General features: G+C 54.1%; 3 protein-coding genes across 3 annotated transcripts; 1 reads left to right on the plus strand and 2 right to left on the minus strand.

Annotated features, from left to right (window-relative positions):
- Positions 1–2,246: 2,246 nt before the first annotated feature.
- Camk2a (calcium/calmodulin dependent protein kinase II alpha) lies at positions 2,247–62,867 on the plus strand. Its single transcript, XM_027949274.2, has 19 exons — positions 2,247–2,308; positions 17,726–17,820; positions 24,749–24,808; positions 31,429–31,483; positions 32,379–32,444; positions 32,526–32,598; positions 35,209–35,311; positions 36,248–36,331; positions 36,467–36,561; positions 37,477–37,599; positions 37,959–38,042; positions 39,210–39,252; positions 42,040–42,080; positions 47,056–47,088; positions 48,064–48,112; positions 54,515–54,590; positions 57,120–57,214; positions 60,844–61,072; positions 61,301–62,867. Exons 1-19 carry the CDS (start codon positions 2,247–2,249, stop codon positions 61,302–61,304), a joined length of 1,470 nt encoding a protein of 489 aa, XP_027805075.1. The 3' UTR covers positions 61,305–62,867.
- Positions 62,868–73,013: 10,146 nt separating this feature from the next.
- Positions 73,014–90,995, minus strand: Slc6a7 (solute carrier family 6 member 7). The gene is made up of 14 exons (XM_071612238.1): positions 90,963–90,995; positions 86,022–86,205; positions 83,937–84,068; positions 83,512–83,746; positions 81,810–81,948; positions 80,331–80,465; positions 79,360–79,463; positions 79,108–79,232; positions 78,322–78,434; positions 78,108–78,239; positions 77,571–77,670; positions 77,275–77,375; positions 76,538–76,705; positions 73,014–73,350 (listed from the first exon to the last, which is right to left on the minus strand). The coding sequence occupies exons 1-14, from the start codon at positions 90,993–90,995 to the stop codon at positions 73,141–73,143; spliced, it is 1,911 nt and encodes a 636-aa protein (XP_071468339.1). The 3' UTR covers positions 73,014–73,140.
- Positions 90,996–97,316: 6,321 nt separating this feature from the next.
- Positions 97,317–113,081, minus strand: Cdx1 (caudal type homeobox 1). Its single transcript, XM_027949380.3, has 3 exons — positions 112,637–113,081; positions 98,105–98,250; positions 97,317–97,662 (listed from the first exon to the last, which is right to left on the minus strand). Exons 1-3 carry the CDS (start codon positions 113,079–113,081, stop codon positions 97,432–97,434), a joined length of 822 nt encoding a protein of 273 aa, XP_027805181.2. The 3' UTR covers positions 97,317–97,431.
- Between the last annotated feature and the right edge of the window lie 9,232 nt (positions 113,082–122,313).

Consider the following 122,313-nt stretch of genomic DNA (forward strand, 5'->3'; position numbering starts at 1 on the left):
AGCCTCAGTGCTCCTGGGTGTGAAGGCATTCCACAGGCCTGGCGGAGGATGGGGGGGGGGGCGGTCAGGAGGGTGGCAGCGCAGCCCTTCCCCTGCCTCCCCATACACGTGCCTCTAGCTTGGCCGTGGTGTTCTGTGCCCTGCCCGCTGCCCACCTCTGTGTGGTCCCCAGCGCAGGCCTCTCCTCTTTGCCTCTGAATTGCAACGTTGGCGGCAGAAGCGGGAAGCATATTGTGTGCAGAAACAAAACCGAGTGGTTTTTCCTTTTTCTGAAGGTGGTAATGGTGCAATTAGTGGCTAAGCCATTACCCCCCCCCCCCTCGCTCCCCTCCTTCTCCTCTGCCTCCCTCCCTTTCTCTCCTGGGAAAGTGGCTGAATTAGAGAGCTCCCCTCCTCCTCCCTCACTCCTGACTCCTAGGAGGAAGGGCACAATGGGGGAGGGTACCTGATGTTGCCAGGGTCCTCTGGACTTAGGCTTGCTGGTCAGGGACTGTCGGGATTGGAGAATACCAAAAAGCAGACCATATATCTAGCATTCGAGGCAACCAGCAAGGCAATTTGGTTATTCAGAGGGGTGAGCTAGAACCCAGAGTGTCCGGATCCCTGGATCCTTCTGTCTGCCCCATGCTCGCTGGGGAGCAAATGCTGTCACAGGGGCTCAACCTGGGAACTGTGACATGAGCTAAGGGATACTTTTTTTCCACCCTGAGTGGAGGAGGTAAGTATGTAGAGTCAGAGGTTCCAAATACAAGCCAGAGTGATGGGATAATACTTTAATACTTCCCTTTTCTTTTTCTAGAAACTGAAAAAAGACCTTATGTTTACATACTTCCCAAAGGCCTTCATGACCCTTAAGCCACGGGAACTTCACAGCCTTTCTCTGCAAGGGCAGTTTTGTTCCCCTATTTTATAGAAAAGGAGTTGGAGGCTCAGAGAGGGTCAGTGACTTGCCCAGGGTTACAGAGTTTATAAATGCCAGAGCTGGAACTTGAACTCAGATCCTTACTCTTAAACTCTAGTTCCTTTTCTTCTTAAAACCCTGGGTTGTAGGTATTGCTGATGCTCCGAAGAACTGCAGTTGGTAGGGAAGTTGCCCACGGAATTTGGAAATGAAGCTTTCAGAGCAGGACAGGGCAGGTCCATGGCCTCTGGCCAGCCCCTGGTAAGCCAGGCCATGCTAACCTCACCAAAGCTGCCTCTTGCCTTTTTTACCTTGACTTGAAGCACAAACAGAAACTGGGACATGAGCCCCAGGAGACCAGATCTCCACTGTCCCTCTGGGCATGTAGGTTGGGGGAGAGGCTGCAGAAGAGGCCTCAGGAGGGACCCACTGTCACAGTAGTGAGAGGTCAGGGTGAGCAGGTGGCCAGAGTTATACCATCCACAATCCTGGGGTCTCCTCTGCACTTCTTCCCCAAGCTAGAGAAACAGGGTGATGGACAGAGTGGCAGAAGAGCAGAGAGGAAGAGCAAAATAAGAAGGACAGAGGCAGAGGTAAAACCCAACCAAACCACAGAGGGGAACACAGAGACAGTTATAGACACTGAGATCCACAGAGAGAGACATCCCAATGAATTAGCCATCATTTCCCTGTAAACCTTAGAACCCAGCTGTTGCCAGGGCAACGGGGCAATACCTGTCTCTCCAGAGAAGACGAAGTTGCCACGGTAACTACATCCTGTCTTTCCCAAGGACCATCCTGGAATGTGGCACCCACTGGCCGTTACCATGGCAACTGCCTCTTTGCCCCACTTAATCCCATCCCGTCTGCTATAAGGGACTCATAGTTGGAGGTGGGGGAGGTGGGAAGGAGAACATGACTTGTGGACTAAGTTTGTTCTCTTCCCCCTTCTCCATGCCCCTCAGTGCCTCACCCTAGGGGTGCCGAGTCCACCCTCCCTTGGCCCTGCACAGGCTTGTGGTATTGTGTGCGGTAGGGCCAGGGCGTCCGGGAGCAGGTTTTGCAGTAGAAGGCAGGCAGGTGTTGGGGAGGCAGTTACCGGGGCAACGGGAACAGGGCGTTTCGGAGGTGGTTGCCATGGGGACCTGGATGCTGACGAAGGCTCGCGAGGCTGTGAGCAGCCACAGTGCCCTGCTCAGAAGCCCCAGGCTCGTCAGTCAAGCCGGTTCTCCGTTTGCACTCAGCAACACGGGCAGGCGAGTGGCCCCTAGTTCTGGAAGCAGAGCAGCAGCGCCCCAGTCCTGGTGCCCCAGCCCCGAGCCTTGCCTGCCTGTCCAGTGCCAGGATGGCCACCATCACCTGCACCCGCTTCACAGAAGAGTATCAGCTCTTCGAGGAACTGGGAAAGTGAGTTGCACCTCAGGGAGTCCTGGAGGGTGCAGGGGGTCAGCCTCTCGGGCTGGGGGGCGTGTGCCTACATTGCTTGGGCTCTCTTGTGCACACAGAGGAAGGCAGGCTGCATGCTTTTGGGGCACTCGCATGTGCACAAGGTGCCCAGAGTCAGGCATAGGCATGTTTGTGGGTGCAGATGTGCCAAGCCAGCCAGGTGTGTGTGTGTAAGGGTGATAGGTTGGTGGTCTATGCCAGTGTGTGTGCATGTGTGGGGACACATGCACAAGTAGACACAACCTGGGTGCTCACAGATTCTTAGAAACTTAGGGTTAAAAGGGATTTTCCTACTCAGCTGGAATCCCTTCTATAGTTTCTCTTGGATATCTGTGGTGACGGAGAGTTCACCACCTCCCAGGTAGCCCTTCCTGACTTTAGACACCTATAGCCCTTGTTCAGAGTGGCCAACTTCCTGTATGCATATCCTCTCCCCACTGTCCCCTTTCCAGCTCCTACCAGAAGTGAGGGCATAGGTATAGGAGGGGTTAATATGCGAAGGACTGGTGTTGGGTGGAGGGGAGGTGCAATCAGCAAGCTGGGGGGACACCACTGCTGCAGGGCTGATAATATGAAGGGTGAAGAGCTGGGATCCTTTGGCAAGGTTGCCCAGCCCCAGAGCCCATTTTATGCCTCTGATGACGGATGCGAGAAGGGTGGGAGGGTGAGGAGCCAGGGGAGCGTCTTGAGGGAGCCCAGTAGACTGCAGAAGGGGAAGGTCCCTGGATGCCCCCAGCTAGGCTTGTGGAGGACCTGGGATGATCAAGGGTTGGGGTGCTGTTTGGAGGTGGAGGGTGCCCTCTGGGCAAAGGAGCGCCAGTGCCCTGGTTAGTTATTACTGCCATGGCAGCTGGAGCACGGAGGAGAGGGCCTTTGGAAGCAGGTGTGTGTCAGTCGGAGGTCTAGACATGTGAGGCCAGGGTGCATTTTGAGGCGGAGGTTGATGCGTGCTGTTGTATAAGGACTTTCGAGGAGAGTTGGTCAGGTTGTATAAGTACTGACTCTGGGGTACACTTGTGTGCACCAAAAGGTTGTGCAAACATTCATGTTTGCTTGTGCACCAGAAAGAGGTGCTTATGTGTGTGATTGGTGTGTACAGCTTGAAAATGCAAGTGTGCCCTGCAAAGGTGCACATGTGTGAGAATGTGGAGTGCTGTTGGCTGGGTTGCACGGGAGTGAAGGTGTCACTGTGTGTCACTGTGTGAGTCCGTGTATGGCAGGTCAGAACTGGGTGCACATCAGTAAGCTATGAGTGTGGGGCCTAGGCATGTGTGAAGACCCACACGGAGGCATGGACTCAGCAGTATTCCCATGGGGTCTACATGTGCACATCTGTGAGATGCCTACAGGAAGGTGTGTGTGCATGTGTGTGTGTGCGTGTGTGAGGCCTGGGCTCACAGGCTCGTGTGGGTGTTGTAGGCGTGTGTGAGCTCATGCTGGTGTCTGCATATGTGTGGGAGGTGGGCCTATGGCTGTGTATAAGCAGAATGCCTGCACACGCACGCGCACGTACACGCATACACACGCTCAGCCTATCCTAACACCTAGAGACACAGGCCAGCTTCCTTATGCAGACACACACTCTTGTGCAAATGTGTTCACTCTTGCCTGCAGACTTCCTGCCTTTCTGAGTGTGTCTTTGTGCTGAAAGTGGGGGAACGAATACAATGTTTAGAGCTGCTCTAGAGGACTGGGCTGTCCCCCAAATTCAAGCTGGGACCTCTCTTCATCTGGTCTCCAATGCCCACTTGGAACCTAGGAACTGTCTGGTTAGCCAGGAGCTGCCTTTAAGATTGCCACCAAGGCTGGCTTGTGGCAGGACTGCGTCACCGAGCATAGTGTGATGGTTGGAATGTGACTAAAGTGCTCAAAGTGACATCAAAAGTGCTGCTTTGCCCCTAGAGGAGAGGCTGTCAAGATGGGGCTTAGATTGGGTGACTTGCACAGAGACCCTCTGTGAGCCTTGTCACCCTCTGCCTGCCTGGGCTCTTGGAAGGACCAGGGCAGGAACAGGATTTCAGGGGAGAGGGAGCCCTGGCAGGAAAACTGAGGGTGACAGTCACGGCCGGGCCTTGTCTAATCAATGTCAGACCTCTTCCTTCCAGAACCCTCAGTGCTCTTAACCTTTTCTAGGTCACATATTCCTCCAGGAATCTGATGAAAGTCTAAATTGACATTCCCCAGAAAAATGCACAAACCTACAAAATGTTGCGGACACTGTCAGGAGCTTGCAGGGCCTCGGAGGACTGTGCCTGGGCCTGAGTTGGAAGATGCCTGGATTGGAGAGAAGGGGCTGAGGGGCCCGGCCCCACGTCTTCTAATGTCTGTGTTACGAAGTCCAGGGCACACCATGGAGGAGGCAGGCAGCTCGGGCTCTGTCTATCGGCTTCGGTCTGAGCGTCCAGTGGGGCAGGGTGGGCTGGCGGCACTCAGCTCTTAGCTCTGTGACACTGGGCACTCTGTGACACTTCTTCCCTCATCTACACCCTGGAGATTAAAAAGAGGAGTGAGGATTAAGTGGGATGGTGGGTGGAGCTGCAGCCTTGAGCCGGGGCACACAGGGACTCCAGCAGGACATCACTGCTGGGTTGGCTGTTGGGCTCTGGGGTTGGGCAGGGCTGGGGAAGGGAGCAAAGCCTTCTATTTCCCTTTTCTCTGGAGTCTGTGCAGTGTGGGGGAGGGTTGACCAAGGCTCTCCTGGGCTGGCAGAGAGGCTTTGGCTCCCCTTCTATCAGGGGGGCAGTGAAGATGCGTGCAAGGCCTACTCTTCAATTGGTGACTCCTGCCCCTTCCAGCCAGGAGAGTGTGGTCAAAACCCAGAAGCCAAGTCCCCTTCCAGAGCCCACTTCACGGCACTAGCAGGAGGACTGGCAGAGGAGGCTAAGTTGACTCTAAAAGGGGACATTGGGGCTTTGGGGCCTCCTTCAGCTGGGCCCTGTGCTGCTGAGCTGGAGAGGAGGGCAAGGACCCTCCAGGCTTCCTGTCCTGCCCAGTGAGGCCTGGCTTGTCACTGCAGGCCTTCCAGGACCCCAGGAAAGGGCAGGCTCCTGGCGGAAGGGGAGCTGCTCTTCCCCCCTAATGGGCAGCCAGCTGGGGGCTGTGGCTGGAGGCAGGGCCCTGAGCAGGGGTTTCTGGAGCTTCCAGATGCTACCAGACTGAAGGCCCCACCGGCCCAGAAGAGGCCAGAACTGAGTTCCAGGTCTCCTAGAGGGCTGGCATGAGGCTGTCTTGCGGGTCCCAGAGATGAGCTGACTTCCCTGTCCCCTGACCCTGACCCTCATCCCTTCCCAGGATGAGAGACATGGACGGCTGGAAGAGGAGCACTGAGTCTGGGGGGCAGGCAGGGACAGGGTGCTGGGTCACAGCTCCCACATACTCGGCCTTCTCCGAAGCCCAGGATCTCTTCGAAGGCAGGAGTGCTGCGGGTGGGGGCCAGAGAGACGCACAGAGAAAGGGGTCAGGGCCAAAGCAGCGGAGGAGGAAGGAGGAAGCCTCCTCCAGTCTTTTCCATACAGGGCTTCAGATCCCACCCCTGCCACAGAGGTTAGAGAGACAGAGAATCACCCTGCAGCCTGTGTGATCACTGGGCTGTACAGGAAAAGCCTCCAAAGGAGATTTTACTTGAGAGAGGAGGGAGGGAAGGAGGGAGGGAGTTCAACCCACTCGTTTCTCTCTAGAAACAAGGATCTGAAATTGACTCAGGCAGTGCTGGGTAGGGGGAGGGTTGCGGGGGTGTGGGTGGCCAGCAAGGTTGACGGAGGGAGGAGAGGCTGGCCCCTGAGTCCGAGCCCTTCTTATTCCATGGATTTGCACTGTGCACCAGGCTGGGTCGGGCTGACTCATGGGTGGCAGGCAGCGTGGCCCAGAGGCAGCCCCCCACACTGGGGGCCAGGGTCCCGGCTGCTAAGGTTCAATCTTGGACCCAGACTCTGATGCCTGTTGAATGTTCTTAGCAACCCCACCCTTCTCTGACAGAGCCATTAGGAGGATGGACGATGTCATAGTGGAGAGAGAGGCCACCTAGACATCAGTGCCCCACCCAAAGATGGGAGTGTGCCGTTATTCGGCTTCTAATAACCTCTCATACCCAGAACACTCTGGGGCTCACCAGGAGCACCTCCATCCATTAGCTCTTCTCTGGGGGGGCAGGCAGGGCTTATTTATCCATCTCACAGATGAGCAGACTGGGGCGAGGAGGTGGGGGCCTAGGGGATGGCACCCAGGTCTCCAGCACCCATGCATGCTCTGAAGGTTGCTGAGAGGGGCTCTCTAGATGCTGTAACCAGGGAGCATCTCCTCTCTTGAGCACAAACAAGGGAAAAGGGGCAGTAGCCTCGAGGCGGAAGGGACTCTGAGCTGTTCCTTAATTTTCAGCCATGATTCTGTCTTGAATTTGCTGGGCCACCCTGGATGAATCACTTATCCTTTGTGTACCACAACTTTACCATCTGTAAAATGGGGATCAAATCTCTATAGATGCCTGAAATGCTCCATTAGGGTGCTACCCCTTGCAGCCTCCCTTTGTGCAGGATTAATGAGAAGTTGCAGACCCTAGAGCATTGGAATTGGGAGGACCATAGAAAATGCCCATCCATTGCACAGACAAGAGACAACAACCAAAGGGAAGAAAAGTGATTTGTCCAAGGCCACAGTGAGAGGCAGTGGCAAAAGTCAGGAATGAGAGACAGTGATTTGCAGGGATCAGAAACCAAAGGATGGGAAATTGGGAGATAGGACCTCAAGAGGGGTGTAAAGGATGTCAGGCACTGTGGCACCTGCCTGTAATCCCAGCATCTTGGGAGGCTGAGACAGGAGGATTGCAAATTCAAGGCTAGCCTCAGCAACTTAGCAAGACCTTGTCTCAAAATTAAAATAATTAATAAATTAAATTTAAAAAGAGGGGGTGTGAGGACAGGGGAGGGGATAGCCTTTCCTCATGTTCTCCCTCCAAGCCACCCAAGCAGTAGGCAGGCACATGTTCTGGTGCATGCGGCAGCCCTCCACCCCCACACTGCCGCCCCCACACGGGCTGAGACACACTGACACTCTGCGGAGCCTCCCTCCCTTCCTGCTACCTCCCTCCACAAGCACACACTGACACTGCTGCCAGTACCCCCTGCAGGCTGGGCCCAGGCCTTCTACGCAGGGTGAGGACCTCCCTCGGGGTCGCACGCCTGCATCCCTAGGCTAGTGCGCACACACGTGCACCTTCACATAAGCTCACAGGAACACACGGGTGCACACACACACACACACACACGCTGGCTGCAGGACACAGCTCAAGTTCACCTCCTAGTGCAGGGACAGCAAGATGATGCTGGCTGGGTTCTGGGTTCTCTCTTCTTCTCTGTCTCTCTCCATCTCTCTGGTCTTTCTCTCTCTCTCCGTCCCTTTCTTCTCTTTAGGCAGGCCCCTCTCTAACATAGCCCACCAGTCCTGTGTGCCCACTCGTGGCCTGTCAATTCTGAACTACTCCATGCACCGTAGGAAGCCTCCGGTCCAGGTGAGCCTTGTGCAGCCCGACTGCTGAGACCCACCTCGAGGGCACTGCTGTCTGCCACGTGTCAGGTAGCTCTATAAGGCCAGGAAGACTTACTGTGCTGGAGAAGGTTAGGGTCTTGGTATCTTGTGGTCACATAAAAGACAAGACTCATCTGTGATCCTTGAAGCCATTCAAGTCTTTTCTGAGCAGATCCTTTGTTCCTAGCCCTGGGCTGAGCTCAGCATGTACCACCTGCAATCTCTGCCCTCAGGGGGCTTGCGATCTGCTATGAAGCCAACATTAATTAAATCACTTTAGAAACTATTATTTAAATGCATCTGGATAAGGGCTATGAACAGAGCTGTGAGCTTCAAAGAGACCTCAACTAGTTGGAATGAGGGAGGTCTCAGGGAAGAGTCCCCTGATCAGGTGACATGGGGAGCTGGGGGCAACTAAGAAATAACCAAGTTGGGCGCAGTGGTGCACACCTGTCATCCCAACTACTCTGGAGGCTGAGGCAGGAGGATCACAGGTTCAAGGCCAGCCTAGGTAACTTAGCAAGACCCTGTCTCAAAAAAAAAAAAAGTTAACCAGCAGAAGGGGAGGAAGAGTGTTCCTGAGAGCGAGGAGAACAGCACAGGCAAGGGCTCTGAGGTGTGCCCTTCAGTGAAGCCCGTCAGCCCCCCCCGAGGGACCTGGGGTCTCACTCTTCTCTGGCCTGTGCAGCCTGCCTGCAGCTTCCAGATGCTAGGTCCTAGTGGAATATTAAAAGGCTGCTATGGTCTAGAAGACGGAACACAGGCAGGGCGGGAATGGTCTGGAAGCCAAATCAGGAGAGAGAGAGCACCGAGGAGCAGGGGGCCTGTAGCAGGGAGAAGAGCCCTGTAGGGGCTGCGTCCTCCCAACCCATGTCTACAAGGGTGTCCTCAGGGGCAGAACAGCAGAGTAATACAGTAAGGGAGGCAGATTTCATCTCAACACCAGGAGGAACTTTCTCACGTCCACAACTGCTCCTCTGCCCCAAGATGGTGCGGCCTCAGGAGTCAGCGCTGAGGAAGCTGCCGTATGCAAATCCACACCTTAGGCCTCCCTGGTATCCCTCCACCCCAACATCCCTGCCCTCACCTAGTGAGGTGATTGCTCCAAGATGAAGAGGGAGACAGTGCAGGGCCAGGACAGCCTCAGTTCCATCCAGAATATCTGAATAAGAGCAGGGGTGCAGGGGTGCATACCTGTCTTCCCCGTGACTCAGGAGGCTGAGGCCGGAGGATCACACATTGAAGCCCAACCTGAGTAACTTAGCAAGAACCTGTCTCAAAATAAAAAATAAAAAGGGCTGGGGATGTAGCTCAGTGGTAGAGCACCCCACTGTTTCACAGGTGGGGAATTAAAGCCCAGAGAGGGCAAGAGCCCTGCCTGCCCATGGTCACACACCTGCCCATGGTCACACAGTAGAACTAGAGTTTCAGACTCTTTCCATTTCAGCATAGGGCTCTTACCCCTCGGAACCACTCTGTCTGACACTGGCACCTCTAAAAGCCTCTGGGCCAGGCCCCATGGTGAGGGCAGGCTAGGCAGCCGTCAGAGGCCAGGGTGAAAGCGGCTCCTCGGCATCTGCCCTGCTTTGCTGCTCTCTAGCCCTCCCTCTGAGCACTATGGAGAGTTTTCTGTTTTTCCTTTTTTCTTTTTGTAACCCATTCAAGAAAACCCATGTACAGCCAAAACAAGGAATATGCTGGAACTTCTGTTGGTTCAATGTTCCCTGCAGCAAACAGAATCTTCTGGTTCCCAGGCCTTCTGTGTCCCCCACGAGGCTTCTGCTGGGTTGGCGTTGGGGCCCCCGGGGGGTGGGGGTGGGACAGCTCGTCCCTGCAGCATCTTCTGGAGTCTGGGAGTGGGTGGTGCAGCCACAGTGGCGGGCAGCAGGGGAGAGGAGCCGTCTCAGTTACGGGTCCCGGATCATCGGTCTGTCTGGGTAATGCTGTGGCTGCAGAGTTCTGCTCACAGAGCTGCTGAGACAAGCTGAGGAAGGGAGGGGGCAGGCAGGAGGAGGGCATCCCAAGCCCAGCCCATCTTCTCTGATCTAGTTGCCATTTGGGGGAACCAGCATAGCTATGTTTTGCTTGTTTATTTTTAAGAAAGTATGCTATCACTGAAAAAGGAAATAAAGAAAAAGAAAGAGAAGGCTCCAATATTATACCAACAGTCGATCACACAGATAGGAGAGCTGAGGCCCCCAAAGAGACAGGATTTGATTAAGGTACACAGAGCTTCTGGGTACAGGGTGCACACCTGTCTTCCCCGTGACTCAGGAGGCTGAGGCTGGAGGATCACACATTCAAGCACAACTTGAGGAACTTAGCGAGACCCTGTCTCAAAATAAAAAATAAAAAGGATGTAGCTCAGTGGTAGAGCACCCCTGGGTCCAATCTCCAGTACTGGGTGGGGGAAACCCCACCTTGTCCAGGATTTTCCTTTGTTTCTGAGCAAACCTGGGCCTGACTTTTCAACCATTTGGGGTTGAGGAGCCCTCGGCGGTTCTCATGTAAGTGACCCTCTCCCAGTCATGCCCACTTGCTCCTGCATGCGCAAGGCTGCATATCTCCTGCTGATCTGCCTAAGTTACAGCCCACTGGGCTCCAAATAGGGTCCCTCTGATCCCAGAGTATGGGGTATTGGAAGAGCAATGGACCCTGAGTTCAAGGTCTTGGCCTCAGTTTATTCATCTATGGAATAAGAGTTGGCTTGCATGGTAAGGTTCGACTGGGAATGCCCGTCTCTGATGTGGTGTGGCCCCCACTCTGGTCCAACATGATGCTACTCTGGTGGCCAGCCCCAGCTCTTGCTTTCCCCCAGGCGCTCTAACCCTATCTGTTCTGGGCAATCAGTTCAGTCGGCCTGGGTCACCACCAAGAGGTTTGGATGCTAATCCTTTCACAGGCCACTAGTCTGTCTGCATCTGACCAGGAACCTTCTGAAATCACCCCAGCTCATCTCAGAAAGCCAGATGCTTATGTATCTTAACAGAGAGGGGAGATTTGGGGGAAGAGACTGGCTTGCCATTGAGCATCCAGGCAAGGAAACGAGTAGATCAAAGTGTGGAACCAGAATTCTGAAGGGGGGCGGGAGGTGTGTGGATGCAGATTTCAGTCCTGAGTGATGTCAGTGGCTTTAGCCATTTGGAGAGTCATGGGCTGCTTTGTGAAGCGGAAGAATATGCGTCCTTTGCCCAGAACAATGCACAGACACAGCATCATTTTAATACAATTTTAAGTGGATTCATGAATGCCCAGAGCCTCCCCAGAGATCCCAGCTAATGGCCCCTGGTACAGGGGATGGAGGAGGAAGTTGTCAGAGGTTGGGTGGAGAGGGAACAAGGAGTTTTAATGTGGCTGGGGGACTTTGGGACAGCAAGGCACTGTGGGTGAAGGGGGATGCCAGGGACAGCAAAGTGACCTAGAAAAAAAAAGGGGGGATAAGCCTTGAAGAGTGTGGTCACTGGGCCCAGCGCTACCTGGTATAGGACAGCGAGGCGGACCAGGGCCAAAGGGGGGCTGCCAGGGGCAGTGGGGAGGGGAGGCTTTGGGTGGGTGAGCCTGGCACGAGCATTGCTTCCATGGAGCCCTGGGGGTGGCAACCAGATTGCAGTGGGTTCATGGAGTGTGGGAGGTGGGAAGAGGAGGCGGCGGATGTCGGACATTTGTTCTGGAAGTTTGGCAGCAAAAAGAACGGGAGGGAGGAAGCAGCTCGGGCTGCTGGGTTGAGAGAAAAGTTCTCGTTGTTTCATTTTATTGGGGGGAATATCTGAAGAGGCAGCCAATGAAGGGAAGATTGGAGACTGTAAAGAGCCCAAACAATCAGACCCAGATGAGGCCAGAGTGCAGGGAGAGTTCACGAGTGTGCAGTCTCCGGAGGCCTAGGGGATAAGAGACCCCCTGGAGGAGCTCTGAGTGGCTTCCAGTGAAGGCGAAGAGGTTTCCCTTAGAGGCAGTTGGCAGCGACTTCTCTGCCTGCAGGGACACTCACAATGACTTCTATCCCCTTTTTTCAAATGGGGAAACTGAGACCCAACAGGATAAGCAAGCTGGTAGTTGAACTGGGTAGGGATGAGGGTCTTCTGTCCCCCACCCCCAGTGCCCTTGCTGCTGCACCTGGCAGTCATGTTCACATTTCAGGGTACTCCAGGCTGGAGCAGGTGGCAGACCCCCGTGGCTGGCAGCCCACAACGCCCAGGACACGGCGCCTGCCAGGCAGCCAGAAAGCAATTTCCCAGTGTGAATCCTCTCTTCACAGCCCATTAGCACGGTCCCACATTCTCTACGGCTCTGCCCTCTCTGCAATCTGCTGGGTGCCGGGTGGGGCCTCCCTGCCAGCTCACACTCGTGCCTGCACACACCAGGGCAGCTGCTCAGCCTGGGGAGCAGCCTTGCCCCCACCCCCCACCATGGCCTCTACACAGCTCTTCCCTGCTTGCTTCATCCGGAGCTTGGCCAGCAAGGTCCACTTTGTTACCGATGATGCTAACTGTTCTCACCCCTTGCATATCACGGCCCCTGTACAGGGCATTGTTTCTTGAGCATTTATTATGCTCCAGGGATTCTGCTAACTCCAGCCTACTGATTATCTCACTGAGTCCTGGAAGCCACTGCACAGGGTGGGTACTCTTATTGTTCATATTTTACAAGGGAGCAAACAGGCAGACCACAGGGAAGCAACCTGCTCATAAGTGGCTGAACAGCAATTTGAACTCTGGTTGGGCAGGTCCAGAAATGCCTACTCTTACTCATTGAGAATTGCATTCTCCGACATGGTAGGCATTAGCCACATAGAACAACTTCAAGGAAATCCAATTAAAATTCCATTCTGTGGTCCCACTGGCCACAGGTCCAATGCACTACAGCCATATGGCCTGGTGGCTGCCCCACTGAGCAATTCAGAGTATTTCCACCATCACAAGAAGGGCTGTTGCACAGACCTGGGGTATGACACTGAAGCTGGAAAGGCCTCCACACTATTGCGCCTCATTCCCATCCCAGCCTCCACATTGCCAATGAAGAAACTGGGGCTCACATCAGGACCCAGCCCTGCCCAAGTCCTCCCAAATTCTACCCTTCAGTGTCTAACTTGGGGTGCTTTACCACTGAGCTACACCCCCAGCCCTTTTAATTTTTTAATTTATTTTCTCTTTTGAGATGGAGTCTCACTAGATTACTCAGTCTGATCTTAAATTTGTGATCCTCCTGCCTCAGCCTCCCAAACAGCTGGGATTACAGGTGTGCACTCCCCTTTCTGGTTTTTAGTGTCAATTGTGTGCGATGACTCTCATCGGCCCTTGTCTTCCCGATCCCTGCCTCTGTGGCAGGCAGAGGGGCCTTCCCTCCTACAGACGGAGACTGAGGCTGCATGGGTAGCAAGAGGTCTCCCTGGCCCAGGCCCTTTCTTCACCTCCTTGGGCCCCTCTCCTCCCTGCTCTGTCTTGTTCTGCTCCGCTTGCTTGGCCCTGAGCTGGAGCTTTGTCTCATCTCCCTAGCACCTCAGGAGCTGGTGTTCTGCTCCGAGCCATGAAGTGCAAGTTCCAGCCACGCAGTCTGCTAGGGGTGGGCCGGGATCGGACCACAGGTCTTTGTGACCACAGAGTCCTGTCTTGAGGCTATGATCTCTCCTGCCTTTGGTGGAGTTAGGAGAAAAAGTCCACGTGATCTGAATTCTCTTCACAGGGTCACTGGGAATATGCCTGCTCACTCGAGGCCTCAGTTTCCCAGTCTGTTAAAAGGGTTCTGACTTCACAGAGCTGCTGTGCAGGTCAAGAAGGAGCTTGTTGCTTGTGCACTCGGGGTGAAGAAGCCCTCTGGGTCAGTAGTTCTGAGCTGGTTTTGAGAAATGCCTCCCTCAAAGCACCAGAGGAGAGCCATGTGCCCCTGCCCGGGACAAACGCACACACCTAACCTCATGCATATATGATATTCTTGTTCTTCGGGGGTTCAGAATCCCTGCAGCCTCCCTGCCCAAGGCCTGAGCCTCTGATCAGGAATCTCTGATTCTCGTGAGAACTTGGCCCTGTCCTGAGCAGCAAGTTTCGTGAGTAAGACTTCTTTTGCTTCATAGATAGGGCTCTTAGGCCCCTGGCTCCTTAGGGCAGAGCCCAGGCTCATAGGTCCCATCAAGCTCCCAGTACAGAGCCCAAGTGACGTCCCTACTGGTACCGATTCCAGGAGAGATAGGATATGTAACAGGACTTCCCCAGAAGGTAGTCAGGGCAGGGCCAGGGTTAGAAAAAAATCACCCATTCCCAGGGTCCACACACAGGGGTTCTGATTTAGTAGGAATCTATATTTTTTAAAAATCCCCAGGAGATTCTGTAGCTGCCAATTTGATGACCACTAACCTAAAATCTTTACCTGGAATCGAGTTTTATTTTTCTAATGGAGAAACTACACATTTATCCCTCTATCCCTCCATCCACTGGACATATATTAATTGAACTCTAGCCCTGGACTGAGCACGGGCTAGATGCTGGTGCAGCCCTGCCCTCAGCAGCTGGCCGCCTTCCTCTGTCCCTGCCCGCCTCTCTGTGGAGGGTCAGAACCCTTCCCAGAAGTGGCCACTTCAACTGTTTTCTCCCCAGGGCTCTTGAGAATCTAGGTTCCCAGCTGGCAGGAACCTGAAGTTCTTTGGGTCCATCCCCCTGTCTGGATTTGAGAGATCAGTAGTCCTCTGCTATCCTCAGATGCACGTTCCTGTCCCTCTAAAAATCCTGCCTAAAAATTCTCTTTTGTCATATTTCCGTTTCTCTGGCTCTTGCTTATATCAACCTCCTGCTCCTACACGGAACACTTACAGAGGCCCTTTTGGTACCAGACAGACACTGGGTCCCTGTGCTGGGACCTAGAGAGGGAGGTGAAAGTTCTGGCCTCTAGGAACTCACCCAGCTGGGAGAGACAGGAGGTGGACGAGCTGCCACCATCCTGGACCCGATGGGGAATATGGGACTGTGGTCTTGTGATATAAGACAAATATATAGTTGGTCTTGTGCCTGGTGGATAGCAGAGCTCCTAAGACTCTACTAGTTTCCTAAGGGATAGGGCTGTCCAGAGCATCTCGAGTTCTAATATTTGGTCTTTGATCCCAGTTCCTGACATATTAATCCCTCGGAATTTCTCAGGGGCTAGGGGCATCTTTTGTTCTGATGAGGTGACTCTTGGTGGTCTTCTGAATGGGGCTAGTCACCAGAAAGACCAAGGCATGATTTGCTTGAAGCCTTCAGCCCCACCCCCACCTTCTGGGAAGGTGAGAGGACTGGGGACTGAGTTAATATTCCTTCTTACCCATGTGATGGAGCCTTCATAAAGGTGCTGAGGGGTGGGGTGCAGAGACCTTCTGGATGGTAAACAGCCATGTGGCAGGAGGTTGGCACACCCCAGATCCACAAGGACAGAACCCCTGTGCTCAGGATGCTTCCCAGCCTTGCCTACCTTGTCACTGGCTGTCCATCTGTGTCCTTTATCATATCTTTTGTTCTATAATAAGTAAATGTGTTTTTCTGAGCTCTGTGAATCATCATAGAAAATTCTCTAGCCTGAGGAGAGGGTTGTGGGAACTTGCAGTTGCTAGCCAAGTTGGACAGAAGGTAACTTGGGGACCCACTGCTAGGGACGGGCATCTGAGATGAGGGGGCTGTCCTGTGCATGGAACCCTTAACCTGTGGGGTCTGCACTAACTCTAGAAAGCATCGTAATAGAATTGTGGGACACAACTGGTGTCCACAGAGTAGAATGGGTTGGTTTGAAAGAAGCTTTTTCTCTATTTGGTGACCAGAAGCACAGTAGGAGTGAGTCAGGGAAAGGAAGTTTTCCTATACAAGGGGGCTCCAGGGATCAGAGGAGGGGCCTCACAGCAGGAGCAGAGTCTTGTGGGGGCCACAGGGCCTACTGCTTTCTTTCTGGTGAAGAACAGGCAGGGCTGCACACCTCAGGGCGGACCTACCATTCTGCATGGATTCTGGCCTTTAGCTTTCCTATGAGGTCGTATTTCCGGGTCCCTTGTGTTCATCCTGCCTCTGTCTCCCTCTTCCTTCTCTAGAGATTCCTGACTGCTCACTTCCTGCTGCCCAGGTGTGGATTCAGAGAGAGTGGACCCAGGCTATGAGCAGGGCAGACCTCCTGTCAGAGGCCTCCTCTGCTCCTGTTGGTCTCATCTGAGTGACTTGGCTTGCCTGTTTTCTTGGGTGGGGAGATTGAAACTTGGAGGCTGTGTTGGGGAACCTGGGCAGGAACCCGAGTGGGCTCACTTGGTGTGGAAGTCAAACACCCGGAAGTGCTGATCTCAGAGATGTGGCCCTGCCTGTAACTTGAGCCATCTACACGGAGCTCCACTAGACCTCAGAGTCCTGAGCCTCCACTCTGGTCACAAGGAGTCAGAATGGCCATTTTAGCAAGATGGCTGGATGACCTGTAGGAACACCTGTGTTTGGGAAGTCTGCCCAGGAGCTCCTCTTCTTGCCATGAGTATGTGTTTAGGGCAGTGATGGTTGTGGCCAAGGTCACTGTCAGGCCCCTTGGAAGCCTCCTTGGTGTGAGTTGTGGGGCCAGATTGCCTCTGTGGGACAGAGCAGAGTGTAGCGCTTGGTGGCTCCTCAGCTCCAGATCCAGCCCTTAGGCTGGTCCTGCCCTCAAATCCTTTTGGGATAAGACTCCAATTGGGAAATTATCTAGACTTCTAGGTTTTCTTAAAAAACTAAATGATGTGGGGTGATGAGCTCCATTGCATGGGACAATAATCCATTTCCCCATGAGCTCTGAAACCCATAGTCCTTCCCCCAAGTTCTCTTCTGGTCATGGATACTTTGAGGATAAAATCCCAGGAGCCTCTTAAAACACAGGAAAGGATGCTCAGCCTCACTCTTAATATGATAATTAAAAACTAAATCAATATCCATTGTCATTTTCCATCTCTCTTACCAGCAAATATAAAAAAAGGTTGATAACACACTGTGTGGACAGTGGCAGAGGGAATCGGTCCCCTCACATATTAGTGGGAAAGTAAGCTTGTGCAATCACTAAATAAGATGCACAGTCTCACTCTCTATCAAAATTGCGAAACAATGTCTACCTCTTGACCAAAAAACACCCATTCTAGGAATTCATGCCACAGATGTGTGCTCACATGGGAAATGTAATCCTAATACCCAGTACAAGGTTAGTCAGTAAGTATAGTACCCTTACAATAACTAAAGATTGAAACTAACCCACTTGCCCTTCACTAGGGGACTGGCTGGTAAAATACAGGACAGTCATACAATTACATATGATATAATGAGGAGCTCTTTATGTTTTGATATGAAGAATGATCTCCAAAATACATTAGTAACAGAGAAAAGAGAAAAGGAGGGTACAGAACAGCTTTGTGAGGGGGTAGGTATCTGCATAAAGAGGCATAAGAGCCAGTAGCAGTGGCTACCTCCAGAGAGGGGACTTCAGAGGTTGGGGTACAGGGTTGGGGGGAGTCTTTTCACTGTCTGTACTTTTTAAAAAAAAACCTTTTGAACTTTGAGTCATGTCCATGTGTTACCTACTCAAAGAATAAAAGAAGCTAAAGATTTATTTAAGAGACCTGGATTCTGTGGTTCCACCACTACAGGATTCCAAAGCTTTGCAACTTGGTGAGCCAAAGTCTTGGTGACCCCAGGAGGCTGATCTTGAGTGTGACCAAGCTTCTGGGTCCCTCTCTGGCTCTCTCCAGCCATGCTGTTCTGAGCTGGGCCACAGCAGTCCCTGTGCCCCTGAGCAGCTCCAATAGAGGCTTCCCTCCCAGCACCGAGCAGCTGTGGTGTGAACTGCAGTGTCTCCAAGGACACAGCCCCGGGCCTCTTACCTTCTCTGCCTTCTCTATCCTCCCAGGGGAGCCTTCTCTGTCGTGCGCAGGTGTGTGAAGGTGCTGGCTGGCCAGGAGTATGCTGCTAAGATCATCAACACCAAGAAGCTCTCAGCCAGAGGTAGGTCCCTGACCCAGGCCTGCCCACCTCCAGGCTCCCCTTCCCTGCCGCCCTCCTCCACCCCTGGGCTTAGAACCAAGACCCAAGTCCGTCCCCCTGGATGTTGGCATGGGAGTGCTCCTGCCATCCCCTCTGCCTGATACCCTAACCTGGCTGCTTACATGGCTGGCCCTGTCTCAACCTTCAGGTCTCAGCTCTGTTACATCCTTGGAAGAGCTCCCCTGGCCACCCAGTCTGAGGGAGTCTCCCCCTCTTCTGTTTCATACTGTTTATTTCCGTCACGGCTTTCCCCTGACCTAGCCTCATCCTATTTGCTGGTCTGTCTCCTTGTTTAACATCTTTTTCTCTGGACTGTAAGCTCCAAGAGGGTGGGCGGGTCTCATTCTGAGCTCTCTGCTCAGCACCTGGGACAGCACCCACACTAGCTACTCCAAGAGCCCAGTGAACTGCAGGTGAGCTCTGGTTCAACCACACCAGCCCACTCTCTGGTCCCAAAACAAGTGGTCTCGGAGGTGACCTAGGTTTGCGGAAAGATAGCCAGCTAATTCTAACTTGCAGAAAGGTTTGGGAACCTCAGGCCTAGGACCTTACCAGTGGTCCTGGAACATCAGCGTCAATGTGCCTGTGAGACTGTGAGAAATTCAAAGCACTGGGCCCCACTCCAAACCTAAAAAACCCCAATCTGCATTTTAACAAGATGCCTGGGCGAGTCCCATGGACATGCAATTTTGAGAAGGCTGCCCAGAAAACTGCTCCTCATTGGCCTGTGTTGAGGGGCAGTAACGGCGGGGACCACGGTCGGTGTGTTGGAGAAGATACTGTCTTCACAGATGCCAATCTCCATCCCAAATGAAGCAATGTGGGAGTGGCCTCTGGGCCCATCTGCTGAGGGTGGTTCTGAGGGATGGTGTGGGTGAGGTGGTGAGCTATGCAGAGGAAGGGAGCCATCTCGTGAGGGCAGGCTTTGTGTCCAGGTGTTTGAGAGGCGCAGCTGGCAGGCCTAGGCTTCCTGGAGGTCCCGCTGTACGGGGTGCTCCCGCTGCTCCCTGCAGGCCTCCCGGCAGGCTCCGTGTTGCACTCTGTGTTGCTGCCCTTCATCTCTCCAGTTCAGTGCTGTTGGACCAGCGCTTTCTCCTAGTCACTGACCTCCCCTGGTGTCCTGCCGGGACAAGAGGCTCGGCAGAGGCGGGGCCTCTGAAGGCCCAGGGCTCACCCATGGCATGGCAGGGTGAAAAGGCCAGACTAGTGGAAGTTCTGGAGCCAGGGGCAAGGAGCAGGGTGGGCAGGAAAGCTGGCAGGAGTCAGAAGGCTGGCTCTCATGTCCAGAGGCCTGGATTGGCTTTACCGTGGCTGTGTGACTAGTGGCAGTCTTGTGGCTTTTCTGTGCCTTGTGTCTCTGGGGATCAAGGGAGATGTCCCAATCTCTGAGATAGAGGGAGGATGTGCTTAGAGTTATAACTTGGTGGTGACAGGATGAGGTTGTCCAGAGGGGTGTTAGGAATAGTGATCTCCCTGGATGCTGGGGGACTGGAGGGCCTTGCCGCCATCTCAGGGGCACACACACACACACACACACACACACGCGCGCGCGCGCACACACACATACATACACACATACAGAGGCTGAGAGACATAGGTGCATAGGAGAGTGGAAAGGCCACCTCTCTGTTTGGGAGGTGACTAAGCGTTCCTGGGACAGTGTGTGCTCTGGCTATAGCGGCGGTCACCTCCAAGACCCTCCCTCTGGCTATTGGTTGAGCTTTGGCCCCGTGGCCCAGGCCTAGGTGAGTTTGTGAAGAGTGGGGGCAGGGAAGTTATGGGGAACATTCTGGAAGAAGTCTGCCAACTGCCAGGCTCTGCGCCCAGCGGGAGAGGAGCAGCGCCTCTTTGTTTGTCACTCACGGTGCCTCCAGGGGGGTCTAGAGCTGAGCTTTTGGCAACACACTCTGAACTCCTCCTGCTGGCACTCCTGGGGGACTTCTGGCAGCTCCCGCAGGGGCTGTGCCCATGGGGGCCGGAGGGGCTGGGGGCATCTGTTCTACCCTCCCAGGGAGCTGCAGCTTCCCTGTCCCCACCCTGCCTGGCCTCTCCTAGCAAGTGATCCTAGCAAGTGATTCCCAAACCCAGAAGCCATTTCTATATGTATCTTAAAATTAGTCTTAAAAAATGCTTATAGTATAATTCAAAAAACTATAAAGAAATTAAGTGAAAAGTAAAATTTTGCCTGTCCCAATCCTTGCCAAATGTCCCTGGGAGTCTTCTTAAAAATGCAGCTGCTGGAGCTCTGCGGGTGAGGGGTGGAGTCAGCGGGTGAGGGGTGGGGTCAGCGGGTGAGGGGTGGAGTCAGCGGGTGAGGGGTGGGGTCAGCGGGTGAGGGGTGGGGTCAGCGGGCGAGGGGTGGAGTCAGCGGGTGCGGGGTGGAGTCAGTCGATGTGGACCGAGCTCCTGCATGGCAGAATCTGGTTGCTGCAGCTGGCTGGCAGAGGCTCAGAGAGGCTCCCCGTGCCCCTCCTTGTTAGGGCTCTGGACATGTGGGTGTGTCCAGTGCAGCCAGAGGAACTAGCTTGGGGACTGTGAGCTCCTGACTCCATGCCCCACCCCCAGCCCAGCTGGGTCACTAGTGGGGCTCCCAGGGGCTGAGTCTCAGGACTGGGTGGGAAGCAGAGTGGGACCTCATTGGGCTGCACCTGAGTTCATCGCAGTCCTTCGAAGGAGCCCCAAGGAGGCAGTAAGGCACCTGTCTCCTTTCTTCCCCAGTCTCCTCCCCACCTTGCCTGGACCTTGGAATTACTTCTCCAGCCTCCCAGCATTGGTAGCCCTGTTGATGCCCTATGCAGCCAGGGGGCATTTCCCGTTCCCAGACTCGAGGCCTCTTTCCTCCCTGGCTCGTGTGCCCCCTGTCTGCTGGAGCCCAGTCCCTCTGGACACAAAACCGCACCAGATGTGTGACTGTACTTCCTCACAGGCCTGGGCTGTCCTGCCCTGCCCTGCCCTGCCCTGCTGGGACTGTCTGGCCCCCAGGGACCTCATCCAGTGTCCACCAACTTAACCTCAATACCCTGTCGGTGAGCTACCCACCCAGGGAGGGAAGAGTGCTCCCAAGATGTCACGGCGGGCATTAGAGATGATGCTCCCAGGTACCAGGCAGGAAGCTGGAGACTCTTGGCTTCCGGAGACTTCTTACCAGTGAGGGACTCTTCTGAGCTGGATGGACTGTAGAGAATTAATGAATTATCAGAAAGGGAGGCAACACAGGATGGTCATTATGGGTGCGTATTGAAATCCAGCTCAGCCGTTTGTCTGCACTGCTACCCTGGAAAGCTGCCTGGGAGCTTTATCTTAGGCCCTGGGAAGTCGGCAGGGACGCACAGAAGAGGTCCGCCCTCTGTGTGCCGGTTTTCTAGGGAATGAAGCTGAAAAGAATATTAAACACATAAATCAGCTGGGTAGTCTCGGGAAGAGGTGAGTGATGTCAAGAAAGGCAGGATAATGGGGAAGCAGTGGGACAGGAGGGAGGCTCTGCAGGAGGTGACATTGTCCTGGGACCTTCCTATGAGGAAAAGGCAGCTGTCCCTGGGAAAGAGCGTTCCAGGCAGAGGGAACCGCATGTGTAAAGGGCCTGTGGTGCAAAGGGGCTTGGTGTGCCTGAGGCCAGAAAGGTGATTCTGTGGCTGTAGTTTCCTGCCCACATGAGGCCGTACCCAGCCTGCTACTGCTGGCTGGGGTGGAGTCTGGATCATATCATAGGTACATGGGGAAGCTGTTGGAGTTTGACACCAAGGAGTGACAGGATCTTACTTAGAGTTTTAAAGAGCTACTTGCTGGGTGCTGTGGTGCATGCTTGTAATCCAGTGACTGAGGCGGGGTGGAGGGGAGGGCTCAGGCAGGAGGATCACAAGTTCAAAGTCGGCCTCAGTAACTTAGTGAAATCCTGTCTCAAAATAAAATATGAAAAGGATTGGGAATGTTACTCAGTGGAAAAGTGTCCCTGGGTTCCGTACCCAGTACTGCAAACAAATAAATAAACAAATAATAAAAGCTCTTCACCTGCCATGAATGATTGTGTGGGGCAGACAGTGAGGTCCTCAGAGGTCTGAGTTCTAAAAGGGCCACCGGACAAGTGATTTTGATAAGGGGGTCAACATTTTTTTTTTGGTCATCGGGCCTCCATCTCCCCATCTACACATCAGAATGAGAAGTCAGAGGTCAAGAGAAACATGGTCCCTGTCTTGAGGTTCTCCATACATTAGAAAATGACAATGTTGCAAAGACGGTTACAAATGTATATATTTGCATCCAATAAATACTGCTTTTAATGGTGAAAGGTACCATGCAGGGCAATTGTGATATGCCTAAAATGATAATCCCAGTGGCTCAGGAGGCTGAGACAGGAGGATCGCAAGTTCAAAGCCAGCCTCAGCAAAAGTGAGGCACTAAGCAACTCAGTGAGACCCTGTCTCTAAGTAAGATACAAAATAGGGCTGGAGATGTGGCTCAGTGGTCGAGTACCCCTGAGTTCAGTCCCTGGTACCCCCATACCCACCAAAAAAGATAAAAACGATAGCTCCTGGCATTCCAGTAGGGAGGTCTGGTAACCTGACACAAGTTGAACGTTGTGTGACCAGCGTGCCACCAGTGGAACTGTGCTCCTGGCTGACCTCACGTGGAGAAAACACCAACATTCCAGATTTGGGCTCTGCATGTGTCACCTGGGCCAGAAGATTCCCTGTCCCCTCGGATAGGCCTGGCCTTGACCTGCCTGACTTCTGGTTCTGTGGAGCTGGGGTGGGGGCAACTGTACGAAGCAGGGAGAGGGTCCAGCTCCCTCTGAGTGCTCCCAGTCAGTCCTTGATGGGAGGCCCCTCATTTGCCCAGGAACCGACATCCTCTGCCCTGGAGGAAACAGGAGACTGGGGGCGGGGGGAGCTGGATGCCTCCCCAACCCCCTCCTCTTCCCTGGCCTGCAGCAGGTCTTTCCCCGGGGGGGGGGGGGGGGGGGGGGGGGGGGGGGCTGAGCCTATGGAAACAGAATTGGACTTAATTGCTTTGCTGATGGCAGCGTAGCCTGGAGGGCAGCCAGGGAATGCTCTAGTGGAGGAGGAGGGGGAGGGGGAGCTGGGTGCCCAGGGACAAGAGCTGGGACTTTCTCCATCTCTGTCACCTTCCTGGGTACCTCCTCTGCAGGGGCCATTCAGTGGCCTAGGTTTTGGTTCTGGCTTAGCCTCTGAGCATCTTTGTGAGTTCCCTTCTGCAGGCTCCACTTTTCCCACCAGCAGATGGGGGCGGGTGGAGGCGGTGGCTCTGAGTTGGAGCAAGGAGAACAGCTCAGCAGAGTTTAAAGCCCAACTCGGAGCCCGCCTCAGCAACAGTGAAGCCTAAGCGCTCAGTGACACCCCATCTCTAAATAAAATATAAAATAGGGCTGGGGACGGGGCTCAGGGACCAGTGCCCCTGAGTTCAATCCCTGATACCCACTGCCCTCCCCCCAAAAAATCCCAACTCTGGAGCCTGACTGCCTGGGTAAGAAGCATGGCTCCCTCACTCCCCGTGGGGGAGATGGGGGACAAGTACTTACTCTATGAACCTCTGTTTCTTCCTCTATAAAGCCAGAAAAAACGATAGTACCTCTCTCAAAGGTTGTCGTGAGGGCTTTAATGGCACATAAAGCACTCTACACAGGGCCTGGCACATGGTAGATACAGGTTGAGCATCTCTGAGCAAAACACTCTCAGTCCAAAATGCTGCAAAATCCACGACTTTATGAGAGTTGACATGCAGCCACAAGTGGGAAATTCCACTCCATGAAACTTCATTTCATGCACAAAGCTATTAAAAATATTATACCTTCAGTCTGGGCATAAAATGTAAATGAAACCAAAAAAATTTGTGGCCCGCTTGAGTCCCATGCCCAAGGTATCTCATTATGTATATGCAAATATTCCAAAATCTGAAAAATTTTTTTTGAACTCTGAACAATTCTGGTCCCCAGTGTTTCAGATAAAGAACTCTCAGCCGGTATTCTTCATTTACTAGTAGCTTCTCTTTAACCATTTTGTTTTAAAAAGTAGACATTAGCTGTGGAACTGTGAGAAAAGCACCACAAAGGGAATTGGAAAAACGGCTGATCCTGAACAAGACCTCTCTCCCCGTGGGTGGGGAGACCCAGGGGCCTTGGGCAGGGGTCATGGAAGGCAGGGTGAGAATGGGGGGCCAGGCTGAGGCTGTCACTTATCCTGCAGGTCCCTGGTCCCAGAGTCCTCAGAAAGGAAATTGGCAATAGCTCTTCTGGAGAGAATAGCCACTCCTTTAGGAAGATTCATTCATCGAACATTTGTTCTTTCATTCAGCTATTCTTGAGCACCTACTGTGTGCCAGGCATTTAGGCAGATGCTGGGGTACAACACAGCACCTGCTCTTAAGGATGCAGATGTCCATCGGGGTCCTGAGAGTGCAGAGGAAGGCCCTGCACTCAGGATAGGTGGCCAGGAGCTGGTGACATCAATGAACGGACGGGTGGGAGTGAGTGATGGCCGGTGAATGGCAGCTGGGAGGCTGGGAGATGTTCCATGTTGGAGAGTTGCTTGTTCCCAGAAGGAGGTGGCCAAGTGTAGAGGTGGAGGTGTGGCGCTCAGCAGGGACATCTGGGCGAGGGGCAGGAGTTGGCATCCTGGGCTGCTTGGCCCAGGAAGAGTCTAGAAGAAGGCCCCACCTTTGAGAGCCCTGGAAACGGAGGCCCACAGAGGAGGAGGCCTCACCTGGCCTCCCTGCCTCCCACTCGCCCCACTGCCTTCCTGGAGCTTCCCAAGGCCCAAAGGCCAGCTCCTCCAGCCCGAGCTGCCCTGGCAGGGGCTGCAGAAAGAGGTCCTGGGGAGAGCAGGAGCTGGAGGCCGCTCCCTCCCCTGTGACTCACCTGGCGTTTGTGTTTCAGACCATCAGAAGCTGGAGCGTGAAGCCCGCATCTGCCGCCTGCTGAAGCACCCCAATATCGGTAAGCCTGGAGGCCTGGGGTGCCCACGTGGCGGCCCCTGCCTTGCCCATCCTGGGGTTAATGCTCCTGGCCTCGTGGAGGGCAGCTGCTCTCTCTGTGGTGGAGGCAGCGGAGGTGGGAAGGGGGTGTCTTTGATGGCTTCCACCTGCCGCCAAGATCAGCGTGTTCCCGGGGAAGGTGAAGAAAGTCCCTTCCTCCTGCCCCACACTGCGGCAGCCTCCCTCGGAAAAGCTGTTTCAGGAAAGCTCCCGAGGCCCAGACGGAGATGAAAATAGGTCAGGGGTGCACTGGGCCCTGACCTGCGCCCACTCCCCAGATTGGTCCCCTGCTAAGTCCTGGGAGACCTGCTACCACCTGCCTCTGAGAGACTGTGCCCAGGGGGGCCAGGACAGAGCCAGGGCAGCAGCACTGAGTCCCCTTACTGTGCACCTGAGGGTTGACCCCTGCCAGTCAAGGCTAGGGTTAGGAGGGGAAGAGCTCAGCTGTCCATCTGTCTAGTTCTGTCCGAGATTGGCTGTGTGACCTTGGGCAGGAGCGCTACCCTTTCTGAGCCACTTTCCCTATCTTCGTGAGGAGGGGGCTGTGTGGATGAGGGCTTGACCTTCTCTAATCACCTGGGCACTTTGTGAAAAGTGCTTCTGACTCACCGTCTGGGGTGGGGCCTCAGGCTTTGCAGTCCCCACAGTCGAGAGGAGATGCCAGGCTGCTGAAAGAGAGCACGCCTTGCCAGTGAAGGCCTCCCGCTCCTAGGGCTGGCTCCACCCTGACAGTGCCACATGCATCGCATCAGGAGGGGAGCCTCTCTCTGTGTCCGGGGCCCCAGGGGTTAACGCTCCTGCCAGGAGAGGCCCCAGGCTATTGATGTCCAGGAGGCCCCTTCCCTACTACACAGCAGCAGCCAGGGGCCAGGACCAGCGGCAGAGAGGGGGCAGCCAGGTGCTGGCCTCAGCAAGGAACCTGCTTGGACCCTGTCCCCATCTGCTAACTTCCCATTGGGTGGCCCTGGGCAGTGCCCACCATTCAGGGCCTTCCACCCGCCACTGTGATGGAGCGGGTTTGAACTATCTCCATCGCTGGTGTCTCCATCTCTGGTGATAAACCTTGTGGTTCTTACAGAGGCTGTGGGCTTGGGAGAAGTGGGGGGGGGGCTGCTGTATAACTGCAGCTGTCTCAGGTCAATGTTGCCTGCTGTGCGCACCCCTCCGATTCCCAACCAAAAAGCGGGGGCAATGAATTGTGGGCTCTGGCGTAGACCGACTGAAACTCAAATCCGGGGTTTGCTGTGTTACTCTGGACATATTGCTTAGCCACTCTGAAGCTCAGTTTTATCCAGAGGATGGAAATGATACCTGCCTCATAGATGTGATAATTAGATAGAGCATAATGCAATGACAGACCCCAGGCAAGTGCTTTGTGATTGCTAAGCTGCCCTTCCCAGTCCTCACTTTCTCAAAGAAGGATCTTATCAGAAGACACCCTCTGGGGGGCGGGGCTGGGATTGGCTCAGCCGTAGAGCACTTGCCTAGCACGTGAGAGGCCCTGGGTTCGATCCTCAGCACCACATAAAAACAAATAAACAAAATAAAGGTATTATGTCCAACTACAACTAAGAAATAAATATTAAGAAAAAGAAGACACCCTCTTGCCTGAAACTCCATAAGCTTATCATTGCTCAGAGCCATTGAGATTGTAGGTCATCGACAGAGACACCATAAAACATGCTGATTAAGAGGTTCAGACACATCAGGTCTCAATCTCAGCTCTGCTGTTTACTAGGTGTTTGAGATTGGAGGGATGTGAACCTCTCAACCTCAGTATCCTCCTCTGTGAAGTTGAAATAATCATGGTACCCAGCTTCTAGAACTGTTGGGTGGGTTAAAGGAGATAATGCACTTGGCCCCAAGCTACACTCAGAAGTGACAGCTGTCATCTTCATGGCTGTCATCGTCACCGAGACATTTCTTCCTTCCTTCATACACCTGATGTCAAGGGCGCCTGAGGACATACCACAAGTCGGGGCCTCTACTAGGCCCTGAGGATGTGTGGGAGAAATGAGGACAGGGTGGGCATGGCTGGGCATGGCTGGTACCCAGGGCTCTGGAGGGCAGAGCTGAACGTCTAGCCAGGAAAATCGTGGAGGAGTCTTGAGCCATGGCCAGGGCTAGAAGGGCCTGGGAGGGGCCCAGATATCCTCCCAGCAGCTGCTTCCAATCTCCTTGCAATCTCCCCAAAGTGCAAGGAGACAGATGTGGCTGCAGAATCCAAGAGGGCAGCCCGTGCTCAGAGGAACTAGCCTGCATCTCACCCAGCCTGCGTGGCAAATTCAGACAAGGACACTGAGCACAGTCTACATGTGGCCACTGCCCAGCCCCAAGACGACCAGGTGAGGGAGGTGCCTGGCTCAGCACAGGTTGGTCCAGCTGGGGACAGCAGTACCCTGCTCTCTGCACCATCACCACCCATGCTGGGGAAGGCCCCAGAAGGCCACCCAGGGCTCAGGGATCGTGGCCTGTGCTAGGGACAGCCTGGGGGCTTGGTAGGTGATTTGGGCTGGGAACGGGAATTGTGATGGGCCAGATGTCTTCATTTATTGAGCTCTTCCTAGCACTGAGTACTACTGAGTACTCTACAAGACCCCTCACATTAGCACCCGGAGCAGGCCGACTTGATGACACTCATTAGGAATGCAGGCTCAGGAGGCTAAGTCATTTGCCCAAAGACATGGCTTGTAAGAGGTGGACCTATGAGGGGACTTAGTAGGCCTGACTGCGAGTCCACGTTCCTAGTCACTCCACTTAGCTTCCCAAGTGGGCATCTGGGTGTCGTGTCAGGGCACCCAGGGAAAAGAGCAAGTGCTGCCCTTCAACTTCAAGACAAAAATTGCATCCACTGGAACCATCACAGGAATGTCAGAATTTCATAACTCTGGCTGCATTACTGAAAACTAGGTTACAAATTTGTTCTGTGACAATATTTAAAAGTCAAATGACAGTATAACAATGGTCCAGTCACTCCACCAGGAGGCAGGGGTACTACTATAGCCTGCTGTTCTTGAATCCTTTCCTCTCCTTCCTCAGGGCAGCCTCCATGATAGGAGGGGAGGCTGTGTGTGAACACGACACTGAGAGAAGTCCTGTCCCCTGGGCTCTGAGGGGTGATTCTGCTCTCTCTTAGGGACTGAGGCAGACTCCAGTGCTGTTGTATAGGTGGTGCACTGCCCAAGTGGGGGCTGGTGTCCAGGCTCTGTGCCCCTGCCCGGCGACTCAGAGGGACAGCATTTTATAATAGCGCAAAGTCATCACAGAGCAGGAGTCTGCGCCACAGAAAATCCCTGCCACCTTCGGTCTGTTTTCCTGATCCTTGAGGGTGGGTCTGGGACACCTGTCTTTTGGGAGCTCCTTCCAAAGGTGTGGACCAGGTTCCGAAACCCCTTCCTGAGATGGTTCTGGTGGCAGCTTGGCTTCTCAGAGCTTCTCATACTCAGGAAAGGGACATTAAGACCACCTCCTTCTAGGGTCAAGAAGGGTGCACTCCCTGGGACCCATTGGAGGAAGATGGAAGAAGAAAAGGGTCTTTTACATAACGCCCCCCCCCCCCCCACACACACACTCAGAATCCACATTAGTTGCAGATAAACGGGACGGCAAATACTTTTTGAAGTCCTTCCACTAGCTGTCCACCTAGAGCTGAGATCGGATGCCATGTGGGTCTCCCCAGTCACACCTGGGCATGTCGTCTCAGGTCAGGTCTCCTAGAAGCAGGGCCTGAGACAGGGGTGGAGTCTCTGCAAGCAGCTGGTACTCCTTCGCAGTCGGGGCTCTGGAGGGGAGGTAGGATTGCTGGGTTCCATCAATCAAATGCACAGCTAAACACACACATGAATTGTAAAAGTTTAGCCTGCATTTACTTTTAAATGCACTAAAATTAAAACAGATTAATAGAGGAACAGTTAGAAGGGTAGTAAAATTAGTATAGGAAAACAGGAACCGGAGTGTGTATAGGGGTTTTCACATGACTGTATGTATGGATTTTTAAAATAATAAAATGTTGTAAATTAAAGCAGGATTATCCTGTGTACATCTTGAGATTATTATTTTTTGGTTTAAATATATTCAAAACATTTTGGTTCTTATGTATTAGTAGTTATCCTTATTTAAGAATGTCTTAAAATTTTAGCCTGGTGTGGTGGCTCATGCCTGTAATCCCAGTGACACGAGAGGCTGAGGCAGGAGGATTGCAAGTTCAAGGTCAATTTCAGCGATTTAGCAAGACTCAGTCTTAAAAAATAAAAAAAAGACTGGAGACATAACTCAGTGGTAGAGGGCCCTTGGGTTTTAGCCCCATTACTACAAAAAAAAAAAAGTATTGAATTTTAAAAAAGTATTTTAATTTTGTTATTTATTTTTATGTGGTGCTGAGGATCAAACCAGTGCCTCACATATGCAAGGCAAGCGCTCTGCCATTGAGCCACAACCCCAGCCCAAAGTCTTAAAATTTTAATTTGAATTGGTGTCCTGGTCGTTCTCCATCTCTGGTGCCCCGTTCCCATCCCCTGCAGACACCCACCTGGGACTCTATCCAGCCTGTCTCCTAGTTCACTTTCTAAACTTGATGTGCAAATATGAAAGCCACAGCAATTCAGGGGACTCAGTATTGAGTCAGAGATACAGGCACACTGCACAAATCAGTGGCACTAGGATTCACAGTGAAAAGCGAGTCTCCCCCATGATCTGCTCCCCAACTCCCTTCCCCAAAGGCAGCCCCACGCCCACTTCTCTGTATTCTTCCAGAGAAACTTATGTCGTATAGAAGCTTAAACACTTCCTTCAATTTGTTTATTTATTCTTTTTAGTTATACATGACAGTAGAATGTATTTTGACATATTATATACCTGGGTATAAATTCCCATTCTTGTGTACATGATGTGGAGTTACACTGGCTGTGCATTCATATATAAACATAGGAAAGTTCTGTCCTATTCATTCTACTGTCTTTCTCATTCCCATCCCCCCTCACTTCCAACTCATCTCCCCCTGTCCAATCTGGTGAGCCTCTCCCCAATAATGTGAGTCAGCATCTGCATATCAGAGAGAACAATTGGCCTTTGTTTTTTTGAGATTGGCTTATTTCACTTAACACCATACTCTCCAGTTTTATCCATTTACCGGCAAATGCCATGATATCATTTTTCTTTAAAGCTGAGTAATATTCCAGTAATATATCACATATTCTTTATCCATTCATCTGTTGAAGGGCATCTAGGTTGGTTCCATAGTTTGGCTATTGTGAATTGAGCTGCTATAAACATTGATATGGCCGTGTCACTGTAGTATGCTGATTTTAAGTTCTTTGGGTATAAACCCAGGAGTGGAATAACTGGGTCAAATGATGGTTCCATTCCAAGTTTTCTGATGAATCGCCATACTGCTTTCCATAGTGGTTGCACTAATTTGCAGGCCCACCAGCAATGTATGAGTGTGCCCTTTTCCCCACATCCCCACCAACATTTTTTTGTTACTGCCATTCTGACTGGAGTGAGGTGAAATCTCAGTCTAGTATTTAAAAAAACATTTTTAAATTTGTTCTAGTTAATTACACATGACAGTAGAATGCACTTTGATACACCATATATAATGGAGTATAATTTCTTATTCTTCTGGTTGTACATGATGTAGAATCACACCAGAAGTATATTTATATATGTACATAGACTAATAATGTCTGATCCATTCTACTATCATTCCTACCCCATACCCCTCCCCTCCCTTCACTCCCCTACCTAATCTATAGTAACTCTATTCTTCCATAACTCCCCCGCCCCCATTGTGAATTAGCATCCACATATCAGAGAAAACATTCAGCTTTTAGTTTTGGGGATAGGTTTATTTTGCTTAGCATGATATTCTCCAGTTCTATCCATTTACCAGCAAATGCCATAATTTTATTGTTCTTTAAGGCTGAGTAACATTCCATTTTATAACATACCTACACACACACACACACACACACACATCCCATTGTTTTCAGTGTAGTTTTAATTTGCATTGCTCTAATTACTAGAGATGTTGAACATATGACCATGTGTATCTCATCTTCTGTGGAGTGCCTGTTCAGTTCCTTGGTCCACTTATTGATTGGGTTATGTGTTTTTTTGCACACTTTCTTTTTAAAAAAGAACTATACATACTGCTTTGCATTTTGCTTTTCCATCAAACAATACAATCTGGAGATGATTCCAAGCCAGGGGATCTAGAACTGCCACGTTAACAGCCATGTGACTTTCCATTGTGTGGATGAAGCATGATTTTCAGAGCCAGCGTCCCCGCCCCTATGCCATGTTCATGTTTAGGTTGTGGTACAGGAAAGGTTGAGAGCCCCGACCCGTGAGAAGTTGGTTTTGGCCCAACCAGAGGCCTCCCCAGGCCTCTACCCTTCCTTTCAGAAGCACAAGAATAATCTGGGAGCTCTGGATTCCTGGGAATTTGGCCTGAAGAGGTGACAGCTCCTCGGCAGGCAGCTCAGGCTCATGTCCCTCCTGCCATAAGATGGGCTGCAGGGGACGTGGGGGGTGGGGAGCAGTGTGTCCAGGTGTAACCAACTGCCTTGACCTCTCCCACAGTCCGGCTCCACGACAGCATCTCTGAGGAGGGACACCATTACCTGATCTTTGACCTGTGAGTCTGGCCCCACCTGGGATGTGGCATGGGTATGGGGGTGCTCCGTCAGGGTCCCCAGCGCTCCCTGGCTGGGTAGAATTCCCTCTTCTGGTCTACATGTGGTAGGTCTGCTCTTTCCCCAGATGTGGTAGGTCTGCTCTTCCGAGCCCTCCTAGTTAAACCGTCAAACACTTTTAACTGTGATCATATACTTATTTATTTGGGTACCAGGGATCGAACTCAGGGGCACTCAGCCACTGAGCCATGCCCCCAGCCCCATTTTATATTTTATATAGAGATAGGGTCTCACTTAGCACCTTGCTTTTGCTGAGGCTAGCTTTGACCTCACAATCGTCCTGCCTTAGCCTCCCCAGTCACTGGGGTTACAGGCTGCGCCACCACTCCGGGCCATATATTTATTTTTGTTTCTCTTCTATTCGTGGCTAGTGATGCTGGTTCACCATTCATAGGGGTGATATCAAGTTTCCTTTCGGATGGGTTTGATTTGTCAAAGCAGGCAGGCGATGGCAGTCTTCCGTGGTGGGTGGAGGGTGGCCTGGGAATCAGCAGTGACTCTGGTCTCATCTGTTGGCGGGGATCATGTCCGTTGGGGGCAAGGACATGGAAAGAACACAACCAAACAGTGGTTGGGCTCCTCCAGCGGTGACCCTGCAGTGTTCTGGGTGCCCTCCGCCACCAGCCAGGACCCTGCCCGGGGCGGGGTCTGAGGGGCGGGGGAGGGGCCAGGGGAAGGGAGGATGTGCCCGTGGTGGCGCCCAGGGGCCTCAGGTCCCTCTCTTTTGGGCTGAGGTTCTGAGGTCCCTGGGCCCCGTCCCTAGCTTCTGGGGGACTCCTCTAGGCAGGGTGGCGCCTGGGGCTTCTGTGGGAGGGTGACTGCGTGCCTGTCCCCCAGGGTCACTGGCGGGGAGCTGTTTGAAGACATCGTGGCCCGGGAGTATTACAGTGAGGCTGATGCCAGGTAAGCGCAGGGCAGTCCTGCCCGCTGCCCGCTTGGCGAGGAGGCCTGTCCCTGGGCTGACCCTTCTCTCTCTCTCCCCAGTCACTGTATCCAGCAGATCCTGGAGGCCGTGCTGCACTGCCACCAGATGGGGGTGGTGCACCGGGACCTGAAGGTGAGCGCCCGCGATGGGTGTGGCCAACCGGAGTCCGCCCAGCCCAGGGCCCCTCTGCCCTTCCCCGCTCCCACGGAGCGGGGTGCAACTGGAACCCCTTTTATTTTCCTGTTGGGCGGGAGGGAATATCCCCCCCCACTGTCTGCGGAGGAAGCTGAGCTCAGGAAGGCAGAGCGGCTGGGTTTGGGCCCCAGGTCTCCTGACTCCCAGCCCCAGTGCAGTTAGACCACCGGGGCCGTCAGGGGTGCAGGGCGAGGCAGAGTCCTGGAAAGGTCCAGATCCCAACCGGGCTACAGTTGCTGGAGCTGCTTGGTCCTGACTGTCTCCCCTCTGCCTGCTTACTCCTCCTTGGCGGGATGTTGGCTGAGAGAGCTCCCTGACCCAGACTCTTGTTAGGGTCTCAGGCAAACGGGAAGGAGAAAAATAGGACTTGGGGACCTCGGAGTACCTCTCTTTCCACCTAAAGAGATGGGCAGGACGACACAGCCTATGACTGTCCTGGCCATTCAGCCTTGCCCTCTTTTCTTGGACATGGTAGACCTCCTCTGCTGGGCTTCATGGCATCAGGGGCTGGGAGCATCCTGGTTTTGCAAAATAGGACGTTAAGGTTGAAAGAGTCCAAGGGCATGGATTTCAGTTGTGCCTGAGCAAGGAGCACGGAGCCCAGGCCTTCCAACCGCAGGCCCTATAACCTCAGAGTCCAGTACCCGAAGGCCACTTCAGACAGCCCGTACCTTTCTGCAGCAGCCAGCCCCTTCTAGGGTGACCCTTTTGTGTATCCATGGAGCCTCTGCTTATTTGGCCTTCAGTGACAATGAACTTACTTCCCATGGGGTTGCCCCTAGCTGTCCCTTGCTCTTTCCTGTTGTGGGACTCTGTCCTGAACCCCAGTTTGGAACCACACAGATATCAAGCCTTCCACTCTAGAGAGACCAGATCAGCTTTCTGGTAACCCTGAAGTATTGGCGGGGTGGACTCCGCTTTCCTACCCATATGTGAGTTCCAGGCCCTCCTTACCCTGGGTACCTCCTGGGTGCTCCATTTGTTCCAGGCCCCTCTTGGGGACACTGCTCTGATAAGCACCCCTGCCCACCTCTAACTGTCTTTGGCAATCCAAGGCTTCTGACCTGTGCCCTGGGCAAGGTCATTGAGGTTTGATCCAAGAGGGTCTCTGGCCAGAGGCAGGGCAGCTCTCCCCGAAGGCCTGTTCCCATTCTAGCTCCGGCCCCTGCCCGGGTGGAGGAAGGAAGGAGGAGAGGCTGCCCAAATTTAGGCCACTCTGGATGCACTAATTAGAGGCACATTCATCAAATCAGGGCAGGACGGCCACTGAGACCCAGGGCACATCGAAAGTACAGTCCCTAGAGGACAAAGGCAGTCTTCAGGAGCCAGACAGGGGGAGCTGTATTTGTGTGGGTCCAAGCTGGCTTTGACAGGGAAAGGTTGGAGGTGGGACCCCTCGAAGCCCTGCTGCAGAAAGGGTCAGAGGAAGAGTGGGAGCCAATTTTCTCCAGGAGTCTCTTGGCTCCTCCCCAAGCTCAAGCCTGACAGTTCGCCTCAGCAAGGTGCTTTCCGTGAACTGTCTGGGTTAATCCAGACACCACCCCATCAGGGAGGCCTTGTCTCCGTTTCCCTGAAGAAAAAAACTAAACTCAGAGAAATGAAATTATCTGGTGAAGTTCCACAGCATAGAAGTGGCAATCCTGGGACCTGAAGCCAGGATGACCCAAGAATGGAGGGAATCTTAGTCTCTCTTTGTCCTGAATCCCAAGGTGGAGGGGGACCAGCAGGAAGTGGAGAAATTCTGAGGGTCTGAGCCAGTGGAAGGCGGCAGCCTCAGTGACCCAGAGGACAGATGTGGGGCCTCCCCCCAGGTCAGCTGTGGTCCTGGGGCCAAGCTCCATCATCTCTCAACCTATAGTGATTAAGATGGAGTCAATCTTTGTCTTGAATCTGACTCCACCCCTTCCAGCTGTGTGATCTTGCTTAACCTCTCTGAGCCTCGGTTTCCTTAACTTTATACATATGATAAATATGTAGGTAACAAGAGACAACACAGATGACACCTGATGACTCCTTCTTTCCATGGAGTAATCATGGGTGGGGGAGTTTCTTTGAAGGAGTATCATGAAGGTGAGCTGGAAGGCAGAGCAAATCAGGCAGGGGAAACAGGAAGTGCAAAGGCCCTGAGGTGGAAGGTGGCAGAACTGTTTCAAAGGATGTAAGGTCACGGTAGAAAGCAGAAATAATGGCATCTGACCCAAGGGGTTGTTGGGATGGTGGGTGAGAGGATGCACTTGGAACATAGGGGCTGGTACACAGCAGGACCCATAAACCCTGCTGCCTCTTTCTTGTTGTGGTGGTGGCCTTAGTACCCCCACCCTGTGCCCAACCTCCCCTCAACCCAGCTCCAGACTTGGGGTGGCTGGTGGAGGAAGGGTTTTTCTGTAGAAGATGGAGAAATTGCCAGGGAATAGCTCCCTCTCTGGTCCTGGGACTGGGCCCCTGGGCTGTGTGGCAGCTCTTCCTATGAGCCCGGTCCCCAAGGTACGCTTCTGAACCTGCTGTCTCTCGCCCTCTCCTCCCCCTTTTCTTCCTGGTCCTGGGAAGCCGGAGAACCTGTTGCTGGCCTCCAAGCTCAAGGGCGCTGCCGTGAAGCTGGCTGACTTTGGCCTGGCCATAGAGGTGGAGGGGGAGCAGCAGGCATGGTTTGGTGAGTGGGGCGGGAGTGGCAGGGGTGGTGGGGGCCAGCCAGGGTCCATGCTGCACAGTCCACCCCACCCAGCCTCTAGCCAGTCAGTGGGTGGTGCCCACCCTGTCTCCCTGGGGCCAGGTGCAGGAACAGGGCCATCACGAAAACCATAACATGGCTTCTTCAGGTGAGCCATATGGTCACTGTCAGCAGGGGCTTCTGTGGGCAACCTCAGCCTGGATGCTGCAGATGAGGAGACTGACTAGGAAACTCGGAAAAGGTCAAGAGCTTAAGAGGGCTGGAGTTAGGACTTAAGCTCAGATGGCCCAGCACTCTCTGGGATTTCGGTATAATTCAAAATCTGGTTATACTTTTTAGTGGACAATAATGATCAGTGGTCAAGGACCAGAGCTCTGGGTTCAAGTCCCGACCCTGCAACTTATGAAGTGTGTGGCTTTAGCAGAGTCATTTCACCTCTCTGAGACTTTGTTTTCTCAACTGTAAAATGGGGATAATCATAGTATGTTCCTCAAGGTCTGTGTGAGGATTAGAGCTGAAGGCTACCAATAGTTGGTTGGTAGAGGGGGTGGGAGGGCTGTTCTGGGAAATTTATCAGACGAGATTGGGCACATTCAGGGTTGTATGGCCGTAGACAGTTCTGGGAAATTTATGACCCTGATCAGGACCCTGCGGGAAGGAGCTCTGTGATTGATTACAGACTTTGCCATGGGGAATGGTGGCTGGTGTGCTAGGTGCCTGTCTACCCTGGCCTAGGGACTTTGCTGGCTTACAGAGCCCACCAGGGTTGCACGGTGTAACCCCAAGCTCTGGGGGCCAGAGGCTGTTTGTTCCAGCTCTAGATGACCCTCATCCCCTCTCCCAGCAGGATCTGGCTCCAGATCACTCACATGCCAATCTCTGTGTGTCTGTCTGCCTGTCTGTGTGTCTGGGGAGCAGGGTTTGCAGGGACACCTGGATACCTCTCCCCAGAAGTGCTGCGGAAGGACCCATACGGGAAGCCTGTGGACCTATGGGCCTGCGGTGAGTCCATCCAAAGGCCTGCTCCTCCCCTGGGCCACCCAGGCCCTGGGTCCCCTCACTCCTTTCCATCACCCTGCCTTCATCTCTCCTCCCCGCAGGGCAGGGGGCTGAAGGTTCTCCTGGTCTTCTCCCCAGGGGTCATCCTGTACATCCTGCTGGTTGGATACCCCCCATTCTGGGATGAGGACCAGCACCGCCTGTACCAGCAGATCAAAGCCGGTGCCTATGATGTGAGTGTTGCTCCTCTCTCCAGCCACCCTGCCCCTGTCATCCTGTGGTCCCCTTCTAGTGAAGCGCAGAGATCTGAGGAAGGACATCTTCCTCCCACCTTTCCAGTCCCCCTAGGTTCCCGCCACTTTCTAGAGCTGGGGCAAGGGATGAAGCCCAGGGGAGCCTGTTGATGGGCAGGGCCAGGCAGCTCAGGAGGTGCCTTATGATTAGGAGCTCGAAGTGACGAGATCTGTCCTGCAGGGCCCTAGAGGGCAGAAGGGAGGGGGCAGCCCTGAGCTGTATTTTTTTTTCATTTTTTCTCTCTCTTTTTCTTACATGTACAAATAATCATAGTAGCTCACATGTCCGTAGCACTCATCTGATTGTTTTATGCACTTGGAGACATGAGATCTTCACACCAGGCTACGACATAGACACGAATACCATCCTCACTTTACAGATAGGGAAGCCTCTGGCCCTCGCATCCATCCATGCTTCCAGCTACTGAATCATACTGCTTTTCTCTAAGGCTGGTGTCCATCAAGCCCTGTGCCATGAGTCCTGTGATGGTCACACCTCGGCATCCCCAGAGATGGCTCATGACAGGCCCAGGTCTGGGGGAGACAGAGGCAGGACCTGGACCCAGGTCTTCTGATTCCTCTGTCTGGACCATGACCACTGTCTGCCCTTCTCTAGAGAGGGCACAGCCTCAGGATGACAGAGGGAGGTCTCCTTTCCCTGTGACCATGCTTTCATCTGTCCTGGTTCCCAAGGGTCAGACCCTCCCCTGGTCCCGAGGAGTCCTGACTCCTGGCCGTGGGGGCTGAGTGGATGGCATTAGCACCCCTGCCTGCTCCCCTGCCAGTCAGGGGCTGGGGGATCGCAGGGGTGGCCTGGGGCAGGCTGGGCAAACCTGGCCTCTCTGCCCCTTCCAGTTCCCATCACCAGAATGGGACACCGTCACCCCAGAAGCCAAGGATCTGATCAATAAGATGCTGACCATCAACCCATCCAAACGCATCACAGCTGCCGAGGCCCTCAAGCACCCCTGGATCTCGGTGAGCTTCCCACAGCAGGGACCCTCCCCAGAGTCCCTCTAGACTGCAAGGTCCAGGCCCCTGTGGTATCCTGGCCCTGCTCCTGGCTGGGGATGATGGGGCTTAATCAGAGAGACTGACCCTACTGTGATGCTCGGGGACAATATGGAATTGAGGGATGTCCTGTGTTGGCGCATGACCAGGAGTGTCACTGGCGTTGACCGTCTGATGCCAACATCCTAAGCACTCTGCACCATCCCTAGAACAAAGAATTATTTTCCCAAGAAGCCACCACACCTTGTTAAGATGCCCTGCTGCGGACCTAGGCTGTCTTCCAGCACATCTCACTACAGATCTGACCTCTCTTTCTCTTCCTCCAGCACCGGTCCACTGTGGCCTCCTGCATGCACAGACAGGAGACCGTGGACTGCCTGAAGAAGTTCAATGCCAGGAGGAAACTGAAGGTAACAGGTCCTTACCTTCCATACCCCCCAGGCTCACTAGTTCTTTCCTTCATTGATTCCACAAGCATTTATGGAACACCTACTGCATGCTAGACAGCAGGCTGGGATTTGGGGAGTGAGCAGTGAATTAGACCCCATCCTCACCCTGATTGAGCTCGTGGTCTGGTGGAGAGGACAGACAAGTGACCAGGACATTGCGGGGCCATGGTGAGTGCTGTGCCGGGGCTGTGGGAGGACATAGTGGGTCAATGGCATTCCCAAGTCTGGAAGGTTCTGAAAGGGTCCCAGGAGGCCTTCCTGGAGTCAGCTGAGACCCTAAGGATAAGCAAGGATTGGATTAGCACAGTGTCGAGTCAGAAAGGGAAGGTGCTCCGGACACCGAAAGGCCCTTGCTGGCGGGGGGGGGGGGGGGGCACGACCTCCTGGAGGACCAGAGGGGGTTGTGAGTGTCTGGAGAGAACTTTGGGACAAGAGATGACTGGGCAGGAGACCACTGTGGGGTGAGAGGCCACAGCACTGAGGGAGGATGACTGTGGCCAGCATGATCCAGGAGAACCGGGTCCTATTCACTGCACAGTGAGCTGTGTCATAGAGGAAGTCTCAAAATGGAAATGGGGATGCTTAACGTCAGAGATTTTCAGATTCAGAAAGCGTCTGAGTCAGGTTTGAATCAGACAGCAGGAGGAGCAGGGGGTGATCCCCCAGCCCTTTGCCGATAGCGAGGGCTTCTCCACAAGGAGATCCTCGGCCACACAGCAATGAACTAGTCCTGGAGCAAGATAGTCTCAGCCCAGAGGAGGATGCAAGGTCTCCTGTCATTGCCCAGGCAGGAAACTTTAGGAGTGGCCTTTAGGAGTCCCCGCCAGTAGGTGTCCTCAAGTCCATCAGCTTTGGCCAGGCCATGGGTCCTATTAATATCTGCGCCTGGGATGGCCCTGTCCCAAGAGCTGTGCCAGCCAAAGCCGACTTCTCCAGGGAGGGTGGGGGAAGGGCTCTGGGCTGCAGGGTGGGGGTGGGGGACAGAAGGGGGCACAGGGGCAGAGGCTTTGGATCTGTCCCTGAAGAGACCATCTGCTTGTCCTTCCCCACACCCCTCCCATTTCTCTGTCTCCCCTCCTCCCCTTACCTCTGGCCTCCTTCCCCTGTCCCCACTCTTATCTGTTGCAGGGAGCCATTCTGACCACAATGCTGGCCACCAGGAACTTCTCTGGTAGGTGGTAGGGCCTGAGTCACCAGTATGTCCTGCACTGGTCTGCTGCGAGCATGGTCTTGTTGGATATTTGGGTGTCTTCAGAGTGGGGGCTGCAGAATGTTTCTGGACTGGGATTTAGCTCACTGCCACAAACCTGAACCCCAAAAGGAAAGGAGAAAGGTCAAAGGTGAGCAACTCCAGGCCTGGTTAGATGTGAATCTCGCTCTCCTGCCTCACAGTGCACTGGGATCCTTAGAGGGGAACCTCCTGGAATGTAGAGGGTTCCGGCCTAGGAGGGATGGAGCCAGGACCAGGGTGCAACAGTACTGCCCAGCTATTGCAGGAGCCCTGTGCTCTCCAGTCCCCACACTTCTGCTCAGATAGCCTTCATGACAGGGAAGTGGGGGGCTGTTGCCATCCTCCTTTTTCTGATGAGGAAGCAGAGTTTAAGGGGTGAGCTCTGACATCAGGTCAAAAGTTAGAGAGAGGCAGAGCCTGCCTCATAGATATGAGCAGCCCAGAGCAAGTACCCTTGACCAGGCTGGGTCACCAGGGAGACCAGGGCCAGTTTCCCTGGCTCCTGTCCAAAGCCGGGCTGGTTAAGGCAGGGAGTGCCCAATTACCTGGGCATGTGGCCCCAAAGAGAGAAGGGGAAGGGATTATTGTCAGGGCTTAGCAAATAGCTCCTCTTGGTATGTGGACCAACTCCAGGCCAGTGCTGCCAGAGGTCTGTCTCTGGGGAGCCCTGGGCGCTGACGGGGCAGCAGAGCAGATATAGATGGCAGATATGGCAAAGCTCACCTGAGGGGCCCTCAGACTGGGCTGGGGCCAGCACAGACAGCTGCCATGGATGCGTGCCCACACTGTAGCCAGGGGTGAGTTCTGAGCAGGGTGCAGGCCTGGCTTCCCTCAGAGGGTCCACCTGCCCATGACCAGCTGGGATGAGCAAGGCCCACAGCTGGGAGCATTCCAGAACCTCAGACTTGGGCTTTCCCCCACACTGAGCTGCCTTCCTACCCTTTCCCCAGACAAGGAACCTGTAGTTCCTTATATTGAAAGATGAGCTACCTAGTCAGAGTCTTTTTTTAACACCTGAAGCACCCTGGAGAACTCTCTTCCAGAGCCCAGAAAATGGTGGCCTGTAGATTAGTTCCAGTATCTAGATGTGCTTCATGGAATCAAGGATGTTTAAGAAATTATTCTGGAATGGGTTTCTAGCTCTTAAAAGTCAGGAGATTGGTCAGACACAGTGGCATGTACCTGTAGTCCCAGTTACTCAGGAGGCTGAAGCAGGAGGATCTCTTCAGCCCCGGAGTTCTGGGTTGTAGTGTGGTCTGTATATTGGGTGTCCTTACTAAGTTTGGCATCCATATGGTGACTAGGAGTAGGGGACCACCAGGTTGACTGAGGAGGGGTGAATCAGTCAGGTTGGAAATGGAGCAGGTCAAAAGTAAGTAGATTTCATAGAAAAACTCAAATTTCTGTGATCTCTTGAAAATCAGTCTGGCCTTGTCTGTCACAGTGGGCTGGAGCTGAGAGGGGTCATCCTCCTTGATGCATGTGGGACAAGCACCCTCCCATGCTTGTTGGACCCTCCTGGTCCAACTCACAAAAGTCTACGGATGACAGGCAACCAACCATTCCTTTCAGACACCCAGAGGTGCCCCGTTATCCCTTGATCTGCAAGTGGGTGACTGTTTGACAGCTTGCAGGGACCGTAAGTGGCAATGTGGGGGGACTAGAAGGCTGGGCCAGCCATGAGCCTTGTGCCTTAGAGCCCCTGGGGCATGGAGGCCCTATACCACCACCACCCCTGCCTAGCTCACATTCCTGAGACTGCCTGAAGAAGGGTTTATCGCGGCTGCTGTTTATGGAACACCAGCTACACGCAGGCTGAGTGCAGTACTTCACAGATCACGGTCTCATTTAGGGCACTTGCTTAAGGTCCGAAGCAGCCGGATGCCAGGTGGGGCAGGGCTGGGTGTTTATGCCATTTCCTGGCTGATGCCCACTCCCAGGGCTCCAGTGAGGAAGTGAAAGAGGGGGAGGGGAAAGGCCCAGCACCGTTCCTCTGCTACCACCTGACACCGGTGGCCAGCCTCTGTGTGGGGACCCAGACTCTGACGCTGGGGAGGCCTATACTGCCTGAAGGGAAAACCAGGGAAGGGCTGCTCTGGCAGGGGTGGGCCCCGGTGGGGGGCATCTGCTTCTTGTCACTGGCAAAATGCAGCCTGCAGCTGTCCTGAGTGAGTAGGCAGGCTGACACATGACCTCTGCAGCCGCATGGGGCTAAAATTAGAGAGGGCGGCGGGGAGGGAGGGGAGCGTCCAGCCCCCAGGCCAGGCAGCAGGCCTCCTGGTTGGCCACCAACAGCACAGTGGTGACCGGGATCCAGAGGGAATCCCCAGGCTGAAACAGCCACCCCACAGTCCCGGAGCACGTTGGACGCCTCCCTGGACCCATGAAGCCAGAGGGTTACACTTGAGATCACTGAGAACAGAGGAGCCCAGGCCCACCCAGTGGGCCCCTGGCAGCGCCTGGGCTGCTGAAGAGGGAGGAGGAGAAGGAGGAGGAGAAGGAGGAGGAGGAGGAGGAGGAGGAGGAGGAGGAGGAGGAGGAGGAGGAAGAGGAGGAGGAAGAGGAGGAGGAGGAGGAAGTCTCTTCCCGGTTGCTGGGCCGGCTCCGTTCCAGCACTGTCGCCCCCCTGGCTGCTCTCCGGCTGCTTGTGGATGCTGCTCTTCCTCACCCTCTGGGCCCTGGTGCCCTGCTTGGTGTTGCTAACCCTCTACTTTTTCTCCTCCACAGGAGGGAAGAGTGGAGGGAACAAGAAGAACGATGGTGTGAAGGTGAGCCCCCGGGGGCCTGGCAGGGCCTGTCTCTGGCCGTTTCTGCCTACAGGGATGGGTTTTGAGGCCTGGGGCAAGACCAGGGCGTTGCCGATGTGCTCTGGGCAGACACAGGTTATGTCTGTAGCCAGGCTGACCCCAGACCCAGCGAGCTGGGCTGCGGCATCATCCTCTCTCCGTGCTTGTGGGGAGGGCAGCTGGGGGAGGGGGAGATGGCGGAGGGAGGGAGAGATAGGTAGCCTGAGGTTGGAATGAGCACAGGAAAGAGAAAGATCAGGTTTCTGGGGGTTCTCCAGGGCTGAAGAACTGTGAGCAAGGGGGTGGAGGGAGGGACAGAAACGGTATGAGGGATGACCTCCTCCTCCTGCCCCAGTGTGGGTAGACTGGGTTGGCCCCTACCTGTTGCACATGCTAGTCCAACCCAGAAAACCCTTGGGGAACGCAGCCATTCCTCTAGCTTGTGGGATCTAGAGGTGCCCCTTCCCTGCCAAGGCCTGCTGCTCCAGTGCCAAGAATCCCCTCCTTTGCCCACCAGGCCTGTCCCCTGTCCCCACCCCGATGCCCGAGCTATTTCCCTCCACACCCTGCTGGCCCCTCCTTCCCATCTCTTCTCTCTTTTCCCTTTGCTTTCTGGGGCCTGTCCCCTTGCTCTCTCAGCTCTCTCCTCCCCTGCCACCCTATCACCTTGTGGGTTCTCCTTTCTTGAGATCTTGCTTCCTTCTGAGCTCAGTGCCCCACCTGGCTAGGGGCCCAGGACACTAGAAGGTGAGATGCTCTAAGAACACTGTCACCCAGGTGTGCTGGTGGCTTCATGGCTTCATTTCAGTCTCTGGCCACCCACTGGCTTTGGTCTGCCAGAGATTGCATGGGGGGTGGGTCTGGCTAGATGTCCAAGGCCAGGATCGAGTCTCCTCTCTGCCCCTTGCCTCCTCCCACTTGAGTTACCCCTAGGGACGATGGCTGGGGTATAGATTTGGTGGTCATTTCCAAGATTTCAGTTCCAAAAACAGACAAGAAGGAAACATCTTGCCAGTGACAAGAAGCAGATGCCCCCCACCTTCTCTTCCTGGGTGCTTGAGAGAGACAGTCCTGTGCCACATAATGACATTTCAGTCAATGGCACACGGCATATACAATGTTCCCAGATGATTACAATGGAGCTGAGGAATTCCTATGCTTAGTATTTTCACTGTCCCTTTCTATGTTTGGATACATAAACATCACTGTGCTCTAACTGCCTACAGCCCTGAGTGCAGTACCACGCTGCACAGGTTTGCAGCCCATGAGCCCTAGGCCCTGTGGTGTAACCTAGGTGCATAGTAGCTATGCCATCTAAACCACTGATGTTCACATAATGACAAAATCACCTCAGGATGCATTTCTCAGAATGTGTCCCTGTGATGCTTGACTGTACCTAGCTAGTTGGTTATTAGTCAAAGTCAGTGGCTTTCACATTGAACTCTTTGGAGCCCACAGGTTCTGGGGAGACCCTTCTGGCAGCAGATGGACTGGCTAGCATTAGGAAGGGGGAAGCCCCATTCACAAGATCCCCACACTCCCTTCCACCAGGACAGCTTCTAGTCACAGTCGCCAGGGTGCTTAAGAGATCAGGGTGGGTTCACCAGCAGCTAGACCTTGGCTGCTTATTTAAACTTCCTGAGCCTGAGTTTCCTTTCATGTGATGAGGCTGAAAGGATTCCCACCTCCTAGGGAACTCACGAGGATTAGCTGGGATAATGTGCGTTGAGAGCTTAGCACTGTGCTAGTGTGGGATACGGCACGTGCCCACGAGATGCCGGTCAGGATTCTTTTTTCTATTTTTTATGTTAGACTTTTGTGTGAAATTTCCCTTGAAAGCAAAGTTTGTTCAAGAAAATATTTGGAAACCACAGATTAAAAGCCAACGCAGCGTATCAAGTTAATGCGCACCTGTCCAAACCCCTGTGTGGCCTCTGGTGTTAGGTCTGGGCTAGCCTGCCTTTGGAGCTTTTGTGCAGCATGGATCTGCCACAGGCTGGGAGCAGCTGGAGGGGTCTCTCTGCCCAGTGGGTAGATGCTGAGCTGGGGGGTATTGGGCCCTGGGGAAGGCCATCTTCCTGGCCGCAGTTTTCGGTATACGGCTGCAGAGGCCACAAATGCTAGTGTGCTGTGGCCCAGGCCAATGGAAGAGGAGGCTGCAGAAAGAGAAAGGCCGCTGGGTCTGCTGCTCTTGAATGTGACCCTGACAGAGGCTGATGAGGAGCCCTGGGTATAGGGTCAGAAGGGGCCTCCCTTGGGCTGGTTGGAGGCCCAAGAAAGAAGCTCTAAGTTCTGCTTCTCTCTAGCAAGGCCAGGAGGCCCAGGCTGGCAGAGGGCGGTGGGCAGGAGAGGTTTGCTGGTCGTCACAGAGCTTTCCAGTGGGCTCAGCTGAACAGCGCCGCTGCTTCCTCCTCAGGGTGGCCTGGGTGTGGGTGAAACCCAAAGGCCATCCATGGACAAACCATCTCTTTATGTAGTTCCATCTGGGAGCTTGGATGGAGGAGGGAGGAAGTCCTTCTGGGAGATGCGAGTAACTCAGGAGGCCTGCCAAGTCGCTCCCAGAGAAGGGAGGGTAGTGGGGTTGGGGGAAAGAGTCTAGCCATGTTTTCTTCAAGCCAAGAAGCCAGGGTGAGTCTGGGTCTCACTGCTCCCTCCCTCTGAGGATCATGGTCCTGGGTCTGTCATCTGTACAAGGGGAGCATTGTGGTTGTTTGCAAGGGTTGGTGAGAAAGTCACCCCGGAGGGGCCTGGTGGAGACACACCATGACCCTCACGTGTCCAGCCAAAGGGGGACATCCATGCTCTTCCTGAAGCCTGGTCCTTAGAGACCTGCTGCCATTTCATCTGGGGCTTCACAGGAAAAACAGTGATTGGTTCCAGCGCTGGAGGGAGGCCACCTCCGCTGGGGCTCAGAGATGACTGCACTTTGCGGGTCTTTCAGGGCTTTTCAAGGCTGATGTCAATCACATTTGGTTTCCAACCCCTTGCTGAGCTTAGAACCTCCCTTTACATGTGGTTCTAAGACAGGTGACTCTGCGTTCAGTGAAAGCCCTTTCCAATCACACTCTAAAGCGCCGGTCGATATGGGTTGTTGGTGGCATCGTTATTTGGTGATTTAGGGAAATTGAGTCCTTCTCCAAGAAGCAGTGCCTGCCCTGACACCCATCGGCCTCAGCTTCTACCAGGAGGGGCCCACTGCTCCTACCCCTCACCCCACTCACTGCCCCTGTTGGTGTCCCATCCGTGCCGTCGTGACCTCTCTCCCCATGTCCCATCCTGTCACTGTGCGTCCGAATCTGATGCAGTCTTTGCTCTGTGTTACCTACTCGTGTCCCGCCTGAAACCTCCTGGCCCCTGCAAGGCTCCTCAGGTTTCTGCTGACAGCTGAGCTGTGTGGGCCTGTCCCCTTCCCCACACACTGAGCCTGGCTTGGCTCCAGCCAGGGCGGGAGGCCAACACTAGGAGAAAAAGAGAGGAGAGGACAGGAGAGGAGAGGCAAGGCAAGCAGGACAGAAGAGCGGCTGATGCAGGTGGTTGGCTATAAGCCACACTGTCCTGCCCAGCTGGGGACATGATCACAGAGATGCCTGGTGAGCATCCCTGCTAAACTGTGGAGGCCCTGGTTGGAGGGCACAGGATAGATCCTGGCACTCAGAAGGTTGCTGGATTATGGAATTAGAAAGCCCAAGATTAGACCTGAGACCTTCAAGAAATATCAGAAACCCCATCTCCATGGTGAAGGCTGACGGTGGTGGCACCTCAAGTTTCTCACAGGGCAACAGGATGAGGGGCCTCCTGGCCTTTCAGGCATAAGAACATGTAGGACAGGATGAGCCTTTGAAGGGGAGTCAGGTTGTGGAAACCTAGAACCCCGGGCAAAGGACAGAGCCCTGCACTCAGGTCTCAGATGTGCCAGTGGCTTGCTGAAAGAACCTGATCAGGCCACTACCCCTTTCCGGGCCTTAGTGTCTCACCTGCCAATACAAATGCCATTCTTGACCTGCACTTTCTGTAAGTGTGAGCCCAAGACTCCAGGCTCTGAGAGCCAAAGGAAGGAGAAGGGGATCCGTATTTGCACACCCGCTTCCCTTGGCACCGCAGCCAGTACAGGGGATGCTACCAAGTGCAAGGACAGGCCAACAGGCAAGGCCACAGGACTCCAGCTCTAGACTCAGCCTCACATCTGGCTGTGTCTCAGTTTCTCCATCACCGTAAAGGAGCCAAATGGGATAGTAGCTGGGAAGCTGTAAGTGTTCGAGGCTATTTAGGGGACTGGCCCCCTTGCCTGGCCCTGATATCTCTCATGTCCCCTGGGGATATTTCTGGAAATGGAGATGTCCAGTTCCCACCCCAGATCTAGTTATCAAACTCCTCAAAGGGGACCTCATTCTGTACATTTTTGATGAGTTTCCTGGGGCTGGGAGGCAGCTCAGTGGTAGAGTGCTTGTCTAGCATGTGCAAGGCCCTGGGTTTGATCCCCACACTGCACATTTCCTGAGTGATAATGAAACTCAGCTGGGAGTGGGGTTCTCTTAGCAGAGACGTGGGAGCCTCGGGGAAGGCACTCAGCCTCATCTCCCTTTTGTCCTTCAAGAGCACTGGGCTCTGAAGGCCTTGGGCAATTGGCAGCCAAAGTCAGGAGTAGCTTTCTCCATCAGAGTGAGGTGTAGTAGGCAGCCCTGGTCCAAGGGAGGCTTGGCCTTGAGCTTGGTTGTTATCTTGGTGGACCCAGGTAGCTGTACATGAGGACCCAGGATTTCAGCCTGAGAGGGCTGGCCCCGCTAGGCCAGCTGTGCTGGTGGCCCTGATTGCTTTTCCCAATGCCAGGCCAGCAAAGGACCACAGAGGATGACCCTGAGGCCCATCCTCCTTCCAAACATCCCTTGTCGCTTCTCTGCTCCGTGCCGTTTTCACGCTGTGTCTTTTCCTGTCCCATCTCTTCTCCTTGTTTTTCCAGAAAAGAAAGTCCAGTTCCAGCGTTCAGTTAATGGTGAGTGTCTGCCGTCTCCTCCACGCCGGTAAATGCTGGGCCTCGACCCTTCCTCCCTTGCTCCTGCCTCCCTCCTGCAGGCTGCACGGGAACCCGGGGCGGGGAGAGGGTGCTCAGGGCGTGCTTGGTATGTGGGCCTTGTGTGTTGTGTGTGTGTGTGTGTGTGTGGTGTGTGTGTGTGTGTGTGTGTGTATTGTTTGCGTGTTTCTGTTGACACCTCCAACTCCACAGCCCAGGCCAGCAGGCTGACAGCAGACCTGAGACCTTCTCGGATGTGAAGGTGGATTTGAGCACAACCCCATGTCCAGCCCTTGGCTTCTGGCTTCTGCCCACCCCTCTGCTCTAGAACTCATCTCAGGGCTTGGTTTGTGCCGGTTGCGGCCAGGGTGGGGCTGTGTTTGGCCAAAGTAGTAGGTGCCATGGAGGTCCCCTGGAGCTTGTAAGTCTGCTCGGGCAGAGGGGCCACCAGCCCTGCCTCTGTCTAGGGCTGCAGGTGGCCCACGTCCCTCTTTTTCTGGATCCATGGCTGTCTCACTCAGTTGTGTGGTTTTTCTCCCCTCTGAAAAGCCCACCCTCTCTCACACTGGGCCTCCCTCTATCTGTCTTCCTCTCCTGCCAGTGTGTGTATTCCTTCCCCATTCTGTGGCCGCCATGGTGTCTCTCTGCTCCTCTGCAACCCCCTCTTTGCCCCCTTGAGCAGAAAGGACCCAGGAATCCCCCTCCAGCCCTTCCAGACAGGCCAGGGATCTCCTTGCAGTACCCCTTCATCCGGGCCCCACCCAGCCACCTGCAGAGTGGGGCCCTCCCTCCTCAGGCCAGGAAGTCTGGCAGGGTTTCAGGCAGCATCTGGATGGCGGAGCCGTTTGGGACTTCAGACGCGGTCCACATTGGCAGGCAGCTGGGGCAGCCCCTGGCTGGCCACACCTGTGTCGCTCACCAGACAGGCCTCACCACCTCCCTCATTCTCTTTGGCAGGAATCTTCAGAGAGCACCAACACCACCATTGAAGATGAAGACACCAAAGGTAGGGGATGGTCTTGCCTCTGGCATCTGGCCCCCAGACTCCCTGGTGCTTTCTGGGCAGACCGCTTCACCCCAGAAAGCCCCATGCCAGCCTGTTTCCTGTGCCTGGGTGGAGCCTTGCCCTGGCTCTTGACAACCGACACCTTGGGGCATGACGTCCCCGTGTGGGGTACCAGGTTACCGGAAGGGCACGGATGGTCTTTTCTTATTTTAGTTCATAGATTTTACTTTAATACATATTAGAGAAAAAAAAATTAATCACAAATTCAAGTCATGAATGTGTACTAGTGGTATAAATTTTGCTTCTGAAATAAGTGTTTCTGAGAGTTTCTTTTTTAAAGTGAGTTGATATTTAAAGCACGAAGTAATAATAGTAAAGAAAGGAGGAGGAAAAATCTAGAATATTCAGTCTGCTGGAGCATGGAAAACCGTGCCCAAGACCAACCATAAATGCAAAGGTTATGGTAGCTAAAGGCTAACAGTCCACAAAAATTCTCAAATGAGTAAGGGGGGTGCGGATTACCTGCAATCAGGTGGTAAAGGAGGAAATGGCAAGAATAGCACTCATGGCTGTGATTTATGAATACTTGCTAAGTCCCGTGCCTGCTCCGGGGCCTTTTTCTGGTCTAACATGCTGGGGCTTCACAACAACCCTACAAGGTAGTTCCCTGTAGTGGAATCTGTTCTCCATATGAGGAAAGGACAGAGCCTGGGTAAACTGGCCCCCAAACCAATTGACCAGCAGGATTGGGAGTTGAACCAGGTCTGGTCACAGGGTAGGTAGCAAGCATTCTGGGAGGCTGGAGGAAGAAACAGAAACCCTGAGCTGGTTTCTGCCCAGGGGACACCAAGTCCCTGATGTGTTAACAATGTCCTGCTGCTCCGCCTGCACTGGGTACCTAGCCCTCCTCATTTCCCATGACAGAGAGTCCGTCGGGTTCAGAGGTTTGTCTATTCCAGCAGGTGCCAGAGACACCTGGGGAGTCTATGAAAATACACGGAAAGGCCATCCATAGAGAGGGAACTCAGCTGTATCTGTTGAGACATTTTCCAGGAGTTTTGATATTTTGCTTTGAAAAGAAGACAATGTCGGGGAAAGAGAATTTTATCATGGCATGCTTTTTGCACAAATGTGATTCAGGCTTTTGGGCAGCTTTGACATGCCACACACCATGACGGTTCCTGACTTCTGCCAGGAGCCTAGAAGATGGGCCCAGCCTGTGGGTGTCTCTTTCTGGTCATTTCCAACTTGGGGGATCACAGCCTGGTGCTAGCAAATCAGTCTTCTATGGCAGCACCAGGAACAGCTTTACAGATGCCTTCTCTTAAAGGATTGCCCACTAGGGTCAAGTCAGTGTGCAGAGTCCCCCCCCCCCCCCAGGTACAAACTTCTAACCACATCCCCTGTAGCTCTCCCCCTGTGGATTCTGATTGTGTAAGTCTGTAGTAGACCAAATCATGGGGCTTCTAAGATATTCTCTCTTTCCCAATGGTGAGAGATAGGCTCTGGGATTCTGAGGCAACCGCTTGTGGCCTTATAATTCTGGCCTCAGGGCAAACAGGGATGGTGGAGGTGGCCTGGCTCTGTACTTCCCTGCTAGAATCCATTTGCTGGATGACTTTGGATAACATATTCAACTACTCTGAGTCCCAGTTTCCTTAATACCAAAGAGGTGATGATAATAGTACCAACCGCAGAAATCACTATGCAGATGAAATGAGAAACTGCATATAAAATACATCTACCAGCCAGGTGTGGTAATGCACTCCTGTGATCTCAGTGACTCCGGAGGCTGAGGCAAGAGGATTGCAAGTTCAAGGCCACCCATAGCAACTTAGAGAGACTCTACCTCAAAATAAAAAATAAAAAGGGCTGGGCATGTAACTCAGCAGTAGCGTGCCCCTGGGTGCAATCCTTAGTAAGAAAATTAGTAATAATAAATAAAAATAAAAGTATATTCACAACATTTAGTATGTGGTAAGTGTTTTTTTAAAAACAATCTTAATTTCTTTCTTTTTTTTTTTTCCAAACTGAGTTCATGATTGGCAGGAAGTCACATGACATTTTCTTAGATTATTAATTTTAATCAAAGATTATATTAAGAAACTATACATTATACAGAGAAGTATTTAGAATAGAATGCAAACTGCATATGCATAATTGTGTAAAATGGGACCATCAGAGACGTTTTCTACCTGACATAACAGCTTCCGGTGACATTCCTGAAGCCCCATGTTTGCTATCATCCTCCTCTTACAGGGATCAGGAGAGGGCACTTTGTCTTGAATTTTAGTTCACCTCCGCTTCTCTTCTCAGGAGTGTGAACCCTAGAGAGGAGGAAGGGCATGCATGTATCATTTACTGCAGAACAGGGACCCTGTCTCCTGTCTCAGTTTCCCCACATGTAGAAGAGCCGGGGAGGCCATGTCTGTTTTAAGAGCTTCTGGCCCAGCCAGGACCTGCTCCTCATGTGGGAGCGGGGAAGAGGCCTCCTGCCTCCCCCAGCCTCCCCAGCTCAGAGAAAGTTCCCAGAGAACTCTTTTCTGGTGTTAACTTGTTAAGCCCTCTTACTAAGTGAGAATAGCAGCTGGTGGGGTGGACTCCGAACTAACATTAAAGTTAATTAGAAATGTCATCCTCCAGGGAGCAAGTTCCCCCGAGGAAAGGAAGGGACATGAATATTTCAGAGCCCTCTGGCTTCATGCACAGGTCTCTCGCTTTCTGAACTGCACTAGGTTCTCTCAGCCTTCCTCCCCATTTCCCTACCTCCTCCTGATCAGCTCCATGCAAAATTAATTTTCTCTCCAATCTGAAGAACTGGGCAAGGACATTCTGGGCAGGGACATTCTGGGAACTACTAGTTAGGAATGCTGGTCCCATCACACAGCCTCAGCATGCTGTGTAATCTTAAGAGAGCACCTTACCTTCTCTGGGGCCTTGGCCTTCCCATCTGTAGGGAAGCACTCCCAGATTGGATCATCTGGGTGAGTACCTGGCAGAGGAGAAATGCCAGATGTCACTACCAAGCATCTGCTGGATGAATTCCTTGCACAGCAATGGGATTTCTGCGGGCACAGAAAGCTCAAAACAAGAGTGGATTTCCTGTGGAAGAAGCACAAAGACTCTAGATCTTCTGTCCTAGAGAAGAAAGCCGGGGAAGCTCTTACCCACTGGGCTTCGACTGTTGGCAAAATGGTGTGCCAAGTGGCAGGAGACACAGCCTTGAGCACTGTCACAGGCTGCACTCATGGAGTAAAGGGTCCAGAACTTGGGAGGGGATAGAGAGCTGATATCCTGCACTATCTGGGCCACACCTGAGACTGTGTGCTACCCTCAGAGAGCCTCCAGACAGCGCAAGGAGCCTTGAGGAGTGCTTGGCCAGCTTGAGGCAGGACCTGGGAACCATATTCTGAAGGCTCTGTATTCAGAGAAGAGAAAACTGGGTGGCAGGAGACTCAGACAGGCTCTGGGTGGGAAGGTGCTCACTCCAGAAGGAAGAAAGAAGACCAGAACTCTACCTAGGGGCTTCCAGGGACACTGGTGTCAATGTGGAAGAAGAAGGAGTGTACACATTGCAAGTCACAAGCCCACAAGGATGAACCAAGACTGAGCTGTCCTGTTAGGCCGCTGGGAAGCCTCCCTGCCCTGGGTAGAGACGCAAGGCTCTGCTTCTGAGATTCCCACATGACAAGAAACACAGCTGTCTGTGATGGGGTGCCATTTGCTGTCTGAGATGCTCAACCCAATGCATCCTTGTTTACATGAGTGGCTTGAGGTTAGGGTCTTGGAACAGCAGCTGGCTCTTAGGGTTAGCTATCTCTGTGTTAGCTATCTCTTAACTCAGTCCTCCAGACAACTCTTCAAGGTAGGTACCATTAGTATCGCCATTATGCATGTGAGGAAACTGAGGCACAGGGCAGCCCTTACTGAAGGACATGCTGCTATTAAGTGGCAGAACCAGAAGAGAACCCTAGCCAGAGTCTGGCTCCAGAATCCATGCCCTGGACCACTTTGCTGGACTCCCTGTGATGGCAGTGACAAGAAGCCCATAAGAGGTAGGACGATATGTGGAGGCTCACGGGATGACAAGCTGGAGGGGTCTCCAAGTTCATGGGGAGAAGGCAAGTGTGGTGGCATGGGTCCCATGTTCCATTAGGAACCCATTGGTCTGCTCTGTGTTGTCACCTCTGGCTCCGTGTGGGAGTGGCTGAACTGAGGTGCTTCCTGGCAGGGCTGGTTTTTCCCATCTTCATCTCCTGCTTTCATGAAGATAGGCCGAGCTGACCAGGATGCCAGGGTCTGGAGCACTAAGGGACGCAGGCAGTCAGGAGACTTGTGCTATTCCAGGGAACCAGGCAAAGGTAGCTGCAGACTCTAGTTTGGAGCCATCCACTGGTTCATTTATTCGCTCTGCACCAAGTACTACCTCTGCCCAACCCAAGCACGGTCCCAAAGCAATGGGGAGAACCCATGTGACCAGGTCATGCACATGGTCTCAAGATGGGCCCATTTCCAGCCAGTTGATGCTAACTGGAGCCAGGAGAAAAAGAATTATTTGTGTGGTGGACATTAAACCATAATCGCTCTATCTGACTAGCACCCACCACAGGCCTAGGGGAGCTCTGGGCTCAGGTGTGGGGGAGATACTGTGCTTTGCAGCTACCGGCTCTTATTGGGGTCCCAGCTCTACCAAAGGCAGCCATTTAGCTTCTCTCCCCTTTGGTTTGCACCACTGTGATATGGGAGGGAAGCTTTGCAGTGAGGCTCTGAGACTCTGTAGGTTAAGCGCGTGGCTCAAGGCTGGGTGGGTGTGTTCATTCATTCATTCAATATTAAGGGGCTGAGGGGGCGAGGCCTATTCTAGGCTCCAGGGAAGCCACAGCCCAACCCCCTCGAGCTCATATTGAATTGAGAGACAGGAAAGCATGTGGGCCAAGCAGCAGTGAAGTGGAGCGTCGGGATAGTGAGTAGGTTGGGGCACTTGGGACTGCAAGTCAGGCTTGGCACCTGCTGTCTTCCATGTCTTGGGCGAGTCACAGTTTCCCCAGCCTGGAGGAATGATGGTTCTATATCCCATCCCTCTAGGCCTCAGGTGAGCTCTGGGCATGGTCAGCTGGGACAAGGGGCAGGCCAGGACCTCTGCCAGGCTTGGTATTCCTGCCAGCTTCCAGACTAAGCATGCTGAGGCCAGGCCTGAGCCTGCTCTCCAGGCAATGTGCTCACCTACCTCACCTGGGACTGCTCCAGTGGCCAACAAGTGGCCAGGCATGGCAAACCTGGGGGAGGAGGGAGGCGGGGCCTGTCTCTGGGAATCTGAGGGAGGCTTTTGCCAGGCTGTACTGGGAACCAGGATGCCTGGCTTCAAACTCCTTCATCACTGAGGCTTGTCACCTCATATGTGACATGGGGACATGCCAGCCTTGCCTGCCTCCCAGGGTGTTTATGAGGAGCAGAGGAGGCAGCCCCTTGGCCTGGCGGGGGGGGGGGGGGACAGGGTCTTGCAGAAAATGGCAGTGCTGACAACATGCACCTACTATGTGTCAGGCTTTTGAACAAGTGCTGCCTGTTCATCACATCACCCCACCCACATAACACATTAGAACCCTGGGAAGAGGACACTCTCATCTCCACTTGGCAGACCAGCAAACCATCTTGTGGCACACAGCTGCACAGTTTGTAAGGACCTGGGCTGGAGTTCAATTAAGATCTGCCTGGGACCAAAGCCCAGCTGGTTTCCATTATGTGTTTGGCTCTGAATGAATGAAGGGTGATAATGTCCTCCATTTTACAGAACGGGAAGCTGAGGCTCAGAACATCACACATCTGATAAGAAAACTGACATCTAACTCTCCACTAGAAAGGTCAGCCGCTCATGGTGTTTCAGTGGCAAAGAGGGGAGAGAGCGACTGGGATCCATGAATGCTAGAAAGTTCTCCACAGCTCAATTCCTGAATCCTGGGGGATTGAGCCAAAATCTCATTCAGTCACAAGGGATGGGTAAGCCTTGAGGCTGTCCTTGATGGCTTCAGATTTGGCCATGATTTGCATGGCCAAGGTAGAAGGGAAGCATATTTTGGAGTCAAGACCTGGGTTCAAACCAGGTCTATGGAATGTCCACCGTGCTTCTTGGTGGCAAAGGCTTCCAGCTGAGACACCTCTGCCCTATGTAGTTGAGAGAACATTCACCTCTCTTCACCCTTCTGGGCCTCAGTTTCTACTTCTTTGAAATGGGGAGAATGCTATCTACCCTGCAGGAACAAGCAAGGATAAATGAGATGATCTGTATAAGGCCTCAGGTCCCAGCACAGGGTCTGCCTGGCACATGGGGACTCAGGAAACTGTAGCTGGTGTTTCATTACTATCATCATCATTATTATTTCTGTGTCCCTTCCTGCCTTACAGTGCGGAAACAGGAAATTATAAAAGTGACAGAGCAGCTGATTGAAGCCATAAGCAATGGAGATTTTGAGTCCTACACGTGAGTCAGTTGGGCTCATTCTGCATGTCCTGCCTGGATTGTGGTTCAGGGGGTGCCAATGGCTAACTTTGGGGGTCCCTGTCGCAGACGCTCATTCATTCGCTCACTCTGCATGTGCTGTGAATGAGACTGAGCTCGAGTTTCTGTTCTGCACTGAGACTTGATGCTTCAACTTGAGCATTCCGCTCACAACACCGCTCTGTACTCAGTCCTCCGTCCCCTGCTCCCCGTCCTCATCTTGCTCCCAGGAGGAACTCCATCAAAGCTCCTTTGCTTCCTCAAGGAAAGAGAGGATGTCTCCACTCCACTATGGGAAGGAGGGGAGGGAGGTGGGCCCCTCCTCAGTCCTGCCAGTCCGGTTCCTGTCCTGGTCCTCCTCAGCCTCTGACCTCGGCTGGGCTGGAGCAGGCAGGGACCCATAGGGTGGGTACCTTCAGTGAGCAGGGAGGAGCAAAGCACCTCAAAACGGAACCCTGAATTAAGGTTCCGGGGAATAAGGCACCATGCACACAAATAGCATCAGATGAAGCAGGTCGTGTGTGACATCCCACAGTCGCTGCTGGCCTTTGCCAAGAGAAATGAGCATGGGCTTGACTGGGGCGCCCCCTGGTGGTCCCTCCTGCTTTCTTGATCTGGGCCAGAAGCAGACTCTGCCCATCCTAGGGAGCAAAATTTTGGACTTAGGCCTTAGCATTTTGGCCAGTGCTGATGAGGCCCGGCTCTGGCGACCCCACATATGCTTTTTGGTAGAGAAAATCTGCCAGCTGAGGCTGAGTCACCTTGCCTGTGGGGTTAAGGTGAGTTGGGAATAACTTGGTTGGGGTTCGCACCTTGGACAGTCTGTTCCTGGTGTCCATTGTGCCCAGGAGCCAAAGTGTGCCTCCCAAAGGCTCAGCAGCCAGGATGGTTCTGTAGGGGTGGTGGTGGTATGCAGCAGTGGGTGGCAAAACCCCTAGAAATTCACTGATTTTCTCTGGAGGAACAAGGCGCTTGAGAGGTGCATGTTGAACTGCAACTGGCCTGTCCTGTACATATGTGTGTATGCACTTGTACACATATGTGCACATTTGTGACTGTGTGCACAAGAAGTGTGCCCAAGTGTGTAGTCACGTGTATGCCTGGGTGTTGCATAGAAGCCCAGAAGCAGGTTGTTAGGCTGGTCTTGCCACTGGCCCTAGAAAAAACTAAATTGGGATATATCATGCCAATTGGGATATATCAATGACTCTGGAAAGGCACGTCCAGAGAGCAAGAGAGTGGGGGCTCCCCCACAGCTCCTATGTCCCTCAGTGCCATTTCTTGAGACCCCTTCCACCTCTGTGATGTCACTTTGGCATCTGCAGCCTACCCTAGGTTCTGACTCTTGCCATGACCTTGGGGCCCTTGTCTGGGCCCTGGAGTCTGGGTGCTGTGTGTCCCTGAATAAGCCCCTACATCTCCCTTAGCCTTGGTTTCCCCATCTGTACAATGCAGCCTCTGAGTCCTGCCATTCTAAGAGGCAGGGCCACCTAGACACCTCCACCAGTGGTGTGCTCAGTCTCCCACACACTCAGCCCCCAGCTCCCATCCTTGGAAGGTTCTGGAGCTGACAGTGTCCTGAGCACCCTATTTGGTCTAAGCACAGATCCCATCTCCCTGGCTTAATCTGGCTGGAGAATCTGAGGTCCTGAGTGGAGAAGTGCACTGTGTGGGCTCACCTGAGCTTTAGGCAGCTCAGGTAATGCTGGGCCTGACATCCTCCTCCAGTATCCCTAATTCCACCCTGGATTGGGTGTTTCATCCTTCCTGGGTCATTTCTTGCCCCTGGCTTCATTTCTTTGCCACAGGGGTTTACATTGTCCCTCAAAAGATTCTATAAATCTGGGGATGAGGGAGATAACTTGTTCCCTTGCCCAGCTGGTTGTCAGTGTCTCCTGGAAGGGAGCAGCTGGCTAATCACAGCCTCTGTTTGCTGAGGGCCTCCTCAGCCACGCCCCCGTGCTCCTCCCTTCCAGGTGCTCCTCCTCTGATGCCATTTTCTTCATCTTCCGGAAGGGGAACTGAGGCTCAAGTCAGGGCACTTCTGCAAAAATTAGCAAAATGCAGGGACTTATTTGGTCTGGTGAACAGAGGTCCCTTTTATGTAAAAGAAACGGTAGCCACCTACCTTCACATCCCAGGAAGACAAATTAAGGAACGCCCCCTCTGGATCCACGGCTCAGGCCGGGGCCCTGCATGGGAAGCAGAAAGCAGGCTCTCTCTCCTGTTGGCACACTTTGCCTACAGCAGGACCCTGCTCACCTATTCGTGTTTCTCTTGCTTCAAGAGGTTGAGCCACTTGCTTGGGGTCTCATAACCATAAGTGGCAGAGCCAGGACTTGTACCTAGGTTTCCTGGATCTAGATGGCACCATCCACTCAGCCACGCGCCACACTTGGCAGTTTGCAAGCCCCTTCCAGTGGTCTCACTGATCGCCCTTCAGGGGCTCCCCCACAAAGGTCACAATAAGAAGCTGCCCCAGCCCCTCTTTCCTCTGGCTTCCTCCCCCAGGAAGATGTGCGACCCCGGGATGACGGCCTTCGAACCCGAGGCCCTGGGGAACCTGGTCGAGGGCCTGGACTTCCATCGATTCTATTTTGAAAACCGTGAGCAATCCCTTCTCTCTGGGGTGCCTGTTGTCTGCTCTCGTTCCATGTCCTGCCGGATGGCACAGCAGGGTGACGGGCAGGGCCCCAGGGGCGGCTCAGGAGCCAGAGAAGAGGAGGATTCCGTATGGACCAGGGTTGGTACCCTCTTGGTTCCCTCTCCTAACCCTGGCCTCTCCACTGCCATCCTGACTAGCCGTTGTCCCTCCTGTGGCTGAGGATGGGGCAAGGTGGGGTGGGGGGTTCCCAGAAATCAGGGATACTGGTGACAAGCCATTGCAGCCCTCTCCTATCCTTGACCCTGGGAGGGGTCTGGGGCAGGCATTAGTTCCTGTTTCATAGATAAGGGAGCCTTCCCACTGGCTCACACCCCAAGCTACATGTCTGAAGCCATCCCGGCTGCCCCGCTGGTCACAAGCTGGCTCCTGGGTTGTGGTGCACATGCCCCCTGTAGGCGGGCAGTGCAGGAAAGAGGGGGGGACAGCGAGCTCACACTGCTGTGCCCCTGCCTGTTTGTCTAGGTCTCTGTCCTGCATGTCCGTCCTTTCTGGGCCTCTCCTCTGCAGGAGAGACCTTGCCAGCTTTGCAACCAGGGGCTGTCAGGGGGCTGCAGCTGGGCCTGCCCTGGGGTGCTTTCTGCCTGTGTCTGTGTCTCACCTAGGCCACGGGTCGGACAGGGACCAGGAAATGGGCATGCAGGTTAGACTCATGCAGCTTTAGGATCTGGAGGAAGGACCCCAGAGGCGGTATATCTGGGGCCCCCCAAGGTGAGGGGCAGGTACCATTAGGACTATGCAACAGGATTTCAGGGCTGTGCAGGCACTACCTGAAACACTGACTATCACAGGGAGAAGGCTGTTCCTTTTAAAATCTCTTTCCATACTCCCGCTCCAACCTAGGGGAAAGGCTCAGTTGGGTGCTAGCCTATCCTTACCAGGTCTCCAAACTAATGTCCCTTTCTATCAAGGATTAAGCCAATTCTAGGCTTCAATCCCTGTCAGGCAAGAACCTGGGATAGAGTTGCATAACTTTATTTTCTCTGAACTTAGTATTAAGATTTTATTCTATGATACTGATTGTTCATTAATGCTTGTGCACAAAAGTTTTCTTTCAAAATAAACATATAAATTAGTAAAGTGAGTCAACCCAGGAACATATCTTCATGAAATAAGCACAGGTGGCCCTTGTATATGGTCAAAACAGCAAGGTCGGTACTTCAGTGACTGAAGATCTCATCCAACTCTTTGTCATTCAGAAGGGGAAACTGAGGCCCAAATAGGGAAATAACTTGTCCAAAGGAAGCCAGAGGCAGAACCTAAACCTGATTCACTCTCCTCCCATTGCCAGTGTCACCAGCTCCATCTGCACAGTAGCAGCCTCCAGTTAGGGGGGACATTCCTTCCCTGGCCTGCACTCTCTCTAACTGAATTTTATAGAGTACAGACTACAGGGGACCTCTCCCTAGAAAAAAGCTGTGAAGAATGAAGCTACATCTTCCTTTAATAAATCAGTAGCAGTAGAGATGAAATCCTTATGTGAAGAGGGGTGGCTGGGCCCCATGGGTCCCCATCACCCTGAAATTCACACACAGATCACTAGGCTACTACCATACCTCTCCTGTCCTGACAAATCAAAAAAGAGACCAGGCCAAGGCTCCACTTTGAGGGTACAGGGATGACCATGGGACCAAACAGAGAGAGGAACCCCTGCAGTCCCCGTCTGCCTGTGCAGCAGCCACCATTTTGGCGCTGGCCCATGTCTTGACCATCTGGTCACGTCCAAGGCAGGATCCACAGGAGCAAAAGGCCCAGAGTGGCCACTCACTCACATCCTCCATGTGGCTAGTTCTTTCTTGTCAAGGGCGTGGCCTTGTTTCCTACCCTATCCATACGGTGGATACTGGGGCCTTTAATCTAAATGAGAGACACCATGTTAACATGGTGTCCTGGGGACCCCAGTCCTTAACAACAGTGGTAACACCCATCCCCTGACAATGCTAAACCATTCATCCCTTCTGGAATTGTTCTAGATTGTCCTAATTCAGTTCCACCAGGAGCCTGACTTCTTTTAGGTTCTGTTGTAGTACTTTCAGAAACTGGCCCAGGTTGGGCCAAGTTAGACGGTTTCTCTGGACCTCAGTTTCCGTGACTACTAGAGAGATGCTTTGAAATAGATGTTTTTGTGTGCCTCCTCCCTGCATGCTGTCAGGAACATTGCACAGATGCATTGTTTAGGAGTGCCCTTTGACCTCTGAGGTTACCCAAGTCAATGACACTAAAGCTCCGCCTTCTGTATGCCTGAGAGCCCAGAATTCTAAGCCTGTTATTCTATATGTTGAAGACTCATGATTTTGGTGATTTATTGAAAACCCTGGCATAGTGTGATTACAATATTAGGGAATGGAGGCTATTGGGTACTTTCTGCAATCCAGAAAAAAATTAGACTCTTTACACTTTTCAGGAAATAAGTGGCTCACAAATCTGGCTGCATATCAGAATCTGAGGGTGGGGACTTGGAAGGGAGATTTTTATTAGTCTCTTAAACTGGGGTGTCTAGGGGTGGAACTGGAGAATATGCATTTTGAATCAGTTATTCAAATAGAACCTATATTGGGGCTACTCTTAAGGGTTCCTCGAAAGGGTGAGAATCAGCCAACTGATTCTCTAACCCACCCCTGGGTCATGGTCTTTCTGTGCTTTTATTTTTTATCTTGATGAAAAAAAGAAAAACAGCTGTTCTATAATAATAATTGCAGTGGTGACCTAATATAGCAGGAGCTAGTTCAGGTCCTTTTATCAGTTCAGTCATGATTACAAGAGCTATGCATCCCCCCCCGCCCACCCCTAAACTCTGGAAAGCTCCATGACCTCACTCCATGACTACCAATCCCAAAAGTTAAAGGTTCTAAGATTCTACAATTCTCATATTCTCCCTGTTTTCATAATTCTGTATGTTTCTCATGGAGGTGGCCGACAGGCAGCCCACAGGTCACATCTGGACTGCAGAAGCTTTCCACATGGCCTGTGTCATGTTTTAAATTCAAAGTCTATATCACTAATTAAAAGTGAAGAGTTTCATAGAAACATCCAGATTTCCAGATCCTCTTGAGACACCCGGCGTGGCAGCAGGGGTCCCACCTATTCACATGGTAACCCCAGTGAAGCTGTGGGTCGGGCACCCCCTTTAAATGGGACAAGGAGGTCTATCCGCCACAGTTCTCTTTACTCCCCATCATCTCCCTGACCCAGAAGGGTCCGTTTTTGTGCCTGCCTGGCCCATGTAGGATCTGGGTCTGAGGCAGGTGGAGCTCATCTAGTTCCTTAATCATTTTGGCCTTATAATTCCGTGTGTCCAAGAGACTATGATGGTAAAATCCCACTCCCTCCTGTTTGGAAAATTCTGCGTGTCTGAAGTTCACTGCGTCTGCACCGGAGTGGGAGGTCTCTGTTACCTAGCAGTTCTGCCTGGACTCCCAGCTATCGGAGCCCTCTCACAAGACTCCCCTTCTGCAAATGAGGCAGGGGGAGGGGCCTCCCCTGATAGGGCTCCTGTGAGTTGAGAAAGTGAAGGAGGGGAGGCAGGAGGCCCCCCAGTTGCATCTGCTCTGCCCCTCCCATCCCTGCCTCCAGTGTGGTCCCGGAACAGCAAGCCCGTGCACACCACCATCCTGAACCCCCACATCCACCTGATGGGGGACGAGTCCGCCTGCATCGCCTACATCCGCATCACGCAGTACCTGGACGCGGGCGGCATTCCCCGCACCGCCCAGTCAGAGGAGACCCGCGTCTGGCACCGCAGGGATGGCAAATGGCAGATTGTCCACTTCCACAGATCCGGGGCGCCCTCCGTCCTGCCCCAGTAAGAATCCTTCCTTCCTGCTCGCCCCAGGGTGTTCTAAAGGCATGGGGGTTTGTTGGCCTAGGGCGGGGACCTGTCTCTGAAGCCACCGAGCAGGGTGGGAGGAGCCCAGGAGGGAGACCTCGGGGCTGCAGGTCCTGGGGGCCCGAGCTGGACCAGAGCCCTAGGAGGCGGTGGGCGGGCTCCCTCAGGTTCCTTGGGGCTCACCATCTGCACTGTGCCTTGCAGTTGAAGGACCAGGCTGGGGTCGCCGCGTTGCTGTGTCGCAGGGGTCCACTCCTTGTTCGTGGAATGTGCTGCTGGTTCTCCCACTTGGATCTTGCTGGAATTCTCCCCATCACGTTGTCCTACCACCACCACTGTCAACTCTGTACCTGCGTCAAGAAAACCTGCTGTTCACAAAGCCATCACGACTGCAGAGCAAATGGCCAGGTCTCCCAGCCCCAGTTCTCAGTCTCCGCTCTCCTTCTGCCAGGGTGGGGCTTCCTCAGGCCCCGGTGCCCAGGGTGCTGGCCCCAGGGACCCCCAACCTCTACCTGGCTGTTGTTGGCCTAGTCTGGCCTTGGCTATAGGCAGAAATGCCCCAGCCGTGTGTTCAGGGAAAAGGAGGGGCATGTGCTGAGGATCTCTCCTCCTCTGGGGTCCCTGGGGAAGGGCAGATGAACACCCCAAGTCTCCAGAGCCAAACTCCCCTGTGGGAGAGGGTAAGAGAGGAGCAGATACTAGGAGCCCCCTGCTTCAAACTGCTTCCTGACCCCCTGCTGGCCTGTGCTGCCCTTGCGGTTGGTCAGCAGACCTGGCCCCCCATGTGGACAGTCCCACCCCTCAGGTGTCCCCACTTGCTGCCTTCCAACGCTAACCCACCACCCGCCCTCCCATCGCCCCTGGAGAATTCCGGCTTGGTCCTGTCTGAGAGGGGATCTGGTTGTGTTTCAGGGTCAAAAGAAAGCAACGTTTAGGTATCACTTCTACTTGGACCGCATGCCTTTTTATAGCCAAACTTCTGTGTATTTCGTAAATGGATTTTGCGTTAATGGATATATATGTAATAACTAGACCTCTCAAATTATTGTGAGAAGGGTTGGGCTGGGAAGAGGGGGGTTGGGAAGAGGGATGAGGGGTAGTTTTTATTCTGTTCTAGATTTTTTGTTTTCTTCTTCTTCTTTTGTCATTTCTGAGATGGACCTTGTCACCTGTGGTACTCTGAGGCCAAGGGGGGCTCAGCCCAGGGATCATGGTCTCTCTGCCACTCTGGTCTGAGGTGAGCCAATACAGGCTTTCCTCCCAGGATGGGGGAGCATCCGATGCCAGGGTGGCTAGGACATGGCAAGGCAGGGCAGGGAGCAGGGAGGTTGGCAGGATGGAAACATCCAGGCTCTGTTTTGCTACTCCCTCAAACTCGGTCCTATGACTGCACTTCCCAGGATCTCATCCCATCTGTCTGTGCAGCCCTCGTACCTCTGGGGGCCCCGGGAACACGTGTCCTCACTGCCTCTCTCCCTCTGGCATCTGGTGGCCAAAGCAGAGCCCTGGAAACGTCTACTTGCCACGCCTCCTCCTGGACCTCGGGCTCTCCTCCTCTCTGCTCGCTTCTCCTCTCGCCCACCCTCTTCCCCTGGGATTGACTTTGGTGTGAGTGCCTTGGCACGTCCACGGGTATCTGCTGTCTGCACTGTTCTCTTTGCATGACTTTATATGCAGTAAGTATGTTAAAAACAAAAATGAAAAGAAGAAAAACAGCAAAATCAATCTACATGTTTTGGACAAAATAATAATCATAATAATAGAGGTTGTATTCTCAGTGTCCGACTCGGGATTATGTTGCTGCCTCTCCGTGCTTCTGGCCTCTGTGTGGCCGTGTTTTGCCAGCATGAGATACTGTCCCCTCAGGAGGATTTCGGGGGAGGAAGAGCCACATCTCCAGGGTTTTTGGAGGAGGCTCTGGGTATTGGGAGGAGTGGAACTGGTGAGGTCATTTAATCCAGAAATTTCTGCCTTTCCCTATCACGAGCTATCTGCTGGGTTCCTTTTTCAGTCCTGCTGCCCAAGGACGGGTGAGACAGGCTGGGCTGCAGGCCAGGAAATTGGCTGCCGAAGCCTCCTGTTTCCAGGCTGGTCTTTCGCTGGCCTCTGCAAGTTCCTTTGCAGAGACCCTGATGCCCAGGCCTCAGGGTGGGCTCTTGGCCTGCCCCAGGTCCAGAGGGCCTCTCAGTACTGTCCAGTGATCCTATCATCCCAGCAGCAAAACTACCTGTCCCTCTGTGAATTGCCAGGTCCCCCCCAGCCATCCCCAGCCAAAGCTGAGGGTGTGTCTTCACCAGGGGATGCTGCGATTACCGAGCAAGTTCTGGTCCCTTCTTCAGCCTCAGTTTCCCCATTGGTTAAAAGGGTTAAGTGTTCCCACTCAGGCTGATGGAGGATCACACAGATGGTGACATGAAGCCCATCTTGCCTGTGAGAACTTCCAGGCTTCCTCCCTGACTGGCCTCTAATTTGCTTCTGGGCCTGGCCAGTCCCCACCCTCTGCCCCGCTGGCCCCTCGGTCCCCTCTTTGGTGACATCTGCTGCTCATCAGCAGTGGCTGCGGGGGAAAGAGAAGTGGTAGGAGGGTTAGGAGGCTTCAATTCCCAGCTCTGACCAGACTTGCAGTGTGACCTTGGGCCCATCCTTTCCCATCTCTGCACCTTGGTTTCCCTACCAGAGGAAGCTGAGCAGAAGGACCCCAAGGTCCTGCCTGTCATTGGCCGACACACCACCTGCCCACCATGTGCCTCTCCAAGTGCTAGAGAAGTGGAGGCAGGTTCCTGCCCCAGGCCGAGATGGCCCCCAATTTGGAGGTGGGTGGGTGACCGCCTGGTGTAGACCCCGAGGCCCCATAGTGACCCTGAGGCAGCAGGCAGGAGAAACTGGCAGAAAAAGCTTCCCAGAGCCCACCCTCACCAGACTCCATGCTCCTCCCAAACACCTTTAGATGCAAAAAATAAAATAAAATTTAAAAAAACCAAACCCAAGCCAAAACCCAGACTCCAGCATGCAAATACGTTTACAGGAAAGCACTCTCCTGGGTCTGTGCCCACCATGGCTCGTCCCCTCACCCCGGCCTCCAGTCTCCCTTCGGAGGGAGACCCTTTGGGGGATGTGTTTGACAGACTCCCCATGCTGGTTTCTTTGTTATTATTTGTTTTGGGTTCTGTTTTTAGTTCTTTCTTTTCTTTTTTTAAAAAAATATGTGGCTGTGAACTTGAATGACCACTGCTCAAACTTTCTGCTGGGGGCGGGCGGGGGGGAGGGAAAGGGGTGTCTGTTTTATTCTTGGTGTTTTCAGTGCAATAAATAGCTACAAACTTCTGTGCACTCCCTGTCTCTCTGTGTCTTGGCCAAGCACCATGCGCTAAGAGGTGTTCCTTCTCTGTCCCAGATCTCTCCTGTGGAAAAAGACAAGTCCCAGTCTTTATTCTGTTGGACTGGCTTAGATGACACGCTCAAGGTTGAGCCAATCACTCAACCCCACACACACCCAGAACCAGGGATGGAATCAGTGTCTTCTCAGGTTCTTGAGGGTACCTTTAACAAGAGCAAGAGGGTGGGTATGGGTTCCCATAACAACCAAGAGGTAAAGTCTTCCTCAGCCCCCCAAGGGGTGGGGAGGGTGTGTGTGGGGGGGAGGGGTTGTGGCCTCCAGGCCCTGGCTTTCCTTGTAGGATGAAGTTGTTTCTGAAATCCTCCCTACCCTTCTCTTCCCTCATCCTAACCTCACAGACTAGCCTCAGGTCTCAGAGCACCTGGTGAGCTCTCTGGGGAAAGGTGTGAGAGGCCTTGTTACCTACAGTTTGTGGGCGGAGCCTCTGATACAGGGGCCTTAGGCTGGGGAGTTGGATGCCAGGAGAGGCCCCATTGGCTGCAGGGAGATTCTCTGGATCCAAACTGCTCGCCTGTGGCCAGGCTGAACCCGAGTGGCAATGCAGTGACTTTGTAGCTCCTTAGCCCATGATAGAGCAGCCAACCACCTTGGATACTGACACGAGATTCTTGGTGCTAATCTCAGGCTTGTTTCAGGCAAACTAGGTGAGTTGGTCATCCTAAGCCATGCCCCACTCCCAGAGGCCTGCATTAAACAGGGCCACAGGGTCCTCCCTGGAGCCCACAGTTCCCTTTAGACTATGCTCCAGGTTCCTGGGATTCCAGAGTCTCCGTCCGCACCAGCTGCTTTCCCAGTCTCTCCTTACTGCTGAAGTGTGGGTGGCCAGGGGGAGTGTGTATGCGGAGTGTATTCCTTGCCCACATGGGAAGACCTCCGCAGCAGGAGCAAGGCCAAGGCTGAGAAGAACAAGAGGGACCTGGGGACTTCTCTTCACACCTTGTCCTGGAGCTCACAAACTCCCAGCTCTACCTTCAAACTGGACTCTTCCCCCTGGGCAGTGCAAAGGGCTTGAGGGCTCAGGCTGCTATTACAGACACCACCAGCAGGTGGCAGAACAGGAGTAAGTCCGACTGTCCTCTGCCTCTGTGTGGCTCTCACACTTTAGGAGGACCCGGATGACCTCAAGAGACAGATAGCCTTCAACTCTCAAGAAGTACCAACTCCACCAGGCACAGTGGCACATGCTTGCGATCCTAGTTACTTGGGACCCTGAGGCAGTAGAGTTGTAAGTTAGAGGCCAGTCTGGGCAAATTAACAAGAAATAAAAAATAAATAAAAAGGGCTGGAGATATAGCTCAGTGGCATAATGTCCCTGGATTCAGCTCAATCCCTGGTGCCACATATACACAAAGTACCAGCTCTCTTCAAAATACTCTCCTCATCTCACAGGAACGTGATGCTCTGTGGTTCACAGTGTGCTTACACAACTCCTCCTGCCAGTCACGACAGCCCTATTTTGAAGATGAAGATAAGACTCAGGCAAAAAGGATTCTTACAAGACCATGAGGCAGGACTCACCAAGCCTTCTAACTTAGAGACACAGTTCTCACTTCCCCCAGGGGCCTCCCTTGTCCTGGTCTGTGTTTCCTTGACTCTGGACACCAGCAAATAGTGACTGGGATTCTTAGAAACTCCCCTACCTTTGACCTTCTGTCCCTGACCAGAGACTCCCTCATCTCTTGGTTGTCTACTCCTGAAGTCCACACTGCAGGTCCCTCGGGGGCTTCCATGACACCCTCTATCCTTTCTCTTCTGTCCTCTCAATCTTCAGCACATCCATCTATGATAGGCACTATCATCATTCTCTCCATTCCATGACTGAGGAGACCGCTGTCACAGGGTGAGGAAGCTGCTCAAGATGGTCCCGGGCATATGGGAGGGAAAGGGGATTTGGACTCTGAGCCACAATTAACACCTGCTTCCCTGAGGTATGCTGGAGCCAGGTTGGACTCTGGGGAAGGATCAGGAATGAGCCAGATGTCTCCCAGAAATCCTTGAGGCCATCTCTGACAGTGAAAGCCATGCACAGAACAAGAATTCAGGGCAGGCCGGGATGGGGGCTGGACCTAGAGGTGCAAACCCTGGGGGAGCCTCCAGGAAGGAGGAGAGATGGTGTCTGGAGCCTGGAGGCTTTGCGGAGGTGCTCATGGGGTGAGATATGAGGGAAGCATGGAGGCCAGAGCAAAGGTCAAGGGCCCAGAAATGGAGTGGGAAGGATGAAAAACATATTAGGAGGAGCCAGAAGTATCAGGCTGAAAGAGAGCCCCCAACGCACCATGATGTGGTTGTCCTTTTCTAAGACATGGTGAGTCCTCAGCCATGGAAATGGCCTTTCTCACACCTGGATTTTAGTAAATCTTTCAGGAAACATCCTCCAGCAGGTGCTGGGAGTGTCTGCATGGGCACCCGGGGACAGGTGGAACAGGTCCAGTCCTATGGAATATTCCCTTCTCCTCGTCCTGCCTTCCCCAGGCCAACCTCAGCCTCCCTCTGCACCTGGGCCTGCCAAGTTCTCAGAGTCTACCTCCCGAAGGCAGCCTGGCCAGGTGGGCTATCCCTTCCCACCAAGCCAAAAGAGGTCACATGACCTTAGATGAGTTACGTCCCCTCTCTGGGTTTCAGTTCCTCATTATAACAATTCCTTTGAAACTGTGGTCCTCAAATATGGGAATGGGTCTGGCAGCGGCAGATTCTTCCTGGGAATTTGCTAAAAATAAAGATGTTTCAGACCCCATCCTCAGAGATGAGACTACATTAAGCTGGGCAGGAGTCCAGGCAGCCATCGGTTCAGTAAGCCCCCAGGTTAGGGAGTCCTGCCTAGAGCATCACTGTCCCGGTTCCCACAGTCACACAGGGAGCCAACCTCAGGCTCCCCACTTCCCCATCCTCTCCCCTGACTCAGCTAGATCAATATTGACCATCAGCCCCTCCCCTGCCTCTAAACTCCTGCCAACCCAAGCCCAGAAGCTCTCTGAGACCCTGACCATGGTCAGTAAAGTCAAGGTCAAAGCAAAGCTTAGGGTTCAGATGGTTTTCCTTTTTTTAATATTTATTTTTAAATTATAGGTGGACACAATATCCTTATTTTATATTTATGTGGTGCTGAGGATCGAACCCAGAGCCTCACGCATGCTAGGTGAGCACTGCTACCTCTGAGCCACAATCCCAGCCCATCAGATGGTTTTCTTACTGTGCCTACTCCTATCTTGCGCTCCCCACCTCTCCCCCCTCCCCACCCTGGTTCCTACTGGTTTGGCTTGGGCAGACCAGCTCACTGGGGAGACCACCAGAGCTCCTAATTTTTAAGCTTGTCCTGCCGGAAAAATTGAACTTCTTTCCCACCAGGTGGAGCCAATTCCAAATCCATCTCTGAAGAAGGAGGCGTTGCTCCCCTCCCCAGGCCTCAAGACGTGGTCCTTCCAGAAGGCTGAAGGGGTGGGTAGAGGCCAAGGGTCCATGTTGCTCACCTCTCTCCCCAAGCCATCAGTGGAGCCCACTGTTCCTGTTCAACCCGTTAGTTATACAAAAGGGGGCACTGAAGCCCAGCTACAAGAGCCTTGCCACAGTGCTGACAAACCCTGGGCCTTGCTTGTCGGCTCACTGGATCCAGGAACGCCCATCCCTGACCTCCTTCTCCCTGGGCTGGTTGGAGGTGGGAGCTGAGCCTATGTTTTTTTTTTTCACCTGTACAAGGAACAGCTGGCTAATGAGAACTATCCCACCAAGAGGGTTTCTACCTGCTAAGCTTTGCCTTTAAGCATGTTGATAAGCTTTTAAAATTATGTTGTGTGTCCAGTATTATCTCATTTAATCTCCTCAAGGGGATAACTATTCTCTCCACTTTACATCTGAGGATGCTGGGGTTCAGAGAGGTGAAGTAGCATATTTGGCTGGGCTGAGGAACCGGGATTTGGCTCTGACCAGCGGATGTCCAAATTCACTTTGGCTCCAGTTCCTGACAACTCCCTGGGGGTTGCAGCTCACAGATGCTGTGGACATTAGCGGGAAAAGGCTTTTTTTCTCCCAAACAAGAAGTGATCCAGGATGGGGGTGCTGGAGGAGGCCAGAGGGGGCCGGCTGCTGCTCTGTCCTGTGGGAGGTGGCCAGGGCAGCAGGAAGTCAGGCGGAGATGAGCTGGGGGGGATGTTGGCTGAGGATCCTTGGCGGGCAGGCAGTTCTGGACGCCCTTCTAGGGCAGGACCAGCATCAGCGAGGCCTCAGTCCCCAGAGGGAGTGGCCTGGGGCTAAAGGAGCCAAACTTTCCATGAGCCACCAGCGAAAAATGAGTCTGGAAAAAGTGGCCACCGCAGACCCTGAGGCTGCACAACCCAGGTCACATGAGATTCAGAGGGGACTGCAACTGTCTTAACTCTTTGCTGGTTGCCCCCAGAGCCACCAGAGAACTGTGCTTGATTTGCCACTTCCTCGTGCAGAGGTGTGAGTGACAAGTCTCTGTTCTGGAAGAGTTGGTGGTGGGGCAGAGACCATGGACACAAATGGGTTCCTTCAATTAATAGATGTGGGTCTTATGCCACCAAGACCCAGGCCAGTGCAGAGGCCCAGAACATTATCCCACTCCCTTATGAGATTGCTACAGAGGAGGAAAAGGAAAACTTTGAAGAAACTACAGTTTAGACAAGTGAAATGACCCCCGCCTGGATTGCATGGCTCAGGAGGGAGGAGCTGGGAGTGGGCCTAGGTCTGTGGCTAGACCATCTGAGCCCTCTGCACAATCTCCTGCTGCCACCCTGGGCTCTGAGTTCCCAGGAACGTGATCAAAGAGTCTTAACTACACAGAAAGAAGATGCATTGTCTCTGAAAGATGGGAGTGCCCTTTCCGGGCAAGGTTGGGCCATCGGGACTCACCAGATATAGGGCTGAGTCAGACCCCCTGAAGAGTCTAGGAGTCCACAGCTGGTTGGGAACTGAGAAAGGCTTATGGAGGAGGTGTCTTCAGGAGGTATCTAAAAGGATGGCTAGGATTCTAGCGGGTGGATGGGAAGACATGGGGTCAGGGAGGAAGCAGGATCGCGTGGGCCTGCTTAGGGCATAGCGAGGACTTGAACCTGGTTAGGGTAGTGGAGGGGAGCCCAGAGGGTGGAGCCTGCAGAGGACCAAACACTAATGTAACCAGTGTGACTCCTGGTGTCTGTTGACCCTCGCCTGACCTTGGGAATCTGGCTGTCCCTAATGGAGTGGTAAGGAGCCCCTCCCCCTCCTCTTCCCTTGTTCCCTCCATGTTTGCACTCTGAGATCAGAAGCTGCAAGTGACCGCAGATAGTCGAGTCTCCTCTCATTGTTTCCTGGAACCTAAGGAAATATTTACTTGAAAAGTCTTTGAGAAAAATGCAGGGCCCCAAAGCACCCTCTGCCACACTCAGGCAGGCATGCGTGCAGCCTCCCAACTTCAGGACCCATGGACACAAAAACGGATTGAGCCAAGTAGATGACCACGTGGGGGTGGACAGTCCTGGCACATTCTCACGTGGGACCTCGGGCAAGTTCTGTCCTCTGGGCTGCTCACCCCCAAGTCTGCAGAGCAGTCAGCCTGCGGGAGAGGACTGGAGGTAGAATGGAGCAGTGCTCCTCGCCATCTTTTAAAGGAGTTGCCCACGGTTCAAATTGCGAAATTTCTTACAAAATCCCAGACTTTAAAAAAAAAGCCAGGAGATCTGGTGGCAGAGACCCAGACTTCTTAATAGAGGCCTGCTGCCTTCCCTACTGCCCCAGAGTCCCCCCACCCGCTCCTGTGTCTCCAACACCCACTAAGGGTCAGTTGCCAGTTCTTCTCCCACTTATACCAATAACTTTTCTTGCTTGGGCTCCCTAACTGGCCCTCTGGGCCCTTGGGATGGCCACCTGCCAGGACATTCTAGGAATTCTACACTGGGGTCCTACCCCCGAGAGAGCTGACATTTTCCCAGTCAGTTCCCAGGAGGGGCAGGGCCTGGGTGGGGTTTTTTGGGGTCAGTAAAGGGCCTGGATGGATGGGACCTGGATGGGCACAGCTGGGAAATAGGGAGGGTGGCAGAGAGGAGTGGAGGGGCAGGAAGAGCTGTCTGAGAGCATCGGAAATGGAAAAAGCAGGACAGAATAAGGATGGGGCCAGGGAAGGCCAGTACAGGAACCTTAGGCCCTGGGCTGGGATGGCACAGAGGGGAGGGAGGGGAGGGGAGGGGAGGGGAGAGGAGCTAAGGGGAGGTGGGAGGGGAAGCAGGTGGGACCCAGAGTCTCCAAGACCCTCCAACCTCACGCCCGGGTGAGGAGTGCCTCCAAGACCAGTGCTTAATCCTCAGACTGGGAACTATGAGCACCAGTGTCCCGGCCAGGAGCCTGGCCCTGGCTGAGGGAGGAATGCCTGGTGAAGGCCATTCCCCATCCTCAGTGAGTTAGCAAACTGGAGCCAGGCCTGGTAGTGCACGCTTATGATCCCAGCAGCTTGGGAGACTAAAGCAGGAGGATCAAGATTTTAAAGCCAGCCTCAGCAATGGTGAGACACTATGCAACTCAGTGAGACCCTGTCTCTAAATAAAATACAAAACAAACAGGGCTGGAGATGTGGGTCAGTGGTTGAGTGCCCCTGAGTTCAATCCCCAGTACCCCTCCCCCTAAAAAAAATTAGCAAATTGGTCTCTTTCCCCCACCTGGAGCCCTAAACAAAGAGAGATGGGAGGGGCCTGGCCCTTTGTAAAGGGAAATTTATTAATATCCCCCCAAGCACAGCCCCTTCCTTTCCACCCCAATCAAAGCCTTGCAAACACCTGGGCCTCGCATTTGCAAGGCCTGCGGCCCTTTCCTATGGCAAGGCCCTGCCTTCGGTGGGTGGGCAGACCAGGAGATTCTTCCCTGGGACCCCCTAGGCTCCTCCCAAGCCTGGTCTTCCAGATCCAGCCCTCACCTGAAGGAAGGGTAGAGGGGATGCTGCAGAGGGAAAGAAGGCAGCTGAGGAGGGTGACGCCTGTGAACCCTGGTCTGTGGCTCACCCGATGAGGACCTCAGCTTGTCCATATGTGACATATGTAGCTTCTAAGGGCCCAGAGTTCATCTTCCTTCCTCAGCTCCCTGCCACTCCCACCACTGCCACAGAGAAGGGCAGAGCAAGAGTCAGAAGCCAGGAGAGCTGGGAAGGAGGCGGCTGAGCCTCAGTTTCCCCATCTGTCCAGTGGGAGCCGGAGCACCCTGTGCGGCCTGCCTTCCACTCTCAGCAGTAAGGAGACACTGTAGGAGGATGACCTCATTTGGTATTTATTAACAATCAACCAAGAGAACACAGAGGGGTGGGGAGATGCCAGGAGAGGCAGGGCAGGAGGGCCCGCCATAGCCCCCCGGGGACATCTGCCGCACCCGGGAGGGCCATGTGCTGGACACCGGCTCAGCATGCCTGCGCATCTCATTTCTCAGGGACCCACAGCTCCAGGACTGCCCTCTGCCCTCATGCCTGCCCCGGAGCAGGGTGGGTGGCATCAGGACCAGATGATCCTGTTGGGACCGTCTCTGAGACCCTCGGTTGCCCTTGACATTCACAGCCAAGACCAATTTTCCAGCAGCGCTTGGAGCTGGAGGTGATGGTAGGGGCTGCCAGGATGGGGCAGAGGGGAGAGAGGCCCTGGGTCCTAAGACCCCTGAGACTACCTCCACAGCAGAGGCTGTTTGTCCTCCCTGGCGCAGGGCACAAGGTCCACTGGGTGAAGGTATGGCCTCTCTGACAGCCTTCCTTTCCCCACCCCCACTCCAAGTCCTAATTCAGGCCACCAGCACCTCCGCCCCGCCCTCCACAGCCTCCCACTTCTACCCTGTCCCCTAACCAACCCTGCACAGGTCCAAAATGATATTCTGTATCATGCAAATCCCCTCCCACCCCCACCCGTCCCTCTCCTCTCTCCTTGCTGTTCTTCGCTCTGACTTGAGCCCTCTTGGAACCTAACCCCAGCATCTCTGGCCTCTCTTGGTTTTCAACCCAGCAGGTCAGCTTCCTCCTGGCCCCACCAGGCAGCTCTGGCTGAGGCCCTCCTTCTTTTCCCTCTCTGCAAACCTCCTCCTCCTCCAGGACCCTCGGCTCCCACCCCTTCAGGGAGCCTGCCTGCACACAGGAACCCACGGGGATCTTTCTCCTCACTTAATTTATTGACCTTTAACTCCCAGCGACTTGGGAGCTTCAAGTGCTTATGGCGGCCCTGAACCCCAGGTTCAAGTTCAGGTGTGTGAAAGTGTGGAAGGACAGCTTCTGGAGCAAAGGAGGATCTGGGCCCTGAATGAAATGGGAATGTGGTGCCCACTGCCCCAAGAGAAAGGGAGCAACCAGTTCAGAGGCTGGGGGCCAAGTCCTCTCGGCCATGTGACCTTGGGCCAGGCCCCACCCTCCTTGGCCTCACATGTTCATCTGCAAAGTGAAGGCTGAACTGTCTTCTCATTTTGAAGGGTGGGTGTGTGTGTGTGTGTGTGTGTGTGTGTGTGTAGGGGGCTGGCCAGAGGGTTCAGGCAAGGCAGAGGTCACAGGAGAGACTTCAACTTGTCCTGGGGACACCAGCATCTCTGTAGCAATCTCCCGTAGCCTCTCAGATTCCCGGCAGTCATGGCTGCCTCTTGCAGCCCCCATAGAGGGCCTGTGTGGCCCCAGACAGGGCCTCCCGTCTGCCTGCCTTCTGCCTCACATCATGGACTCCTCCTCCTCGGCAATCTCTCGGTCCACCTCGATGGCCGTGTTCTCGAAGCTGGTGATGCCCCCGTACTTGCGCATGTGCACCATCAATGGTTTGGGTGACTGGCTCCCAGCCAGCGTGGCCACGTACATGCCTGTCCGGTTCTCCTCCAGCGACGGGCCCCAGTCCATGGCTGGCCGGCTGGCCTGCTGGAGCCTCTGTGACAGAGCAGAGACAGCCATAGAGACACCAGCGGATGCTGAGTGCTTTCTGCGGCCAGGCAGCCAGCAAAGGCCTGACCAGTCACCTGGTTGAGTCCTTGCAACAACCCCAGGTGGAGGGGGCGCTCTACTACTTCCCCAAAGGAGTGGTTCCATGTCTGAATGAGAACCCTGCTCTGCCGCTTACAAGCTGGGTAGCCTGCAGGTTCCGTCTGTAACTTGGGAGTCAGGAGCTCTCACAGGGTCATTGTGAGGGCTTTGAGATGACGCATTTGGCAGAGTGCTGGGGACAGGGCAAGGCTATGCAGAATTTGGCTGCTATGATCACGGGGCAGGGTCCTCTCCTGAGCATCCCAAGGTGGATCCAGGAGAGGTCCCCTCCGGGTCCCTTCCTTTAAATGCTGAATCCAAAGGAACTGGAGGTTTTAGGAAAAAGCCATGAGACAGGAGAAACAAGGTGGGGGTGACAGCTGGCCCTCGGGCCTCTCTCCGCCCTGACTCTAACCGTTCCCTCTCCGAGCCCCTGCTTCCACGGGAGGAGGGTGCTGCTGAGATGATGACTAAGCCTGGACATTCCAGAGTTCCTCCTTCCCGGACCCCTTTCCCAGAGCCCTCTGCCTGCCCTGCCGGGGAGGAAAGCCCCACTCCCTCAGGGAAAGGGAGGCCGCTGACCGTAAGGGAAGCCACAGGCTGCAGGTCCTGGGGGAGATACTGTGTGTAATGCTCTTGGCCCAGGGTCTTGCACACTTGACTTTCCCAGCACGGTGACACTTACTGAGAGGCAGGAACCCTGCTGCTCAGAAACCTGCAATGGCTTCTCCTCTCACTTTGAATGACAGCCAAAGTGTTTACCATGGGCTCTGTCTCCTGTCCCATGAACCTTCCTGACCTTGGTGCCTGCCACTTTCCCTCCACTCCCTCTGCTCCAGTGGCACCCACCTTCTCACAGTTTCCAGGGCTTTACCCCCATCGCCCTAGAATGCTCTCCCCCTAAACACCTACATGGATCACTGTGTCCATTTCCCCAGTTCTCTCTGAACACCCTGGCTATTCCTGAAACTCTGGTTTCTGATTTTTGTTTTGTGTTTGTTTTAAGTATAGCACTTACTACTACAGGGTGTGTTTACTGCCTGCCTCGTCTCCCACCTTAGAACACAGGCACCTTGAGAGCAGGGATTTACATATGTTCCCAGCTGAACTCCAGTGCCCAGACCAAGTTCCTCCAGCTTAACGCTACTGACATTTTGGTCTGGAGAATTCCAGGGCTATGGTGGGGCTGCCCAGTGCCTGGAAGGATGTTTAGCAGCATCACTGGTGTCTGCCCGCTTGACGATAGTAGCATGGCCTTGTCCCCTTTATCCCCTCCATCTCAACTGACAATGTCTTCAGATGTTGCCAAGTGCCCTCTGAGGGCAAAATCACCCTCTGTGGGAACTCCTGGTCTATCATTGAGCATTTGGCATATTCCAGCTAAGAGTTAGCTTATTTAATCTTTACAGTATCTTCTTGAGAGGGGATACTTACCCTTCACCCACATAGATGTGTCTGAAAGTTAATGCTCAGAGAGATCAGTTAAGTTGCCTGGATTTGAACCCAGGCAATCTGACGCCATCCTACATGTTTTGAATATTCTGCTTTTCTGCCCCCACAATGCTGACTACCATGGGCTCACAGAGTAGCTATTGCGGTCCTTATTTAAAGCTGGAGAAACTGAGGTTCAGAGAAGTGCAGTAACTTGCTTAGGATCATTCTTGCTGTGGGCAAATGGCAGAATTAGGATTCTGATCCTAAGGAGTCCATGCTGGAAGCCCTGGTCTCTGAAGACAGCACTCTTGAGCTAGGCAGCGGCTCCTCTGCAGTGCTGACCGTCCCTCCCAGGGAGCCCCAGCAGGACGCATGCTCCACTGGGTTTGTGGGCAGCTTCTGCAGCAGGGAGGGCGGGAGGTGGTGGCTGCAGGGAGCCCAGTGTTGCCAGGGGCCCATCAGCAGGGTTAAGGACCCTGGGCTTCCGGGGAGCTAAAGCCGGCACCCGAGCAGCCTCCCTGTGCAGACTCCCTGCAGACCACCCCTTTAGTAGCAAGGTGGTGGAGAGGAGGGTTCTAAGGTTCAGAGAAGGGAAGGATTTGCTCATGTCACACAGCAATTGGAAGCAGAGCCCCTATGGTCTGAGGTGTGCGGCCACAACCCGTCTGCTGCTGAGGGGTGGAGGGCATGCACCTTCCTCCAGGTAGAGATATGGAGGTGAGCTGAGGGCAGCGGAAGGTCGTAGGGTGGCAGGGGGCAGTCTTGTGCTGGTAAACTGGCCCCAGGGAGAGGGAAGGTGGAGGGGGAGCGGGAGGGAATGGAAGGCCTGCTTTGTAGCTGATTGTCCACCTCTATGGAATCCAGGCTATTAATGGTTTAACAACAGGTACATCATCCCTGAATATTTAACCATTAGCTCTCATGGGACAGGACCAGCTGGCTCTATTGCTATAGGACAAGGTTAGGGAGGGGGTAGGATGGGTGTTGGGAGGGTGGTCTCCAGGCTCTGTCTGGTCTCAGGCTCCCTCCAAGCTTAATTCATGATGTCAGCCTCTGGCCACCAGAGACTCTGAGCCCACAGCCTCAGAAGTGAAGGGCTCAGTGCATAGATGGTGCCCTGATGCTCAGAGCGGGGCAGAATCTACTGTGGTCAAACAGCTCACCTGCTGGCCCATAGCAGGTCACTATTTCCCTCTTTCAAGGCCAGTTGACCCCTGTGCCCAACAGCTTGTACTCTCTCTGTTTTCTAGGTCTCTCCACAAAGCCCTGTCCATAGTCCTCACACCATCATTCTATCCCTGGCCACCTATGAGATACAGCAGGACTCTTGGGCACAGGAGAAGGTGACAGCCCACCCTCTGGAGTCTCTCAGTGGTCTTTTGACTGAATTCCACATAAAAACTTGGGCTGGCCACCTGAGTTTAAGCCCCGTTCTCTGTTCCACTCATGGGGGGACCTTGGACTTGGACTGGTCCAGTTCCGTCCTCCAAGGCCCCTCTTGTTGTGAGGAGCCACGAGCAGAACTTGAGCCCCTGAATCTGCCCAGTTCATGTGGGTCCCTGGATACGGTGTGGGGGCCAGTGTTTTCTGTTCTAGTGGAAGGCCCAGGGCAGGGCACAGGTCAGAAAGGCTGAAGGTGGACAGGGTGGTGCAGACTCACCTCCCAGAGAGAGCCCTCCTCTCGAAGCACAGCCACTAGCATGCCAGCTGGGATCATGAGGCAGGACAGCAGGCCCATGAGGATGCCCAGCAGCTCGGCCCAGGCGGGGAAGCGGTAGCTGCCATACTCTGAGGGCTGGTACTTGACGATGCTATACACCAGCAGGGCCTGCAGGGTGGGTGACCTCCAGCATCACAGGGGCCTCAGGTGGGCCCCAGGGCTTGTGATGACCCAGTCTGAGCTACCTTAAAGCCTGAAATAGGCCAGCCCAGGACCATCCCAAGACCTGAGAGAGCTTAGCCCAAAGCCATGCAGTATCCTAAGTTATACCAGATCCTAAGATGGTCCATCTCTGAAGCCTTTGCAAGGTTGGGGCTAGCCCAGCTCCAAGCTGACCAACACTAAGGCCTGGGACTGCCCAGTTCTGAAGCACAAGAAAGCAAGACCAAGAAAAGACCAAGAAAGCACAGTGCCAAGGCCCCAGCCCTGAGGCCCTTGGGCCTGGGAAAGTCCCACCCATTTTGCCAAAGAACTGTTGAGCTCAGCTCAGCTGAGCTATGAAAGTTGGGGGCCTTGCAGGAGGAGCAAGGTCAGGATCCTCATGCCCACCCTGCAGCCCTGCCATAGACTCCACTGTGGGCCAGGGTGGCCCTACCAGACTGAGTTCACAGAGGGGACCCACGTGCTCAGCCTGGGGGCCCCAGCCACCAACCCACCCCCCACCCACCCGTGGTTACCAGGAGTGTGGCTGGGGACAGGAACAGCCAACAGGCCCTGAAGTAGAGGCCCGGCTTGAAGCCCAGCATCATGTGGATGTCTCGGCAGAACCTCTGGATGCCTGCATACAGGGGGAGGGCAGGAGGAGGAATGGCCCTACCCGTAGCCCGAGACTGCCAGAGCCCCTCCTCCACCCCAAATCCCCACCGGAAGTCCTGGCCTTTGGGGCCAGGGACCCAGGCAATAGGGGCCCCAGGTAGACTCCATTATTCTCCCACCTCAGGGAGCCTGGACTCTGCCTCCCCCGCCTTCTCACCATACACCCGGGTGACGGCGAGGCACGTGGTGATCACGACCACCATCAGTCCAAAGCTGGCACTGTAGTCATCCAGAAGGACCAGCCAGTACATGCCTCCCTGGAACACAAGGCACAGCTCTAGGGTCCCCTCCAGCCCAGCCTCGCTCTCCGCTGCAGCTGCCTGTCCTGGCAGGAGTGGGCAAGAGGCTGCCAGGGGAGCCCTGTGACGCCGTGTGACGCCGTCCACCTGCCCAGCCCTGTACCAGCAGCACCTCAGGGAGCCTCCCTGCTCTGTAGAACCCCCTTTTACCAGTTAGGAGAAACAGGCTGAGGGAGGTGAAGTCAACTGAGGTCACTCAAGCAGGAGTGAAGCGTGACCCAGGCCATTCAGACTAGGACTTTCCATCAACAGGCCAAGCGACCTCCCTGGGGAGACCGGGCCTGGGAGGGACAGCTTCCTTCAAAAGGGGGATTCATAGGCGGCTCAGTGACCACTCCTCCAGGCCACAGGTACCAGAGCCCAGCTCCCGCCATCCTCCCTGCGGTCCTACTCACGTCGGTGGTGAGGATCAGCCCCATCAGGTACATGGCCACACAGATGAGGCCTGAGAACACAGCTTTCTTGGGCCGCAGGTAGTACGGGAACTCGTCCGTCACAGCTGTCACGATGGTCTCCAGAAAGGCGAACTGGACGGTGGGGGCGGCAGGCTGGGGTCAGGGTTCTGCCTCCCCCACCCACACCCCAGCCCAGCCCAGGCACCAGGCTCACCTGGCTGTCCAAGCCGAGGGTCAGAAGCATGAAGAAGAAGAGGAAGGACCAGAAGGGGGACAGGGGCAGCATGGTCATGGCCTGTGGGTAGACCACAAAGGCCAGGCCGGGGCCTGGGCCAAGGGCACACGGGGTCAGCAGTTTGGGGCATGCCATGGCCCCCACATTCACACTCAAATACACACGATCACACACACGCATTTGGGCATGCTCATTTAGCTCAACTCAGAGACATACACTGAATGTACCCTTCCAACGCTGTCTTAACTCCTAGGACACATTGTAGGTGCTCAATAAAAACCTGACAGAACGAGGGTCTTGATAATGAGTGGGTGGACAAACACAGGATCCAAACATAAAACCTCATTAGAACACACATTTGTTTGTACCAAGAATCTCACTAACACACACTTCCATATCCACTGGCACCGCACACTGATCCAAAAGATCATCCTCACTCTGATTCACTTACACACAGACGTCTCACCCAGGAAATGACTCAACTGGACAAACAAGGCAGGAAAGATAAGACAATCTCCTACAAAAACTCATTTACCTCCTGACACAGATTAATGTACACTCATTTGCACACCTATGCCTTTGCACTTGGACATCCAGAGACCAACCAAAAGATGTTCATTTGCATGCACATTTGTGCAACGTGCACACACACACACACACACAGCATACCCATCCACAACCTCTCTGGTCCACACGTATGCTCCCTGGCCCAGCCCCAGCTGTGGCCGACACGTGCGTTCACACTACACCTGGCAGCCTGCCCACCTGCTTTGGCTACTTGGTCCACAGGCACACCCAGTTCCTGAGACATATAGCCCAGCACGGAGAAGATGGCGAAGCCAGCCAGGATGCTGGTGATGGCATTGCCCAGAGTGACGATGAAGGTGTCTCTGCCAGGAGAAGTCCGGGCACAGGCCAGGGTGAGCCGGCCACACCCTCTACCCCTGAGGCCCTCCCTGGCCCGCCACTCTCCTTCCTGCTTTGACCCCAGGCTGCGGGGAAACTGCAGGCACTGACCTATAGATGTTCTGGTGAAATGTGTTGTAGGAGGCAAAGGTGAGGAGACCCCCGAAGCCCACACCAAGGGAGTAGAATATCTGAAGAGCAGCTTCGATCCACACCTGTGTGGGCGAAGGACAGAGGTGAAGGGCAGAGAGAAGGGGCTGGTTTACAGCGGTGTGCAGAGGCCCAGGAAGAGAAGCAAGGGACGGGGCTGGGCTGGGGGACAGGCATGGGGAAGAGCCAGCCCCACGACATGGGCCAGGAAAGACCCTGCTCCGACTTCCACTGTGGGGTGTGCGGGGCTTCTTTCCCCTCTCGGGGCCTCGGTTTCCCACCTAGCATATAGCTCACCTCTAAGCTTGGTTCAGTTGTAAAGGAAGGAGCACCTAACGTAGTTTGCAGTGGATTCATCTGACAATAAGCCCAGGTAACCCTTGACTTCCTGCCTAGAGTCAGAGGGACCTGCACTGAGTCCCAGCTTCCCCAATTAGTAGCTGTTTAGCCCCAGGAAGCCACATCGTCACCCTGAATTGCTGATCCCAGGGCAGGAAGGACTGCACCACTGCTCCAGAGCTCAATGCCAGGGCACAGTCAGGCACTGTCATGGCCAATAAATAATAAATGTTAGCTGCTGGTACCCTGTTGTTCTTGTCATTATTCCTAATGCCTTCCTTGTATGGAGTTCATCAGATCTGGGCTGAGATTCCCACTGTCACTCTCTATCTATGTCACTTTAAGCTTGTCACTAATTCTGTGGACCCCAGTTTCCTCATCCATACAATGGGGAGAATAATGTCTACTTCAAAGGATTTTTTAAAGAATGATAAATGACACGAGTACATAGGAAAGACCAGCCCCAGTGCCTGCTGCTGGGAGCTCCCCACTTGGAGGTCTCCTGCCTTTGGTTCCCCCACTCCCGGAGCCCTCTTTCCGCTCCTCCATTCAGGTCCAACCCCTTGCTCTGCATCCCGCCCCGAGAACCTCACCTTGGAAGACAACAGGTGGTGGAACTGGGGGGTGAGATAGAACTGGATGCCCTTCCAGGCCCCAGGGAGGGTCACTCCGCGGACCAGCAGCATGAGCAGGATGAGGTAGGGGAATGTGGCCGTGAAATACACCACCTGAGAAGTGACCAGTGGGAAGCTGAAGGTGGGGGACCCCCCAACCCCTCCTCTTCCTGAGATCCTCATCAGAGACACTCTCCTTCCCTACCTTCAGGTGGCACAAGCCAGGAGCCAGCCATCGTCCTGTGTGTGTCTCCTCCGTCCCTCCTACCACCCTCCATCTAACCATCAACTAAGTGCTGTCACCCTGCTCCCCAAGTGCACCCCAGGTCCATCTCCACTATTGCCCCTGGTCCAGGCCAGCATCACTGGTGAGTGGCCGGCTCACCCTGGCCTGTGCCCGGACTTCTCCCGGACTTCACCTTGCCCCTGCAAACCCGCTCTGTGAGGTCATCACCCCCAAACTCCCCTCTGCCCTTCCTCTTCCCTCTCCCAGCCCTCCAACCACTTCTTTCTTGAACCCTGTGAGAGAGCATCCCTCCCTGCCTTGGCTGTGACCTTCAGCACCCCTCCTCTCTTTCTATATGCTTCCTGCCCTGTCTTCTTTTATTAGCTCTGTTTCTTGGGGTCAGCACCCCTCAGCACTTAGCAGAGAGACAAGTTGTAATTTACAAATGACCAAGTGAGCGGCAGAAGGTTTCCAAGTTCTTCGAAAATGGCTTCCTTGCCCCTCCATTCCCTACAGTGGACTCCTGTGGCTTTGTCCCCTCAGCATCTAGTTTGCCTTCTTCAGGTAACGGTACCCCAACTTGCACTAGTGGGGTGGACTCCATCCTCAGCACAGGCACCTCACTCTCCCAGCCACAGAGATCTGCTCAGGGACTGGGGCACAGCCCAGCCTACCCAGCAAGACTAAATTCTACAAGATACTGAGGAAAAGGTGAAATGTTCACCGAGAAGGTCAAGTCTAAGTCTAGAGCTGCTGGGGCAACCTCAGGAACAAAGCCTGAAGCCTAAAGGAAGACCACACAGGGCAATGCATTGCTGGGAGACCAGAAAAGCCAATTACTGAAAATATTCGTGAAACCCCTGGACCCAACTGTGCCTGAAGCACACCCTCTGGACTCCAACTGAGTGTAACATCTGGGGTCAGGTCACAGGCATCTCCAAGAGCCCTGATTCATATACCCACCCTCTGAGCACTCAACAAACTTGCTGGGCCCCTCCAAAGTGCCAAACCCAGGGTAAGGATGTCAACTTGAAAACCCTGTGGATGCTGCCCTCAGCAGGCTTCTGGTCTGGCAAAGTGGCCTTCCCCTGATCCCTCTCACTTCCCATCTGTCATCAGCAATGTCCCCATCTCAACACCTACCCCTCCCCTCTTCCCAGGGAAGCCTGTCCTTTCCCCAGCCTCTGGGAACCTCTGCCCTGCCCCCAGGTCTCTGGTCTCCCGGGCTTCACCTTGCCCGAGGACTTCACACCCTTGAGGATACAGAGGAAGACGATGACCCAGGCCAGCAGCAGGCAGAGGCAGAGGTTCCAGCGGATCTCCCCAGGACTGCCGATGCCCTGGCTGCCCTGGATGTGCAGGACATAGCGGCTGTGGAGACAAAGAGCGTCCTCTGTCATCCTGCCACACTCTACAAGCATGGGGCAAAGCTGTGTCCACCGTGCCAGGCCCCGTGCCTCTCCTCCCAGCCCCCTATCCTTTCCTGACCAGCCTGTCCCAGGAGGCTGGCCTCTGCTGGCCCCACATCAGGCTCCCTTCCTCTTCCACTTCCACTTGGGTTTGGGTGAGGGGAGGTGACAGCGGGAGGCTGATGGTGGAGAGGTGAGGGTGTGGACATTTGCACACATGTTTATACACACTTGCACATGACCATGTGCCATCCAAGAGTCCAGCTGTGCCTATGTCCCTCTGAGCCATGGTTCTTGCTGGGCAGCCCTCGTCCAAGGCTCCTTTTCCCTTGATTCCCTCCCCTCGCCTCCTTAGTTCAGGGCGGGCAGGTGTCCACCTGTTCCATGTGCCCCACGTTTCCTTGTGGATTCCCTGACCCTCTGTGGAGCCCTTTTACTAAACCCCCTTCAGTGCCATCCGCCTCCCGCCCCCACCCATCTGATACAGTGGGCCGTGGCATTGCCATGGAGACCCCTGGCAGCTTCCAGAGACACATCAAGTTCTTTGGCTTGTCCTTTCCTACGGGTCAGAAACACTCTTCAGCAGGCACAGAACTTTGGGAGGCCTCGAAATGGAACAGAGAGATGGACCATGTTAGGGACTGACATATTTTAAGATATGAGGCCCATTTGGGAGAAATTCCTAAAAGCAGCTCCATGCAGAGGCAGGGATGGGGGTACCTCTGGCCAGCCAATGGCCCCTACCCAGAGATCAGGCTACTCTAGAATGTTCCACGAGATTAGGAATCAGAAGTACTGAGTGTCAATACTGCCTCTGCCATTAATTATTGAGCAAGCCTCTGGGCCTTGCTTCCTCGGCTATAAAATGGGGCACTGGGACAGGCTGATAAGCAGCGATGTCCTTCTGATGGCCACGGCTCCCAGGGCTCACAATGTGCCTGGCCCTGTGCTGATGGCTTTACGCCATTTCCTTGTTTGAATCTCACAGCTGTCCTGCTCCATTATAGACCCAACTCTCCTCTACGACTAATCTGACATGCTCTTTACTGTGTATGCTTTTTGCCCTTTGATGTAACAGGTGCCCAATAAATACTTATTAAAAATGAATGAGTACATGAGTGGTTAGCATCCTATTATCACTGTCACAAAGGAGGAAACAGACTCCAGAGTGTCACTGTTACTGTCATCACCAACACCATCATTATCACCAGCGAGCTTTTACTGAGCCTTTACTACCCACCACACTGGACTGCCTGATTTACATGCAACGGCCTCGGAAATACCTACTATCATTGCCTTCATTCTAAAGACAAAGCGACGGGCACCAAGCAGATTGCTCCAGGTGACACAGCCGGCAGGTGAAGGGCTGGCATTAGAGGCCAGAGTCCTCCCACCCTAGCACCTGGACTCTGCCTTTGAGATGACACTGAGCCCCTTGGGGGTGCTGCTGTGTCCCCACCCTCTCTTCGGCTGCCCTGCACGGTGTAGGGGACCCTGGGCCCGTGGCCAGGCGGGGCTGCCTGACCTCCAGTACTCCTCGCTGGGGCTGACGGTGCTGGTGAGGTTGAGGGGCAGCGCCCCGTTGCCCTCCTTGGCGCCCCGGTGCTCCAGGCAGCGGCCTGTGTTCCACCAGTTGCCGCAGTGCTCCCAGGGCAGGGTGCTGGTGAGGGAGGCGAAGAGGTAGAAGAGGACGTAGGCGATGATCATGTTGTAGTAGATGGCCACCAGGCCCACGATGAGCAGCATGGCCGCGCCCGCACCTGCGGGGCAGAGGGGGGCCGCTGGGTCGCTGGGCCTCGCCCTCTGCAGAACTCTGCAGCCAGGCGCAGTGGCCCTCTGGGAACCTGTCACTGCCCAGGGCTTCACGTCCCCCTGCCTGGAGCTTAGTGGGTGCAGTAGAGCAACCTCCCCGCCTCCAGAGGCCCAGCCCAGGGACCATGGAGGCCTCACCTTTGAAGAGGGGGCTGATTTTCCAGACGGCCAGGGGTCCCAGGCTGGAGAACTGACCAAGGGAGAGCTCCAGGAAGAAGAGGGGGATGCCGCAGATGGCCAGCATGAGGAAGTAGGGCACCAGGAAGGCACCTGCAAGGAGGAAGGTTGGAGGGGCTCTGTGGGTCAGTGCCCCCCGTGCCCAGCTCTAGCCACCCACAACGCCCCCGTGGTCAGACACCACCGGCTGGTGCACGCAGCACTGCTCCCGTGCATTGGGACTGTGCACTCGCAGGGCTGTTGTCTCTTCATCCCAGGCCACTGAGAGCACCCGGTGCCCGGAACAGGGCTGACGGGAGCAGACACTTGAGAATGAACCAGGGGATGAAGGGATTTTATATAGAATAAGTGTGAACTCTTCACGGCAGAAGTCAATGCTCTGCAGAATCTGGCCCCAGTCCTCCAGTCCCCTCTCCTCCACCCCACCTCAGACACTCGTGGCTGCCACCTGTGGTTTCGTGGGCCAACATCCTTTCCCTTTTCTTCTCATATAGGCAGCTTTCTCCTTCAGAGAACCGCCCACCACCATATGGTTCTGGAAGAGCTGCCGTCACACCAGCCAGCGCCTCTGCCCTCCCTCCCGCCCCACTGTGGGCACATTTCCCAAGCCGGGGACATCAGAGATCTTCTCTGTAATGCTGTAGAGACTCATTCAGACAGAGCAGTTCTGGAAAGCTCTGGGGTGGCTAAACCTGGCCGAGGAGCTTCAGAGTCATTCCAGAGATGTCTCCACCGCAGCTCCCCCAACCACAGGGAGGAAGCCTGTCTCAGGAAAAAATGAGGTCAGCACGCAGAGAGAAAGAGCAGGAAACAGGAGAGTAGAGGGGCAACTGCAGATGCCGGAATTCCAGGAGTTTGGGAGGCCCCTCCAGGCACACATTCCTAGACACAGAAATGTATCTTTGCTTTGTTCATCTAGTTTTATGTGAATTTTTCTCATTTTATATCAAAAAACTTTCTTTTTTTGGTATTGGGGATTAAACTAGGGGTGCTTAACCACTGAGCCCTATACCCAATGCTTTTTATTTTTTATTTTTTTCCAAGACAGGGTCTTACTAAATTGCTTAGGGCCTTGCTAAGTTGCTGAGGCTGGCCTCAAACTTGTGGCTTCAGTCTCCTAAGTCACCGAAATTTGGGGCATGGGTTACCAAGCCTGGCTTTAAAAGTAGGACTGGCAGAGATTGTTGGCAATACAGAGACCTAGTGGGAGCTAGGTCTGGAGAAAACAGTCTCGAGTTGGACTATGGGGTCTGCTACTGTGGGACCTTGGGCAAAGAGTCTGGCCTCTCCAGCTCCCAACAGCCTCATCATTTCCATGGTGCCTACCCAGAAGGGTTTTTTTGTTTGTTTGTTTTGTTTTGTTTTTGTGGTGCTGGGGATTGGACCCAAAGCCTTTGCATGCGAGGCAAGCACTCTACCAATGGAGCTATATCCCCAGCCTCTGGGAGGGTTGTCATCAGGGTTAAATAAGACAGGCGCTTAGCCCAGGGACCTGGCAGAGGAGAATGGCGCAAACTTGGCTATTGTTAATGAGAGTTAGAAGAGTAATGTGATGGAGAAGCAGGGGCAGAAAGGATTTTTTTTTTTTTTTTTTTTTTTTGTAATCTAGGAGAGACTGTGTTTGCATTTTGAGTGGAAGGAACCAGGAGAGGAAGAAATGTTGGAGATTTGAGAGGGGGAATGATTGACAGAGAAGGACTCTGGAGGAGGAGAGGGGAGGGGGAAGGGATGGGAAGAATATCAAAAGCAGGTTGATTATTTACAGGCAGACACAGGCCTTTATCAGGAAGCCCAGGCAGCTCCCTCTGCCCATCATTCAAGGCCCAGTGGGTACTGAGCCTCAGGAAGACAGCAAAGTGGGTATCCATCCTGGGCATGGGAGGGATGAGAGAGGGACATAGATGATGGAAAGGGACAGGGCAGAGTAAAGTCCCCCTCCCAGGCCAAGGTCTCCAGCAGTCAGTGGCTGAGACCACATTGTACCTCATTCTACCCTGAGCCTTGGGCGGTCACCCCTGATAGCCCTCAACAGCATGAGGCCCATACCTCCTCCATTGGTGTAGGCTCTATAGGGGAAGCGCCAGACGTTGCCCAGGCCCACGCAGTAGCCAATGCAGGACAGCAGGAAGTCCAGCTTGCCTGTCCAGTTCCCCCGGTCTGCAGCAAAGTCCACATCCATGTCCACATCTCCCTGGTCGCTGGGGGTCATCAACAGGTCTGGGGTGATGGGCTGCCAGTAAGACCAAAGTAGAAAGCAAGAGTGAGGCCAGGCTAGAGCTGTGACCCCATGACAAGAGTGTAGACTTGAGCAGGCAGAATGGAAAGACACTCTACCATCACACAACCCAGTGCTCTGTGTGGACTCACGTGGTCACATGCAGGAGGGCCTCGTGGCCTGGCAGGGTGGCTTGCGACACTAAGAATACTACCTGGTCCTGTCTTAGCTAACAGAGGTCAAATCAAGAGATGGCCTTGGTTTTATTTTGATGTTGCTGCTGCCACCACTGGTGATTATGGTGGTGGTGGTGGAGGTTGAGGTGGAGGTGGTGATGGTGATGGAGGTGGTGATGGTGGAAATGATGGTAGTGATGCTGATAGTGATGGTGGAGGTGATGCTGATGGTGGTGATGGTGATGGAGGTGGTGATGGTAGAGGTAATGGTAATGGTGGTGGTGGAGGTGGTGATGGTTGTGGAGGTGGTGATGGTGGAAATGATGGTAGTGATGCTGATAGTGATGGTGGAGGTGATGCTGATGGTGGTGATGGTGGAAGTGATGGTCTTACTAATGGTCACCAACTACTGGGCACTGCACTAAACATTTTACTCATATCACCTGTTTTCTTTCTTAAAACAACTCTGAGTTGAGTACTCAACTAAGGGTCATTCCAAACATGAGAAAAACTGAGGCTGAAGGTCTTTCCCTGGTTGGCTAGAGAAAGAACTAGGTCCTGAGCCCTGAGTTTCCCGGGATTAAGGGCCTTGTCTTTCCTCACTATACTGGAGTTTGTTTCCTTTCTAGGCACTTGACTAAGACAGACACAGACGTGTGGAGCATGTCCAGAGGGCAGATGGCCAGATGGAAGGGTATTCGGGAAAAGAGGTTATAGGGGGACAAAGGGAAGAAGCTGGGAGCCCTGAACACCGGAAGGTGGGACTTGGTGGGATGTGGGCTCCTTAAGGGAGGGACTAGACTTATGCCCTATGGTTCAAGGGGGCTTACTGAGGACTGTGGATTTTGGCTCTTGGGAAGGAAAAAGCTACTTAAGCCCTGATCTGTCTCAGAAAGTTGCAATCTTGCTGTCACAAGAGCAGATAAGAGCAGAGGAGAACAGAGGCCAGCTGTCTCTGACATCCCCTTCCATGACTCCAAGTGGGTGGAGAAGTCCACTGGGCATTCTCCCTTCTAGCTGGGCTGGGAGAGGTGGCCCGCCTCCAGCCACTTGGGATCCTGGACTCAAGTCATGCAAAGTGCCATGGTGGTAAGCACCTACAGGGAAGTCCAACAGTGCCAGGGTGACCATCTAAAATTCTAAGAGCAGTTCTCAGCCAGAGACCCAGGAATGGTCAGGAGAAAGGGCAGCCACATCCTGCCTGCCTTTGCAATGTACAGCTGTGTTGGTACCAGGCCTATTGGTGAGCAATGTCAAGGTCTTCAGATAAGTAAAAGGAGCCCTCACCTCCTGCTGAGCCATGCTTTGGAGGAAAAGCAGAGTCAGGGGACTGTAATTCTAGTCCAAAATCTGTGCTAATACAGTGCGAGACTTCAGAAGCCTTCTGAGCCACTGTTTCCCCTCTGGACAATGAGGGCATTAGATGGATCAGCATTTTCAGAAACATGTCCCTTGGGATGTTATAGATATTCTGTGGAAAAAGCGTTCTTGAACCAAAGCGGTTTGAGGAAAACTGGGGTTAACACAAAACAGGACATGTTTCTTTGCTACAGGAACTTTAACAAGTCAACGTGCATAATGACTCCCAAATAGGGACTAGAATGAAGTAGTTCCAAATTCTATTTCAGAAAAATAGTTTCAAAAAGCAGCATGCTAGGATGTACATGGGGAATCGTGAGTCTAGACAGTCTCAGTTCTGATGGTCCATGGCAAGATTCACCAGAGATTTTGCTGGAGCCACTTATAAAATCTGCAGGCCAGATCGGAGCCCAGCCCAGGGGCTCAGTACTTGCTATGGTCAGACCGGTTTCTTATTCTAAGATTGTCCATGCCAAGCAGGTGGTGACAGGGGAGGCTTTATGGGTATTGGTCATGTCATCATCGCTGGGGTCAAGATGATGCAAGGAGGACTGGGGCGTGTGGTTCAGTGGCAGACAGCTGGCATAACAGGTGTGAGGCCCTGGGTTCCATTCCTAGCACCACCAAAAAAAAAAAAAAATGGTGACAGAAAAGTAGAGATGTCATGAGAGCAGCAGGACCAGGGGTGTCTGGCTGCAGTGACAAAATTGGGCCGTGCATCAGGTGGTGGCAACACTGGGATAACAGCTTGGGCTGACTCTCAGTGACAGTGGTGACCATAGTAGTAGTGATCTTGTCTGAGGCTGGGCCTGGTGATCAGCACAGCCTAGCATGATTAAAGGTGATGGTGACCATGACAATGACAAAGATGCTTTTAAAATATCATTCTCCAAGGGTTGCTGGATCGGCGGTTCCTTAGCTGTGGTCCGGGACAGGCTGAGGTGAGGGTGGCAGTTCCCACATGCACATGAAACCCTCCCTTTCCCTAAGGCCGCCTCTCGGGCTGGGGGAGCACCAGTCTTCTAGAACCTCTCACTCCCAGGTGGGCTCCGGGAGTGAGGCTGTAGCAGCCAGTAGGCAGGCCTATCACCTGAGACCCCCTGCCCCATTCAGGCCAGCTGACAGGAGGTCCTGATAATGAGACTCCTCTGATCCCTCCAGAGAAGCTGCCCTTTCCATGCTCACAGAGCAGTTCCAGCTCTGTTTCCATGGAGACAGGAGTTCCAAGAGCAGGATGCTGACAGCTCGTCCCCCTCCTCCCCCAATCAGAGGGAAGCTTGTTCCTGCTCCAGGGCCAGGAGATGGGGTCCTTCAAAGCTGAGCCAATCAGGAGCCCACCTGCAGCCCCCTGCCTCACTGTGGGGTGAATCCCAGGAGGTTGGGACTGGTTGGGAGACAGAGGATAGGAACCAAAAAATGGGGCAGGGTCAGAAGCTACAAGAGTCACTTCACACTTCCACCTATGTGGGCACTCTCAATCTTGAACCCCCCACCCCCACCCCAAGGTCATGCAGAAATGCAAGCCTGCGTTGTCAGACCTCCGCCCTCTCTTTTAGGGATCAGCAAATGTAGGTCCCACTGCAGGGGCTGGGAGAGGCTGGACTGCCCAAGCCATGGCTGTCCTCCCTTCTTCAGGACAGAGATAGACAATAGGAATCTGAAGTCCAAGTTCATTGTTGTATAGGGGAGGAAACCAAGTTTCAGGGAAGGGAAGTGATGAGCCCAAGGTCAAATATTTAAGTTAAAGGCAGAGCAAGACTAGGACCCATGTCCTCTGACTCCCAGTCCAGTGCTCATCTCTGAAAGATGCTGGTGCTGATTCTAGCATTTTCTTATTCCCTGCTCTCTTCTGTTCAAGACCAAAAGGGACCCTGAGAGAAGGTGGCCCCAGAACTGCCCTATTGGTTCTAGGTTGCTTAGCCTCCTGCCAGGTAAGCAATAAGCCTCATCTCTCTGGGCCTCAGTTGTCTTTTCTGTAAAATGGGGATGATAAGACCTCATTTCAGGAATCATTGGATGATTGAATGAAATAAGGTTAGCTAAGCTCCCAGAAAGACTTCATGGCACATGGCTGTTTACATAATGTGTGGCCACAGGCAGAGAGGGGTAAGGGCTCTTGTGGAAAGGAGAGTGAAAAACAATGGGTATAGGTTCCAAATGACTCACAATAGGCCCCAAGAAGTCACTCAGGTTGGTCAATTAAAAAGACCCACCTACTGCTGAGGTTCTGAGTCTGGCCGCCCAGGGCAGAGCCCCTGAATGAATGCAGTTGGGCAGTAGGTGTGGGGAGGAGACAAGCCCCCTGATGTCTCCTCCCATTCACTTCCCCTTATGCCCACAGTGCCCTGTGTCCCCACCTCACACAGGGGAAGGGAGGGCTTTAGTGTCTCTGTACCGGGGAAGGCCCAGCTTAGAGAATGGAGTAGTCCAAAGTCACAAGGCAAGTGGCAGCTGCAGTAATAGTAACCAGGGATTCCGACTCCTTGGCTAGGGCTGGAACTATTAACTCCAAAGCCCGAAAGCCTCCCCCAGTGCTTCCCCTCCCCACACCCATAAAACTTGGCTGGGAGGCCCATCCCCACCCAGAAAGGTGGGGAGGGGCTGAAGCCTGTGGCCTCGGTCCCCACCCCAGCTCCCACCCTCCACCTCCACTGCCCATCCTCTTGGGCCTCCGATTCCCGCTTCCTGCCTCTGTTTCCCTTCAGCCTGACAGAGGGACAGCCTGCGGTCTCACGGGGGAACGTAAAGCTGCCAGGAAGAGGCAGGGGGACAGGGAGGAGGCAGGTGGTGGCCCAAGGGCAGGAGCAGGCAGGAAAGAAGTGGGGCTGCTGGAGGCTGGCAGAGGCTGCTCCAGGGGAGTACCAAGACACGCGCCAGGTTGATCCCCCACCCCGAAACCAGTCCCGCTCCGGGCTGGCTCGGCTTCTAGGGTCCGCCACCCTGCAATCAGCGGAGGCGGGCGCGGGGCAGGGGAGAGGCGGACGTGTGGCCCCGGCTGCACGCTCCCCGGCGCATCCCGGGGCTGCAGCCACCTGTTCGCGCGGCCCCGGCCCCGTGCGTCCCAGCCCCCTCCCTCCCCCGTGCCAGGGCCGACCCCGCCCCTCCCTAGGGTCCGGCTCGGCGGGGCCGGCGGAGCCCTGCGCGGCCAGGACCCCTCCCACCCCATCTTGCCTCCGCGGCCGCCAGGCGGGCGGGCCCGCAGCCCCGGCTCAGGTGCGCCCGGCCCTCGCGCCCTACCTTGCGGAGGTGAGCTCCCTGGAGCTTCTTCATTTTGAGGGCGGATGCTGGGCTTGCGGGCTTGGCTTCTCAGGGTGCACACAGCGGGCGAGGCAGCGAAATCGTCCACCTGTCCGCCGGCCGCTGCGCCTTTGCCCGGCGGCTCCCGCGCACCGGCTGGGGTGGGCACCGGCACGGGCGCAGGCGCTGCCGTCTGACGGCTGCGGGTGTGGGGCGCCCGGCCGGGCGCTGCGAACCACTTGCCTCTCTCTGCGCAGCGCCCGAAGCTGGCGAGACACCCAGATAGACCCGTTGACCGACCGACGGCGGCTGGGGGATGCGGGCGCCCCCGCACGCAGAGCTGTGAATTGGAGGGGCCCGCGCCAGTGGGGAGGGGGGGGTTTCCAGAGAAACCCTCGGCCTCAGCCACCACCGTCTCCTGTGTGACCTTGAGAGAGTGACCTGCCCTCTCTGGGCCTCCCTTTTCTTCCTTGAGCAAGGAAGGAGGCAGGTGATGCGCAGGGACACTTGACAGCCCAGTCTTGGGATCCAGCATCCCCCCTATCTGCTTTGGGAACTTACTTAAGTTCTCTGCGTTGCAACTGCTTCTGGAAAATGGGAACAAGAATCTCACTTCCCTTACAGAAGTGGAGGAATTCACAGACATGGGAACCAGCTAGCGCAGGGCCTGGCACATCGTAGGTGCTCAGTTAACATGTATTGGCTGACTGTGGGTTGTTGGCATCCACCATTAGCAGATATTTATCCAAATATCTAATCTGTCCATATTTATTGAGCATCTAAAATATGCCAGGTCCTGGCAGAGACTTATTTTCCCAGCCTGGAAAGGCAGGTGTTAGTCCTCCTATTTACAGATGAGGAAACTGAAAGAGAGAGTTAAGTCCCTACTCAAGGTTCCAGAGCTAGTGCATGACACCAGGGACAGAGCCAGGCTTCATGGACCTTCTAGGCCAGTGGTGGTCCTTAGTACTCCTTTCCTTGGGGTGAAAATGAAATGGGAACATTTGAGTGAGGAAGAGGGACAGGTAAATGCCATGATGTTGTCAGCACCAAGTTCTCCGCCACTCAAGGAATGACCTTGAGAAGGTAATGACTTTGCATAAATGACCTAAAAAGGTTATGAGTTTGTAAAATGAGCCAGCTGCCAGCCTGCTGGGGACTGACCTCTCAGGATGTTCAGGCAATCCTAGGAGCCTGTGGCTGGGGTGGGAAATTCCTAGCTAGAGAGATCACATGTGTCCATTTGCTGGGACTGAGCCTGGGTGTGCTAGGGGACGGCATATACATTACACACCATGACCCCACCGCTTTCAAAGTGTCCCTGTTCAGACACTGATCATGCACATGGTTGCAGCCATGGGGGTGGGCGTCTGGGGAGAGGTGAGGATAAGGTTCTGCCCTTAACCTGGGGCTTGAAAGGAGCTGGGCAGGGTTCAAGTCCTGGCAGGCTTGGGTGAAGGCTGCCTCTCCTCCCAGGCCTTGCTCAGCTGCTCTTGCCTTTGAGTATGGCCCACACAGGGCAGGCCAGGGTTCCCCAGACCCAGGAGAAAGGGTCCCCTCTACCCTCTGCCCCTTACCTGTATGAGGCCTAGGGGGCCATGAGTGTGAAGAGAAGGAACAGTTATTGGGCCCTACTGTGTGCGTTATGATGAACTTTTACATCAAGTATCCTTTTTTTGGTGGTGATGGGGTACTGGGGATTGATCCCAGGGTATTCTATAATTCAGCTACATTTCCAGCTAAGTTGTGAGGCTGGTCTTGAACTTGCTTTAGATCTCTGAGTCACCAGGACTATAGGCATGCCCCACCATACTCGGCACCAAAATCCAATTTTTAATCCTTTCCAACAGCCTGAGAAGATAGGTTCATGCATCTCATTTTATACTTGAGGAAACTGACTCAAAGGAGGTAAATCATGTGCCCAAGGTCACAGAGAACACTGAATCTCTGTGCTTTGGAGATAAAGCCAGGAGGGCCACAGTCCATGCCTGGAGATAGGCCAAAGTCAGGTACCCCTGAATCCAAGGAGGCCCTGGCCCAGGGCTTGTCACTAAGTCTCTTACAGGAGAAGCAGCAGCCTTGCAGAGCCTGTCTCCCTCCCATTGGCAATGGGGTTCCCCAGGCCTTTTGCAAGGTTAGAGAACCTTACGAATGGGGAGTAGCCAGAGGCTGTTGACTTGGGAACCAAGGAAACTGACCTCTTTCTGACCCCTCTGAGCAGTACTGGGGGGAAGAGAGGTGAATGGGGCCCTGAAGTTAGCCTTCCTTGAACAAATACATCATGGGGTGACTATTGAGCTTTGGTGACAGTCGCTGGGGCTGTGGCATGCAAATGGTCAAATGGTCCATGCCTCTCAGAAGGGGAAACCAAGTCAGAGGGGGCAAGATTGGCAAAATCCCTCAGTAATGAAGAGACCTCCAGGCCACACCTCTCTGCCACCTTCCCCCCAACACCTAAAACATCTTAAAGATGTTATCTGTATCAATCACCCTCCCACTGAAGTCCCCGTTTTATGATCATACAAGTAGTCAGGAGTTAGTGACCAAATTACCATGTAAAATTTCCTTATTGGAACTGGAACACCTCTTAGCCCTGGGGTGTCTGCAGGGTCTGACGGGACCTGTTACAACATCCCTGTCTCTGGTGGAACTTGACTATTGCTGCCACAATATTCCCCTCCCCCATGCCAGAGTGGGCTGGGGTATCACTGCGCAAAATCACTACCTAGGAATGCACTCAGGAAATGCGCAGTGGCCCCTCCCCCCCCCCTTCTCTCAGTATTTCTCCTGGTCTCACATCCAACCTGAAGTGCAATGAAGATGTGAGCTGATTTAAGAAAAGTGTTAGATGAAAATGTACTTCCCTTTATTATATAGGGAGATATTTTTAAATGCATATAAATAAACATTTTTAATTCGCCTAAACGATCAGATTTTATCACTGTGAGCATGTGTTTTGCTACACCAGGAGTGGGGACTGTGAAGAACGAGGTTCCAGACTGCTGGTCCATCTGGTGTGGTGCAGAGAAAGTGGTTCCGGAGCAGCCCCCCACCATGGGGCTGCCCTCCCCAGCTGCCCGGGGCTAGGCCTGCGGGGCTCTCTGCTGCTGCTTTCCTCAGAGATCCTGAGTCTTCCTGGGCCCCTGTTCCTGCTGTCCCTGCCCATCACAGTCACACACGCACACTCGCACAGAGGGCTGCTGGAGAGCTCTTCACTCCCTTCCAACCCTCAGTCCCCCCTAGAGCTCAGCTGGGGCCTGCTCTGCTCAATGCTCCTGGCAGTCAATGAAGACAATGGCTCTTCCACAAGCAAAGGTTCCAACCTGGGGTTGGGGGTCTGTGAACCCCTCAAATTGTATGCCAAACACAGTATTGACATGCCCAATTCTGGCTTGTAAAAGGCTGTGACCAGGGGCTGCGGGCTCAGTGGTAGAGCGCTTGCCTAGCACGTGTGAGGCACTGAGTTCGAACCTCAGCACCACATTAAATAAATAAATAAAGGTATTAAAAAAAAAAAAAAAAAAAGGCTGTGACCAGGCTGTGGGCCTTGCCAGGCCAGACCGAGACACGTATATTTTTGGATCCCAGGTCACCAGTACCAGCTTGGGGCTTGCCACCGAGAAGGGGACATAAAATCACCATGTACAATATCCTTATTGGAAAGCTGGAACATCTCTTAGCCCTGGGGTGTCTGCAGGGTCTGACGGGACCTGGGGGGAGGGGTGTCTTTCTCCTGAGCTGTTACAACACCCTGGACTCTGGTGGAAATCTTCAGGTGATAGGAAACTGACAGGTACAAGGCAGCCCAAGGCACTCTTTGGAAGTCGCCTTAGGTGGGAGTTTCCTTTTTCTTGGAACTCAAACGCCAATGGACAGGGGACACCAACCCAGCCTGTGGCCCACCCAGCCTCCTGAGCAACTTCCACAGCTCACCCCACCTGCCAGGCCTGGCCACTGGCCTCCTGCCAGGCAGAGGTCTTCTTGAGGCGGGGCTAGGCTTGTCCTGCCTCAGATCTTCACAGCCACCATCTGTCCTCGGTGCTGGGGGATGGGGATGGTTAGAACATCAGCCCACAGGCCTTTCACACTAGGAGGTGTCAGCCCCATCAGCAGGTGGCTAAAACACAAGCACTGCCCACAGGCAGGGGCCCGTGCTCCACCCAATCAAAGATCAGCGGCTTTCCCATTGGTCCCTGAGGAGGCTGAGGGCAGGGTGGCGGACTACCCTGCCTCAAGGAGCACGGCCGGGAAGGTCACTCTGGGACCCAGGCCATCTGACCACAAGACCTGCTGCTCTACGCTGCGTCCCTCACAGGGACTGCATGGTCCTCCAGTTCAGAGCGCCCATTCTCCAGAGCATGGGGAGTTCGGTAGGAGGCAGGGAGGAGTTAGCAGGGGCTTCCTGCGGAACACTGAATTAATGACATTCCAAGGGAACTTTGGGCTGGGGGTCTTGTTGGAGACATCAGTGTGGCTCTCCCAGAGTGGGGAAATCTGCAGGATTTTCCCAATTTACTTGACCAGAGTCACTTATTTCTGGAAGACAAACCCCCTAGTTTTACAAGGGGAAACAGAAGTCCAGAGAGGAGAAGCAGTTACCCCAGAGTCACACAGCGAATGGCATTTAAAGATCAGAAAGCTAAATTTCATCATTGCCAGCTACCTTTCCACCTGTCTCTCTCCCCTTCTTCTCGGGACCCTGGTCCTCTCCTCTGGTGCCATCTGGTTCCTATGCCTTAGGCATCTACTGTCACTGATGGCGCCATGGTTTCTCCTAGACCACCAGTAGGAGGAGAAAGAGAAGCACCTGCTGCTCTGCAGGGCCCGTGCCAGGATCAGGTCCACCTTGTGCATTGTCATCCTGGGCCCCAGGAGCAAAGGGCAATGGCAAGCAGGCTGTGCACACTTTTTATGGCCTAGCCACCTCCCAGAACAGTAAACAGAGGGGCAGGCAGCTGGCACCAGAGCTCTCTGGGGAGAGAGCCCCAGGTAGCAGACTCCTGCCCACCTCTGGAAGGGACCTAAAGAACAATGGCTTCTCCCTGGAGTCAAAAAGACTTGGACTCTAAGTTCACATCCCTCAGGCCCACTTTTACTATTCTTCCCTTCTTGGCCTGACCTCCAGGTCTCAGTTCCAACCTTGCCTCCTCCAGGAAGCCCCCCAGGCCTTCCAGGATAAGCTAGGAGCTGACTCTGTTCCCTGGATGCTCTGAGTCCCGGGATGCCTGGAGCGTGGCTCTGATTGACTCTTATCCTTTTGTAATAGCGCCATCCACGTACCTGGCAGGCTTCCCACTGGACCAGGAACGCCTGGGTGGCAAGGACTATTTGCTTCTGGGGCCCAACCACAGCACATGGGGTGCCCAATAAGTGTCATCGGTTGAAAGAAAAACCTGAACTGAAAGTGGCTTAAAAATTCAATAGACTGATAGACTGAGTCTGGCGATTCTGCTCACAGATGCACACAGACGTTCTACGTGATCTCATAGACTTATTCTAACAGTGTCCTGTTTTGATCTTTTAGGAGTATTTTAAAGGTGACCTTGTTGTAGGCCTGCAGAATGGGAAGGGAATATGCTATTGTTAGTGAAGGGTGAGAAGGATTCCTTAATTGTTTTTTCTTTAATGCTATGTATAATGATTCTATACTTTTTTTTTTAAGGAGGAAAAAAATTTATTCTTGAAGCTGCATCCAAAAGATTCCAGTCTCTATATAACATCTGTCCAGCTGTGACCTTGGCTTGGTCCAGAGAAAGTCTCTGGCGGCTCCCTGGGGCCTGAATCCTGATGGACAGACAGCCTTGTGGAGTGGTAGGACTCTGCAGGGTGCACTCAGCCCCCTTCTCCCCTGCAGGGTCCCTCTATCTGCAGGCCTCCCTGAGAGTGCTGGTGAGTGGACAAGGAGGGCCACCAGGTCCAGGCCCAGGGGCTTTGTGTCCGCATCCCGGCTGGGGAGGACTCAGGGCACACTGCTGTGAGGCAGGCCGAGGTAAGGCTGAGCAGGAGAGGTGAGTGTTGGTGAACCACACAGCCTGCCTCTCACGTCCTGCTCTGCAAACCTGCCACCTTCTCTGGGTAAGAGACTCTTCTCCAGGTCAGTCTGGTCCCTACGGTGGCCTCCCACCTCACTCCTCACCTCACTCCTTAAGACCACGAGGAGGAGGCAGGGCTTTGTCTTGCTCTGTCCCCCAGCGCTCTGGGGCCTGAGATGTCTCGAGGAGCCTGAGACCTCCAGCACTGGGCCCCGACTCCCCTGAGGTCTAGAAAGCGGGGACTGGAGGGTGCTTAGCCAGCAGGCCACGAGCTCATGGCACACTCGGGCCAAGGATGCAGGGAGCGGGTGGGTGACTTGTCCACGGTGACCCAAAGATCAGCAGTGGGGCTGGGACTCGTAGGACCTCTTGGGCCCCACAGAAGCCCCATCCCTAGCACCTGAGTGCCCAGGCCCCAGGCCACAAGCCTGGCAGGGCTAGGGCAGAAACTCCTCCTTGACAGGCATCGGGGAGGAGGCAGCGAGGAGGCCAGCACTGCTGGGGCACAGGCCGCCCAGGGGCGGTCCTGCGGGGGCAGAGGTGCCGTCCAGGGCCGGTGGCAGCTGGGGCGGCGGCGGCGGCGGCGGCTGCTGCTGCTGCTGCTGCTGCTGCTGCTTCTTGTTGACTTTGCGCTCCTTCGCCCTCCGGTTTTGGAACCAGATCTTCACCTGCAGGATCATAGAACAGGAGGCTACGGGCGATGCGTGGCAGAAGAGAGTGGCAGAGCGAGGAGAGAGGAAGACATAGGGCTGGCCCTTCTCTAGGTGGTGTCTGTGGCCTCTTTCCTGCTCCTCTCCCTGTAGAACTCGCTCCCCCAGGCCACCTTCCTCTTCCTCCTCCAAGGCCCCCTCTGGGAGCCCTCCTGTTCCCCATGGCTGCTCCCTCCTAGAGGGCCTAACAGCACTGGCCATGGCCTGCTCGAGGGCACAGCTATTCAGCCAGGTGCTCCCACTGAGGTGGCAGGAATGTCAGGTTTCCTTGGGGTACCTGCTGGCAGCAGCTCAGGGTCAGCTGTGCTGTGACCACGGCCTGGACCCTTGGCCTCTCTGCTCTCCCTCTGCTGAGCCCTGTAACCTGCTGCCAGGCTGAGGTGGGGGAACCCCTACACACCTGCCTTTCGGTGAGCCCCAGATTGGCGGCCAGCTCTGACTTCCGCCGGATGGTGATGTAGCGGCTGTAATGGAACTCCTTCTCCAGCTCCAGGCGCTGGTGGTCCGTGTAGACCACGCGGTACTTGTCCTTGGTCCGGGTCTTGCCTGAGAAGCAGGAGGACCAGGAGGGAAGGTCGGGGGGGGGGCACCCACAAAAGGTGGGGCTGCTGTTTAAGCTGGGGCTTCTCTCAGGCCTCCTGACCCAGGGACCTGCTCTGACCACCAGCTCCGCCAGCTCTAGTCAGCATTTGCCAGCTGTGGCTGAGCAAAGGACATTCCAGGAGCTTGTAAAAGCACAGCTTCTGGGCGCCCCTATTTAATGTGAGAGCCTGGGGGGAACTGTGGCTGACAGCCCCCAAGTAGTTCCGATTCAGAGGTCCTCAGATTGTGAGTTTGAACATCACAGATCCGAAGGGGACACCTGGCAGGCAAGGGTAGACTGAGGCTAAGAAGATGTCAGCTGTTCCTTTCTCTTGTGCAAAAGAGGACAGGGGAGGCCCCGGTGGCTGGACGGGCAAGTGGAAGGATTCAGAAACTGAGGAGTAGCTGGGCCGGGGCTCCCCAGTCCCTGCTGAACGCTGACCCCACACTCAGGCAGGAAGGACGGGGCTTGCTGGACCTCAAGAGTCCCTGACCCTGGACAGCAAACCCTGAGCCGGGCTGCAGCAGGGTAGGGGCAGGCCCAGAGCAGCAGGGCTGCAGGTGGCTCCCCAGGTCATCATCACTGAGCTCCTGCCTGGAGCCCTGCCCTGGGGTAGGCAGGGGACAAAATAAAGGGAAGCTCAGGCTCTAAGGGAGCAGGACCCACAAAAAGAAAGTAAATGTAGAAAACACTTGAAATGTTAATTGATAAGTATTTGGAGAAAAAGAAAGCAGAGAGGGAGGACTAAGAATTTAGGGAGGAGGCCTGCGCCTGAGTCCCAGCCCCACAGGTGGCTGAGAAGGGAGCTTCGCTGGAGCCCAGGAGTCTGAGGCCAGCCTGCAGAGCAAAGCCAGATCCAGTCTCAAAAAAAAAAAAAAAGTTTTTATTAAATATACTGGCTCATGAAGGCCTTACTGAGCAGGGGAATCTGAGCAAAGAGCTAAAGAAGAGAAGGGAAAGAGGCAAGCAGACATCTGGCAGAGGGACCAGTAAGTGCAAAGGCCCTGGAGTGGGAGCACAGCTGCCACTTGACAGGTTTGAGGAACAGTGAGGAAGCTGGTGGGGTGGGATGGAGGAAGCAAGGGGAACAGGGGCAGGACACAAGGGGAGGGACTCTGGGTTTTACCGTGTCTGGGATGGGAGCCATTGCAGGGTTTTGAGCAGAGAGACATGAAGTCTGATGTAGGTTTTCACATTCCCCTGGCTGCTGCGTAGTAAGCAGACTGGGGAGAGGAAGCGGCCGTGCAATAACCCAGGAGGGAGGAGGTAGTGGCTTGCTTCTAGATGGGGCTCAGCCAGGGCAAGGAGCTGGACTGAGGAGCATCTGGGCTTCACGTCAGGGCTGTCTTTGGGGCTGGGACTGGAGGTCTGGGGAGGATATTAAGAGTCCTGCTTGGCCTGGGCTGGGGTGGGGCCTGGCAAAATACCAGTTCCTCTGTAAGCAGCTGACCATGTGGCTATAAATAGGAGGTGCACCCCAGCACGCACGTGTCCTCCAGGGCCTGGTGGGTCTCAGAGCCACCGCGGAGCCCTGCCCACCTCACCCAGGGCCCCACGGCAGCCAGCCTTCACCTCCCTGCTTGCAGCCCTGGCCCTGGCCGTCCCTCGGTGCCTCTGCACTGCCCACCCCCATCCTGGCTCTGCCCTCCACCAGGCCCACGCAGCTTGGCAGGACAGCCACCGGGCTCCTCGTGGGCCAACGGCTCTGTGGAGAGCGGGAGACAACAGATGTTCCTGGGCGGCTGTTCCCTGGGTTTTCTGCCAGAGCAGCAGAACCACACCGGACACTTCCGGATCCCCTGACCTCAGTCTGCTGCCCAACTGAGCACGGGACAGCCTCGGCCCTTGGCCAGGTCTGCCCTAGGAAAGGGCCAAGGGAGTGGCTGCTGAGGCTGTGGCTCCAGATGGGGCCTCTTCTTAGTTTAGAAAATTCAACACTGTTTCAAAACAATTCTGCCTAATGCCACCGCAACCAGGGCCCAGGAGGGCTCTGAAGCCTCTGCCCGCCTGCTGGGATTGCTCAGCTGGAGCCGGAAGGAGTCCTGGGAGTTTAGTCTCCTTTCGTTTTTTTACAGAGAAGAGACGAGTCCAGGATGGTCACATGGCAGCCAGAGGTCCAAATAAGAAGCCTGGCAAGTCTCTTTTTCATCCTCTCTGTGTCATCAGGGTCCCTGGAGGCCCCAGTGAGCGCAGACCTGCCCAAAACTGTGTCCCCTGCTCTAGCAGCTCTCTCTGTTTCCTCCAGTGCATATCTCTTCACCCCACCATATTTTGGGGCTGCTGAGCCTGCCACACATTGTCCTCTAAGCATTGGCAATAGGAGTGTAAACAGCAGACCACCCCCTCCAGGAAAGGAGGGGTCAGAGAAGTGGGGGGCGGGGCTGGGAGTCTGGCCTGTGCTGGGGTTGGACCACAGCAACTGGGCCCTTTAAAACACCCAGAAAGCAGGCTGTAGTGTTGCACACTGTAATCCCAGGGACTCCAGAGGCCGAGGCAGGAGGATGTTTGAGGTCAGTCTCAATAAGACCCTCAGTGACTTAAGGAAACCCTGTCTCAAAATAAAAAATAAAAAGGTCCAGGGATGTAGCTCAGTGGCAGAGTACCCCTGGGTTCAATCCTCCGTACAAACCAAACCAAACCAAACCAACCTAGAGGACTCCCAGCCACCCCCTGGAAGAGTATGGGCCTGGGCAGAGATGGGGCTCCTTGCCCACCAGGACCTGGGCCTAAGCAGTTACAGGCATCTTCTCCCTCTGCACCCAGCTCTCTCTCCTGTTCTTTCTGGTGGAAACAGGAAAATGCACAGGGCCATTTCACAGGCCAGGGAAGCAGGGGTCCACACAGGCTCTGGCTGAGGGTCATCCTGCCTGGTGCTGGTATGACCTCTGGCCCAGCTCTTCCCAAGATGGAGGGGAGGCTTGAGATGCTGGCTGCGTAGTTTCTCCTTGGTTCTGGCAAGGGTGCCAGTGAAGACCTGGTCCAAGGGCCTTGGCATCCGAGAATCCCATCTCTTACCCTGGGAGAGGGGCCAGCGGGCATAGGAACCCATTGGCCAGCCTCTATCTGGTCAAGCTGCTTGAAGCACATGGTTTTATTCCCAAGAAAAGGACTCTGCCAAAGAAAAATGTCAGATTCCTTATGTGGCCCAGAACCCAGGGACTCCCACATGTCGTCCAGGGAGGAAAAATAACTGGGTGCATCCGTGGAGAAGAGTCATCAAGACGAAATCACAAAACTGCAAAAGTGCAACATGGAGCAGTTTCTAAGATATGTGGAAAAGCAAGACACAGATTGGTGCAAAAAAAAAAATATGTCACTGTTTTGTACAAAAGCGGGGGATACACAACACACACTGTTCATGTCTCCATACAGTTCTTTCCAATGAACCTATGAGAAGCCCAGTAACAGGGGCTGCTCCTTTGGGGAGAGGAGCTGGAGGAGGAAAGCCATTGGTGGAGGCAGACTCTGGGTGTTTCAATGTTTACCATGTGAAGATGTGAACTGTACTTTCAATGACAGTCAGGAGACCTGGGCTTCGGTCTCAGCTCTAGATAGAACTAGGAACTGCACTTTGAATATGTCTCTCAACAATCCTTCCTGTCCCATCTTCTGAGCACCTGTGCTACCTCCAGAGCCCAGAGAGGAGGGGCCTGGGTGGTGCGTGAGAGCGACGGGGCAGGGAGAGGGCCCAGGATGAATGATTTACAGGAACCCGGGACTCTGGGGCTAAGGGGGAAGTCCAGGCTTCTCTAACAGGTGTCTGATGAGGGGCCAGCCCCTCCCAGCCACCTAACGAGTAACCCTTGGGACCGGATGCCTGTGTGGGTGGCGAGATGGCGGGGAGCCCCCAGCCCTTCAGGGGTAAGCAGGGGGTCGGGGTAGGAAGGACCTCGGATGGCTCTCTGCTCTGGTTTTGGAATGCAAAGAATGGCTCATCCTTTCTGGGTGCAGTGGCGCAGGCCTGTAATCCCAGCTGCTCGGGAGGCTGAGGCAGGAAGTTTGCGAGTTCAAAGCCAGCTTCGGCAACAGTGAGGTGCTAAGCAATGCAGCGAGACCCTGTCTCTAAATAAAATATAAAATAGGGCTGGGGATGTTGCTCAGTGATCGAGTGGACCCTAAATTCAATCTCTGGTACCAAAAAAACAAAAATAAAAACAAAAAACAAAAACCCCAAAATCTCATCCTATGGTCAGGCTACTGCCGGAGGCCGTGAGCACCCCACCTCCTATAGCAGGCAAAGGGCAGGACCAGCAGCCTCAGAACTCCCAGGGAGCTTTCTTGAAGCACAGATCCAGGCCCTGAAATTTGGAGTCAGCAAGGCTGGAATGGGCCTCTGGGCACTTAACCAGCTCTCCAGGTTCTAGTATGGGCTTGTTTGCACGAGCAGACCTCTGGTTGCATGAGGCATCTTCTCACTGGTAAGACAGCCTAGGACAGTCTCCTCACCTCTCTGAGACTCATTTTCTGTATCTGTAAAATTGGGATAATTATTATTCTAATAATAGCCATCATGTCCATGCACCAGGCACTTTGAATATGTCTCTCAACAACCTGTGGTGTTGTGTCACTGTGACATCTATTTACAGATGAGAAAGCTGAGGTTCAGAGAGGTCCACACGTCAAGGCAGGCGGGATTCAAAACCAGGTCTCAGAAATAGCCTCAGAAATAGCGCTCAACCTCTCACATGGTGGAAGGTCTCCCATAATGATCTCCAACTGAGGCGTAGAGGGGTGGTGCCTAGCACTGTGCCTGCCATGTAGCAGATGCACCAGGAGGGCCGAGCCTACCATTTCCAATATGGATGAGACAGCCATTTGGCAGGAATGTCAGGCACTGGATCTGTGCAAGGGATGGTGTGTTGGATGGGACTGCTTCTTTGTTAAGGTGCCTTCCAACTTGGAAACACAAAGCTCCCAGTGTTTGTTGATTCTCTGATTGTGTTTGTTATTATTGAATTCTGAGGCCCATTTCCCAGTCTCAGAGTCTAGACACCAGGCTTGCCCAGTTGAAGGACCAAGGGTAGGAGTCCTGGTGACTTGAAGTGGACCCCCCCCCCATCTGGCCTGGGCCAGGCAAGGACAGAATGTGGCTTCTGATCCAGAATGGGATGAGTGGCTCCAAGAAAATCAAATGATGTCTGGGTCAGCACTTCCCTTGCCCTCTTCCTGCTGGGTGTGTGGCCTTGAGGGATGACCAGCTCTGTCCTATGGTGTGTAAACCTCAAATCCAGTCCCAAATCCTCGGTGACCCCTCCCTGGGTGGTCCAGCCCCAAATGATTGTGCATCAGGATCCCACTCCAACGCTACACACTCACGCACAAGAGTTGGTTAAAGATGCATTCCACCAGGGTCCACCCGGGTCTGCTGACTCCTCATCTCCCTGCCATCTCTAACAAGCCCCAGCTAGACTCAATAGATCCTGGTCCTGGTTCTGCACCATCTGTCTGTCCTTGAATAAGTCCCCCTGTTCTTTGGGCCTCAGATTCTCCTGTGTCCCAAAAGAGGGCTGGGGTGTCAGTTCCCAAGGGCCTATGTCCTCAAGTTCTGTGCAGCTCTGAGCCCTTCCTCAGAGACCAGACCCTCCTCACTGCCTATCACCCCAGCCAAGACCCAAGGGAGGGCACAGCCTGCATCTTCCAGCAGAGTGGAGCAGGAAGCATAGGGAGCTCATCAGTGTCCTTGGTGCCAGCATGGGGACACAAGGAGAAAAGCCTGGGCCTTCCCTGGGAGGGAGCTAGGGAAGTGGGGGAAGAGCAGCCACAGACTCCTACTCCAAAGAGCCTTCCTTTTTCTAGATGAAGGAACAGGTCCAGAGAGGTTCTCAGGTCACTTGCTGAGGCGACTGCAGAGCCAACAGGCAAAGACATAAGTGGGAAAGACAAAGGGTGCAAGGGGGTGCTCCCAAGGGCCGACCTGCCCCAGGAGTCTGGGTACCTTCGCCTTCCTAGGTCTGGTAGAGACTAAGAAAGAGCCTGTGGCTTTGAGTGGGAAGCTTTTATTACTTGTCCCAGGCCTGCCACTGACGTGGGGTGGGACCTTGGCCACCTTCTTCTCTTCAACAGTTTGCAAAGGAAGAGCCTGACCCCTATTAGGGCCCATGGTGAGTTGGAGTGATGAGAACCCTTGGGGACTGGAGTGGGGAAGAAAAGAGATGGACTTAACCAAGAGGACGCTGGGCAGTTTCTGGAATATTTGAGGACAGGGAAAGAAATTCAAATATGATGAGCAGACAAAGAAATTTAATATAAAACACAAGCCTGGGGGAGGTAGCGGTGACCCAAAGTGGAGGTGCCTCACACCCTACTGAGGTTTGGGGAAAGGCTGGGTGTACGAGGTGTCTCCAGGCCTTGCCTGAGGGGGCCAGAGAACTAGGGTGTGGTCCAGCCTGGTCAACTTAGCTGAAGGGCGGGTGTCTGAACATCCTTGGGTTTCCTCCCCACTGCCAGGGGCACAGAAAGGACCCGGAATACAGTCTGTGAATGACATAGAGCCATGGATAAGAAAAGCAGAACTGAGCTATTTGCAGAAACGAATGTTGGAGGAATCCCTTGGGAAAAGGGAGGAATGTCGCCTGGTAGAGAGCCACAGGGCAAAGAACACGCTGGCCTAAGAGTGAGGAAACCTGGCTGGGCCATCGGCCAGACATGTGATCTCCAATTTGGGTCTGTTTCCCCATGCACACCACCTGTAGTTGAACCTCTGCTGCAGCTGACCCACCAGTTTGTTGATGAATGGATACTTTCTGGGCCCATGAGGCTTCCTGCTGGGCCCATAATTGGGTCCTGGCTGAGTGGACAGTCCCAGGTTTCTGTATAATGGTTCCTCACTCAATCCCTGGAGGAGAGCTGAGGAGTGTGGGGAGAGAAGGGAGGATGGCCAGGCTGATCTCCCGAGGGAGCCCAGCAACCCTGGCCAAGCCTCTCCTCCCACGTCTCCCTCCTGCCAGAGTTCTTCGTCTTTGCGCCCCTTCCCTCCTGGGCCACCTGCAACCTTGACATCATTGGCTGCTCTATCTTCTTCGTCAAGGCTCACAGTCTGTCCTGGCTCGGGGAAACAGCAAAAGAAGGGACTTCAGAGTCAGAGATCTGAAGGTTCTAACCCAGGCTGGCCACATGCCTGTGATGTGTCCCCAAACAAAGCCACTGGACCTCGTTGAATTCCAGTCGATTTCTTTGGAAAAATGCAGGTGTGAGTGCCTCCTTTCCAAGGTGGTGATGGGGCCAGGTGTGATCATCTACTTGACAAGTAATTATTAATAAAAGCCAGTGTGACAATGAGGCAACGGCATTACCCTAGAGAGACAGCGGCTGAACAAGGAGGCCATCTGGAATGGATTACCACTCCAGGACCTCTTGAGAGGGACTTCCCTATGCTGCCTGATTCGCCACAGCCAGCCACATGTGGCTGTTTAATCCATTAAGTCCAAGTTTTCAATTTTGCAAATATGTTAATGAAGTGGACACAGGTGCATTAAAATAAGTTGGCGATCTTAATCCAGAGCTTATGTATTATGTTAATTAATGCCAATTAGTGCTATTATGACTATTATAACATATGACATATTATACACTGTATTAAAGTTTTCATATGTTTCCCAACTGGGACAATGGGACAAAATGCACCACACTGAAATAAACTCAATAAAAAGTAAAATTGAGTTTCTTAGTCACATTAGCCATATTCCAGGTGCTCAACTGCCACGAGTGGCTTGTGGGCACCTACTGGGCAGCTCAGATATAGAGCATTTCCATCATGGCAGAAGGGTCTTCTGGACACACTGCTAGACCCAGCTCCCACGGAGGCCGGGGCCATGCCGCAGAGTGCGCCCACCCAGACTGCGCTTGTCCCAGTGGCAGCAGGGGCTGGTCTTGCACCCACCACCCATTTGCATTCTTCCCATGTTTTCCACAGGGCACCCCAGCCCAGGATAGCCCAGGACTGGAAACAGCACTTGCATCCCTTCAAGTCTCCTCCCAGGCTGAGCCGCTTGCAGCCTCCGGGTCTGTTTCCTGGAGGGGTTCGCAGGCCATGCCCCGCTTGCCGTCTTCTTCTAGCCGGAGGCGAAGGCCCTGCTAACCCTCTGCAGGTGGTTCCGCAGGCTCTCTTTCAGCTGAAGTTCCAGGAGGGACTCTGGACTCCTGCCCTTTCCTACCCCTGGCCAGCTATATGACCTTGGCAGATGTCCTCCTCAAGGGCCTTGGCTCCCGCATGCTCGTGAAGGTGGGGTCCATGACACTGTGCTCACCACGTGCCTGACACACATGTTGACTATATGGTGAATTCTTATTGAATGAATGAAACAAACCTGCTACTTTTCCATCTCCCTCACAAGGGACACCGCATCCTCCAGTCACTAGGGCCAAGGGCCTAGTTGGCATTACTGAGGCCTGTCCCCCTCATCCCCCACATCTAACCCACCAGCTGGTGGCCTCAGCCTCCAAAGCACCCGTTCCCATCCACTTCACTGCTACCTGTCAGCAGCCACTAAGCTGATGGAGAAGTGTGCCGTCTGGGGTCTGAACTCCTGCATTTGCCAAAGTGCCGAGCATCCAATAGACACCAGCTCGTGTTACTGCGACGTTGACAGGTGCTCAGCCCTTATTTGCTATTCATCTCTTCCATGAGGGGAGGGGAGACAAGTTAAAAACAAATGTACAAATGAAATAATTGTCACTTGTGATTCATAGTGTGGGGGACAGAGAACAGGGAGCCGAAAGCTACTGTACTGAGCTTGGTGAGGGGACACCTGGAAGGGCTGACATTGAAGCTGAGACCTGAAAATTTAGAAGGAAGCTTCTGTGTCATAAGTGAAGAATATTCCAGAAACAGAGAACAGCATGTGCAAAGGCCCTCAGGCAGGGAGGAACAGAGTGAGGGGCTCAGTGGCAGCCTGTTGATGGATCCTGCTTGCCTTGTTCAGTTCTAATCCCCAGCACCCAGAAGAATCTACAGCATAGAAGAGAGTATTACTGCCTGCCTTCCTGAGTGAATGAATGAATAAGAAGAGGGGCACCGGATGAGGCTGGAGCGGCTGGATTCCCTCCAGCAGAGGGGAATGGATTGACCTCGAGAACAACGGGAAGGCACTGGAGGATGCTGTGCACAGTGGTGACCTCCTGCCTGCTCCTTCTCCCTCTTGCTGCAGTGGGGTTTATGCAGGGTGAGGGCTGAGGCTGGCACCGGGAGGGTTTAGCCTGTTGACAGCGATGGCTCTGGCTCCAGATGTCAACGCTATTTCCAAATCCTAGCAGCTCCCAGACAGCAGCCTAAGAAGCCAGCCCACGAAGACAACTCCCTACCGACAAAACCAGCCCCTGCTGCTAACAAAGCTGTTTCGGACCTTTAGAACGATTCCTGAAGCGCTAAGCAGCAGTATCTGCCAAAGAGGGGCGGGCGGGAGGTGGGGTATTCAACCAAAAAAAGCCTTCTGCCACCTTCTAACTGGGTCATTCCCCTTCCCAGCTACATCTGAGAGCCGAGGTGTCAAATGGAGCTTCTGCGTGGAGAAGCAGCTTTCAAGAGCCTGGCCCCTGCTGTGCCCCCCACCCTGGCCTCCCCCCCAGCCTCGCACGCTCATCCCCTGGCTGGCCTCCTTTTCCCCACCTGGGCTGGGAAGCACATGGGGGAGGTGGTGCTTTGTTTGACAGATGCTCAGTGGGCTTAGACTCTGGTGGAACTGGTGCCACCATCCTGTAGCTGAGTAAGCTTGGGCAGGCCACGTGACCTCCCTGAGCCTCAACGACCTCATCGGTAAAATGAGTCCAATAATAGATCCTTTCACGTCTTAGGGTTGTTACGAGACTTAGGTGAGATCACCTGTGCAAAGCTCTCGTCACAACACCTGCACATGGCAAAGACTCAGCCCATGCCACCCATTAGCTTTATCAGGAGCTCCTACTATGTGCAAGACAGGGGGTGCTGGGACTGAACGGGACTGGTCCTGGGGGGATATCAGATGGCAGTTGGCAGGGATAAGTAAGAAGATGAGAGCAGACAGTTAGCAATGCATGTTGTTGACAGAGTGCTTGGACGGGGGAGAATCAGGGAGAGCTTCCTGAAGGAGGTGGGCTTGGAGGAGGAGCAGCATTTGAACTGGTAAGTATGCAGAGGAGGAAGGAGGGGCAGTGCAGGTTGGAGGATCAGACTGGAGAGGCAGCAAGTGTGAGGTGTGTACCTGTGTGCACCTGCCAAGGACTGGCAGAGGTGATCATAAGTGCCCACGTGCTGAAGCTGCCTACTGTGTACCAGGAACAGGGCTGTGCTTTACAGGCACCGTGGCTTCAAGGTTCAATCCTATCATTATCCTAATGTTACACTGGAAGAACCGCAGGCTTAGAGAAATGATGCAGCTTAGCTTGCCTGAGGCTATACAGCTTCTAAAATAAATGCAGTCCCAGACCTGAGACTCCCTAACTCTGGCTCTTACCTGTCCCCAGAGAACATCTCTGTTTCTAGGCAAACTAGTTGGGAGAATGTCTTCAGTACTGGGGTGGAGGCAGTTTTCAGAAGGGCTCTAAATATCAGAAATGGGGCTGTTTTTTTTTTTTTTTTTTTTTTTTAATAATGAAGTGGCAATTCCACAGCAGTAGGTAGCCAGGGAATGCTCTTGAGCAGGGGATGGGCCTTGACAAGGTCAGCCTCACAACTGGTTTGGAAACAGCTGGGGCATCCCTCAGAGGCTGGAGGTGGGAGGCCAGGTTGCAGCTGTGGCAATAGGCTAAGGGGTGGGCCTGGAGTGTGTGGGCGGAAGAGTGTCCCTCCTCTCTGCCTGTGTCACTTTCCTTGTCTGAAAGCTGGTGGAGTTGGACCAGGACCTGAACTCTGCTGCAACCGCCTCATCATCTGAGTGAACATCTGCCTGTCCTATGAGACCAGGCACCCCAACGGGCCACTAATGTGTGAAGCACTGTTTATCCACAAAGAATCAGGCTGAGCCCGCGACAGAAGCATGACTATAACCCTCCTAATGAAAACACTGATATTGATAGAGCCAAGAAGGAAGACAGAACAATAGTGCCCCTTGTAGTCATCCCCATCCTGGCTACAGCGAGTGACAGCAACACTCGGAGCTGACTAACATTTTGTTGAAGGATTGTAGCCTGACTGAAGCCCAACAGCCTCTCCCTGAAGGTCCCCATCTCTACCACCCTGCTGAGACCAGAGCCAGAGTCTCAGTCCCAGCCTCGGTGACTGCAGCTCTGCAAGTCAGGCAGGAGCACTGTCCGAGTGGGCAGCCAGGCTCCACCATCCACTGGAACTGCTGGCTGGACAGTCATGGGTCCAATCCCCAGATGGTGACAGAAACCCATGTCAAAGCCAACATCTCACCCCTCCCCTGTTCTCTGAGACGCCTTGGGTCCCTTACACTTTCCCTGTTCACTGGTGCAACACAATGCATGGAGCACTTACTAGGTGCCATGAGTTGAGCTGGGTGCCCAGATATGGTAGCAAGTCAGAAAGACTCTGGGCCTCTTGGGAACAGAGAGCACACAAGCACACATCAAAATAGGCGAGTACACTGGCACTGGGTTAGTGCTCAGAAGGGAATACGCAGAGATCATCAGTGGATGTGGGGGGTCCACTCTGGGAATCACAGAGGTCCAATCTGAGGAGGTGACCATTGAGCTGACACCTGAAGGGCAGGAAGTAGCCAGGTGTACAAAGGCAGAGCTTCCAGAAGAGGGAACAGCAGGTGCACAAGACCTGAAGTGGGACTTGGCAGGACTGAGGAGCGTCAAGAAGGTTGGAGAGCTGGAGCAGGGCAGTGGGGCGTGGTCTGGGCTGATTGGGGGGCATGCAGGGCCAGGTGCTGAAGCTGTGCAGCTCTGTGCACCTCAGGAGGGAGCATGGACTTCACTGTACATACAATGGAAATCCACAGAAGAAGTCTAAACTGACTCATCTGGACCTGTCCCAGCTCAGCCTCCACTTGTGTAAAACGAACACTCCTTGTCACCTCTGGACCGTGGTTTCCCCATCTGCACACCTGCTAACTGTCCAGTTTAGCTATTCTAGGAAGCTAGGTGCTCAGAAGGGGGACAGAAGGGACTGACTGGTCAAGAAAATGGCAGGCTGAAGGCCTGATGGTCAGTGTCATTGGGGGTTAAGGAGCCGGGGCCTGCAGTGTCCTTCCTTCAATTGTCCCAGACCACAGTGTTACCCAGGAGCCTCCTCCAGAAACCTGTGCTTTCATTGCCCAGAAGGAGAAACTGAGGCCAAAGAGTGGAGGGGCATGGCCTTTCTTTTGTCCCAGCCCAACTCTGCCCCCAGGTCAGGAGCACTACCAAGAGTCACATACCTGCAGCAGTCAGCTGCAGCATCCAGCTTCCCAAAGTCAAGGTTCCTGTATCCTCAGCAGGACGGGTCTAACCTGGCTCCTGGGGAACTGCCCTCCTGGAGCCTCCGGAACCCAAGTCTCCCAAGCCTTTCCCTCTATCCTCCGAAAGCAGAGTGCTTTTACCTTTGGGCATTCCCCACCTGCCTGCAGATAACAGTTTACAAATGACTTTTGTGACCACCAGTGGAGCGGGGCTCAGCTGCTCTTATGCCCAGAGACCAGGTGTTCCGTCTATCTCAGAGCCCAGAAGCTCTCCCAAGCTCCCTCCACGTCTCTGAACCCCACCAGCCCACACAGCAGATGGCCTCTCTCCAAGTCCCTGCCCATGGGGACCTTCCTCATCCACCTGCAGAGTCACTTGATCCGCAGGAAGCCACAAGTGGAAGAGAGAAAATGTGGGTTTCCTTCTCCAGACTTCCCAGCCACACATCTGCAAGATGCTGAGGGCAAGGCCCCCAATATCTCCCCTCCTGGGATATAATGTGGGGCTTTCCCTCTGGGATTTATAGACAAAGCTTCTGGGAGGCTTTCCTTTTTCTCCAGGGAAAGATTTGTATTTTGCAGAGGAGTCTTTTGGTAACTTGAAGCAGGGTTCAAACTGCTATTCAACCTTATTCCCCACTCATTTCACAGACAGTGAAACTGAGACCCCAAAGGGATGATTAATCTCTGAGAAGCTCTGTGTAGTAGAGTAAGAGTGCACAGGTGTGCTGCTCTGTCTACCGGGGTTCAAGTCCCAGTCCCGTAACATTCTATGGCTTTGGGCAAGTATTTAGTTGGTGACAAAGTTTCTTCCTCTTCAAAGCAAGAGTAAAAACAGTGCCCACTTCAATGTTCTAAGAGTTAAATATTCCATATCGTTACCTGATATTACTTAATCAGTCACAGAGGTGATTGGCAGAGCGAGGTTGCCTGTACCTCCCTAGAGGCAGATAGGAACTTGGGACTTCCAAGAAGGGTATGACTGTAGCCAGAGCCTGCAGTACTGATCAGGCGCTGCCCAGCGTCTGCCTAGCATCTGCCTAGGGGGCAGGCTGGGTGTGTGTGGGAGATGGCAGTTGAGGAGAGAAGATAGGGGAAGTCCCAGGCTGCTCCCAGCTGGGGGAAGGGAAGTAGGGACTGGACATCAAAGGGTGGGCAGGCCAGCTTCCCGCCCCCAAAGCCAGGTGGCCTTTGTCAGGACAGGCCAGACACAATCTGGACAATGGGGTGTCCTGTTCACTTTCCGGCCAACAGGAGTCACTACTGAGCCAAGTCCCAGTCTGTTACATGACAAAGGGGGTACCCATAAAGATCAGGCCGCCCCTCATTAAAGCTGAGCCTTTGTCCTGCCCCCTCCCCTGCTTTTGAAGAGGGTGGATCAGAGAGGCCTGCCTGGGGGCAGGAGGTTCACAGGCTCAGAGCCAAACAGTAGCCACCTTCCCCACAGCATCTACCTCCCCTCCCCCAGGGTCAAGAGTTCAGGGAGGGCCCTGGGGAGGTTAGGTAGGGACCCCAGCTCCAAACTACTGAGAGAGACTCTTTGCCAGCCAAAAGATACGACCCAATCTCTTCTCTGTAAAATAGGGGGTTCAGTCCTGGAAAGGAAGTGACCTGCCCACTCTCACAGGGACGCCAGGTTTGTCGCCTCTGCTGGAGCTAGGACAGGAGTGGAAGAAGCCCAGGAAGATCACCAGGGCCAGACCCCCTAGGAGTGCCGGGATAGGAGTCTGAGGACCTGCCTTCTAGTTCCGCCTTGCACAAGCACAGGCACGTCTCCTCACTTCGCGGGATTTCAGCTTCCCTGTCTATGCAGAAAGAGGGTTGGTGGGCTCCCCAGGGCTCCTGCTGGCTGAGCGTCAGCGGGAAGACACAACAGCCCTCCAGGGAGAGAGTGATCAGAGGCCACGCTCTCGGCAACCCGAGCCCGGCCAGGGCAGAGGTCAAACTAGGGGCAGCGTGGGCCGCGCAGAGCACCTGCCAGTGCCCCGGGAATAGTCGCGCGGCGCAGGGCGAGGGGAGGTGTCCTTACCGCTGCCACCACTGCCTCCAGCCGCCACGCTGCGCCGCATCCACTCGTAGGGGGTCCGCCTCTGCGCTCCTGGCGAGGACGGGGCGCCCGGGCCGCCGATGGGCTGAGCCAGGAGGCCCGGGCCGGGCCCGGGGGGCGCGGGTACCGTGCTAAAGTCCGGAGGGGGTCCGAATGCCAGCGGGGCTGGGCTGGCGGCGGGGGCCGCGGGCCCGGGGCCGTAGGCTACGGCCCAGTCGTCCTTGGGCGCAGCGAATGGAGCGCCCCAGGCCGTCGGGGGCGCGGGGGTCGGCTCCACGTGAGTGTAGCTGGCGAAGTCGGGGTACTGCGGGGGCGCGGGGGGCGGGCCCGGGGGGCCATAGGCTTGCGGACCCAGGCCGAGACTCGGGGGCCTGGCGGGACCGGGATACACGGGAGAGTCCTTGTCCAGCACATAGCCCACGTACATGGTGGCCGCGGGGCCCCCCGCGCATACTGGGCCCTGGAGCCGCCGCTGCCGGCCGCCCCGACGACCAGCGACTGCTCACCTGAACTCGCCGGCCCTGCCGCCGCGCCCGCCCCACCCAGGCCTTTTATAGCTCCGGGCCGCCCGCGGCCCCAGCCGAGGCGGGTTTGCATTTCAAAGCTGGGGGAAGCCTCCGGGCCGCGAATCAAAGGGGGAAACCCGTCGGGGGCGAGGGGTTCAAAAGGAGACAAATTGCCGCCCCAAGCGGGAGGTGGACTGGCCAGGGCCTGGAGGGGGTTGGGGACGAGGGGCGAGGCGCTGCGTGTGGGAATTGCCTGCTAAGCGGTGGACCTGGCGGGCGGAACACCGTCCTGTCCTTTCGGTGGCCACAGGGGCCTCCCCACGATTCGCAGTTAACAGGTGGAGAAACTGGCTCTCAGGAGCAGGGAGAGTTTAGCTTCACCTGGCATGCGACACAGACACACTCGGCAGTGACCAACCAGTTTGGGGTGAGGGCAGGCAATGCTGACTTCAAACAGGGACTTAACAGGGCGGTCTGCAAGGTAGCTGGTGATCTTTTGGGGGAGGGAAGAGGGGTCACGACCCTTCGAGTCTGGGATGAAAGCTGTGGATGTTTTCCTCCGGGGAATGCACATATGCACATACATGAGGCTGCATAGTATTGGGGGTTTCACTTGGTTCCTGGAGAAATTTCTCAAAGGTGTGGGGAGGGGGTCTTCTGGGGAGGAAGTCCTGGGAAACTTTGATGACCCTCTACCCTTTTATCATGGTTATTGAGACATTTCAAACATACACAAAAGTAGAATAGTCTAATGACCAGCTTGTATAATGCTCGCTGTGTAGGCAACAGGCCACCTTCAATGGTGATCAAGATTGGTCACACTTACTTCATCTACTCCTCCCTTTTTCCTAAAGTATTTTAAAACAAATTCCAGACATCATGTCATTTAATGCTGACATACTTCAGTTAGCAGTTGCTTTGTAGGAATCAGGATCATTTGAGAGCTGGGGCCCCTGCGTATTTTAGTGTATCATACCTGCTCTCCCACCCAATCCAGCCCTGCGAACACTTCCCAGCTCTCTCAGAGGGGTGTTTGCGAAGCTGAGGCAACATGAATGATCTTTGAGTTGGGGGCAAGACTGAAGGATTTGGGGAAGGATTCATGAAGGACAGGGTTCTGGATCAGAAAGCCTAGGGGAGAAGGGGGTTCCTCCCTATAGGGTCAAGGAGCTGTGCAGAAGAGCCCTGTAGAATTTGATCCTCTGACATTTCCTGGGGGAAAACCTAGGTGTGCAGAGATGTGTGGCCCCCAGAAGGAGAGCAGAATCAGCCTCTTATCTGTTGAATCTTTCTCTCTCTCTTAGGTCACCGCATTAGCCAGGGCTGGCTCAGCCAGATGATGATGGGTCAAGGTCAGGATACAACTTGCAGGGTCCAGTGCATAATGAAAACACAAGGTGCAGGAGCCAGCCAGATGGATGAAGTAGAGCAGAAGAAGTGACCTTCTGCAAGCTCAACTAGAGTGACATGGACCTTGACCTGCTGCTGGACATGTCCTACTGGATGCACATCCAGCTGTACAGCGTGTAGCAGCCACCGTCCCTAAACCAAGGACAGCATAGAAAGCAGCTGAAGCACCTGCTTAAGACCAAAGAAGGAGGGTCCACCCACAGAGAAGCTGTAGGTAGTGAAGATGCACCTGTGGGACAAGATCATCCTGCTGGGATGGTGAACAGGGGCGTTGGCATCTGCTGAGAGATGGGCCCAAGACCTTCAACCAAGTGCAGATCCAGCCAAGAATCAACTACTACCTGGGTGAGTTTCTCCACCACCAACAAGCCCGTGAAGCACAGCCACCCTGGCATCAGGCTACCCACTCCTTCAGCTTCATCCCCTTAACATAGCCTGCTGGTTCATAAAGGCTCACACAACCAAAGAGAGAAAGAAAGTTTTCTGTTCAAAACTTATCTAGAATTTCAAGATGGCAACAGCAGAACATTTCAACCAGGGCCACGAAGTAGACCCTGGTCAGAAGCTCACTCTTGCACATAACAGTGAGACAGGGCTCCCCTTACTGCTCAGAGAAGGTCTTCCCATGGTATGGGTGGAAGCATTGAGGTCCCAAAAGGAAAGTGGTAGAGCCCAAGTTTCCACAGCACAGTGAAGGCTGCTTTTAGAAGGGAAGGGCCTGTCTGGGTTGTTGCTGGACACAGATGAACACAGGGCACAGCATTGGCTGCCTCAGCAGGGAAGGCCCCAGGTTTCCAGGTCAGGAAGTGGGGACACGCTGGTGAAATGGTTCTCAGAAGTCATCTGGAGCTCTGGGCTGCACTCGGGGGCCCAACCTTTCAAGAGGTCAGTGAGAATCAAGACGAGAGAAGCCGGAGAGGACTGAACTCACTCTGAGCTGGAATAATGAGGACTGCTGGGACTGGAAGAAGAGAAGGCCTGGTGGGAGGGCTGCAGCTGGGCAGAGGCAGGGCACAGCTGGGACTTGAGAGAGAGAGCTGCTGACTTAGATCCCTACTTACCCATGAGGTTCTATGAGGGGCTGTCCATCATGAGATGGGTATCGCAGAGAGTGAACTCTCCATATGGAAGGGACACAAGTGACTGCTGGGAGTCTCCAGTTAGGGATACCTGTTCTGGGGAAGGGAGGGTTGGTGCCCTCCAATTCCAAGACTAGGCTAAATCAGACCTAGATGGTAGGCATGGTTGGGAAGAGGTATAGGAACTCATGTATTCATTCGACGCATACATATTGCCACATCCCTCTGCTGACACTGTGTTCAGCGCTGAATGAGCACCCCCTCAGGGGTGTGTGTATGGGGGGGGGGAGCAAGTAGGAACCTAATAATCACAGTAAAAGCAAAATGACATCTTGGCGAGAGCCAGAAAGAGGGAATCAGAGAAGTCTTGAAGGAAGCAGTGCTGTGTGAGTCAGGCCCCTGGTGAGTGGGGAAGGACGTTGTGGCAGAGGGGCAGTATACACGGAGGCCCTAAGGGCCAAGGGGATCAGGTTCCCCTAGTACTGAAAGACCAGTCTTGAGTGGTGGGGGTGGGAGTTGAGTCTGAGCCCAAGAGCAGTGGGAAACTGGGGCAGTGACGCGATTATAGCCAGGACTCAGGTGATGGCTGAGAGATGGGCCCAAGTGGCAGGGGACTTTCTAAGCAAACAAAGGACTGTGTTCCTAATCAGGGAGAGGGTAGAGCCAGGGATCCCTGGAACTTGGGGAGCCACCAGCACTGTGCCCCCCCTAAGCTCTGCAGACACGTGCTGAGAGGGGCTGCCGCCATTCCTACGGATTTCTCCCTCTTTGACTTTCTGACCCCTAGCTCCATGCCTTTTCACCTCTCTAAGGTGGCATACGGGCACTAGCATAATAACAACAGCAATCTCACCGCTATTTATTGAGCATTTTCTAAGTGCCAGGCATCATGCCAAGCCCTCGGCATGCATCACCTTGATTCATAATTCCCCCAGCCCAGGGAGGTAGGATTGTTATCACCATTCTGCAGAAAAAGAAGCTGCAGCTCAGAAGGGTGAACTCACCCACCCGAGGCCACACAGCAAGTCAATGCCCTATCTGGAAGCTTTTCTTTCCTGCTTAGGTGAGCTGGCCTATAGGATAGTGAGGATGGTAGGCCTGTGTAGGCCTCCCCACCCCCAACTTGTTAGCTGGAGTTTGCCTAAGCAAATAGCTGGTTCCTCTTCCTCCTCTGGCTTCTTCATGCAAAAGAGCCTCTGCTTTCCCCTGCCTTTACCCCTAGGGGGACCCCCCAACCAGTGTTGTCAATAATTCTCAGTTGACATCCCCGGTACCTCCTCCCAAGGACACTCTAACCTTGTTTAAAAGTCACATTCTGAAATTGCAGGTCCTCCTCCACCTTGGCCTTTGACCTACCATATGACCTTGAGCCCCTGGGCCTAGGCTCCCCAAGTTCCCAATGGGGACTGGTAGCCTCCGGAGGCAGGGCAGCCCTGGTGCTGTGCCTCAGTGCAGAAGCCCCCACGTGTCCTGGCCCTGTAGGCAGCCTCTTCCTCTCTGACAGCCCCTTATCTCTGGGAGTGGCTCTTTATGGGACCCCTCCTTCCCCTGGCTCCCTGGGTGGGCCCCTCGTCCCCCTGGAAGCTCTCCCTCCAGGCTGCTCTCACACACCCAGCCAGGGCCTCCTGGGGTGGGGTGCACAGATGATGGCCTCATAAAGATCTTAGTGATAAAGGGCTAGGAAGCACAAGTCTGTGGGTTCGATTCCCAACAACCCTTCCCCCAATATGAGTGACAACTTGGTTTTTAATTGGGTTTACAGACCTGGAATCTAGGCTTACTAGAAGAACCCAGGGCCAGCCTCAGGCCCACAGTGCACCCACCTCCATCCAGCCTCTGGAAACTCTCTAACCTCAGTTCAAGGGCTTTGAACTGGGGGCCAGGTCCAGCCAAGCTCAACCTCGCTTGTCACCTTGGGCAGGTTAACTGCCCTCTCAAAGTCGGCTTCTACCTCAGAAGCCAGAATAGCAATTCCTGCTCTTCCTACCTCCAGGGGGCAGATGTGAGCCTTGGAGTGGTGGGGCTCCTGGGAAGCCTCTCTACCTTCAGGCCTGCCCTCCTCCCAACCCCTTCCCTCTCCTCCTTCCTCCTCCAGAGGCTGGATGTGCCACCTGCTGGCACTCCAGAGTACTACAGGAGGACCCAGCCCTTGTAACCAGGTGTGTCTGATGCCTGAAGCCACTGATACTTCTCTGGGGGGAACAGAGGCATGGGAAAGGGAAGCATTCCCGGGGGACGCAGACGCATAGGGAGCAGAAGCGATTCTAAAATCAGAGTCTGGAGCAGACTGGCCTCATGAGAAGGAGTTCTGTGTTTGACCTGTGGTGCAGAGAAATACACAGATCAGGGAAGAGACAAAGGTCACACAGCGAGTTAGTGGTCAAAGCCCAGGCTGGGACTGAGAAGTCCCAGTTTCCTGTCGGGATGCACTGTTGTGGCTTCTTGGAGGGACGAAGAACTGAGGGCAGAGGTGGGGTGAGATTCAGTTCATGGTTGCCCACGCCCTTGCCCTGCCTGGCTCCCACTCCCTTAGCCCTTCCTCTGCAGTGTGCCACAGTCACCTACCTTCATCCCCACCCCATCTTCCATCTCATCACCTCATCTCAGGTGTCCTGGTGACACCTGAGGCTCATCCGCTGTTTAAACTTCTGCAGTGACCCCTGTGGAACCTGAGGATTGAAGCCATGCTCCCTCGGGCCTGCAGGCCTTCATGGCTGGCCCCTGGCTCCCTTTCCAACCTTAGATGCCTCAGCCATTCCTTTCCCTCTGTTCAAGCACACCACGCTCTCTCTAGCCTCTAAATTTTTGCAAATGCTGTTCCTGTGCCTCACACACTGTTCCCACTTGCTTGGTGCGTAACCTTTCACCCTCAGGTCTCAGTTGACAAGTTTCTTCTCCAGAGAAGCGTTGTCTCCCTGAACGAGAGTCCCGCCTGTCCAGCCCATCGCTCCCTGTCCCTTTCATCATGCTCATCACGATTCAGTACTATTAATGTTTGTTTTCCTTGGTGTTTGCTTTTGAGCCCTAGGAGGGTAGGAGGACAGGGCGCACAATTGGTGCTCAATTAACTTCTGTCGCCATGGATGGGTGGTGAGAGAGTTAGAGTAAGAGGACTCCTCTGAAACCTACTGTGTGCCCTCAAACAGGTTCTTGTCCTCTCGGGACCATAGGAGCCAGTGTGCCCAATGAGGAAGAAATATGTGGTCTTCCAGGGCGCTGCTGTGGTGGTGATCTTTGAAACATCTCTGTGTGCCCGAAGGACACAACCTAGTCCCTGTGGTCCTGGGGCACTGAAATGGAGGCCCAGTGAGTAGTGTCTTGAAACCCTCATTTCCTGGGATCCCTGAAAGCCTCAATGGCTGTAGTCTAGTTAAATAAGAGGAGTCCTAGGAATCCTGAGTGGATTGTGACCCAAGGTCCCCACAAGTTCCTCTGCCCACTGTGGTAGCTACCAGATAAATGTCCAGAAGGTTTGGAAATTCCTACTCTGCCTCTCTGGCTCTCCAGCTGCAAGTACAAGGACCTGGCTTCTCTGCTCCTATTGTACAGGGCAGAAGGATGCTGAGCTGGGGGCCAAGGGACCTGTGTTTCAGGGCCACCTTCTCTGTGAACCTCACACAAGCCCCCTCCATTCTCTGGGCCTCAGTCACGATGCCTGTACAATGGACAACTCTCAGGTCCTCCTGGCCCTGGCAGCCAAGATGACTGTCGGATGCCTGGGACATGTGTGCTGCTTCCCCATACCCCACCCCTGCCTGGGGAGCCGGGGAGCTGCTCCGGGAGCGTGGGAGAGCCAGATGTGGTGGCCGCTGGCTCTGCCTGTGTGAGTGTTGAGCTGGCCCACTGGGAATGCTCCCCCTGGAGCTCCCTTTCCGGCCCCTGACCCCCATCCGACTGAGAGCCGCTGCTTCCGGCTCTGACAGGCGTGGGTGGGGTCTTAGGAGGGGGGGTCTGCTCATCCTGGTTCCCTACTTCAGGGTAGAGCATGCGTCCAGACAAAAGCCTGGCTGCAGCCCCAGCCTGTGGCTGACACAGTACAGGCATGAAGCCTGGCACAGTCGCTTCCATCACTGACCTCGGCCATGTCGGCCCTAACGTGACGTGAGCAGGCTGGACAGGCTTCCCTCAGGCACTGACCACATGGAGACAGCACCTCCCCACACACCTGAGGATCAGCTGCTTTGGTGGAGCCTTCTTGTTCTGCTCTAGGGCTTGCACAAAACACCATGCACATGGCTCCCTCAGGCCTTTCCACCCCTGCCAGGTGTGCACATGTGTCTGCTTGAACACCTGAAAGTACTGAGGCTCAGCAAATTCGGAGACTTGGTTGTTGCACAGCTAGAAGTTGGCAGAGCTGGGCTGGAGCTGCCCACATCAGAGCTCAGGGTCTTAACCCTTGAGGGTGCCGCCATGCCAGGGGAAAGGAAGTGGAGTCCTAAGGCCCAGAGCCCCTCTGCATGATGTCTCAGTCACCCCAGCAGGACTCCCCACACTGAGTCCATACTCCCAGCTGAGTCCAGCCTTTCCCGGGACAGGCATGTCTGAGGCTGGACCTGGCTCCCAGTATCTGGGTAGTTGAGAGAGTGCTCATGGCCTATTCTGCTCCCAGTGGGGCTGGGGGCCCTGTTGACCTCCCCAGCATGATGTTACTATACTGTCACGTACCCTGTTCATTGCCCACCGTTTCAGAGCACTCAAGGGGACGCTGAGGCCCAGAGGCATGCAGCGATGGGAGGCTGCTTGCAGAAGGGAAGCTCCACATTGCAGGGACCACATTTTGGACACTACACTAGGCCTTCCAGGGACAGTACAAATCTTAAGAATTTCTTAAATGCTCTTAAGAATCTGTCCTTGGGCTGGGGCTGTAGTGCAGTGGCAGAGGGCTTGCTTAGCATGAGTGAGGCACTGGGTTCGATCCTCAGCACCACATAAAAATGAACAAATAAAATCTATTTGGTATTCTGTCCATCTACAACTACAAAAAAATTAAAAAAAAAAAAAAAAAAGAATCTGTCCTTAAATTAACCCAATTTTCCAGAGGAAGAAACAGAGGCTCAAGCGTTTAAATGACTTGCACAAGGTCATACAGCTTGAACCTGGAGAAGCTGGGATTTGAACCCAGGCTTTTCTCTGGCTCCAGAAACTGCCCTCAGTCATGACATTTCTGCCTCAGCATCCCGGCCTTAGTGAGCACTCTGTGGTATTCTGTGGAGCTCTGCATCTCCCACCCACATCTCAGAGGAGAGGAGGAGGAACAGCCCTGGTGCCCACCAAGGGTTAATGGTGGTAGGGTCTAAGTGTTTCCAGATGGGCCAGTCAGATGGCTGGGCTGGCCGGAAACCAGCGGCAGCCAACTTCCCCAGGGAGCTACCATCAACCACCCCTTCCCCTCTGTGCTGCATCTCTGGCCCCCAGCTGTCCCCTGCCCTGGGGTCCACCAGCCTCTTCTTCCTAGCCAGAGTCTAACTCTAAGGGAGTTTGCAGACAGAACATCCCAAGGGCCTCCCATAACAGCAAGCCCAGCCTGTTATGGACAGACAGGGAAACCGAGGCTCAAGCAGAACAAGAGACCAAGGTCTTTCAACAAGGCCTTGCTCCAGAATAGCTTCCTTAGGAAATAAGGGGTGGAAACTCCCCTTTGCTTTCCCAGAGCTATCCTGGTTGCAGCAGTTGGTCCAAGGGTTTAAAGGTAAGCAGACAAGGACGCTAGGAGGAGAGTTATACATTTCTTCTCTTTCTGCTCCTTCCTCCCTTCCCCACTCTTCTTTCCTTCCCCCTCCTCTGTTCTTCTCTTTCTTTTTGCAATCTAGGGAACTGAGCTCAGGGAATTGTAAATTTCCAATGCAATCTTTGGGCACAAGAATCCTGTGCAAGTCTGACCCTGTGGTCTGTGGGATCACCCCATGTTCCCCTCTGACCACCAAACCCTGGACCAGGTCCCCTCTCCTGGGTGACTCATTACCCTACCCATGGCCTGATCCAGTCTGAGAACCCCTCTCCCATGTGGTCCAGCTCAGATGCTCTGCTGGGCAATTTCTACTGGGATAAAACCAAGAAGTGATTGCAAGATAAACTACTGTGGCTGGCATGGAATCTCAGCTCAAGCGAATCTCAGCTCTGCTGTGAACAGGGGCCTGGATGGGACTGGGGAGGAACAGGGGGCAGGCAGAAGTGCAGAGGGCAGAGAGGAAGGAGGGCAGAGCCAGGGTCTACGTGTGTGAATTGGGACACATTCTTTTCCCCTCTGGGACTCAGTTTCCCCATATGTACGTAATAGGGGCAGGAGATGACTCAGCTCTACCCTTTAAGTCCCTTTAAGATGATGCTCTTGGCTGTGAGGCCTGGGAGTCTGCAACCAGAGACTAATCGGAGGAGGGGAGGGTATAAGAAGAGAACCAGCCGGGAGCCTGAGGTTTGGCAGCCCTGCGGGGGAAGGAGGGTAAGGATGGAAAAGGAGCATAACAGATACTCAGAATGTCTTGTTGAGTGACTGAAAGCAAGAGCCACAGGGTAACCCAGGAAGATGGCAGAGCTAGAGCGCCTGACTGTGCTGGGGTGTGGGTCTTAGGATGACCTGCGTCCCTTCCACCCTGTGATGCACCAGGTCTGCTTCTTCTGTTGTTCCGTGAGCTCAGGAAGGTCTTGGGGTCTCTCTGGGCCTCAG

The sequence above is a fragment of the Marmota flaviventris genome, chromosome 5 (genome assembly GCF_047511675.1).
Source record: "Marmota flaviventris isolate mMarFla1 chromosome 5, mMarFla1.hap1, whole genome shotgun sequence".
Lineage (NCBI taxonomy): Eukaryota > Metazoa > Chordata > Mammalia > Rodentia > Sciuridae > Marmota > Marmota flaviventris.

What these genes read in the sequence shown, in the direction of transcription:
- Camk2a (XM_027949274.2), top strand. Translation starts at nt 2,247, where the DNA reads ATGGCCACCATCACCTGCACCCGCTTCACAGAAGAGTATCAGCTCTTC. An exon ending in CTCTTCGAGGAACTGGGAAA is followed by an intron (nt 2,309 to 17,725) that starts GTGAGTTGCACC and finishes CTATCCTCCCAG; the next exon opens with GGGAGCCTTCTCTGTCGTGC. An exon ending in GGCCACCAGGAACTTCTCTG is followed by an intron (nt 39,253 to 42,039) that starts GTAGGTGGTAGG and finishes TCTCCTCCACAG; the next exon opens with GAGGGAAGAGTGGAGGGAAC.
- Slc6a7 (XM_071612238.1), bottom strand. Translation starts at nt 90,995, where the DNA reads ATGAAGAAGCTCCAGGGAGCTCACCTCCGCAAG. An exon ending in CCCAGCGAGGAGTACTGGAG is followed by an intron (nt 81,949 to 83,511) that starts GTCAGGCAGCCC and finishes TTGTCTCCACAG; the next exon opens with CCGCTATGTCCTGCACATCC. An exon ending in GGACCAAGTAGCCAAAGCAG is followed by an intron (nt 78,435 to 79,107) that starts GTGGGCAGGCTG and finishes CCCTTGGCCCAG; the next exon opens with GCCCCGGCCTGGCCTTTGTG.
- Cdx1 (XM_027949380.3), bottom strand. Translation starts at nt 113,081, where the DNA reads ATGTACGTGGGCTATGTGCTGGACAAGGACTCTCCCGTGTATCCCGGT. An exon ending in TGGAGGCAGTGGTGGCAGCG is followed by an intron (nt 98,251 to 112,636) that starts GTAAGGACACCT and finishes CCTGCTTCTCAG; the next exon opens with GCAAGACCCGGACCAAGGAC. An exon ending in TGGGGCTCACCGAAAGGCAG is followed by an intron (nt 97,663 to 98,104) that starts GTGTGTAGGGGT and finishes ATGATCCTGCAG; the next exon opens with GTGAAGATCTGGTTCCAAAA.